The following is a 115,832-nucleotide window of genomic DNA, read 5'->3' as shown; positions in this document are numbered from 1 at the left end:
AAATGTTCAATGTGGCTATCTTTTGTAATACAACAAATGTCACATCTGTAATTAATTTCCTGCCAAATCCTCTGAAGCAAGTCTTGCTGTATGGTGGCAACTGCTTGTGTTACCCATTGTGGCAACTTGTCGACATTTCCTAGAAGCGGAGGAATAAAGACTCTGTCTTTAATGTAACCCCATACACAGAAGTCCATTGGGATTAAATCAGGTGATCATGGTGGCCAGGGTATTGTTCCACCATGTCCAGTCCAAGTCGGCACATTCCTGTGAAGGTAGCAACAACTTCACAATGATAATGTGGCAGTGGAGTGCCTTGCTAAAAAATAAGTTCTGTTTCCATATCCTGTTGTAATTGAGGCATTAGACAATGTTCAAGCACGTCCAGGTATGATAGGCCAGTTACAGATGACTTGCCAAAAATAAAAGTGCTGCTGGTCAACCCTAACTGGTGTCCTATGTGATAGACAGCCAGCTTTGGTGAAACTATTGTACCAGCTAATAACAGTTTGTCTTTAAGATGGTGGCATGTGGTATTTAGTCCTGAATTGTCCCTGAACTGTCTAGCAGGTTTGAATTCATGAAGCCATGTGTACACTCTACACTGTTATATGACTCTATGATGACTATTGGAATAGCACATTTACACATGCCACCTAGTGGGAACATTAGGAACTAACTGTGTTAACGTGGGAATAAAACTTGGAAGATATACTGCATTCGGTACTGTATCAAACATTTCTGTAAGTTATTTACCTTTTCCACAATTACAGGTTACTTTAGTGTAACTAATTTATAAAACCCTGTATTTAGATCTGGGTGGCATTGGTGACCAGGGGAGATGAAAGAATTCATCCTCATGCTCACAAAACTAGTCCTGGACGATGCGAGCTGTGTGAACAAGGATTCCCTCATCTTGGAACACAGCATCACCATTGGTGAACAAACACTGTACAGTGGGATGGATGTGATCAGCCAAATAGTCACACAGGACTTGGCAGTAGTGTGACCTTGCAGAATAACCATGGGACCCATGGTATGGCTACTACCCAATTCATCACCAAACTTATGTCACATTTCACTCAGGATGTAAACTGAGCCACAGGCTGGATACAGTGTTGAACAAGACTCATCCGACCCACTAAAATTATTCCATTACTCCACAGTCCAGGTTGTATGGCTTTGGCACTACATTTTCCTGTTATGGGCATATGTGTCAGTGGTGAGTGGTTTTGGAATTCCTTCTTGCCCTGCAATTCCACGGTAATGGAGCTCTTTCATGTTGTTTTGGTGCTGATATGGTTCTTTAGATGGCTGTGGACTGTCATCAGTAGGTGCAGTAGGGCATGCAGCAGATGCTGTGCATTAACTCTCCAGGGCTCTTTTATACAATTGGTGTGGCTCTGTAAGTGCTAAAAAAAAAAGCATTAGTGCATCTTCTGCTGGAGTGTCCACTATGTATGTTTACATTTGTGTTTTGAATGTTTGTCTTAGGCATTTTGCATCTCCATTTAATTGAAGGTGAAATGGTGGTGCTCTTATGTGGTAGACTTAATTCTTGGCACAAAAGTTTTTAAAAGTTAGATAAATGAACTCCAGCCCTTTAATTGTCACTAGAGTGCAGGGCAGTCTGATCGAAAAGATTTGCAAGAGTGTTCATACAGTGTTCTCTGCCATTGTGGTATGAATATGCATCAGTAACAATCAACCAATTTGTGTTGAGAAAAGGGTCTGCAAAATCCATGTTGGTGTGTTCCCATAGTTGCATGGGTGTTCCCCAAGGTGAAAAACGTTGCTGCAGTGTGGCGTCTTGTCCCACACTCTTGTTACATGCATAAATTAATTGTTTGATTTTCCTGTACATGCCTGGCCAGTACACATAGCGACAGGTGAGCATTTTGGTTCTTGATATCTCCCAGTGTCCGTGATGCAGTAGCCAAAGTATGTCGTTTCATAGAGATGCTAGGATTAACACTTGTGGGGAAGTTATGTTCTGTTGTTAATAGTACCATACCATCTACCAGAATTAATCTGTGTTGCAGCATAAAGTAGTGATGAACATACTTTTACTTTTGTCTTAGTGGTAGTTTGGGCCACCCCCTACAGGATATGATGCTACACCTGTTGTAAAATAGTGTCTGATCAATGGCATTGCCAATGGGAAAACTTGGAATGGGGAAGGCATCTATTGCTTATTGAGCATCACCATCTAGATAAAAATAGAGAATTTCTTCTTTGTCATAATTCAGATGTGTATCCATTAGAATGCAAGACAAGGGTGTCTGTGTTGACATGCTGTACTGTTGTTCGAAAGTGAATTTTGTGATTGTAGAAGCTTAGAAATGGGGCCCAACATTGTAATTTGTGGGCGGTTATATATGGGAACCACGCAGGAGGGCTAATTTGTGGTCAGTGATGAGGCAAAATTTCTAGAAAAAAATGAGATTTTTTTATTGGGTATATTATGGGTAGAACCTCTGTTTCATCCACGAAGTCAGTGAAACACAGAAGATTTTACATGAGCTGCTCTGAAAAAACACTGGAAAAGTTCAAGGGCACTTGCTACACTCAAAATTAATAATTTGTATTTTAGTCCCAAAGCAATTCTGACACTAGCAGCCTTTGCAGCTGTTGAGATGCTTCATTGAGTGGAAGTTGCAGATGTATGTGTGAAAGGTCTACTTTAGAAAAATACTGACCCCCCCCCCCTCCCCTGTCAGTTTTGCTACTAGTTCTCCAGCATTTACTGCCACATTGAAATTGCTGGAGACATGTAGTTTACCAGATGGTTTTTTTGTTACCAGTAGTGGCGTTGCTCATTGGTTAGATGTAATTGGTTCTATTGCTCCCAGCTCTGTTGATCTGCCTAGTTGCTGCTTGATTTGTTCAGGTAGTGCTAACGGCACAGGACCTACCTGAAACAAACATGGCTGCGCTGTCAGTTTTAGGGTGATCTGAGCAGTGAAATCTATGGCTTTGCCTAGACCAGGTGAAAAAAGTCAGGAAATGCTTTGTTAATTTCTTCTTGTTCCTGGGATGACACTTGTTCTGGTACCAGGTTTACTGAGTCTGAAATCCAAAAGCTGTGAATGCATTTGTTCCAATCAGTTTCCACTGTAAATTGTCCTAGTATGGGGATCTACTGCTTATTTTAGCTGGCAGGTCTACGTGTAATTGCCATCAGTTCTGGGACACCAAGGTGTAGGTACATGTGGATGTTTAATGAGAGATGCACTGCTCTAGTGTCAACTTGCATTTTTATGGGGTTTCTATGAACATTCACCGCTATAAACAGTTAATTTGGCAATGTTAGTTGGGTTCTGCACACTAGGACAATAACATTTATGTCCAGTGGTTGCTCACATTGTGTTGTGGCATGAACGGGCATAGAGATACATACTGCCACGATGTGTATTTGGTCTTTAAATGTATTGCAGTAAGACCAATGATTCAGTCCGTGTCGTTATATTTTAAGAAACATGGTAGGCAACACAGAAGAGGTCATCAGAAGGCAGAGTTCACTTGAAGTTAACTGCTGATGTGGTTAAGCTGAGCTACGTTTATGTTTATGCTTCACTGCTGCTATTTCTGCCTTGACTGATGTGACAGAGCTAGAGTGCTTGCTTTCGTCACAGTTTAGTGCGATTATTTCCTTCCTGGACTCTTAACTGGCAATCAGCCACTTGCAAAACTCCAAATGACTGAGCAAATATTAGAAACTCTTCTAAAATGGGACTATCAAATTGTAATGCCTGTCAGTAAGCCTCTTTGTGTGGTGCTGAACAAATTACTGCATCCCTGATCATGGTATTGGTGTATACGTTGTAGAGAAGAATCTGCACTTCCTGATACATCCCTGTAATTCTGCTGCTCGAGCACAGTATCTTTGGTTAAGTTGTTTCTTACAGTGATAGAACTCTACTCTTGAGGATATCGTATGGTAATGGAGGTGATGATAAATTGTTAGTGAGTGACACATTTCATCGGTTGATAGTGAGGCAGCTTCCATAAGTGGAACCAACTTGCATAATGGGTGATAAATTTTGGGTTCAGCTCACAACAGACATAGAGCTTTAATGTTTTCATTGACTCTTAACTTGAATGCTGCAAAGTATTGCCATAACCTCTTTTCATTGTCCTGTCAGTGCCTTTTCCAACATTGCCATGTTTTCTTGTTGCTGTTTTTCCAGATGTTGCTGGCTTTCCAGTTGATGTTGTAGCAGCTTTTGAAATATTAAGCATGTATCACCATCATATCACTTGTCATAGATACATGTGAAATTCTGAATGTCCTGATTTCCAGTTGTGTGGTAAGCAAGCACACAAGAAAAGTATGCACACAGTTAAACAGTTTAATGACAACGAAAACTCCTTGATGCAGCACTGGCATTTACAAATATAAGTCCAAAATAGCATGGCCTAGAACAGAGTTCAAGATTAAAGCAAAGCTCAACTCCAAGGGCAGAGTACTATTAATGATTATAACAGGGCAAGGAAGAGTGAATTAAGCAGTCTCTGTCCTAGGTTAAATGCTAGTGGTTGGTTTCTCAGTGAGCCTTAGCGGAGGTGGTAGGCACTGGTGTGCAGAGGCTTTGGTGAGGCCCCACCCCTAGGTCAGCGGTGGTGCTGGCTGGCCTGTGCTGATCCTAGTGAAGGTGTGGGCAAACCAGCTGAGGTGGCTTGCATGAGTGCCCTGCAGTAGCAGAGGCGGTGTCCACAGCTGGTCTGGCAACACTCAGACAAGCAATAATTCCTTTATTGCTTCCTATTCCATTCTGGAGGAAAACCGCCTCATGTAATGGCAGTGATGGAGGCACCTGCCAGTGAAGAGTGGTAACATTGATGTGTTACCACAGATGCAATTACTACGAAGTAAACACAGCAAATCAGCAGAATTTGGTTTTGTATTCGTGTTAAGAGGGCTTGTGCCCACAATCAGGATTAGGTCTGCATAGAGAAAAATTGAACAAGTCTGATAAACAGGTAAGGTCATCATTATTGTTGCTGAAAATTAATTCCAGTTTTCTGAGTAACACTGAGTTACTTATTTCCTTGTATCAATGTGTTTCACAGTTTATTTAGTGTCACTTCTTGTGCAGGCATCTTTGTATTATTTCAGTCTTCACATACTCATACAGCCATCCAGATTTAGGTTTTCCATGGTTTTCATCAACTTAAAAGGTGAGAGCCAGGTTGATGCTTTTGGAAAGAACACATCCACTTTCCTTCCAACTTTCATCCCAGCTTGTGCTCCATTTCCAGTGAGCTTTTTAACCTTGGGACAATGATGCCAAATGAAATGGTAGGGACAAAAATTCAGTAAGGCTTGTTTTGCATTTAGAAGTATGTGCTATTTAATGTCCTTTCATTTCCCATCCTATGGTCCCCCCCCCCCTCCCCCCCCCCTCCCCCCCCCCCCCCCGTGGTAATGCGCCTAAAGTAAGTATGGCACTTAGTCTGTGAAAATTAGTAAAATAATGTTAACTGCATATCTTGCAGGCCTCTCTCCAAAGATCTTGAGCTCTTATATTCTCATTTACAATATATTTATGCTTAAGTATTATTGATTCAAATCTAGCCTACTCTGGACGATTTAAAACAGTCTTTCATAATTTATTCCTTCTGTTGACATTTTGTCATTTTCATTCCAGTATCTTGTCATTATTTTGCTCTGTTGTCTGTGCTGTTTCTCAATGAAGATTCTTCTTTATTTGCTTTCCCTACCTTTTCTTGAAAAAGCAGAATGTGTTCCCTTCCTGTTCTGATCTTCCTCTGTTCTGAATCCCTTCATGTGACATACTCATCTCATCAAAGTCTTTTTGGGGGTCAGTAATAAATTTTTCCTCTTTTATTCCTGTTTTCCTACATTGGCTGTTGAAAAGCATTAGACAACATAGTGTGTCTGATGCTAGACCTGCTTTGCTTGGTCGTTTTGCCATTTGTTTTCTGAATCAGAACAAAAAAATGAATTTTTTGACTCGAGGGGGAGTAAAAATCATCTTCATTCCAAGTGTGAGGTCCCTTGACCTGTTTTAATCTTGTGGAGAAGTTATCGTGCCATCTTTCCATTGGATGACCAAGTGATCTTACACTGTTGGTGTGACAATGTAGTTTTGATAGTTATGGGTATAGAGTATGATGAATTCCATTTAAGTTCCTTCAACACATCTTCATTCCTTTTGTGGTCCCATTAGTTGTGGATCAGGTGTTCATTTTAAAGAGTTTCATTCCACAAGCTGATAGTCATTATGCATCTTTTGCCTTTGTCCAGCCTTCACAGTCGTGGCACAGCACAGGTCATGCTGAGGTCTCATTAAGGCATATGCTGGTGTGTTTCTGGACTATGGAAGGCTTCATTACATTATTAATGACTCCCATTGGTTTGTATACCTGCTGGCTATTTCAACTAGGTCTGTTTCTTCCAAAGAGAATAGTTTATAGACTAATTATGTGAATGCATTCATTGTTTCTATAATTTTATTTTTCAAAAGATTTCATGTAATACTGAGTATTTCCCAGAGAAGGCTGTAGATTTTTTTAAATTTTATTTATTTTTAATTTTTTTGTTGATGCCCTTGCTGCATGTCTCATATATAATCTAGAAACTGCATTTTGACAATCTGTCCTCTTTCTTGCCACAATTAAGTTTGTTTTGTAAATTTTGTATATATTATTGATAAGTTGCCGGGGAACATGATCATCTGCTAGAATCTGTTATAATCCGTTTCTGTTGACTTAGTCAAAAGCTCTCTTGAAGTTGTTGAAGGCAATGCGTGTTTCTAGAGAAAATTCTGTATGCTTTTCTGTTAGCACTTTCAATGAGAAATAGTCATCACAGCATGCTCTTCCTTGTATGAGGGCTACTCAAAAAGTATAGAACCTTATTTTTTATTATCGAAACCAATGATTCCGGCAGGCACACTCTTTATGTTTGTAGGCATATGTGGTGCGTATGCCTGATGTTTTCTGCTACTGCGGGAACAATCAGTTGCTGGCTAGCCATTGACAATTGAACATGTGTAAGTGTTAGTCTTCAGGTTTTTTGTTGTGTGCAAAACAACAGAGAAACTGGAACAATGTTAGTGCATCAGATTTTGTTTTAAGCTTGGCAATTCTCAAGTTGAAACAATCTGTAATATTCAACAAGTAGTTCGGGAATGAATCAGTGGGTACCACACAAATAAAGGAGACGTACAAGCATTTCAAAGATGGCTGCTCATTAGTGAAGAGTGAAGCATGTTGACGTAGGTCCTCAACATTCGCAAATGAGGTTGTTATTGATCATGTAAGGATCCTGTTGATGCAGGATAGATGAATGACAATCATAAAACTCACAGACAGGTTAAAATTAGTATTGGATCCATTCATTCCAGTTTAATAGGTCATTTGGACCTCAGGAGGATCTCTTAGCAAATTTTGTGCCAAAGTTGCTAACAACAGAGCAGAAGCAACTGTGTTTGGAGATTGCACAGGACGTGCTAGATACTGTGACCAGTAAACTCACCTTTCGTAACAGAGTAATCACTGGTTATGAGTCCTAAGTTTATGGATATGGCCCAGAAAAAAAAGTTGTAGACATCGCAATGGAAGCATCTGCCATCCCTAAAACCCAAAAAAATGAGGCAGGTCTGTAGAAATGTGAAAGTAATTATGGCCGTCTTTTTTGCGTTCAGTGGTATGGCCCATCAGGACTATCTCCCAAAAGGCTGACATGTTCACCACGATAACACACTCGCTCATCGTTCTCAATTCAGAGTTTTTTTGGCCAAACAAAACACAGATGTGGTTTGTCAGCCTCCCTGTTCCCCTTACTTAGCACTGAGTGACTTCTGGCTTTTCCCTAAATTGAAAAGGACTCTGAAACGGACCACATTTCTGAGCAAGGAAGACATTATGCATCATTCAATAGAGCAGCTGTGAACTATAACAAGAGGCTTTCCAGTGATGCTGGGAGAGGTGTGTAAAAGCTGAAGATGACTAATGTCAAACAACTGTATCTGAATAAAGATTGATTTTATAAATATAAGTTGGATACTTTCTGAACAGCCCTTGTATAATTTGCATCTTTAGTTTAGCCATTTTTTGAATTACTTTCTGCACTATTTCATTTTATATACTTTATTGATGTTTTCTGAAATCAGTTTTTAACAGTTTAGTTGCATACAAAATTTTAGCTATGTATCTAATAAACCATCACTCCACACTGAATCAGAGAATGGCAGCAGTATTACTTGTGTTGCTTTTATAACTCTGTGGGTTGAATGGAACACATCAAATGAGGGTGGCTGTTGGCTCTGTGCAGGAAATAAACACTTCTCCTGGCAAGTGGTATGGCATTTCAGATATCATTACTGAACACTTCATGCACTAATTGTCGAACACAACTGTTACCTTGCTTTCTAGACTAGGACTTTGACTTGAAACTGTGTGTGATTATGTGGTGCTGTTCAAGCACTCGGGCTGTGTTCTTTGGTACTGATTTGAGCCCAGTGTTGTAAGCACCTATGTTTCCGTGTTTGAGGATTCAAAGGGCACTTGCAGTACATATCTCCTATGGGTTCTGCCATGTTGTAGGGTTAGTAATATTTGTGATACTCGTGTTTAGTTTGCTTTGTCACCACATTTACAGGATGCTTCACAATTATGACCACTCATAGAACCTCATTTTTGGACTATCGTGTAGTTTGTTGTCCAGTATTTTTTACCACAAATGCAGGTAGCGGCTGCTAGATTAGAATTCAAGCAGTGTCAGAATAAAGTGAATTTGTCATGTAAATCTTGGTTGGCAGACCTAAATGGTTGTAATTTTCTGTACTCACAGTGTAATACATCTTTTGCTGGATCTTTAATTTTAGATATGATTGCATATCCAACTCTCAACCAAGAAATTTGAGCTAGTAGTCTTACATTAGGCAGTTTGATCCTAATTTAAGTGAGGTTAATCATGCATTAGCTGCACTACGTGTATTAGATCTAGAATGACCAGCTGCATAATATGCATCCGACGTTGACTTAATTGTAGCAAAATTGGATCCTAGGCAACAATATTTCCTAAACAACGTCATCTTCTGTACACCCAGTGGCACACAGAGGTGCAAATAAACTGATATGGAACATAGTTGGTAATTCCCCTCAACCTTTCCTCACGCAAAAATATGATATTACATAGAACAAATTTTTAGTTATAGTAGTAATGGTAATTATCATAATGATATATCACAAAATATAATGAAAACAAGGATATCCTACGTCAAGTGTTTCTGCAATAACAGCTGGTACAAGTGTCCAAACTGCAATGCTATGTGCTTTGCTATCAACAAACATGTTGATGAGCTCACTGATCATCAACAATAATCTTATCAATCAGATACTGCGGCTTCTGCATCCATTCTTAATGCTGAAACTTACCGATGTACTGGCCCACCACCTACTTTAGAAGCAACTAAATGTTGTTTGGTCATTCAATTAGCCTATTGCCTTACAAGGCCATTTCCTATAAATGATATTACATAGAACAAATTTTTAGTTATAGTAGTAATGGTAATTATCATAATGATATATCACAAAATATAATGAAAACAAGGATATCCTACGTCAAGTGTTTCTGCAATAACAGCTGGCACAAGTGTCCAAACTGCAATGCTATGTGCTTTGCTATCAACAAACATGTTGATGAGCTCACTGATCATCAACAATAATCTTATCAATCAGATACTGGGGCTTCTGCATCCATTCTTAATGCTGAAACTTACCGATGTACTGGCCCACCACCTACTTTAGAAGCAACTAAATGTTGTTTGGTCATTCAATTAGCCTATTGCCTTACAAGGCCATTTCCTATAAATAAATATGTACACCAATAACTTTTTGTAATATTTTCATCAGTAGCAATTGACAGTTTTGGTCTAGAAGCCTTTACTGGCTTTGGTTTTCAAGTACAAGGTTTATTTAATAACATGCGTAATATTATTGCTTTTGGCAATTTAGACACATTATGAAAGGAATACTGTGATTTATTTGAATTTAATCTCAGTTGTAAAGAAAACTTTTAAGTACATGTATCATTCTGTCATTCAAACACTATGCAACCTCCTTCCCCCCTTCCCCTCTGCTCTCTCCTCAGTCACAGGCTGTGACTGAGTCTTGTGCTATGATTGTTTAGAGAAATCAGCTGTTGTCCCACCAATTGCATGAAGCCTACGGGTGATGCTCATGGTAGTAATTAAAAACCTTAATGACACAATTAGGATTTGTGACATTTTAAAGCATTTATGAATGCACAATCCAATGTAGATGTTCTAATTCCACCTCCAGAATAGCAGACTTCAGTATCAGGGGCACAATCCTATTCTTAGCTAGACTTAGGTAACACTCACAGCAGAAAAGGTGAAATATAGCCAGGCAGAAAAGGAGGCACTGGCTATTATTTATGGTAGCAAATAATAATAATAATAATAATAATAATTCATTTTTTCCTACAAAGAACAAGATCCCATTTGGTCATGGACCACAAATCACTAATTTTGTTTTTGGTGTTGGCCTGCCACTCAACAGTCAACACTGGCTCCCTGTTGCGTATTCTGATCAGTCCTGACTACTAGTTTGATAAGCAAGACGCATTTTATTCCCAGCTTAATAAACACAACACTCTGAAGAGTTAGATTTTATGCCCCAAATCACTTAAGTAGCACTAGAACTTAAGTTTCAGTGCACTACAGTCTCACCATTAATCAGGGGATAAATCTACTGCCACAAAAGAGTCTTAGTGCTGGATTGTGTTCCCGACTACATTCTGGCCTCACATCCTCAAGTTACTACATGAGACACACTGGGGGATGTCAAGAATAAAGACACTGGGGCACTGGCTAAACATGTACATACCTATTCTGCAAACCACTGGGAAGTTCATGGCTGAGGGTACTTTCCAATGAGTCACACATTAGGATCTTTTCCCTTTCCATAAGTGTACAGAGCACACAAAGTATGATTGCTTCTTTGCCTGGTAGTGCATAGTAACCTACTTTCATCTTTGCAATCCCTATGGGAGTGGTACATAGAGAGACTAGTACATTGCTGGATCCCCACTTAATAGTAGTTCTTGAAAATTTGTATTTAGGCTTTCACATAATAAATGGTGTGTATTTTCATGTACATCCAATTATTTCAAATTTTTCAGCATTTATTTGGAATTCTTCCATGAGTGAAACAAACCTGTGACTATTTGCACTGCCCTTCTTTCTATACATTCCAGTATCTCTTGTTGGATTTATTTGGTAGGCGCCCCGTCATGTATACTGCTCGATCATTGACACTGAAATTGAATGTACGACCTGCCTAGTGTGTTTGAATATGACATGAAATATGCTCTGTATTGGATGTGGAGATTTAAAGCCCATTTTCTTTCCAGATTTTTCCAAAAGCAGCAATTCAATAAATGAAAGCATTTATTATTGGTCCCCAAATTTGATTTGTTTATTTATTCCAGTTTCTTTCTTTTTTGCTTTTTCCCCATTTTTGAATGATTTCTCACTCCAAACAGTCAAAGAATGCAGACTACTGACCATCTCTATATTGGAATCACATTTTAATTGCAAATTCTTGTTATTTGTCAGAGAAACCTAACATCAGACTTGTAACAATATTATGAGAAGGAAAGTTGCTACTCACCACTTACCGGAGATGCTGCATCACAGACAGGCACAACAAAAAGATTTTCACACTTATGCTTTTGGCCAATGGCCTTTGTCAACACACACACACACACACACACACACACACACACACACACACACGCAAATGCAACTCACACTCACGACTGCAGTCTCGGGCAACTGAAACCCCTTTTTGTTGTGCCTATCCGCGACTCAGCATCTCCATTGTATGGTGAGTAGCAACTTTCCTTTTCATAATATTGTTACATTCCATCCTGGATTTTCCATTGTTTAACTTCAGACTTGGTATTTGTGAGTCAGTATTTGATTAATGTTCATTTTAACCAGCATGTTTATGCATTTCTGTTAGTATTACATTTTTTGCAGATGCTTTGTGGTATTTATAAATTTCTGGATTATTCTGTGTACTATTTCTAAACTAAGTGCCAAGTTGTCTGCAGTTTTATTATTGGCTTATTGTTATATTGGTCTGCCCGCATCTCGTGGTCGTGCGGTAGCGTTCTCGCTTCCCACGCCCGGGTTCCCGGGTTTGATTCCCGGCGGGGTCAGGGATTTTCTCTGCCTCGTGATGGCTGGGTGTTGTGTGCTGTCCTTAGGTTAGTTACGTTTAATTAGTTCTAAGTTCTAGGCGACTGATGACCTCAGCAGTTGAGTCGCATAGTGCTCAGAGCCATTTGAACCATTTTTTTTGTTATATTGGTCTGTTGTTGGTTCTTCACAGTTAGAATGATTTTTTTAGGTAGTACGCTAATGGTGCATCTTTTGTAGTGCTTGCTCCTTATTTTCTTGACACAAGCACAGGATCGGGGGATGCTAGTTTTGTAGTTCCTTCAACATTTTGTAGAAATCTGATCTGTAAAGAATATTAAATGATTCTTCTATTGATTTGAAGTGCTTATTAAATACTCACTTGTCATTTTGCAGTACCTTAGCTATGTATTTACAATTTTTGGAAATTCTCCTGAGTTTCAGTTGAATACCATTTTCTCCATGCTGGTTTCTGTTATGTTGGAACTAAAGAATATTAGCTATGCCGCATGTACAGACTATTGCAGAAAGGAGAGAGAAGCAGATTGAGTGTCTCATCGTTTATACAATGCTGATAAGCTAAAAAATGGCCACTACATTTTGTTCTTCTTTTAGAGCAATTATTTAATATTAGGATACAAGGTTATGAATACTTATATTTTGTGTTGACTGAAATGTCTTTCTCTCAAAATGCTGTAACACTACACAGCGAAACCAGAGGCAACTTTCAACATAATGACACTTAGGCTTTAAGTCTGCCACTGCATTACTTGTTGCATAAATAGGTGAAGCCTTAAGCACATACACTGTTTAATCAAACATGTCTTATTTCTGCTTATTCTTTCGTTCTTGCTATCCTCAAATGTAAGTCTAGATATGGTCACAAGTATGCATGTGGTGGCAAACTTTTTTTGAGCAGTTTATATTTGGAGCAGTGTTGTTACCTTTCATTTTTTAATGGTTCTTTTCCAGTGGTAGTTTATTTTGTCTTTCTTCTGAGTGTTAAAATATTTGCTATATGCTACATGTTGTATCATCTATTATTCTTTTTAAATTATCATCTCAGTTCCACAGTCCCCTTTTCCTGGGCAATTTTTCTCTTTGTGGCAGTAGCGTCAATTGCTACTTTTTCAGTATGTCTGTGGAATTCTTTATTCTTCTTCCGTATCATCCTCTGACATGACAACTTCCCTTAGTTAATCTTTTTCTTGTTGACCTGCTTGGTGACAGTATTATTTAAAACATGGGGAAAATGATATACTATCCACAGAGATTGAAGTGATTTCATTATGTTCATTTACGTTTTTATAAAAAGATTAGAATTTAGACTCAATATGAGGAATACATCTTTATTTTTTATATTAGCTGGTTTCTAGTTCCTTTTGCTATATCCTGTTCTAATTCTGACATTGCATTTGAGTAAAAGATAATCTGATTCTATTTCTGGTCCTCTAAACACTTTAGTATTCAATATTAATTTTGCTAAGTTTCATGATATATAATGGATTCTAATCATCTATCATCCCAGATCAACGTGTGACTATCTTTGTGTTTAAAATGTGATAGTATAGTACAAAATTAATTACACAGATTCAATAGCAATTACATACTTGCTAGCCAATATTTTGTTCAACTTTTGAGTCACCTATTTGTGCAATCCATTTATTTTTAAACATTTTTGGAAGGTGACTATCAACAGCTTTCAAGTAATGTATAAAATGCATGTTCGACCATCAGCTGTTTTTATTTTAAACCCAAGTATCAATCAGTTTCAGTCTCGGACCATCTTCACGGATAAGGGTTAAAATGGTTTAAGCCACCACATTACATTTGTCATTACTTAAGTAATGTGCAGAGCATGTCATGAATATCAGTATATGACACAGGACTTTTAGAAGCAAACATGCGAATACTAAGTGTACACTGAACAGTACTCATTTTCATTATTTTTGATTGATGCATAGCCTCTGGATGTTTTGATTTGTAATTCTAGTTTTCTTTCATCCTAAAAGTTATGATCAATCATGGAAGGGTGTAATTCTGTGGACAATTAGCTGTTGTCTACTTTAATGTTTCACCACTACTTAAAATTGTAGGTAGTTTTGTCTATCTCTTTAACTTGTGCTTTTCCTTGGTTTTTAATATAACAGATATTGGTATTTCTTATTTTACTAGAGTGTCATCCCACTGTTGATCCTGAAGGGCAGCAAATTATTATTTTTTTTTTTTTTAATAATGTTGTTAGTTACTCTTGTTCATTTTCCTTTATTATATCAGAATTCATCTAAGTGTATGGGTGACTCAGAATAAATATACAGAGAGAATTTTTTTCAGTAGAATACAGTGAACTAGCAAAAAGTGAAACAGTTACCATGAATGTAGGGTGAGTCTGAACCCTACTGAAAAAAATTCACTCATTGTTCAGGGGTATTATCTGAGTACTTTGGTATAAGGGGTCTGTGGTTCCAAGTGGTCTTTTAAAGAGTAACTGCATTTGGCTTGATATATTACCCCCATTTACTTTTGTATCTCTATTCCATTGAAAATATCTGCACAGCAGTGAAAATGTCAACAAGTATGCACTCTGTGTCTTGTTTGAAAACAAACTTGTTCCATTCAGTCACTGTACTCGCTGCTGACAACAGTAATGCTCATTTTACTACTCACCTTAATAGTATGTTAACAATGATACACAGTGGTATGGATAGGTTTCCTGAAGAATGGTTGGCTGATATGCACTCATGTATGGGTTCATTGAATGCATTGGAGAAGCAGTGAACAGTGTTACACTGAGCTGTTCTTGCAGCAATTGCAACCACATCTTAGAACTGTTGCATCTGTACATAGGCACCTAGGAGAACCAGATCCTTTCATGTTAAAATGGAAGAGACTGGCTGTGCACAGTATGCCAGAACACCCAATCTGGAAGATAGTCTTATACACTATTGGTCAGAATTGTGCCATCAGCAGTCTAGACATTGCAGAAGTTCAAAATACAAGCAAACAAACTGTTTTGGAAATCTTACATGAACATCAGTTGCACCCTTATCATCCATAGAAGGTGCATTCATTGTAGCCAGTGGACTTCACATGTCACATAGAGTTTGCATATTGGTTCTTACAGCAATGAGCAGAAAACCAAAATTTTCCTGCTTTTGTGTTGTTTATAGACAATGTAATGTATACAAGAGAGAGCGTGGTCAGTAGTAGGAATAACTATGTATAACCGAAACTCACATGTGTTCGTGTGTTGATCCAATCAACATAAATTCACTGTGAGTGTATGAATCATTGTTGTAATGTTTATGTGATTGGATCATAAATAACTCCCAATAAACTGGATGAAGTTGTATAAATAACATTCCTTCAACAGGTCCTTCTACTGTTCCTAGAAGAAGCACCACTGTGAATCCATCAGCTTTTTATTTGGAGGGAATGAGACCACTTATACCAGTCGTCACATAGTACCCCATTATGTAGGCTGCATCCGACTTTAACCCTCTCGCATTACTGATGTCAAAGTTGGCAGTATCACTTCATCAGTGGAATTTCCTGTTTGTCATATTCATCAAAGTGGATTTGAACAGCCAATCTGTGCCATTTCTTCAACATTGGTCTTTTTTATTCCTTCCTCCTTTCATTAATTTATTACACTGGATTAATGATATGTCTTTGTCTGTACGAACTGAGATTTCTGAATATTTACTGGTAGCACAGATAATTCATATTATCTAATAACATTCACTGTGCATACCCATGCAGCAGGCTATCACACCAAATATCTAGAAGTAGATTTAGGATAGCTAGTGCTAAAAGATTGTGTATAATTCATCTTCGACATCTGTTAAATCTCACTGCTATAATAATGACAGTACAGGGAGCATAGTTGGTATACTGCCTTCTTCCCCAGCGAGGGGCATAGGAGGGTGGCTTCCTGTCCCCCCCCCCCCCCCCCCCAAATAAGTCTTTCCAAACCAAACTCTCATCCACGACAGACAGATGTATCAGTTCAGTTTGAGACAGTCACAGTATGCAGTGGATAATGATTAGTAGCTAGCGTGCGGAGCATTTGTTGTGAAATGATGAAACTGTTTTGTTATTTGGCATGAATGTGATACAAGTTCATAGCTCATATCCTCTAGTACGTAGTCAGTTTGAGGTTGTGATGGGTGGACACAGAGCTCATATGAAAAGGCACTTACACATAACCATCCACTTTGTTGGACGAGATTTGCTTAGTATGTATGAGTGGCAAATCGGATCCAACAAAGTGACCAGCCTTGGTGGCAGTTCTGACTGCTGGCAGTAACATCAAAGAGCTTGTACCTCCTCTCCTAGTGTGGACACTGGGTCGAGTATTCATTGGCTCAGAAGCAATTTGCAGTGTCTGCTGAACGCGTATTTATTGTGATTAAAAATGTTGGAGTATTGGGTGGAATATGGATAAGACATTAACACTGATGGAGTTTTGTCGTCACTGGGAATGTTAAAATGTTTAGGGAACCCCATGTACTGCAATTGCAAAAGCAAATTCAGCAGCTTATATACTTGGAGGGAAATATGTCAACTGTTAGAAAATAATGTGCATGATGTGAAAAAGCAAATTGAGTCTATATTGATATCTTTTTTCTGCAGGTACAACTCTCCTAAAAGAAATGTCATCTTTGATAATTTAAGACCTCCACAATTCCGTAATAACTCGAAATCTGTAGCGTTTATTGCTTAAGACTATGAGTCCCACTTCAATGTGATATTAATTTTGCCCCACCACACTGCTCCCTTCATTTTCAAAGAGAGATCGTCTACCAGCGTTGTTTCTTCTCGTTATTCCAAATCCAGCGCTTATCTTCTCGCAGTAAAATGAATGCTTCACGTGCAACGGCTGCTAAAAGTCTCTTTTTTCCTTATAATATCTACCACTGAAAATTTAATTAATACATTACTTTATGACAGTAACGAAGTGGGAGTAACCTCGACAACTTATCAGAGCCAACTGCGATCCTACATGGCCGAATCCCTTGGCCCCTGTGCCTTTGTTTGGTGAGGACGAGATTGAGAGGCCGAACGCAAATGCGTTGGCGGCCCAGGTTCGGCACAATCCATTGCCTATCGTTTCTTGGCCTTCATTGGCCCAGCGCGTACGCGCCTGAAGGAAGGCAAACGTTAAAATTGAAAAATTGAGAATTTCTTTTGGTGCTATTAACACGCCGGCATTCAACCGTGCCGCAGAATGACGTCCATATATGTGTCCGATGATCATCACACAAATAAACAATTGACAGTAATTCAGAGCTACGAAAAAAATATATACCCAGATAAATAACTTACTCCCTGGTGTTCTGCAGACTTGCTTCCATTTTATGTCCAATATTTCGAAAATCGACTCAACCGTCTTCTTCAGGTTCTGTGAATTTTGGTGTTACATGTACTCTAGAAGAAGACGGCTGGGTAGGTCGACGAAATATTAAGCGTAAAATGGAAACAACTCGGCAGAACACCCCGAAGCACGCAATCACCAATCAAACGCTCCGATAAAACCTGAGGAATTACAACATAAGTAAATAATTCATTTGCACCGCTCTGTGAGTCCTAAATCAGTGACACATTCAATGTTTCTGGAATTCCATTGACATGTGGCAAATCATATATAACGCAATAGATAGTTCTGAAATTACAAAATCTGTTCAACTGTGAGTAAATTGTAAAAGCAATGCAATCGTAATTATTATATGAACATGCGTTTAGCATAATATTCATGTTAATAATTGTTTGCGTTAAAATCTTTTCGGTATATTTTATGCAGACTGCTGAATTGGCAAACGATTACGGCAATAATTTTCCTCTCCTGTAGAAATACAGTTTTGAGCTTCCTTTCATTTATAGCTGCTTTTCAATTGAAATAAAAGTCTACTGTTACAGACGTCACAAGAATTTCCCTCGACACAGTGGTCAGTTGTGTTGCTTGTTGCTAAGCAACGAGCAATATTATACGTGCTACACAGCAACGAAGCGGTTTGTTTCTGGTCGTTAACGCTGCTATTAAAATGTTCAACGATGAAGAAAAGGTACTGACATTACATTAATATTTACTGCTGTCAGTTTCACTTGAAAATTAGCGTGAAAAATTGCAATTAACCAGAGAAGTACTATACCAGCTTCCCAATAGTAGGTGAAGCAGGTGTCAAAAATTTTTGCCATTGAAATGAACATAATCAAATAAAAGTGTTTGGTCCAAAAAACGCAAAAATACAAACTGAATACTAATAGCTGTTGGTTGGACGAGATTAATTGCATCCGTTGTAAATTACCGTTACGTGGGCTTTATATAATTACGAAAATTGATATAAATCGGAAGATTGCAAATGTATTGTGTCAGTGTCTGTACCTATATTGTAGTTCACGTTTGTAACGTCTTAGGTGACTTCTAGTGTATCCACGATATTTAAAAAAAAAAAAAAAAAAAAAAAAAAAAAAATCAATCATTGATTCATATTCAGTTGAGAGCAAATGTTCGACTCACTTTGCAACTGTAATCTACTGATTGTTGAAATTTTTTTTATTGTACTTATCAGTGAAGATTCGGTATTGTACCCTACGTGATAAAATGTAGCAAATATGGGGAGGCTATAAGAATAAAACTAGGATTTCAAACTTTTACAATTTTTAAATTCATTTGCACAACAGATAAAACAAAAACGTTCTATATGTTTTTCGTCGTGTATTAACGCAGGTAGCAGCATTAATGCGACTGGAGAGCAATAAGATACGGTTGTAGGGCATGGGCTATCTACCAAAAAAACATATCACACAAAACGTGAACTTTTATGTTAGATGTAATGTAAAGTACTGTTTAGTTCGTAGGCGTCCATCTTCAAACATGAAAGTGAACTGAATAAATAACTCGTAAATTCATAGCCCAATGAAAACTGACAGAAAAAAGTAGTCTAATACTTTTAGTTGCGTACATCGTGAAAGATCTCATGTTTGAGCAAATGCAAAATGAATCAGGAAAAATGGTAAAGCGGCAGAATGGCATTTGAATAAGCCATCCCGAAGTAGTGGGAAATAGACGAAGAAGACCGAACAGTGTACGAAATTTTTCGTTAGATACAAAACGTATGTGGAGAGCAAGGGAAGATCTGCCTTCGGGCAGAACACACAGTAGTTGTCCTAATCGTTACAGTAATTTGCAACGTAATTAAGTAACGCATTCTAGTTGTTCCATTGACAGTACCACATGTTACCTAGAACTTTTTTCCTTAAAAGAATGTTGGTTTTTCCATAATGATTGCCGCATAAATTCATGGAAGTAATTTTAATGTTCTTCCAATCACCGACGGAAAATTCGGTTAATATTAAACTCATCTAGGCACTGAAAACTGAAGCATCAACAAATTAATATGATCTTCAAAAACCATTTTAATTGATGTTTTGTACCTAGAGGTATTTCTCTATGTATTGAGACAAAGAGGAAAATTGTAGCACAGTTTGCATACTTTGTGTCAGTTGCTTGGTAGGAAATATCTAGGACACATGTATTGTATGCAGAAAAGCAAGTTGCAAGAATTGTCAGTTGCTGAAGCCATTTCAAGTATCATAACATTTTTTTGCTCATCCAAGTATACTTACTGTTTATTAATTATTACAAATAAACATTGTGATACACAGAATCTTTGTGCATAATATAAAAAGTTTGACAAAAGAACCTTCAAGCCACTTACCATGAAATATATGATATGATGATGTCTGCTGTATTTTCCCCATTGAATTTTGCTTTCTTCTTTGGAGTCGATAGTATAGTTGTGTATTTTTGGATAAAAGTCTTTAAAATCCTACCAATAGATTTGAGGCTGGGATATGACAGCATTTCTACTTGATTCTATAATACCAAATTTTGATAATGCGCGTGCTTTTTTCTGTTACAGACTCTGCAAATAGTAATTGTAATTTTTCTGTTGATGGCATCATACAGCTTAAATATGCCAGTGACTTTGGCTTAATCTCAGATGAAAGCTCTGTGTGTCTTGTGAATACCATATGTGGTTAAAAGTTTGTCATATGATTTTGAACAAATTGTCTAGCCTAACCTCATTCTACCATGGATGTGAAAATATTTATTTGCATATGTGCCCTGCATCACAGCACTGTAGTTATAAAAGTGTGATATGTACACTGTACTGTATGCTGTACATCATTCATTCACGTTAATATTAAAATACATTACAAACAAGAACTGTATTTATCATTTTTAGCAGCAAGTTGTAAAATATCACTTGATATTATTCTACCACAGAACAGTACCAGCGTTCAGTTCTGCTTAGCAATGCAAAACAGCTCAGACAACTTGTCGAAATGGCTTGTTGAACAATTATTATATCAGTTAGTGTGAGGCAGTGATGATTTCTGTAGAAAAGTTTCATTGTCATTATCCCACAATGAGCTTTAAAAAATATGATTAAAATGTAGAGAGGAGTTCATATTGATCTGATAAAATGAACATCATGTTTATAAAAGGCCAGTATCATTTACTTATGTGGATCAGGAAACAAACATTTTTGTAACACTAACAGGTAATAAACCACCAGCAGGCAGTACCTTATGCTCAGTGCAACAGCTGGGGACATTTTAATGCAGTTATGAAGACTTAATTGGAGAGTCATTGTTTTAGGAGACTCATTGCTGATTTATTGCCTGGTAATACTGATTGATACCACAAAGAAAAGATAACGCCAAGCTTTGGAGTATTTGCCACATTAAAATTCTCTACAAGGATTGAAAGGCATAATGCAATAGTCATCGATAATTTGTTCTTAGACCCAAAAACCTGCAGTGATTTAGCTATAAAACCGATAGTCAGTGGTCAATCTTACCATGATGATCAAATGTTAACAATAAAAAAGGAATCAGACCCGTTATAGTCTAGTCAATGAATGATGATGGTTCACGCAGCTCGAGACACAGACGGCAATTGCATTGTTGCCAGTTCCAAGCAATGGTTGTGGTAAGTGCATAAACATGCTCTGTGCTGAAGAAAATGTGTATACCATAAATTATGTCTATCTGTGCAGAATTTGTCGCTTACGACCACTATGAAATGTGACAACTGGGAACATATGGAAGTAAAATACACTAAATAACTTGCTACAATCATATTTAATGCTCACATTGGCTATGAAATACATAGTAGAGCACTTGGAACATTACCGGACATTCATTGGTTGTCGGAGAATGCGTGACATACACAGATGAGCCAAAACATTATGACCGCCTGCTTAATTGTTTGTCCATCTTTGGAATGAAATACATCACTGATTCTGCATATCAGGGAGCTGACAGTTTGTTGGTATGTTTGTGGAGGTATGTGGTATTAGATGTCGACACACAGGTTGTGTAATTTGAGTAAATAACGGTCCACTAATTTTTTTGTATGCCGTGATGGTGCCCAATAGTGGCCCCAGATGGGTTCCATAGGATTTACATCAGGTGAATTTGATCACTGAGACACCAACACAAATTCGCTATAGTGCTCCTCAAACAAATGTAGCATGATTCTGGCTCTGAGACACGGCAGCTATACTCTTGAAAGATGACATTGTTGGGGAAGACATCAAGCATGAAAGGATGCAGGTGGTTCGTAGCTGTCAGCATGTCTTTGATTACTACTTCAGATCTCATGCAGATGTGGGAGAATGTCCCCCATAGCACAATAATGCTTCCACCAGACTGGGTCTGTGGCATGCCGCACATTTCAGGCTGCTGTTCACCTCTATAACTGTGTGTATGGAGACGACCAGCAACCTAGTGTAGCAAAAATGTGATTCATCCAAAGAGATGATGTGTTTCTATTGATCGATGGTCGAATCCCAATGTTCCCATGCCCACTACAATCGAAATTGGTGTTGTCATTGGGTCAACATATGAACATGTAGGGGTGGTCTGCTGCAGAGCTCCATGTTCAACAATGTATGATGAATGTGTGCTCTGAAACACTTGTGCATGCAGCCAGCATTGTGCTCTTTTGGCAGAGATGCCACAAATCAACATCTACCCTACTTTACAGAGAAGACAATCCTCCGAACCCCATGTTCTGTGAAAAGTTGTGGACATCCAACCATCTAGCACCTATTGGTATCTTCACAGTCCTTCTATCTCTTTCCATAAATGGTCACAACAGTAGCACGGGAACATTCAACCAGCTTCACCATTTTCAAGATACTCGTTCACAGGCCCTGCGAAATAATAATCTGCCGTTTGTCAAAGTCACTTATCTCAGCCCATATCATTGCTTGTGTGACCCCCCATCCATGTCTGCTCTGCTTGTATAATTTTGTTACCATGTCGTATTGCATAATCATAAACAGTGACATGATAACAGTTTTTGCAGTAAGGTTACAGGAAGAACATTGGGTTAAATTTATAAAGACGTCACTGTAGACATTTATTTTAACTCTTTCTTGAACATATTCATACAGTACTTTCAGTCTGTTTTCACCTATAACTAGGAATTGTAAAACTGAACAGATACAAGAGTAAAGGATGATTATCTTGTGTAAGGAACAGAGAGCTGTACATAATTCAGAGGATTAGTTGTTGTCCAGAGCTGGAACTCCATTATTGATACCACCAGTATCGTAAAATTCCCCGTTATATCATTCAAAATAATGAAACAGTTTCTGAGAATAAACATAAACAATTTGGAATATTATTAAATAAGTTACAAACAGAAATATTGCTCAAAATGAAATCAAACTTAGAGAAAACGACCCTGGACAAATGTGGATACATTCAAATGATTGGTCACAAAACTGAATGATGTGAAATATTCATCTTGGTATGTACAACAATTTTCAGATTATTTGATTTGATGTATTGGAGATGCCAAGTTTTACAATAAGAAACATTTTTAAGAGAAATACAGAAGTTGATTCATTTGTTCAAACAGTAAAGCTGCCCCCAAGAAATTCTTCAGTAGGATAATAACACTATTCGACATTCCACCAGAAAAGTAAAGAGCAATCTTTTCAATGAACCAAGCTCCATCTTAAATATATTACTGCCTTTTGTGTTATCATAAATTTTTTACCCCATATATGTTTGGATGCAAAGTTTTAAGTGATGCATTGGATGACAGAGAGAGAGAGAGAGAGAGAGAGAGAGTAATACCCAGAAGCAATTACTGTAATTGTTAGTGTGAGCAGATTAGCACAACTCGTAACTTGTTTTTAGTTAAGAGAAGTTACCTGTAATAACTGCTTCTGCCTTTTAATGTACAAGTAATTAAACATCTCTGGAGCCTTTCCCTCCAATAAGGATGTAGAGAACACAGTGAGTGAATAAAAAATATTCTTTTATAATTCTGGGACATACACCATATCATTGCTACAATTACTGTAGGAAGAACGTAATGAATTAAATGTTTTATCTATTTCTAAATGTGACAGGAAGAGTATCAGCCACTTTCAACTTACTGCAACATACAGGGTGTGGATTTTGACACAAGTATTTGCATGATTTGTTATTAATTAATTTGATTTATTCTCTGTCATGGTTTTTCAGCAGTGAAAGCCTGCTTGAAATAGCACAACGACTCTGCAAAGAGAAAAAGCAGTTACCAGCAGCAACTGAATCAAAAGAATGCTCCCTTTTGTTCATGGGAAATAAAGGAGTGGCAAGTATCCCATTTGTTTTACTTCCAATTAAACTTCTTTGTAGTGAATTGTGATTTCAACCCTCCACATAAGAGATAAACTACACAAATAAGACACTCTAGTAGCAACAATATCATGAAAAGCATAGACGGCTACTGTTACTCACCATATAGGGGAGATGTTGAGTTACAGACAGGCACAACTAAGAGATAGCTACACATTTAAGCCTTTGGCCAAAAGGCTTTCTTTCGAAGTAGAAAACGCACACACAGTCACACAACTCATGCACATATGACTACAGTTTCTAGCTGCTGTGGTCAACCTACCAGTGGCCAGAGACTGTTGTACTTGTGCGTGTGAGTTGTGTGAATTTGCATGTTTTTTCTACTTTGAAAGAAAGCTGAAAGATGTTTTGGCTTTTATTTAAAATGTATATGCAGTGAGCATTATAATATAGTACATGAGTTTTAGTTTAGTTGTAGAGTTAAAACAATTTACATCTTATGTTTTACATGAAACAAAATGATAATTATGGTTAATTTTCTCTTTACATATCACAGAAATTAGATGTAAGTACTATTTAATTTTATGTGAAAATCAAGAATGGAGTAGTTTTAAGTCTTGAAGTAAAGTATCCTCAACGTGAAGGTTGTTTTGAACCTCACATTACTTGCTCATAGTTTTATTGGAGAAGTTGTGCCCTTACTTTCCTGATACCTCTGAACTGACACATGTAGTCAGTTATAGAGGGATCCAGTGAGCGAACAAATGACACTATGAAAGACCTACATGTTCAAAAACATAGAATTCTAACTGTGATTCTTGCTTTGTCTCTCTTTCAGTGTCATTACTGGTGTTCAGTTTTGTATGTTCATTTATAATAAACGAAACTTTCCTTTAAATGCTTATGTCTGTGAGTAAGAAATCCTTCTCTTTTTATCGAAAAAGCATTTTTCATGGGATTTTGAAATATTACATGATATTTTTTTATTTTAGAAAATGCTAATCAAAGTTAGTCTTGCTTGAATGATGGGAAAAAGGCAGACTACAAATTTAAATGTCCAGGGTTCAATTCTCAGTGAGTCCTAGGCCTTTTTTTCTGTCATTTATTGCTTCTTTCATCTTGGGAAAAGATTTGCCAATTTTAAAAATGACAAGTTGCACTGCAATTTGGAGTGTACATGAAACTGTAGATATTCCTGTAACTGGCTGGGTAAGTCAGTTCTAAGATCAAATGAAGCAAAAGTGTACCACCTCCTATAGGACTATGACTAGTGCAGTGTTCTAACCAACCATCTGCTTGGGGGCAGCTTTTTCTTTTTAGTTCCTCCATCAGGAGAAAGAGGAAAATGGGGGAGAAAGAGGAAAATGGGACAAAAAGTGAGACCTCCAGGAGCTAGAGTGAAAGAAAAATATGTTGATAAGACACAAGGAGTCATCAAGATATCAGAAGTAACAGTTATCTGTCAGTAGAGATTCAATTCACAGAGTACATAATAGTGTTTTGCCAGATGCCATAACTGCTCAAAAGTTTCTTATTGTTCTTTCAGTTTTTTCCCTCTCGTTTCTTTATGAGAAAACATGAAACACCGCAAATTTACTGTGTGCTGCATCTCATATTATGTACACTTTATCCAATATTTATTGGTTATGAGGACATGTGTGGTTATATAAATATGAGGGTTGGAACTTAAATAGTGGCAACTACAGGGTTATTACAAATGATTGAAGCGATTTCACAGCTCTACAATAACTTAATTATTTGAGATATTTTCACAATGCTTTGCACACACACATACAAAAACTCAAAAAGTTTTTTTAGGCATTCACAAATGTTCGATATGCGCCCCTTTATTGATTAGGCAGACATCAAGCCGATAATCGAGTTGCTCCCACACTCAGCACAGCATGTCCCCATCAATGAGTTCGAAAGCATCGTTGATGCGAGCTCACAGTTCTGGCACGTTTCTCGGTAGAGGAGGTTTAAACACTGAATCTTTCACATAATTCCACAAAAAGAAATCGCACGGGGTTAAGTCGGGAGAGCGTGGAGGCCGTGACATGAATTGCTGATCGTGATCTCCACCACGACCGATCCACCGGTTTTCCAATCTCCTGTTTAAGAAATGCCGAACATCATGATGGAAGTGCGGTGGTGCACCATCCTGTTGAAAGATGAAGTCAGCGCTGTCGGTCTCCAGTTGTGGCATGAGCCAATTTCCGCGGGCTACACGTGAAACTTGCCCGCAGGCGTTCAACCGTTTCTTTGCTCACTGCGGGCCGACCTGTTGATTTCCCCTTACAGAGGCATCCAGAAGCTTTAAACTGCGCATACCATCGCCGAATGGAGTTAGCAGTTGGTGGATCTTTGTTGAACTTCGTCCTGAAGTGTCGTTGCACTGTTATGACTGACTGATGTGAGAGCATTTCAAGCACGACATACGCTTTCTCGGCTCCTGTCGCCATTTTGTCTCACTGCGCTCTCGAGCACTCTGGCAGCAGAAACCTGAAGTGCGGCTTTAGCCGAACAAAACTTTATGAGTTTTTCTACGTATCTGTAGTGTGTCGTGACCATATGTCAGTGAATGGAGCTACAGTGAATTTATGAAATCGCTCCAATCATTTGTAATAGCTCTGTATTTATTCACAACTGATACAAAAGAGTTAATGTTTGCACCTGTTACTGTCCTTCAAAGTAGTCATCAGCGTTGTGTAGAACCCACTGCCAGCTATGTGGAAGGCATTGTATACCGTTAGCAGAGCCTGTTCTGTTGATGGTGCAAATGGAGCGGTCTACTGCCTGTTGAATCTCGGGAACAGTTCTGAAGCGAATGCTGTGAAGGGGTTCCTTCATCTTCGGAATCAAATCAAAGTCACAAGGGTTTAAGTCCGGGGAGTATGGTGGATGGAACAGTACTTCCCAGTCCCATCAACCAAACAAAGCAGCCACAGCTTGCGCTGTATGTGCCCACACATTGTTGTGCAAAATGTTGGGTGGGTTGCACAGGAAGTGTCGCCGCTTCTTTTGTAAAGCTGGTCACAGGTGATGCTCCAAAAACGAACAGTAATACTGTGCATTGATGGGCTGCCATGTAGGAATATAATGCATTAGGATAACACCATCACAGTCGTACACGAGAATCACCATAATGTTAGACCGCACCATTCGCACCATCAACAGAACAAGCTCTGCTAACGGTATTTTATGCATTCCACATTGCTGTTAGTGGGTCCTGCACAATGCTGGTGACTACTTTGAAGGACAGTAACAGGTGCAAACATGTATCTCTTTTCTATCAGTGGTGAATAAATAGTTGCCACTATTTAAGTTCCAGCCCTCGTATGTTTATTCCCCATACAGAAAAGGGTTTCTACTACCAAGTGGCAGGAATTCATGTTCTTTTTGTAAAATAACCTGATATAATATTTTCTTATTTCTGAATATTACTGTCCCCTTTGCTTTTGAGGATTCGTAATGGATCACAAATACTTTGTAACAAAGTGCTTTAATTAATTATTTGAAGCACCACATAAAAATACTCTTTTTTAGTCCTCTTCTAGTCTTACATTTTGAAGTCAGCAGTCTTGTGATCTAGTCTGGCCCATCCCAATGCTCCCTCTTCCCACCTTTCAGTTATCAGGCTTGTAACAAATTTGTTGAAAATTTCCATCATTTTCTATCTTGTGAGCTTGTGATAATCTATAGCTATGTAGACAAAACATTTTTCATCCTGATCTTGGTTTACATTTACAATTTGTTTACCGTTAAAAGGCCCCTTCCAGCACCATTCCTTACTACATGCCCAACTAACTTGTCTCTACTTTTGGTAATTAACTTCTTGCCTCAACAGCCAAGTGAGGTAATGCAGTGGTTCAGCCACTGAAGTCTGATTCTGGAGGAGTGCACCAAAGATCTCCATCTGACCATCCAGATTTATGTATTCAGTGATTTCTCTTAAAAAAATATTACTTGAAGCAAATGCTGGGGTGGTTACATCTGCCTGAACTTTCTCTGTCTGTTTATTCTTGTCCCTTTCCTTTTTTCTCTTTACTCTCCCTTCCCCTCACACCTCTCTTGACCCTGACCTTCCATCCGATCACTTTTATTTTCACCCCGCCCTCTCAGTCCAAGATAATCATTTAGCCCTGCCAGGTCATAGTGTTGGGACAATGTAACTAGTGTGTGTGTGTGTGTGTGTGTATGTGTGTGTGTGTGTGGAAGAGGGCGAGGGGGGGGGGGGGAGTTTGTGGTCAGCAAGTCCACCTGTGTGTGCCTGTTGTATACAATCTGGAGAATAACACGGTTTTGAAAGCTGAGTTGCAATGTTTAACCTGTTCTTACGTCCCTGTACCAGGCCTTTGCCATAAGATGAGCGTTTGCAGTGATTAATTTTGTTATACATATTCTGTTCAAAATTGTATATTGTCATGCAAAGATTATAATACAATGTTATCAATAGTATACATTACTGGTGTACTAGTACTTTTGGTATGTTGATTCCAAATGAAAAAGATCAATGTATATCTTCGTATTAATATTTAATTTTTTCTCTTGAAGGGAAAAACATCATTAATATACCGATTTCTTGACAGAAATGAAACTGCAAAACCAACATTGGCACTTGAATATGCTTATGGGCGGAAATCGGGGAAAAGCTTGGTAAGAAAAATTGGTATTTGTTTCCATTTAGATTTGTATGTTTCAGAAGCCTTTAATGTAACATCTAAATGTTTACAAATTGACAGTGTGTTTCTAAAACAATTACGTTCCTAGGTAAAGGATGTGTGCCACATCTGGGAACTGGGTGGTGGAACTCTTTTTTCAGGACTTCTTCAGGCACCTCTTGCATCATGTCAATCTCATGGCTTAAAAAATTTGACAGTAGTGCTCATGCTTGATTTGTCATTACCAAAACAACTTTGGCTGACACTTGAAACACTTATCCAAGCCCTGTTGTCTGCCTTAAGAAGACAAACTGGCAGTCACCTTCAAGAGCTCCAGGAAGAAGCTTGGCTTCGAGTGGGGAAAGACCACCAGGTTAGTCGCAGTGGAGGACATGTTGTCCCCATACTCATGTACACCAGTACATAAATTCTGGTAGAATATTATAACATCATGTCAAGAATAGAGCATTAAGTTTCTAATTTCATTCATTTTCAATGGAAGATTTAGAAATTTATTCAAAATGTTCTCCTTAATCAGTTCCCGCTGATGTAAATTATCATATTGAAATATACTCATAAGAAATCCAATACTACACTTGTGAAATATCTGTTGTGTCGCTGCAGGCAGACTGAGTTTTGAGCATGATTATGCAAGTGACATTCAAATGAAAATGAGACAGACTCCAAAGTAATCATCATGACTGCTAGTACATTTATTCAATGTGCGACAAGATGGTCAACACCTTCACGGAAAAATGTTTGCAGTCATCTGTGGGGCGATGATTGTACCCAGGTGTGCTTCTTTTCATCCGAAGGAAATTGATGGCCATGGGTGTCTTTCCCCAGGGCTCCAAAAATGTAGAAATTGCATGGGGAGAGATGGGACTGTGTAGAGGATATGTAAGGGCTTTCCAGTATAGGTGAAGCAGCATTGGCAACATGTGTAGCACTGAAGGGAAAACATATGTGGTCAATGATTTCCTTCAGACAAAGAGGTGCACACCTGGATACACTCATGGTTCCCTAGGTAGCCACAAACATTTTTCCATAAAGGCATTGACTGTCTTGTCTCACAGTGGGATAAAAGTATTTACATTTATGGTGATGATAAATTTATTAACAGTTATGCGGATTACTTTTGAAATAATAAACAGTTTACTTACTTTTTGGCATCTGTCTCATTTTCATTTGAGTGCCCCTTATATTGCAAGCTGCTATTATTTACTGCAGTACCAAAGGAGAGAATTTTTCCCCTGAAGAACAATACAGGGATACTGTTTAAGTTTCTTATTATCAAAAGACTGGGTTAGTACAGATTTTCTAATATGTGAATTCTTTTGATCACTGGATAAGTAGGATAGTTTTGCTTGGATAGAAGCTTCATCTGTACTTATTATAAATGAGGCAGGTGTTAATTCATCAAGTTCAAACCAACAGCTATAACTGTATGTGAAAGATTCATGTTTTAAGCTCTTTGATTTTGACAGTAATTTGCAAAGAAGACTTTTGTCATATTTATTCCATTTATTCAATGAGGAGTATTGCTATGAGTTCAGGAGTCTGGAAGACTTTGTCCAGTAACTCAGCCCACCTCCCACTTTTAGTATTAGGTTAGCAGTTGCATTCAACTGCATACTACTGTCCTCCATCTAGAAGCTCCAAAAAAATGTACCAATCCACAAAAGTAGCAGTGACATATAGGTTTGTCTGGAAAGTAATGTGTCACAGTTAAAAAAAAATGTAATGATGTGAAAGGATTCTCCCAACCTCCTCGAAACATCTTGTGCCACCCATTCGATGGCAGTCTGGAAAGGCAATCATGCCTGAATTCTTCTTTAAGCATTCAGAAAATTTCCAGCAGCATCTTGTTGGGCTTCAGGTGAAACTTTATCCCATCGCATTGCTCTAAAGTTTTTTCTAGCATATGTTCAGTACAACCACTATACAGAGTTTCGTGGAAGAAGCCTTCATAAACCTCCAAGAACACAGAGATAATCGAGCAACCTACCCCTGGAAAGATAAGAGTTGTCCCCCAACCCCTCCTCCCCAACTGATCCAACCACTCTACAATGTCACATCACAAAAAATGTGACACATTACTTTCCGTACACACCCTGTATTATGGAAACTGAAGTTAAATATCATTTGCACTGTAGCTACTCTGACATACCATATGACTTACATGCACACAAGTTGTACTGTAACTTCGTTATGAGAAATTCTGTCCCATCACAGTACTGACATGTGTGAAGTAACAAAGAAGTACATTGTTGGAATTCAAAGAGTCCTTGCGTTGCTGTGGGGATTTGGGATTGAAATTCTAGAACAGAGACAACACACTGTATTATGTGGGTGAGTTTTGTAAATGCCACTATTATTCTCAGGTGGTGAGAAAAGCTGATTGATGTGGGAATCCAAATTACAGGAAAATAAAGAACAAATACCTAATTGCAAAACACACCGTAGTGACAAAAATGGAGTACCACTAAACACAATTCACTAAGTCACACACTGTTCTTTGGATCCTATATGCACTGAGTTATACATATTAGGACATCTATCTGAGCAACTGAAATATTGCATTTCATTTTCATTTCATTTTATTATCTTCGCATAAATCATTTACATGATGTAGGAATTGTCACAACAAAGTTATCATACAAGTGCTACAAACATAATAATGGAATATCACTATCAAGGCATTTTTAAAAGCACAAATTTAGACATATAAATTCAAAATTTTGACAATAAATTTACACACCATCAAAGTACCTATCTATGTCATAGAAAGTTTTGCTTAAAGGGTAATTTTTAAGCTCAGTCTTAAATTTTACTTCATCTATTATTTCCTTCATGTGTACTGGCAGAGCATTGTAAAGTTTTATTCCAAAATAACTTACATGCTTTTGGGTTTGTGTTGTCGTTACCCTTTCTACCTACAAATTCTTATGACTTCTTGTATTATAATTGTGGTAGTCCTCATTTGTACATAGATTTTTCATATGTGCTCTTGTACACAGAATTCTTTTAAGTATATACAGTGATGGTATTGTGAGTATTTATAGTTGTTTGAAAAGGGGCCTATAATGAATTCTTGGAGAATTATGTGTTATGATTTGTATAGCTCTTTTCTGAAATTTGAAGATATCTATTAAGTGTGATTTAGTTTTACCCCAGAACACTATACTATAAGACATGATGGACTGGAAGTAAGCTAAATACACTAGTCTAGTACAGTATGTGCTGCATACTTTACATAATATCCTCAATGCAAAACATGCCGAATTGAGCCTGTGGGATAAATACTTGAGATGGTCTTTCCAGCTTAAGTTTTGATCAATGTGCATGCCCAAAGATTTCATGGATTGCACACTCTCTATCTCCTTATCAATTAGTTTTAACTGGAGGTCCATATCTTGGGTTGCTTTGCCATACTGTATATAATTTCTTTTACTTAGATTAAGTGTTAACTCCTCCCCCATGAACCATAGACCTTGCCTTTGGTGGGGAGGCTTGCGTGCCTCAGCGATACAGATAGCCGTACCGTAGGTGCAACCACAGCGGAGAGGTATCTGTTGAGAGGCCAGACAAATGTATGGTTCCTGAAGAGGGGCAGCAGCCTTTTCAGTAGTTGCAGGGGCAACAGTCTGGATGATTGACTGATCTGGCCTTTTAACACTAACCAAAATGGCCTTGCTGTGCTGGTACTGCGAACAGCTGAAAGCAAGGGGAAACTACGGCCGTAATTTTTCCCGAGGGCATGCAGCTTTACTGTATGGATAAATGATGATGGCGTCCTCTTGGGTAAAATATTCTGGAAGTAAAATAGTCACCCATTCAGATCTCCGGGCGGGGACTACTCAGGAGGACGTCGTTATCAGGATTATGAAAACTGGTGTTCTACGGATCAGAGCGTGGAATGTCAGATCCCTTAATCGGGCAGGTAGGTTAGAAAATTTAAAAAGGGAAATGGATAGGTTAAAGTTAGCTATAGTGGGAATTAGTGAAGTTCGGTGGCAGGAGGAACAAGACTTTTGATCAGGTGAATACAGGGTTATAAATACAAAATCAAATAGGGGTAATGCAGGAGTAGGTTTAATAATGAACAAAACAATAGGAATGCAGGTAAGCTACTGCAAACAGCACAGTGAACGCATTGTTGTGGCCAAGATAGATACGAAGCCCATGCCTACAACAGTAGTACAAGTCTATATGAAGGGAGATGAAAATTTAATAGTCATGGGTGATTGGAATTCGATAGTAGGAAAAGGAAGAGAAGGAAACGTAGTAGATGAATATGGATTTGGGGTAAGAAATGAAAGAGGAAGCTGCCTGGTGGAATTTTGCACAGAGCATAATTTAATCATCGCTAACACTTGGTTCAAGAATCATAAAAGAAGGTTGTATACCTGGAAGAAGCTTGGAGGTACTGACAGTTTCAGATAGATTATATAATGGTAAGACAGAGATTTAGGAACCAGGTTTTAAATTGTAAGACATTTCCAGGGGCAGATGTGGACTCTGACCACAATCTATTGGTTATGAACTGCAGATTAAAACTGAAGAAACTGAAAAAAAGGTGGGGATTTAAGGATATGGGACCTGGATAAACTGACTAAACCAGAGGTTGTACAGAGTTTCAGGGAGAGCATAAGGGAACAATTGACAAGAATGGGGGAAACAAATACAGTAGAAGAAGAATGGATAGCTTTGAGGGATGAAGTAGTGAAGGCAGCAGAGGATTATGTAGGTAAAAAGACGAGGGCTAGTAGAAATCCTTGAGTGACAGAAGAAATATTGAATTTAATTGATGAAAGGAGAAAATATGTAAATATGCAGTAAATGAAACAGGCAAAAAGGAATACAAACATCTCAAAAATGAGATTGACAGGAAGTGCAAAATGGCTAAGCAGGCATGGCTAGAGGACAAATGTGAGGATGTAGAGGCTTATCTCACTAGGGGTCAGATAGATACTGCCTACAGGAAAATTAAAGAGACCTTTGGAGAAAAGAGAACCACTTGTATGAATATCAAGAGCTCAGAGGAAATCCAGTTCTAAGCAAAGAAGGGAAAGCAGAAAGGTGGAAGGAGTATATAGAGGGTCTATACAAGGGCAATGTTATAGAAATGGAAGAGGATGTAGATGAAGATGAAATGGGAGATATGATACTGCGTGAAGAGTTTGATAGAGCACTGAAAGACCTAAGTCGAAACAAGGGCCCGGGAGTAGACACCATTCCATTAGAACTACTGACAGTCTCGGGAGAGCCAGTCCTGACAAAACTCTACCATCTGGTGAGCAAAATGTATGAGACAGGCAAAATACCCTCAGACTTCAAGAAGAATATAATAATTCCAATCCCAAAGAAAGCAGGTGTTGACAGATGTGAAAATCACCGAACTATCAGTTTAATAAGTCACGGATGCAAAATACTAACATGAATTCTTTACAGATGAATGGAAAAACTGGTAGAACCCGACCTCAGGGAAGATCAGTTTGGATTCAGTAGAAATATGGGAACACGTGAGGCAATACTGACCCTACGACCTATTTTAGAAGCTAGATTAAGAAAAAGCAAACCTACGTTTCTAGCATTTGTAGACTTAGAGAAAGCTTTTGACAATGTTGACTGGAATACTCTCTTTGAAATTCTGAGGGTGGCAGGGATAAAATACAGGGAGCGAAAGGCTATTTACAATTTGTACAGAAACCAGATGGCAGTTATGAGGTTCGAGGGACATGCAAGGGAAGCAGTGGTTGGGAAGGGAGTGAGACAGGGTTGTAGCCTCTCCCCAATGTTGTTCAATCTGTATATTGAGCAAGCAGTAAAGGAAACAAAAAAAAAAAAAAAAAAAAAAAAATTCAGAGTAGGTATTAAAATCCATGGAGAAGAAATAAAAACTTTAAGTTTCGCCAATGACATTGTAATTCTGTCAGAGACAGCAAAGGACTTGGAAGAGCAGTTGAATGGAATGGACAGTGTCTTGAAAGGAGGATATAAGATGAACATCATCAAAAGCAAAACGAAGATAATGGAATGTAGTCGAATTAAGTCGGGTGATGCAGAGGGAATTAGATTAGGAAATGAGACGCTGAAAGTAGTAAAGGAGTTTTGCTATTTGGGGAGTGAAATAACTGATGATGGTCGAAGTAGACTGGCAATGGCAAGGAAAGCGTTTCTGAAGAAGAGAAATTTGTTAACATCGAGTATAGATTTAAGTGTCAGGAAGTCGTTTCTGAAAGTATTTGTATGGAGCGTAGCCATGTATGGAAGTGAAACATGGACGATAACTAGTTTGGACAAGAAGAGAATAGAAGCTTTCGAAATGTGGTGCGACAGAAGAATGCTGAAGGTTAGATGAGTAGATCACATAACTAATGAGGAGGTACTGAATAGGATTGGGGAGGGGGAGAAGAGGAGTTTGTGGCACAACTTGACTAGAAGAAGGGATTGGTTGGTAGGACATATTCTGAGGCATCAAGGGATCCCCAATTTAGTATTGGAGGGCAGCATGGAGGGTAAAAATCGTAGAGGGAGACCAAGAGATGAATACACTAAGCAGATTCAGAAGGATGTAGGCTGCAGTAGGTACTGGGAGATGAAGAAACTTGCACAGGATAGAGTAGCATGGAGAGCTGCATCAAACCAGTCTCAGGACTGAAGACCACAACAACAGCAACTAGTGTCAATTCATTAGCATTAAACCATTGTTGTATATATTTCAGGACTATGTCAGCTGTGGTGGTTAATGATTTTTTATCATCACTTATAATTACGCTCGTGTCATCTGCGAACAACATTGTTTTGGTAGAAATATTTGAATTTTTTATGTCATTTATATAAATTAAGAATAGTAAAGGACCAAGAACACTGCCCTGTGAGACTCCTAGTTCCAGTGTCTTTGCATCTGAAACCTACTTGATTTTCTGATTTTTATGTTCTGTGATGATTTCTACCACCCGAGTTCTATCTTAAAGTAAGATTCAAACCATTGCCTTGCAACTCCCCTTACACCTGTTGCCTCCATCTTGTTTAACAGAATTTGGTGGTTTACTGCATCAAAAGCTTTAGATAGATCTGAGTTAATTCCATTACACATGTTTTAGTATTGAGATTCCTGACAATCTCTTCAGTGTATGCGTGGATAGCCAATTCTGTGCTGTGGCCTGAGCAAAAGCCATGTTGATTGCAGTTCAGAAGTTTGTAAGCATGTAAGTAATATATGAGTCTGGCTTTCATTAGTTTCTCTAGAATTTTGAAAAATGATTGGAGAAGGGATATTAGTGCATAATTTTCTACCTTGTGTTGATCTCCTTTTTTTAAACAGAGGTCTAACCTTAGAAAGTTTCAACCTCTGAGGAAACATACCTTCACTGAAAGACAAATTGGCAATATGTACCAGGGGCTTTATAATTTGTTGGGCAACTTTTTTTATTATTGACACAGGCACTTCATCCTCACCTGCAGACATTTTTGATTTTAGGCCCTTTATCACCTTTAATATTTCACTATCATTTGTGGGAGTTAACAACATACTACTCTTTACTTTTGGGGCTGTTAATTTCTCATGTTTCGTAAAGTTTTTACTTAATGGCACAGGTACACTTAAAAAGTAATTGTTTATGTAATTCATCTTTTAATTCAATATTTTCACTATTTTTGACTATTATTTCCTGATCCTTGGGGCCTTTACCTATTTCCCTTTTCACAATTTCTCAAGTAGTTCTTGATTTATTACCTGATTTTCTTATTAATTTATCATTACTTACTAATTTTGCTTTTGTAATTACTTTTCTATATATTTTTGTAGTTTGTTACATGTTCTTTAAACTTGGGCTCAGTACAACTTTTCAGTTTGTAGTTAAGCATTTTCATGGTCCTGGAGGAATGTCTAATACGTGTTCTGATCCAGGAGTTAGCATGTAAATGCCCGTGTGAGTTTGTTTTTACAAGTTTTTTTAAGAAAACACATTTCAAAATTCAACATAAACAGGGAAGAAAAAACGTTATATGCAGATTTGTGCTAGTTTGTAACAGCACTTCTGCCCATGATTAGTTAATCAATGTATTTATGAAGTGACTGCAACTATTTGTGGAGAAGGTTCTTTTGTAGATTTGATACGAACTATTTTTGGTCACAGGGGCCATGAAAAATTTAAGGATGAGTGCATTTGTTGTGTGGGCAGAAGAGCCAACACCGTGTTACTAGTGGAGGCCGTAATGCACGTGTTTTAGCTCACGCAGGCTGGCGTGAGGAGGGAAGAACTATACTGATGTGAGGCCTGGAACATGACAAGGAATTGGAATTCAGAAAGTGGACGTAATTAGTTTGATACTTAACTTTAATCCATTAATGATGAATGTCGCTCTTGACAGTACATGAGTCACAATATTATCTGTTCAGAATACATTCTTGAAATAGTAACTGAATATGGCGCCTTGCTAGGTCGTAGCAAATGACGTAGCTGAAGGCTATGCTAAACTGTTGTCTCTGCAAATGAGAGCGTATGTAGATAGTGAACCATCGCTATCAAAGTTGGCTGTACAACTGGGGTGAGTGCTAGGGAGTCTCTCTAGACCTGCCGTGTGGCGGCGCTCGGTCTGCAATAACTGATAGTGGCGACACGCGGATCCGACATATACTAACGGACCGCGGCCGATTTAAAGGCTACCACATAGCAAGTGTGGTGTCTGGCGGTGACACCACAGCATTGTGATAAGATATTCCTAGGTCAACATTTATTCAGTCTGTATCTATGGCATCTATATTTGTGAAAATATTATCTATGAGACTTTTTGAAGAGTTTGTTACTCTTGTAGTGTTAGTTATATGTGGATGCAAGTTGAAGCACTGTAAAACATTCAGGAACTGATCTTTGGATGCACCTTCAGTCAATAAGTTGACATTAAAATCTCCACTTATAATTATTGTTTATTTTTTTAATCATGTTATCTGTTAAGCAATGCCTCTAACTTATTTCTAAAAATTTCAGGATCACCACATGGTGATATGTACACTGACATTATTATTAATTTACTCTTTTGCATATTCAACTGTATTGCTGCAGCCTCAAAATCTTTTCCTTTGCTCAAGGATTCAGTTACAGTCATATTTTTAATCTTTACTCCAGGTATTACATAAATGCTGACGCCACCATGTCTGGTTCCCTTCTTGCAATAATGACTTATTAATTTGTATGGGGAAATGCAAATATTTTCTAGTTCATAACTCATGCACCAGTGTTCTTGAATACAAGTACAATCTGTACTAGCTTCACTGGCTGCAATCTCAAGTTCTAATATTTTATTTTTAATGCATTGTATATTAAGGCTCATTATTTTTAAATTATTAAAATTAGCTTGAGAGGAGTTTGTACTTATGCTTCCCACAGTTACCGGCAGTTCCTTGTTGAGGCTGGGTACCAAAAATCCTTAAGAATTACACGTTTCCTGCTCCTTGTATTTCTTACCCCTGGAGGTGCCACCATACTTGTTGTATCTGTTGCTTTAGCTGCTGTTTCAGTGGATGCTGGAGGTGTTTCTGAAGCTTATGTTTCTGCGGATGTTGGAGATACTGCCAGTTTTGATGCTGAATCTGTTTTTGTAACTGATGTTCCAATTGATACTGGAATTTTTGCTGAGACCGAAGTTTCATTTAAAACTGGAATTTCAGCTGGCACTGACGTTACTGTGGATGTTGAAGCTGCATATGAAGCTTGTAAATGATGCTTTGATGGTGTTGATGTTTCTTCTATTGATGATGTCTGAGTGGCATTTTGTGCCACTGGTCTTGCCTCTGTTCTTCTGATTGCTGGACACAGATGTTGTGCTTGTTTTTGAGCCTACTGGAGAAGGTGGTACGTTTGCTGCTGATGATAATGATTCAGCTATTTTTGATGATTCTGACACCACTGATGATTTGGCTGATTTGGCTGTTTTACTGGACAACACTCAGATTGTTTTACTTCTTCTAACATTGAAGAATCTTCTGTTGTTACCAACGATTGTGGGACATCAGCTCTTCCTATTTCCACTAATGTTCATACTGTAATAAGGTCAATTTCAGGCAGTGTGATAGTGTTCCCCTTTCGTGTTTCTGTGAAGTCAATGCTCTGTAAAATGCTCTCTGCAATCACTATTTATCCCAACAGATGTAGCATTAGGATAACCTTGACATTGTTGTTGTTGTGGTCTTCAGTTCAGAGACTGGTTTGATGCAGCTCTCCATGCTACTCTATCCTGTGCAAGTTTCTTCATCTCCCAGTACCTACTGCAACCTACATCCTTCTGAATCTGCTTAGTGTATTCATCTCTTGGTCTCCCTCTACAATTTTTACCCTCCACGCTGCCCTCCAATACTAAATTGGTGATCCTTTGATGCCTCAGAACATATCCTACCAACCGATCCCTTCTTCTAGTCAAAGTGCGCCACAAATTTCTCTTATCCCTAGTTCTATTCAATACCTCTTCATTAGTTATGTGATCTACCCATCTAATCTTCAGCATTCTTCTGTAGCACCACATTTCGAAAGCTTCTCTTCTCTTCTCTCTCTCTCTCTCTCTCTCTCTCTCTCTCTCTCTCTCTCTCTCTCTCTCTCTCTCTCTCTCTCCCCCGACATATCTTGGTGAAAAGTCTGTTAGTGGTAATAATCTCAGTATTCACGCAAGAGTTTTCCATGAGATCATACCTATGACAGATACAGACAACAAAAAATTTCACTTCAGACATTGTGCAAATTACTTGCTTTAAAACTGTTGTAGCACATTTAGTTTCATTGGCACCTCCAATTATTACACATGTGCTGCCATTCGTCATAGATTGTTTACAGCTATTTAAAACTTCACACAGTGCTGCTCCTGGTTTGATTATGCCTAGTACCTTGAATCCTGATTTGTTAAACTCATAACTTTGGCTACACCTCTTCCATGGCTGTCTGCTAGAATAAGGATTTCATGTCTGTTTTCTAATGTGTGTTTTTTGTTTTGTTTACAAATAGTAGAGCTATTTGTTTTGATTTGTAAGTGAAATTTAGTGTTGATCATTGAACTGTCCATGTGGATCATAGTACAATTCGATTATTATTTCTTCTCTGTGTTATTTTCAACCACACTAAACGTATTACTTAGTTTTAAAGTAATTTCTGATGTTTTTGTTGTGATCGTGTGCTGTTTAGTTGACTGGTATTCAAGAACTCTTGAAGGCTTGATTTTGAGGAATTTCTCACACTTCTTACTAAGTTTTCAAGCGTTTCAGCATATTTTATAATATAATTGAGTTCTTTCCTAAGTTAATTATCTACATTCACTTGCAAACCTGCACTGTGCACTTCACTGGCATTGTCCTGCCCGTTGCATTCCATACCACAGTCGCACTAATTTAGAACTTCTGATCATGAGAAACAAAGTGTGACACCACTTATGATTGAACGCGCAAATTCTTAATTCATTTAACACAATTTTATAGCATATGATACACTTCACTGATGATACTTGCTGTCATCTTTACTACCTTTGCTTACAGATTTTCCAGAAACCACTCACACTCTTTGTTCATCTCCTACCAGGATTATGTCATTTAATGTCTAAAAGATACAAAGAGGATTGAAAATATATAAATAAATTCACATAAAATAATTTTCCAATATTTTGTATTTTATATTACTACTAAAAGTAACTAATATTTGCTCAAATTTGCAGGACAAGGAATACCTTGACCCATTTCCAGTGCAGCTTGTGATTCTTGGTGGGAAGTATGACCTGTTCCAGGTATGTTGCTCTTGTGAAGTGAACCATATAAAATTAACTAAGTTTAGGGAAACTGAGCATTTTCTAGTAACAACATTTACTTTATGGATGTCTTACTGTTGTTTCGCCCAATTCTTAGGATGAGGGACCTTCATGACATTCATACTACTATAAAGGCACTCTAAGAATACTCTTTGTGTGATAGCTGATGTGAGTTCCTGTGCTAATACAGATTAAATGTCCTCAACTGGAATTGACAGATTTTTTCATGCAGAAACTTTAGATAACAGACAACAATGTTTTTAATTTTGTATACATACGTAGAAGGAGAAGTTACATGTGAAGCTAAATACTGTTGAAATTTTATGTCTTACTGAGTTTGAAACTATCTTAATTTATTGAGATTTTTAACGAAAGTACTCTTTCCTACAAATTTTAGAAATTAAGAAATAGATGTGTTAATCTAATTTAATCCTAACTGCTAATACTAGGACTATAGGAAACCACAGGCTGATAGCGGAAGGAAACATTGAGTCATTGACAGGCACATGTGAGAGAGAAAGAAAATGTGCTAGCTTTTGGAATAAATCTTTTTACAAGATAGAGTACAAACACACACACACACACACACACACTCACACACACACAGTCAGTCACAGTCACACTGTCACACCTGTGCGTCTCCATCGTACTGACTGGACACGCAATATACATCTACATCCACACTCCACAGTGCATCTTACAGCATGTGGCGAAGGGTACCCCGCACCAATACTAGTCATTTCCTTTCGTGTTCCACTCACAAAAAGAGCAAGGGAAAGATGAGTGTCTATATTCCTGTGTATGAGTTTTAATTTCTCATATCTTATCTTCGTGGTCCTTACACACAGTGTATATTGGAGGCAACATAATCATCATTCTGCAGTCAGTTTTGAATGCCGTTTTTCTAAATTTTCTCAACAGTGTTCCTTGGAAAGAATTTTGCCTTCCTTCCAGGGATTCCTATTTGAGTTCCCAAAGCGTCTCCATGACACTAATTTGTTTTTCGAAACTACCAGTAACACAGATCTAGCAGCCCTCCTCTGAATTGCTTCAGTGTCTTCCTTTAATCCAACTTGGTAAGGACCCCATACACTCAAGTGGTACTCAAGAATAGGTAACAGTAGCATCCTGTATGCAGACTCCTTACACATGAACCACATTTTCCTTGCATTCTCACAATAAACCGAGGTCAACCATTCACCTTTCCTACCACAATCCTCACGTGCTCATATCACTTGCAGCGTTACGCTCAGTTACTTAAACAACATGACTGTCTCAAGCAAGACACTACTAAATATGTGACTAAACATTAATAGTTGATTTTTCCTACTCATCTGCATTAACTTACATTTTTCTATATTTAGAACTAGCTGTCATTCATCACAGCAACTACAAATTTTGTCTAAGTCATCTTGTATACTCCTACAGTCACTCAACTTTGACACCTTACTGTACACCATAGCATAATCAGCAAAAAACTGCAGATTGCTGCCCATCCTGTCCGCAAAATCATTTATGTATACAGAGAATAATAGTGGTCCTATCACAATTAGAGAGACCTTTGGAGGAAAGAGAACCGCTTGTATTAATATCAAGAGCTCAGATGGAAAACAGTCCTAAGAGGGTACATACAAGGCCGATGTACTGGAGGGCAATATTATGGAAATGGAAGAGGACATAGATGATGATTAAACGGGAGATATGATATTGCATGACGAGTTTGGCAGAGCACTGAAAGACCTGAGTTGAAACAAGGTCCTGGGAGTAGACAACATTCCATTAGAACTACTGACATCCTTGGGAGAGCCAGCCCTGACAAAACTCTACCATCTGGTGAGCAAGGTGTATGAGAGAGGCTAAATACCCTCCAACTTCAAGAGGACTATAATAATTCTAATCCCAGAGAAAGCAGGTGTTGACAGGTGTGAAAATTATCAAACTATCAGTTTGATAAGTCACAGCTGCAAAATACTAACACAAATTCTTTATAGATGAATGGAAAAACTGGTAGAAACTGACCTTGGGGAAGATCAGGATTCCATACAAATGGTGGAACACATGAGGAAATATTGACAGTATGACTTATCTTAGAAGTTAGATTAAGGAAATGCAAGCTTACATTTCTGGTATTTGTAGATTTAGAGAAAGCTATTGACAATGTTGACTGGAATACTCTCTTTCAAATTCTGAAGGTGGCAGGGATCAGATACAGGGAACAAAAGGCTGTTTACAATTTGTACAGAAACCAGATGGCTGTTATAAGAGTCGAGGGGCATGAAAGGGAAGCAGTGGTTGAGATGGGAGTAAGACAGGGTTGTAGCCTATCTCTGATGCTATTCAGTCTGTATATTGAGCAAGCAGTAAAGGAAACAAAAGAAAAATTTGGAGTAGGAATTAAAATCCGTGGAGAAGAAATAAAAACTTTGAGGTTTGCTGATGACATTGTAATTCTATCAGATACAGCAGGACCTGGAAGAGCAGTTGAAAGGGATTGGTAGTGTGGAGGGTAAAAATCGTAGAGTGAGACAAGACATGAATACACTAAGCAGATTCAGAAGGATGTAGGTTGCAGTAGTTACTTGGAGGTGATGAAGCTTGCACAGGATAGGGTAGCATGGAGAGCTGCATCAAACCAGTCTCTGGGCTGAAGACCACAACAACAACAACAACAACAACAACAAAAACATCACAATAGGGGGCACTCCTGATGATACTCTTGTTTTTGGGGAACACTCGCTGTTGAGGACAACTTTCTGAGTTCTATAACTTAAAAAGTCTTTCAGCCACTCACATATGTGTGACCCTATTCCATATGCTCATACCTTTTTTAACAACCTGGAATGGGGCACCATGTCAAATGCTTTCTGGAAATCTAGAAATATGGAATATGCCTGTTTCCCTTCATCCCTAGCACCATCATTGTGTGTCCAACCAGCATGATGGAGGGTCAACAGTAATTGAACAACTTGCAGGTCCAAATAACTAACCCAGAGAAAATTCCAATAACCAGCAGGATAACACATGTTTGCAAAGTGCAGTACATAGACAGTGTCTAAGCAGCAAATTATGGCAAGACAAGAGGAGAGCGGTTTTAAATGCCTGCAGTTGATACATCAGCTGCTCGTTATGATAACTGGTGGTAGTGTCTGTGGTGGCCCCTGATGATGCCCCACCTTCAGATGATACACAGTGTATCCTGGTGTATGGGCACTGCACTGGTGCACCAACTCTGATGCCCTGCGGCATGGTAGCTGGTACAAGTGTCCTGGGATAATGTGGAAGTTGGGGTGATGCAGGTATGTTACCACTGTCCTTCCCATATGCGAGAGGTGATGGCCAGCTGGTGCGCCTGAGTCTGCCATGCAAACAGAGAAGGAAATGCCCCTGCAGGCTGGCGACCTCACAGATGAACTTTGGTTTGAGTCACAAAAGGATGATTGGTGTTGGTGGTGTTGCCAGTGCCACATGGCAGCAGTCTCACGGGTGACCATGGGTTCGACCCCTGGATGTGGTAGAGGTAAAAAAGGTCCCTGTTGACTGGCACAACCGAGTACTGGAAGTAGCAGCCTGGTCGGGAGCTGCCCTTGTGACGATATGGTGCTGGTAAGGCAGTCGGAATTTCTGGGTGCTCTACTGCAGGTTTGGGCTGCATTTCCATATCCCATTCCTCTGTGCAGCTGCTCGAGGCATGCCACCAGTTGGAGTGTCTGGGAGAAACCTGAATCATGTTGGATCTGAAGGTGTCATTTCTGAAACTGGATAGCATAGGCATCAGACAGCAGGATGGAGGGTTCGGCAACAAAAGGAGGCTGCTGGTGGGATGGTGTAGGGCCTACTGACTATCACTGGTGAAGCTCAGCTGATGGGCGTTCATAACAGCAAGGATGCAGTTTGTTCTGGTGACAAGCCATGTGCTGGTCAGAGGTGTGGGCCCAGATTTTAGGATCCCTTCTGGGATATTGATGATGGGTGCGCTTTTGACAGACAAGGTGATGGGATTAGCAGGTGGAACATAGAGTGGGGCTGGTGGCAATGAAAAAGGGCTGCTGAACTCGTCTCCCCAGCATTCTATAAGAGCTCAAGAGTCTCTTCTGTTGGAGCATTGACTACATACAAGGTCTGTTCAAAGAATTCCATAGTACTCACAATTTCATGCCAATTGTGTGTTGTGTTGGAGCGAAATGCAGTTGACATCCCTGCACATGCCTGTGTGCTAACTTCAAGATGGCAGAGTCAGAGGAGCAACATGTCTGCATTAAATTTTGTGTTAAATTCAGGAAAACCTTTACAGAGACACACCAGATGATATAGGAAGCGCACAGTGATGAATGCTTAAGCCATACTTGGTGTTATGAGTAGTTGACATGGTCTAAAAATGGGCAGACGGAAGTTAAAGATGATCCTCATTCAGGATGCCCTTCGACATCTAACACCGTTATTCATGTCAGGAACATCAATGAAATTGTGTGTTCCAATCGAAGACTGACTGTCTGAGAGATTGCAGAATAATGTAACATTTCAGTTGGATCATGTCATGAAACACTGACATGGCATTTTGGAATGCATAGTGTTGCCACCGAGTTTGTTCCATGGCTCATGCATCAAGACCAGAAGAAGCTTTGCCTCACGGTCTGTGAAGAGCTTATGGATTGTGCAAATGCGAATGAGATGTTCCTTAATAGGATCATAACTGGCGATGAGACATGGGCCTACGGTTACGATGTCGAGACCAAAGTTCAGTCTTCACAATGGGTCAGGAAAGATTCTCCAAGACCAAAAAGGGCTCATCAGGTCAGGTCAAATGTCAAAGGCATGTTGATAGTTTTCTTTGACTTGAAGGATTTGTTCATCATGAATTCATGCCACAGGGACAAATGTTAATTTACAGTGTTATCAGGCTGTGTTGTGACACCTGTGAGAAAATGTGAGAAGAAACAGCCTGAAATGTACTGAGACAAATCATGGCTCTTTCATCACAATAACACACCCGCACGTTCATCCCTCTTGGTGTGTGATTATTGCACAAAAAATGAAATCACAGTGCTGCCTCATCTTCTGTACTCTCCAGACCTGGCCCCTATGGATTTTTTTTAATTTCCAGAGTTGTAAAACCGTATTGAAAGGACAAAGGTTTGCAAAAATAGATGAGATAAAAGAAAATTTGCAACAGGCACTTCACATAATCCAGCAAGAGGCATACCAAGACTTCTTCTGGAAGTGGAAGCAGGATTGAGAGCAGTGTTTAATTGTGGAGGAGAGTATGTCAAAGGAGACTATGCAAAAGGTAAGTATAGAAACATTTTGTGGACAAAGTTCCATAATTTTTGAACAGACCTTGTATTTCTTAATTTGTTGCTTGAATGTATGGACCGGATGCTCCTCTCCTCAATTGGAGTGGGGCTGGGAGGAGGGGAACATAAGGTGCTGAATACTGTTTTGCTTGCAAAAGATCTCAAAAGTGTTTGCCACAAACTGGGAACATTATCTGCGATAATAGTCCGTGGCTGATGAGCAGTGACCAGTTTTCATCCAAAGTGCTGGACGCGTTCATTTGTTTATTCAGAAGAGGAGGCTGACTGTCCCTGCTACCTTTTGGCTGGTCAGTGACGATGGAATTGAGGCACATGCCCTGCTCCACTCTTTCTCAAATGACTTTACAGAAACAATTTGGTAAAAAAAAAATCTTTTTGCTTTCCTTGTAACTTTATATATCAGGTCCATTATGATGTGCACATAATTTCATTAATGGTTATAGTTATTGTGATATTTATGTGGAAGTAACACACTGTGCAAGATTCAAAAAAGTTTGCAATGAAAAATAGGGGTTCCTATGGTTTTGCCTTTGGTGCACATTACATAATGTTTTGCTGTTTTCTTTAGAGATGGGTGGACATCCGTATCTGTCACCAATGTTGACAAAATTGATATGACGTAGCACACTCATCTGCAATCACACTGTGCCAGCAGTAATTCCAGGGTGAAATATCCACAACATTCTTCATATTTCATAAACGGTTTGAGTTATCAAAATGAGACTTTGGCAAATGACAACAAGGAAAGAGGAAAGTATTCTGCAACTTGGTTATTACACGAAACTTCATTATCTACTGTATTATTCCACTAACTACAGATTTTTTTGGATTAAAGAATCTAATTTTTAAAGGCCATCGATAGTTGGTGAAATGAGAAATACTACAGAACAACATAAATGGAGATGTTACACATTTATTTTGCACCAAGGATGTGCTTTTTCATAAGATACTGATTATATTTTTCCTCAGTTCCTCACTTAATAAACTACTGTTTCAGAATTCTCTCCCAGTTGTATCTGTACAACATCTTATTGAGGTGAGAGTGTGTAAACTCTGCTGTGTTTTGGCAAAACAAGAAGATTTTAACATGACAAGAGAAATGTGTAGGTTTTACTAAAAATTCATCACTCATGACACTTCTCTGAAAGTTACAGACAGTGAACAAGCTGTGCAAAAATAAGTCACTGCATTTTCGCTAGACTTATTTTGGGATCTAACCAAAGCAGAGGTGACAGAGCTTTTGAATGGTCACCATGCAAGTGTGGGTGTGGAGGGGTCCCACTTAATATTTACGAAAAAAAAAAAGTGAGAGTAGGTTGTAGTTTAGAACAGCAATTTCTCTCCAGCACTCGACATATCCCCTACAGTGCCTGCCTGCAGCCCCTGTCATTACCGCTTTCCCCTTGTGTTTCCTGATGTCTGCACATCTATCTTCCATGGTATTCTGCAGGGACTCTACCCACACCTATGGTTGGGTGACTGTAGACCAGGAAGAAAAAACTTCTAGCAGAGCAGCTTGTTGTTCGGTGCACTTCTCACAGGAAAGCTTGAGTTGCTTCATGTCAACACCTTACCCGTAGACATGACAGTGGGCTAGTGGTTTATCAAGTGACATCCCCCAGTGACCTTGATGAAGCAACTTCAGGGTTTCCAGGCAGAATGCTGCCGGTACAACCACTTTTGGAGCTTTACATTCAGTTCCGAGCAAAATAATGCTGTCGGCCAAAATGAAGTAATGGCATAATGAAAAATAGTGATACGCAGGGTCTGATTTTGTTGAAGGATATTCTGGCCACCTGAGCAAGACATGGTCATGGACACACTGCAAAACAGCATTAGTGGCAATGCCCTTGGGAATGCAGGAACTGGTGATGGGGAGGTGTCTATTGTGAGGTGATCTTCCTCATTCAAATGAAAGATGACAATTCTATAGTGTCAAACAACGAAGCCCCGGCCCATAGGTAGATGATGTGTCAGCATTTGTGTGTTGGGTTGTAGTGTGTAAATGAATTTCATAGCTACATTGACTCAAAAAAAAGTGCCCAACATTGAAAATGCTGTGCTGTCTTATATGGTAACTGAAAGAGGGTCCGAACTAGGAAATCAGTATTTTTTATTCCTGAAGGGATACATGAAGTTTCTTAACTGCATATATTATAGCTAGAGCTTCATTTTCATTCTGTGAGTAATTCATTTGGACTGGATTCAATGTTTTATATGCAAGATCTATTGGCTGCTTGGAACCATTGGCATCGCAATGTGATGAAACTGCCCTGATACTGTTTTGTCAGGTTTCAGTGGCCAGGAGCAATGGCTTGCCTGGTTGGAAAATAGCCTAGCTTAAGGAAGAGTGAAATTTGTTTCTAAGAATGCGAAATGCCTCTTCACACTCCTCTGACTAAATGAAAGAAACCCCTTTGCAACATAGTGTGTTTCAAGGATTCAAAATTTGAGCTGCTTGTGAAATAAATTTACTATAGTACTTGACCTTTCCCATAAGGGACTGTTTGTCTTTGATGTTGACTGTTCGTAGAAGTTTCTTGATAACAGCAGCATGTTGATTAATCAACTTAAAGCCATGTTTTGGTGTTACATGGCCAAGATAGTCAATAGATCGTTGAAAAAATTTTGACTTTTATAAGTTTCTTTTGAGACCAGTATCTTGCAGGACTTGAAAAAGTATCCAGAGATTGTGTAAGTGTCCCTCCCTTATAGTTCCTGTGACGGCAATGTTGTCAAAGTAGTTTATGGAAGAAGGGACCTGCTCTGTTAGTTACTCCAAGAATCATTGAAAGATCATAGGGACTTTGGCTACAGCAAAAGGTAAGTGCTTGTATATAGATAGCCCAAAAGGTGTGTTAAGTACCATGATTTGTTGGGGCTGTTCATCCATCAGAAGTTGGAGGTACATGTCTGCCAGATCTATTTTAGAGAGAAGTATCAGCCACCCTCAAGTTTTGCCAGTAATTCATTCATCCGTAGAATAGTGTACGTATCTGTAATTGTCTGTGCATTAACAGTATCAGAATCCACACAGAGGTGCAACTTATTGGATAGTTATTATGAGTGGTATTGCACACTGACTGTTTGCAATCAGCTCAATCACTGCCAAAGTTGTGAACCTGTCCAGTTCCTGTCTTGCTCTCATGGAGTCTTCTTTATGGGCCTAGCACAGAAAAGATGAGGACTGGCCAGTGGCTTTAGAGTAGTATGTGCTTCAAAATTATTCGTTTTTCCAAGCCTGAAGGAAAATATTTCAAGGAAGTCACAACAGACCTGTTCTAATTTTTAGAAAGGGACTTCTTCTGTAACAAGATTAACTGCATTGTGAATGATAAAGCCCAAGGAACAGAAGGCTCAAAAGGGAAATGATATTGCTGTTTATCACCAGGAGTGTGATGTTACAACTGAAATTTTTGTAAGGGGCTTCTACTGTAAATTCACCTTTGATGAGGTTGCTGTGTTTGTTGTAACTAACCTCATTTTCATGGGGGTCAGTGCTGAACCAACTAATTTTAGGTAAGTTGGTACATGATCAGAGAGACAGCTGCCCCCATGTCCACTTGAAATGTTATTGGCTGATGGCCAATAGCCGGCCGGAGTGGCCGAGCGGTTCTAGGCGCTACAGTCTGGAACCGCGCGACCACTGTCGCAGGTTCGAATCCTGCCTCGGGCATGGATGTGTGTGATGTCCTTAGGTTAGTTAGGTTTAAGTAGTCCTAAGTTCTAGGGGACTGATGACCTCAGAAGTTAAGTCCCATAGTGCTCAGACCCATTTGAACAATTTTTTGATGGCCAATATGCAAGGAAATAAACAATTTATTTGTCCCTGCTAAGTTGGAATTAGTGACTGTCTGGATGAAGTTGATGTCCATTGCTAAGTCATTTTGCCAGTTGGCGTGCTGAGAGGTAGCACAATTAACACTTTGCAATGTGGCACTTTTGTTGCTATTTATGTCTGGAACCGCAAGACCGCTACGGTCGCAGGTTCGAATCCTGCCTCGGGCATGGATGTTTGTGATGTCCTTAGGTTAGTTAGGTTTAACTAGTTCTAATTTCTAGGGGACTAATGACCTCAGCAGTTGAGTCCCATAGTGCTCAGAGCCATTTGAATCATTTTGTTGCTATTTATGGAAGGCTCACATATGAGTGCTGATTGTCCTGGCATGCTGCAAAAAACACTGTGGGTGAGAGGGAAGTGGCCATCATCTGTCATCTTGTACTGGTCTGCACTGTGAGCAAATTTGGAGGAAACAGTCCATGTCTTGCTGTGAATAAATGCTATTTCCTGGGTTTTAGGTGGAGTGTCAGTGAATGACAAAGTTTGTTGACTGTCGAACTCTGCTCGTACTGCCACTACGCTGGCCCAGCTGTCTAGTTGTTGGTCCATTGGCCAGGAAATTTCAAAGGAATGCTCAGTTTGTAAGACCTACTCCAAAGTAGAATCACCAGATTGAGGGCTTGCTGAGGTATGTCTTTGCCATGGGCTGACCGAATAATGGTGACTCTAACTATGGAACTAGCATAGTATTCTTTATACAAAACTGACGTAGACCAAAACTTGTGACTTAGCCCTTGCAGTTCTGCTATCCAGGTGTGGTATAATTGAGTAGGCTGCTGCTGGCAATAGTAAAACTCTATCCTCACACCTATGATAATGTTTGGTTAACAATTCATGCATCTGTGGAAAAGACAGATTGGCAAATTCGGTGAGAGGCGCCAGTTTACATAACAACCAATAAGTCTGTTGCTTAATCCAAGAAAGAAACAGGCCTTTAATACTTGCTTTGTTAGTTACCTTAAAAGTGGAGAAGTGCTGGTGCTACTTTTGATTTACAAGTTTCCCATTCCTCAGCTTGCAATGTCCCATCTGGAACTATCCTAATATGGACTACCTAATTGCTGCAATTGACTGAAATTGGCAATTGGACTCATTTAATTTGGGTGGACAATCACATGCAGTAGGTGCTCAGCAACTCTGCTGCTAATCGCTCTCTAGTTTATAGAGCATGCACGCTACCACATGGAAGGAATTTTAAATAAATAAAATAATTACAATTGTATAAAGAAAATGCAGAGGAGAGCAGAACACTGTATATGGTCAGCACTCAGAGGCGATGACTACATAACTTTATGGACTAAGATGAATAACACATAGGCATAAGATTTCCACTGGGAATATTAGCTGTTGTACCTTCACAAAATATCACTTTTTGGAATGTAACCTACAAAAATGTATAGTGAAATATTATAGTAATTAAACCCGTTAAACATAAGGATGCTTAGCTACTGTGGTGGATGTTTTCTCAATGTGTATCTACAAACATTAAATTCAAAAAACTAGTTGCATTTGCAGCACTTCTCAGTATTAAAGCAGACGTTGCATTTTCTCAATGATATGCCCCTTTTTAAATATTATGCTTTCAAGTTAAAATATCACTTCATCCTGTACTTTTAGTAAACAGAAAGTTAGATTTGTCACATAAACTATAACTCTAGAAATTGTATAGACTGAAATCCACCACAGTATTTGCTACTGAGAATAATATGATATCACAATGTCTTTTGTCACTGTCTTCTGGTGTCTGTACTACTTTTTTAAAGAATTTAGCAGGTAAATATTTATGACTGGTTGTACACAGTTGTCTTGACGTACATAATTACCAATGATTTATATTACAAACTAATACACCAGCTTCAATCATTGAAAATGTGAGGTTTGTAATATATGTTTGGCAGGAAAAAGGACACTCCTACTTAGTACGTAAATAAACACACTGGAAAGAAAACTTTTGATTTAAACAATAGCCACACATATATTACTTAACTTTTGTCATGTAAATACAATAAAAGTAATACTGTAGAACAAAAGCAAACTATTGCTTTTCATTTATTACTTAACTCTTACACAGCAGTTAGATCATGGCTTTTACAGAACAATACGTCTTCCTGGTACAAAGTCTACATCACATTGATATCACAAATAAAAATCATGTTTTCGTCTTTCGTACTGATGGTAAACTATCATAAAGCCTCTGGCCAGAAGTGCCATAAGATGAAGAATTAGTGACTTACAGTTGTGGCTTGATGTAATGTTGTTAATACTGTGGTATTTCTTAAATATATCTTGATATAGCATAGTGCTTAAGGTTACCCGGCATGCACTAGCTTAAAACTGGCAGTTAATTGTAGCCACCTCTTCTTCTGTGTATTATCACTACTTAAATACTCTGTGAAAATACAAGTAGCTTTTATAGCTCATCCATTGGAGGCTATTCTTGCTAATAAGTTCAGAATTCCACCACACACTGTTATACATGTCCCTTATTCAAAAATCTGCACAAGACTGAGTACAGACTTCTACAACCTCTTCACCAAAAATGGTGGTAACTTTCCCACCTATATGGATACGTAGGGATGCTTCTAATGAGTCTGACTTAATACTGAAGCCATTACTACGCAAATTAATATTCACATACCTTTTTTATACTGCAGATAACATTTTTGCTCGAACGAATTATATAAAACAATACCCAAACAATTATTCAAACAGTATGATTCACACATATGCATATCAGTTTACACAGCACAGTTACTCACTTGGTGGGAGCACTCTTGGTTGCTACATATGCTATGTTGGGTTTTTACTATCGCCACTAAATGACATATACTTACTTTAAGGTGCTATCTGCTGCCTCTATCGCTTCTATTACCAGACAGATGTTTACTTGTTGCCAACTATGATAATGAAACTATTGCACAAAAATTTGTATGACTAAAATATGATGGTATATAGAGTTGTAAAGATACTTGTATCATTACAGGCTGCTTCATCAAAAGATTGGAAAAGGGTGGATGGCTCTCTGTTAGTGGTTCCTCTTTTTGTTCCTTGTAGTTGTGGAGTTCTTACAGCACTGGATTCATTGCAGCAAAGTTCAAGTTTATCGTAGCACAATTCAAAGTTATCATAGCACAGTTCAAACGTAGCAAAACACAGTCCACACATAGAGTGTGACCCACTTGTCATTGCTTGTGTAGCAACTCGTACAAGAAAATATAATGCACCACAGATAGTTGTTTATTGACACAGAATATGTAATTACAGTAATCACACAACCCGCAAGGCCAAAGAGCTAAGCCAGAGAAAAGTGCAGAAACCAGCAGGGTAACATACGTTCGCAAAGCACAGTACAAAGGCAGTATCTGAGCGGAAAATGATGGCTAGACAATGGGTTTAAATATAGGCCGTTGTTATGTCTTCTGCTTGCTATGGCACCAGTTGCAGTGCCAGTGATGACCTCTGATAAGGCCCCAAGGACAGCACACCCTTGTGTATGGGCACCATGCTGGAGCTGCAACTGCAGCACATGGCAGCCCGATAGCTGCTACTTGCATCAGAAGTTATGATGACAGAGGAGCATTACCACAGTATTCAGCTGTAAATATCTTTGACCTTTTAGTGTTACTTACCTATTTTGACACCTCTTAAGTCTTATACATATTTGTTTCTGCAATCTCCTGTGGATGGCTCTAGGGCAAGTTAAGTAGTTAATAATGATTCACCATAACATTGTCAGATTTACTGTTTAGCTCTTTACATTCACTACTTTAAACATATGATGATCAGCTTGAATTAATAATTTTGACAGTTAATATAACACAGGCCAACTACTCACATTATTTGACAGGTGACAACACACATAACTGACATAGTAACTTTGCTCTTTGAGTATTCCTCCACCTCTGACTAACAGAGAACATTATGTGATAATTATCAAGTGCCAACTACTTCACTTAATGAACAAGTTGAATGACATAATAGTTGTGCTAAATGACTGCTCGACATTGACTAATAATGTAGTAACTGTAGTGATTGAATGTTCACTACCGGCTGACTTGGAATTGATATAGAAGTTTGTGTGTTGAGTGCCAGGCACTTAGTAACACGTAGCAACAGTATACCTTAACTGCTCAACCACAACTGACTATGGCTTTGTGCATGATGCCTGTGTAACATCACACATAGTACAAGGATGAGGAGGTAATGAGCCAAGAAATTTGTGCACAACTTGACCAAAAGGAGGGGTCAGTCAATAGGACACATTCTGAGACGCCAAGGAGTCACGAATTGAATACTGGAGGGAATTGTGGGGTGTAGAACTTGTAGAGGGAAGTAGAAGATGACTACAGTAAACAGATTGAGAAGGATACAGGTTGCAGTAGTTTATTTGCAGATAAAGAGGCTTGCACAGGATAGAGTAGCATGGAGAGCTGCATCAAACCAGTCCTTGGACTGAAGACCGCAACAACAACAGTACAAGAATTACAAAATGGTAAAATACACAGTAATTATGAGGGGCATTCCATATTGATTTACACTTTATTTTTGCCTACTATTCACGGTATGCCATTTCACTCATAATTACTGTTGCAATTATGTAGTGGCAGGACAAACACTAGACGTGCAATCCCTGCACAATACAGCTCAATTTCGTAACTGCTATCATTACTTGAGCGAACAACACAGAATGTGATCATAAAGCACAGTGCTGGACGATGTGGTTTCTGTGGAAGGAGGATGTAAACAATGCAAATATTCACAGGTGATTGGTGACAGTGTGTGGGGAGTGTGCACCATCATGAAAAATGCTCTTGCAGCATGGTGACACTCATCCCCATGAGTCAGAAAACCATGGCTGCCTTCACTAAAATGGGTTCAGATACTGCCACACATACCGTATTCTCCTGACTGAACCACTCTGATTATCACTTATTCAGGCGATGAAGAAACCTCTGCATGGACATCATCTCGTAGAATTTGAGGAACTGCAGATGTGACAGACTCTAGAAAAGTGGTTTGAGGAGTGCCTACAGAAGATAAAGCAGCAGGGTGACTATTATATGGCTTTTGCCTATAGCCATTTCGTCAACAGGAAAGGATTTCTCAGCTGATTTATGCAGTCGAGTAAAGAAACTCAGTTTTCTGCCACATGCTCTTGTTGCAGTGGAAATTCAGTTTTCTGCCACATGCTCTTGTTGCAGTAGCTTCCATAGCCAGTCAGTCATTGTCACTTTTGTGCCATATTTCAGTGGGGGCAAGGCTGGGAGTGGGGGCCTTGAGCTACCTATTATGACAGTGGGTATTTTCGATGACTGTCAAGTTCATCTGGTTTTGTAACTGTCATGAGCTGATTTTGTCCAGAACCGCGTAGCTTTTCCATTTAGCTTTGTAGCTGTGATAAATTTTTTTCAGCTTTCTTCTTGTGCACAATGAATTGGAAATACCAGTTCCTGATGTTTCCACATTCTAGTAACACAGATTGCTTGTTTGAACCATTCTTCAAAATTAAATGCAATGATTACAAAAGGTTCCTCAAAGAGATGCTGCTCCATCTCCAGCCTGTCTTTCTCTGCAGAACTGACACTAGTTTCCTCACACTAGTCAACTTTTTATGCCACGGAGAAGTCTTGTGTTGTATCCTATATTACACATTTGTTGAAAGTGCCTCTGTCTTGTTAGATAGTACCAACCATCTGAAAGAAATGAAAGAGAAGAAATAGATCCCTTAGAATATTGACCATATTCTGCATGACTAATGAGAAATAAGCTACAAATATATCCTGTTGTCCATGCAATATGGAACTGTGATTCTGTACAAAGTGCTTTAGCAGTAATCAAATATAAATACTAAATTATTTACAATGAAACAAGTGATTTTATTGAAGGACTGTTGAATAAAAAACTACCATAAATTAACTATTTCTTCCAAGCAGTTGTGGGAAATCACGGGAATGTGTTTTGCTAAATTTAAACGCTTTCAAAACATCAAAAGCACAATAGGTAATTACTTCACTATCATTAAAACTTTTAATTCCACCAATTTCTGAAATACTTCCACACTGAACAAAAGCAACAGTCAGCCATCTGCTACCCCACACAAAAGTATCAGCTTCATTAATAATGAAATTCAGAACAGCTATTACAGAAAGGCGTGGTCCACGTACAGCAGCAAAAGATCCAATGTATTTCAACTTCACTTTATTCTCTACTCTGGTCAGTATTTTCCCTGTGTACAAAGTGTCTCTCTTCTTGATTGTGAAAATGGTGGAGCAGTTTATTCTGCTGTTTTCTCATATCACAGAATTTTATGACATTGAGTATCATATCAAAAGTTTGACCTCAAATCCAGGCTGATCTCCTTCTACAAACAGAAGTGGTAGGAACTGATGGTATCTTGCTTGAAGGACCATGGACTGATTATGACAAATTTTTGTCACAGATATAAAACACTGCACAAGTCACAGCTTGGTATGCTGAAGTTAATACAGAAACAATATGGCTACAACAATGTCGCTGTACAAAACAAACATGGATAAAGTCAGTCACTTGTGTCTGATTGATGCAGAGACTTCTACACTCTGTGAACTACTGTAAAGTGCGTGGCAGAAGGTACTTCCCATTGTATCATTCCATTCACATATAGAGTGCAGGAAGAATGATTTCTTAGTCACTTCTGTGATTCCTGTAATTGGACTAACCTTATCTTTGTGATCCCTATGGAAGTAATGTGGGGGATTGTACTATTTTCATAGAGTCCTCATTTTTTTTAAGTTGTTTCTAGAAATTTTATAAATAGGATTTCACTGAATAGTTTGTGTCTAACTTCACACTTCTCCCAGTTCAGTTCTTTCAGCATCTCCCACAGGTCAGAGAAACCTGTGAGCATTCGTACTGCTCTCCTTTGTAGAAATTCAATATCCCATCGTAATCTTATTTGTTATGGGTCCCATACACGTGAGCAGTATTTGAATATGGATCTCTGTTGCAGACTGATGGTGTTTCCCTTGTACTCTGCTGATGAACAGCAGTCTGCCACTTGCTTTACCTACAAGTGAGGCTGTGTGAGTGTTCCATTTCATTTCCCTACAAATTTTTGCACCCAAGTATTTGTATGAGTTGGGTGACCCTAAATGTGACTCATTGGTATTATAGTCATAGAAGACCACATTATTTTTTCATTTTGTGAAGTGAATGGTTTTATATTTCTGAACATTTCAAGCAAGTTGCCCATCTTTGCACCACATTAAAATCCTATCAAGATCTGACTAAATATTTGTGCAGCTTTTGTCAGACACTACTTCATTCTAGATAACTATACCATCTGCAAATAGTCTGGCATCATTATTAATACAGGGTGTTTATAAATGAATATCGGAGTTGGAACACTTTATAATATTTATCACATTAATCTTACAGTTATAAATGATATGTCAAATGAAAGAGCAACTCAAACAGTTTTACCAAGAACCTTATAAATGTTCAATGTGAGCACCATTTGTCACACGGCACACATCAACTCTATAGCTGAGTGCTGGACAGGCCGCATGGGGCCTAATGACAGAGCTTGCTTTGCGTGGCCTCCACATTCACCCAACCTAACACCATGCGATTTTTTCCTTTGGGGCTTCATCAAGGATTGTGTGTATGTGCCTCTGCTACCAGCAGATCTCCCTGAATTAAGAAACCAGTTTGAAGCAGCTGTTGCTACAATCACTGAAGACACACTTATCAATGTTTGGGAAGAACTCGGCTATAGACTTGATGTGTGCCATGTGACAAATGGTGCTCACATTGAACATTTATAAGGTTCTTGGTAAAATTGTTTGAGTTGCTCTTTCATTTGACATATCATTTATAACTGTAAGTTTAAAATAATAAATGTTATAAAGCATTAAAACCCTGATATTCATTTATAAACACCCTGTTTTGTTTGGAGGTCATTAATACACAATATGAACAGATAACTCATTTTTTCCCAATAACTTATTCATTTCATTCCATTGTAGCCTGTTACCTATAATTTAAACTCAAGCTGTAATGATTCTTATCCAAATTATTTGATATACACTAATACTTAGTTTTATCTAAACAGTACTACCTGCTACCATCATAATTATTTCTACTGTTAAATAAAACTATGCTTATTGCCAGATCTATCCAAATTTATGTCTACTACTATTATAATGGCTTTAGTTTTTGTCTGTCACATTCCACAATGCACTCTATTGCTCTCTGGTCCATAAGTATACCCTGTCGGTCCCTTAGGTGCTTGAAGGGTATTGTGATTGCAGCTGCTTCTTCCATTATTTGTTGCCTCCCTGGTTGGAGGGGAGGGTGCTCGTGTTACAAAGGAGCACCATTCTTGCCAGTAACAAGTTCAGCAACATGCCAGCCAATGTCAACCTTTTTCACTATAAACAGCATAGAATATGAATGGCAAGGCTCTCAGCACACTTCTCTGTGCCACACCTGAGGTTACTTCTACATCAGTCGATGATTCTCCATCCATACTGTGTCCTCTCTACTAAGAAATCCTCAATCCAGTCACAGATTTTATTTGATACCTCATATGATGATACTTTCAATAATGTAAGTGTGTTACTGTGTCAAATAAAATTTTGGACGACAAGAAACTTTTTGTTTACCTGGCTGCCGTGATCCATGGTTTTCAGAATGTCATGTGAGAAAAGCAAGGGTTTGGTTTCAAATGATTTATGTTTCCAGAATCCTTGGTGTTTGGCATGGGTGAGGTTATTGTGTTTGACATATGTCATTACCTTTGAGCTCATAATAATCTCTAAGATATTAGAACAAACGGATGCCAAGGATATTGGATGGTAGTTTTGTGAATCACTTCTGTTCCTTTCTTACAGACAGAAATGACCTATGCTTTCTTCCATTCAGTGGGCGCGGATTTATGTTTGACCTGTCCTTGGTATATTATGGTTAAAGGAGGGGCTAACCCAGTGTAGAAGTTCAATTTTAATCATTTCAGCTGTTTCTCATTGCAGCTGACACTTATCTTCACACATCTTTACAGTGGTATGAATATTAATTGGGACAGTACTCATGGGTTTTGGTTAGTAAAGAAATATTTGAAAACAGAGTCAAGCATTTTTGCTTTTGATTTGTGACCATCAGTTTCATTTTCCGTGTTGCCTGGATACTAACTTGGTTTATCTTTCGATAATATTCTGGCACACAGCAGTTACTGAAGGCTTCATGCATTGCCCTATTGACAGCCGAATATGTTTCAATCAGCATCTCTCTTTCTATAGCGCTTTGCTTTGTTACATGTTATGCAATGGTCTCTGTACCTTTTGAAGTTTCTTTGCAGTGACTGTATACCACTGAGGGTCACTACCATCATGAACTGTCCTACTAGATACGTACTCCAGTGCATGGTCAACTATTCTTTTAAACTTGAGCCATGCTTCACTCCTGAGCTAAAAGTTTCCAGATCCTCATTGAAACATGACACTACTGTCTCCTTATTTAGTTTACTCAACATGTAACTTTTGTACTTGTTTTAATTGCCCTTTGTACTTTGTTAGTCATTGTTATTACAAGTGCCTCGTGGACATTGATACTGGTTTCAGTGGGGCCATCCTCAAAGAGAATAGTCCTGTCTGTAGCTACTAGATGTAATATATTTCCATCATGAGTGAGGTTGTGAGTTATCTGTTCTAGGTAGTTTTCAGAGAAGGCATTTAGTAATGCTTCAAGGGATGTCTTTATCAAATTCACAATTAACAAAATTGTAATTACCCAAGTTGATGGTTGGATGATTAAATTCTCCTCCAATTATTACTGTACAACTGGAGAACTTATGTACTAGCAAACTGAGATTTTTGTTAGAAGTTTTCTATTACAACACTGAGTGAGTGTGGTGGCTGATGGAAGAATCCAATAATAAGTATATGCCAACCGCAGATGCTGAGTCTTGACCAATCAATCACTTTTGTAACATCGATTTATATCGTGGTGGATTTGAGTTTCTTGTCTACAGTGAAAATACACCACTTCCATTTCCCATTAACTTATCCTTTCGATATCCAGTTAAATTTTACCCAGAACTTTCAGTATTGTCAATTTCAGGTTTTAACCGGGTTTCTGAGCTTAATGTTAAATGAGTTTCACTGCCGCTGAACAGCACTACAAACTCTGGCACTCGACTGCGAATGCTCTGGCAGTTAACTAGTATTTTAATGCTCTGGCCAGTGTGGGGTTTTTTATATATATATATATATATATATATATATATATATATATATATATATATATATATATATATATATAAAAAATAGAGGGAAACATTCCACGTAGGAAATATATATCTAAAAACAAAGATGATGTGACTTACCAAATGAAAGTGCTGGCAGGTCGACAGACACACAAACATACACACAAAATTCAAGCTTTCGCAACAAACTGTTGCCTCATCAGGAAAGAGGGAAGGAGAGGGAAAGACGAAAGGATGTGGGTTTTAAGGGAGAGGGTAAGGAGTCATTCCAATCCCGGGAGCGGAAAGACTTACCTTAGGGGGAAAAAAGGACGGGTATACACTCGCACACACACACATATCCATCCACACATATACAGACACAAGCAGACATATTTGAACTCTTTGTCTTTGTGGCTGAGGGACTGCGTCAGCTTTCAGACAACACCACATACAAAGTTTGTCAAGGTAATCCCATTCCTGATGTCCAGGCGGAGCTTCAAGGAATCCTCAGAACCTTAAGCCCCCTACAAAACCTTTCACCTGACTCCATCAACCTCCTGACCCCACTGACACCCCGCACCCCTACCTTCTACCTTCTTCCTAAAATTCACAAACCCAATCATCCCGGCCGCCCCATTGTAGCTGGTTACCAAGCCCCCACAGAACGTATCTCTGCCTACGTAGATCAACACCTTCAACCCATTACATGCAGTCTCCCATCCTCCATCAAAGACACCAACCACTTTCTCAAACGCCTGGAATCCTTACCCAATCTGTTACCCCCGGAAACCATCCTTGTAACCATTGATGCCACTTCCTTATACACAAATATCCCGCACGTCCAGGGCCTCGCTGCGATGGAGCACTTCCTTTCACGCCGATCACCTGCCACCCTACCTAAAACGACTTTCCTCATTACCTTAGCCAGCTTCATCCTGACCCACAACTTCTTCACTTTTGAAGGCCAGACATACCAACAATTAAAGGGTACAGCCATGGGTACCAGGATGGCCCCCTCGTACGCCAACCTATTCATGGGTCGCTTAGAGGAAGCCTTCTTGGTTACCCAGGCCTGCCAACCCAAAGTTTGGTACAGATTTATTGATGACATCTTCATGATCTGGACTCACAGTGAAGAAGAACTCCAGAATTTCCTCTCCAACCTCAACTCCTTTGGTTCCATCAGATTCACGTGGTCCTACTCCAAATCCCATGCCACTTTCCTTGACGTTGACCTCCACCTGTCCAATGGCCAGCTTCACACGTCTGTCCACATCAAACCTACCAACAAGCAACAGTACCTCCATTATGACAGCTGCCACCCATTCCACATCAAACGGTCCCTTCCCTACAGCCTAGGTCTTCGTGGCAAACGAATCTGCTCCAGTCCGGAATCCCTGAGCCATTACACCAACAACCTGACAACAGCTTTCGCATCCTGCAACTACCCTCCCGACCTGGTACAGAAGCAAATAACCAGAGCCACTTCCTCATCCTCTCAAACCCAGAAACTCCCACAGAAGAACCACAAAAGTGCCCCACTTGTGACAGGATACTTTCCGGGACTGGATCAGACTCTGAATGTGGCTCTCCAGCAGGGATATGACTTCCTCAAATCCTGCCCTCAAATGAGATCCATCCTTCATGAAATCCTCCCCACTCCACCAAGAGTGTCTTTCCGCCGTCCACCTAACCTTCGTAACCTCTTAGTTCATCCCTATGAAATCCCCAAACCTTCTTCCCTACCCTCTGGCTCCTACCCTTGTAACCGCCCCCGGTGTAAAACCTGTCCCATGCACCCTCCCAGCACCACCTACTCCAGTCCTGTAACCCGGAAGGTGTACACGATCAAAGGCAGAGCCACGTGTGAAAGCAGCCACGTGATTTACCAACTGACCTGCCTACACTGTGACGCATTCTATGTGGGAATGACCAGCAACAAACTGTCCACTCGCATGAATGGACACAGGCAGACAGTGTTTGTTGGTAATGAGGATCACCCTGTGGCTAAACATGCCTTGGTGCACGGCCAGCACATCTTGGCACAGTGTTACACCGTCCGGGTTATCTGGATACTTCCCACTAACACCAACCCTTCTGAACTCCGGAGATGGGAACTTGCTCTTCAATATATCCTCTCTTCCCGTTATCCACCAGGCCTCAATCTCCGCTAATTTCAAGTTGCCGCCACTCATACCTCACCGGTCATTCAACAACATCTTTGCCTCTGCACTTCCGCCTCAACTGACATCTCTGCCCAAACTCTTTGCCTTTTAATATGTCTGCTTGTGTCTGTATATGTGTTGATGGATATGTGTGTGTGTGTGTGCGAGTGTATACCCGTCCTTTCTTCCCCCTAAGGTAAGTCTTTCCACTCCCGGGATTGGAATGACGCCTTACCCTCTCCTTTAAAACCCACATCCTTTCGTCTTTCCCTCTCCTTCCCTCTTTGCTGACGAAGCAACCGTTGGTTGCGAAAGCTAGAATTTTGTGTGTATATTTGTGTTTGTTTGTGTGTCTATCGATGTGCCAGCACTTTCGTTTGGTAAGTCACATCATGTGTGGATGGATATGTGTGTGTGTGTGTGTGCGAGTGTATACCCATCCTTTTTTCCCCCTAAGGTGAGTCTTTCCGCTCCCGGGATTGGAATGACTCCTTACCCTCTCCCTTAAAACCCACATCCTTTCGTCTTTCCCTCTCCTTCCCTTTTTCCTGACGAAGCAACCGTTGGTTGCGAAAGCTAGAATTTTGTGTGTATGTTTGTGTTTGTTTGTGTGTCTATCGACCTGCCAGCACTTTCTTTTGGTAAGTCACATCATAACTCACACAAATTGGTTTCTCTGTGGCTGTGTGTGTGAGGTTGTGAATTTAAAGTACTTGTACAAAAGATCGTTTATTTAAAATACCAGTGTAAGAAGAGCAACAATATTATGAAAAGGATAGCACACACACACACACACACACACACACACACACACACACACACACACACACATGCACACCAATGCAACCCACACACAAATGGCCACAGTCTCCAGCTGCTGAGGCCACAGTGTGGCTTAGCCTCCTCCTTACCCCTATTATCCAATTGTGTTTCCCAGCATACACAACTGCTCACAACAGCAGCCAGAGACTGTGGTCATTTGTGTGCCTATCTGTAACTCAGCATCTCCACCATGTGGTTAGCAGCAACTACCCTTTTCAAAATATTGTTACAGCCCATCCTGGGTTTTCCATTGTTGAGTATAAGAAGAGTGGTAGCTTAAAATGTAACATAATCTCTTTGCTGTTAAATGGGTCTGAGAGTTATTCATTAATCTGCTGCAGCTTAGTGGTTGCCTGTAGTCATGTTTGTTTACACTGATTATCTGGATATTTATGTCTACGAAGATAATTTCCTATATGTTTTTATCACTAGGAGTTTGACCCTGAAAAGAAAAAGATCGTGTGTCGTTCTCTTCGATATGTGGCTCATACTCTTGGAGCAACATTGCTGTTCTACAGTCATCGTGATACTGGCCTTGTAAAGAAAGCAAAAGATGTACTGAACCATCATGCATTTGGTGCTCTGCAAGTGTAAGTAGATTATTCAGTTGTTTATGTGTTACAAACCTGTGAAATTCTTTATAACTTATAAAGATATTCAAAAGCAGTTACTATGGTATTTTCTAGTAATATCTGCATGATGGGCTTTTAGGTCAATCAAATGGGCAATCAATTTAAGTTTCAGATGTTTGTTCATGCCACCCAATTCCACTCGACAGTTTTAGAGTTATTGAAAGAAAGTCTACAGTCAGTAGTGTGGGAATATGCTGGTCATGCAATATTAGTTGGAGCCAATTTTAATCTACTGAGCCTAGACTGAAATGTCTATAGATTCATTGCAAGGGGTACAGACTGACAGTCTTGCAAAGTACTTTTGAACACGTTTTCCAAATACTTTCTTGAGCAGCTAGTTTAACTGCCTGCACACAGTAAAATATTTTAGACCTTGTAGCTGCAAACAGACATGATCTTATCATTGGTGTCATTATAGGGACAAGAATTAGTGATCATGATGTCATCATAGTGACTACAGTTAATAAATTAATCAATCAAGAAGGCTAGAAGAGTATTTCTGTTAGAAAGGGCAAATAAATAAAGATTAGCATCCTACTTAGATAGTGAATTTATATCATTTAGTTCCAGTATGATGGATGTAGAGGAATAATGGGCAAAATTTAAACAGATTGTAATCATGCTCTGGAGAAGTTTGTGTTGAGTAAGTGGGTTAAGGACAGAAAAGACCCACCATGGTTTAACAATGAAATTTGGAAAATGCTGACAAAGTAACAGCTGTTGCACGCTCAGTTCAAAGGCGAAAGCTCAAATGACAACAGGCAAAGATTAGTAGAGATTCATGTATCTATAAAAAGATTGTTGCACGAAACATGCAGCAACTACCACCATCACGCCTTAGCAAAAGATCTTGCCTAGAACCCAAGAAACTTCTGCTCATATATAAAATTGCTAAGTGGGTCTAAGGCTTCTATCCAGTCACTCGTTGACCAGTCTGGTGTAGCAGTAACAGACAGCAAAAGGAAAGCCGAAGTTTTAAATTTCACATTTAAGCTATCGTTCACACAGGAGAATCATAGAAATTTACTGTTGTTTGACAATTGCACAGACTCCTGTATGGAGGACATAGTAATAGGAACCCCTGGCACAGAGAAATAACGGAATGAGTTGAAGACAAATAAGTCACCAGCTCCAGATGGAATCTCAATTCGGTTTTGCTAAGAGTACAGCATCGGTCCATTTTTAGCTTGCATTTATCATGAATTTTTCACGAGGGCAAAGTCCCATGTGACTGCAAAGAACCACAGATAGCCCTTGTATATAAGAAGAGTATAAGAATGCACCCACAAAATTATAGACCTGTATCAGTAACATTGGTCTACTGCAGAATTCTCGAACATATTTTCAGTTCCAATACAATAAATTTACTCGAGATGAAAAAGCTTCTGTCTTCGAATTAGCACAGTTTTAGAAAGCATCACTCATGCAAAACTTAGCCCGTCCTTTCCTCACATGATATCCTGCGAACTATGGATGAAGGGCAACAGACAGAGCCTATATTCCTAGATTTCCAAAACTCATTTGACATGGTGCCTTACTGCAGACTGTAAATGAAGGTATGAGAATTCTGAATAGATTGCTAGATATGTGAGTGTCTCAAAGACTTCTTAAGTAACAGAACTCAGTATGTTGTCCTCAATGTCAAGTGTTCATGAGAGACAAGGGTATTGTCAGGAGAGCCCCAGGAAAGTGTGATGAGACTGCTGTTATTTTCCATATACATAAATGATCTGGTGGACAGGGTAAGCATTGGTCTGTGGCTGTTTGCTGATGATGCTATGATGTATCGGAAGGTGTCATTGTTGAGGGACTGTAGGAGGATACAAGTTGACTCATACAAAATTTCTAGTTGATGTGATGAATAGCAGCCAGCTCTAAATGTAGAGAAATGTAAGTTAATGTGGATGAGTAGGAAAAAAAGAACCCATAATATTCAAATTAAACATTACTAGGATGCTGCTTGACACAATCACATTGATTAAATATCTAGGAATAATGTTGTAAAGCAGTATGAAATGCAATGAGTGTTTAAGGATTGTAGTAGGAAAACCGAATGGTTGACTTTGGTTTATCAGGAGAATTTTAGGAAAGTGTGGTTCACCTGTAAAGGAGACCACATCTAGAACACAGTATGATTCATTCATGAGTCTGATTGAGTGTTTGGGAAATGCACCAGTTTGGATTAAAGGAAGACATGGTTGGTTGGTTGATTTCGGGGGAGGGGACCAAACAGCGAGGTCATCGGTCCCCTTAGATTTGGTAAGGATGAGGAAGGAAGTCAGCCGTTCCCTTTCAAAGGAACCATCCCGGCATTTGCCTGAAGTGATTTAGGGAAATCATTGAAAACCTAAATCAGGATGGCCAGGTGCGGGTTTGAACCATCATCCTCCTGAATGCGAGTCCAGTGGTCTAACCACTGCGTCACCTTGCTCAGTCAGGAAGGCGTGGAAGCATTTCAGAGGCAAGCTGCTAGATTTGTTTCTGCTTGGTGTGAACAACACACAGGTATTATGGAGACCCATCAGGAACACAAATGGGAATCCGCGGAGGGAAGGCAATGTTCTTTTTGGGATCATTATTGAGAAAATTTAGAGAACTGGAATTTGAAGCTGACTGTAGAATGATTCACTGCCACCAATTTACATTTTGTGTAAGGACCACGAAGGTAAGATACGAGAAATTAGGGCTCTTATGAAGCCATTTTCCCTTGCTTTATTTGAGACAGAAATAGAAAAGGAAATGACTAGTAGTGGCACAGGGTACCTCCCGCCATGCACTGTACAGTGGCTTGTGGAATATGTATATAGATGTAGATGTAGGGCTAAATATGCTAGAATGAGGGTTGGACCTTTAATAGATGCAACTATTTTTTCTACTGTCCTTCTAAGTATTCAGTAGCATTGCATGTAACCTATTGCCAGTCATATGGAAGTTATAGGACAGCTTTAGTGGTGTCATTTGTGTTAATAGCTTGTATGGACACAGCCTATTAACTGAGGAATTTGTGTAACAGTTCTGAAGTGAATGCCATGAAGTGCTTCCATCATCTTACGAATCTATTTGAAGTCACCACATCTTAAGTCCAGAAGGTACGTTGGATGATACAGCACTTCCCAGCCCTGATAACTAACAGATCAGTCTCTTCTTGCACTGTATGCATGTGACTATTGTCCTACAAGATGACGAGTGCATTCTGTGGAAAGAGTTGCCACTTTTTACTCAAAGTTGGTTGTAGGTCATGGTCCAAAAATGAACTGCACCTTGATGACCTACCATTGAGGAACAGTATACATTACGATAACGCATCACAGTCCTGCACAAGAATCACCATAACTTTCACATTGTGTGGGTTTTGACAAGTTTTTAATTGTTGTGGTTATTTGTAATGATTCCATTTGTCTGATTGATGTTTCAGATATGGCTCGTAAGATGTGGCCCATGTCTCATGCAACATAATGATACGGTGTAAGAAAGCCTCTCCTTCTCATTCATTACATTCCAAATGGGTACAAGCAGTATTGTATCACAGCCATTTCTTTATTTCCGTCAAATCATACTGAACCAGTTGTGATTAAATTTGTCTCTTGCCCAAGCATTACTTCAGAATGTGATGGTTTACTCTGCAGTGGTTTTTGTTTCTAAAAATAAAAATCAGTTTCAAGTGAACTGTGATATTCACAGCACAAAAATAATTTTCTTGTAGACTTAGCCTCTTTGCTCAGGATTCAGAACGCAGTTGTATTGAGCTACTAATAGCAGATAAACAGGCGCTTATAGTAAAATTGAGGAGGCACTTTTTTGCCAGAGTAACACTTGTCTTACCAGTGTACTCAATTATATTTAGCTGGCATAAGCGTGATTATCATTAAACAGCATAGTGATAGTTTGTTATTAATACAGTATACAGACTAAGTTTCCGTACTCTCTTTGTCCTGTGTTAATGATGTTAATGAATACTTTCACTCGTTACACATCCATGATAGTTCTTCTACCTGATGGGATCTACAGAACACAATGGATGGATGAATGAATGAATGAAACCACAGTTGTATGAACTAATCTTTCCTCTTGGGTCAGCTCAATCATCCAATTTGTCCAGTAACTTGGTAAGAGCGTACACTTCTTCACTGACACTGCGGCAACCAGGTCAGCGAATGTTTGCCACAGTTTTTGTGTCCGTTATTGAAAACTCATACCCAGTTTGTTGTCACTATTCTGTAAGGCAATACAGATTTCCTGCAAGCCTTTTGAAGTTTTGCAGTACATTTTCTCACAATTCAGTTTCTATCTAGCTCCATTGTTCTTCTTTCAGAAATACTGTATTAGACTGTTTGCTACACAAGGCTCCAGTCATCCCATAAATGTGTATGTGCGTGATGTGGAAAGTGTGGATCTATTTGTGCTGAGGTAAGGTAGAGCTGTGCAACTAATGTGTAGTATAAGTGATGTTATTGGATTACATCTCTACATCAGTGATGCCACAACAGTGATGCCACAACAGTGATGCCACAACAGTGATGCCACTATTAATTTCCAACCCTCATAACAGAGCAAGTTTGAAAGTAGTCCTCAAACACATTATAATAAGAATCATAAAATGTATAATTAAAACATAAAGAAGAGTACAGTGTTAATTAATGCTGAAGTCATATAACCAGCTGATAAGATTTTTGTATTTAGGTTAGTTGATGGCAACAGGTGGATGGACAGCAAAAGAAATAAATAAAGGAGAAAAAATGTCCTGGGCCACCTTTGATAAATTAAGTAGTGCTGTGAATAGTATACTTCTGATGGGTGTGAAACATAATGTTTACATCCATGTCTGTACTCTGCAAGCCACTGTAATAGCAAAGGTTGCGTAGTGTACCAGTATTATTACTCACCTCTGTATTACCATTCATACACAGGTGGTATATGATAAAAAGACTGCCATGGTCTTTAGTATGAACCCAAATCTCTCTAACTTCAGTGTTGTGGCCATTAAGCAATATATATGTTGGAGAAAGTAATATGTTTCATAGCCCATTTTGTAATCTGATCTTTTCGAATTTTGTAAGCACTCTCCAAAATGCACAGAATTTTTCATGTAATGTTTCCTCTTGCACTTCATTGAGTGCTTTTGTGACACACACAGATTGAAAAAATCATGATGATTCATGCAACTTTTCTGTGGATCTTCTCTTTCTCTTCTGTTAATCAGTTTGGTAAAGGTCCCAGACCAAGAAACAATACTCAAGAACAGGTCATACAAACATTTTGTAAGCAACATCTTTTGTTTGTGAATCACATTTCCTTAGAATTATTCCAATAAATCTGGTTGTTGCATCTGCCTTCTCCATGGTTAAATTCATGTGGTCATTCCACTTTAATTCTTTCTGGGTGTTAACACCTAGATATTTGAATATTGTGACAGTTTCCAAAGATTGGTCACTAATTGCATAGTCAAATAATGTAAGATGTTGTTGTTGTGGTCTTCAGTCCTGAGACTGGTTTGATGCAGCTCTCCATGCTACTCTATCCTGTGCAAGCTTTTTCATCTCCCAGTACCTACTGCAACATACATCCTTTTGAATCTGCTTAGCGTATTCATCTCTTGGTCTCCCTCTACGATTTTTACCCTCCACGCTGCCCTCCAATACTAAATTGGTGATCCCTTGATGCCTCAGAACATGTCCTACCAACCGATCCCTTCTTCTGGTCAAGTTGTGCCACAAACTTCTCTTCTCCCCAATCCTATTCAATACTTCCTCATTAGTTATGTGATCTACCCATCTAATCTTCAGCATTCTTCTGTAGCACCACATTTCGAAAGCTTCTATTCTCTTCTTGTCCAAACTATTTATCGTCCATGTTTCACTTCCATACATGGCTACACTCCATACGAATACTTTCAGAAATGACTTTCTGACACTTAAATCAATACTGGATGTTAACAAATTTCTCTTCTTCAGAAACGCTTTCCTTGCCATTGCCAGCCTACATTTTATATCCTCTCTACTTCGACCATCATCAGTTATTTTGCTCCCCAAATAGCAAAACTCCTTTACTACTTTAAGTGCCTCATTTCCTAATCTAATTCCCTCAGCATCACCCGACTTAATTAGACTACATTCCATTATCCTTGTTTTGCTTTTGTTGATGTTCATCTTATATCCACCTTTCAAGAGACTGTCCATTCCATTCAACTGCTCTTCCAAGTCCTTTGCTGTCTCTAACAGAATTACAATGTCATCGGCGAACCTCAAAGTTTTTATTTCTTCTCCATGAATTTTAATACCTACTCCGAATTTTTCTTTTGTTTCCTTTACTGCTTGCTCAATATACAGATTGAACAACATCGGGGAGAGGCTACAACCCTGTCTTACTCCCTTCCCAACCACTGCTTCCCTTTCATGTCCCTCGACTCTTATAACTGCCATCTGGTTTCTGTACAAATTGTAAATAGCCTTTCGCTCCCTGTATTTTACCCCTGCCACCTTTAGAATTTGAAAGAGAGTATTCCAGTCAACATTGTCAAAAGCTTTCTCTAAGTCTACAAATGCTAGAAATGTAGGTTTGCCTTTCCTTAATCTTTCTTCTAAGATAAGTCGTAAGGTCAGGATTGCCTCACGTGTTCCAGTGTTTCTACGGAATCCAAACTGATCTTCCCCGAGGTTGGCTTCTACTAGTTTTTCCATTCGTCTGTAAAGAATTCGTGTTAGTATTTTGCAGCTGTGACTTATTAAACTGATAGTTCGGTAATTTTCACATCTGTCAACACCTGCTTTCTTTGGGATTGGAATTATTATATTCTTCTTGAAGTCTGAGGGTATTTCGCCTGTTTCATACATCTTACTCACCAGATGGTAGAGTTTTGTCAGGACTGGCTCTCCCATGGCCGTCAGTAGTTCCAATGGAATATTGTCTACTCCGGGGGCCTTGTTTCGACTCAGGTCTTTCAGTGCTCTGTCGAACTCTTCACGCAGTATCATATCTCCCATTTCATCTTCATCTACATCCTCTTCCATTTCCATAATATTGTCCTCAAGTACATCGCCCTTGTATAGACCCTCTATATACTCCTTCCACCTTTCTGCTTTCCCTTCTTTGCCTAGAACTGGGTTTCCATCTGAGCTCTTGATATTCATACAAGTCGTTCTCTTATCTCCAAAGGTCTCTTTAATTTTCCTGTAGGCGGTATCTATCTTACCCCTAGTGAGATAGGCCTCTACACCTTTACATTTGTCCTCTAGCCATCCCTGCTTAGCCATTTTGCACTTCCTGTCGATCTCATTTTTGAGACGTTTGTATTCCTTTTTGCCTGTTTCACTTACTGCATTTTTATATTTTCTCCTTTCATCAATTAAACTCAATATTTCTTCTGTTACCCAAGGATTTCTACTAGCCCTCGTCTTTTTACCTACTTGATCCTCTGCTGCCTTCACTACTTCATCCCTCAAAGCTACCCATTCTTCTTCTACTGTATTTCTTTCCCCCATTCCTGTCAATTGCTCCCTTATGCTCTCCCTGAATCTCTGTACAACCTCTGGTTCTTTTAGTTTATCCAGGTCCCATCTCCTTAAATTCCCACCTTTTTGCAGTTTCTTCAGTTTTAATCTACAGGTCATAACCAATAGATTGTGGTCAGAGTCCACATCTGCCCCTGGAAATGTCTTACAATTTAAAACCTGGTTCCTAAATCTCTGTCTTACCATTATATAATCTATCTGATACCTTTTAGTATCTCCAGGGTTCTTCCATGTATACAACCTTCTTTCATGATTCTTAAACCAAGTGTTAGTTATGATTAGGTTGTGCTCTGTGCAAAATTCGACCAGGCGGCTTCCTCTTTCATTTCTGTCCCCCAATCCATATTCACCTACTATGTTTCCTTCTCTCCCTTTTCCTACACTCGAATTCCAGTCACCCATGACTATTAAATTTTCGTCTCCCTTCACAATATGAATAATTTCTTTTATTTCATCATACATTTCTTCAATTTCTTCGTCATCTGCAGAGCTAGTTGGCATATAAACTTGTACTACTGTAGTAGGCGTGGGCTTCGTATCTATCTTGGCCACAATAATGCGTTCACTATGCTGTTTGTAGTAGCTTACCCGCATTCCTATTTTCCTATTCATTATTAAACCTACTCCTGCATTACCCCTATTTGATTTTGTGTTTATAACCCTGTAGTCACCTGACCAGAAGTCTTGTTCCTCCTGCCACCGAACTTCACTAATTCCCACTATATCTAACTTCAACCTATCCATTTCCCTTTTTAAATTTTCTAACCTACCTGCCCGATTAAGGGATCTGACATTCCACGCTCCGATCCGTAGAATGCCAGTTTTCTTTCTCCTGATAACGACATCCTCTTGAGTAGTCCCCGCCCGGAGATCCGAATGGGGGTCTATTTTTACCTCCGGAATATTTTACCCAAGAGGACGCCATCATCATGTAATCATACAGTAAAGCTGCATGCCCTCGGGAAAAATTACGGCTGTAGTTTCCCCTTGCTTTCAGCCGTTCGCAGTACCAGCACAGCAAGGCCGTTTTGGTTATTGTTACAAGGCCAGATCAGTCAATCATCCAGACTGTTGCCCTTGCAACTACTGAAAAGGCTGCTGCCCCTCTTCAGGAACCACACGTTTGTCTGGCCTCTCAACAGATACCCCTCCGTTGTGGTTGCACCTACGGTACGGCTATCTGTATCGCTGAGGCACGCAAGCCTCCCCACCAACGGCAAGGTCCATGGTTCATGGGGGGGGAAGATATTTTGCCTATTTACTTGCATTATTATTATTATTATTATTTCAAGATTTTAAACATGGCTGCAGCAGCAACTGTTAAAATTCTTCACAATAAAGGATGGCAGCCAAAAACAGTTGCAGGATAGAATTTTTTTATTTTATTATTTTATTAATAAAAAAATTCTATCCTGCAACTGTTTTTGGCTGCCAACCTATTATTATTATTATATTTCTTTCCTTTCTCAGACATTATGTCTGCTTAAAAATGGAAAGTGATGCGGACCTTGATCAAGCGTGACTTCCTTTTAACTGTACGGTATATGTTACATTGCATTTAGGAACTTTTGGGTAATTGAACATGTATCAAAAATTACAGATTTCTGTAGTTGTATATATACGTTTGGATGTAGCTGTATTGCGTTGACGTACTGGTGGATATTGTGTGGTATGACTCCTGTAGTTGATAGTATAATTGGTATAATGTCAACTTTATCCTGATGCCACATGTCCTTGACTTCCTCAGCCAGTTGGATGTATTTTTCAATTTTTTCTCCTGTTATCTTCTGTATATTTGTTGTATTGGGTGTGGACATTTCGATTAGTTGTGTTAATTTCTTCATTTTATTGGTGAGTATGATGTAAGGTTTGTTATGTGGTGTTGTTTTATATGTTATCTTGGGAATTTGTCACCGTATAGAGTAGGGTAAACATAGTCATGTGTAGGGGCTGTGGTTGTTGTGAGCGGACGCAAGGAGAATTGGCCACTCTTCGGGGGCAGGTGGAGGCTTTGTCTGTTAGGCTCATCGAGCTCGAGGCGCAGGCGTCGGCTCGTAGTGGCGTTGGGGCAACTGTGGTGAGACCTATGCCTACTTCGGTGGCCTTGGAATCACATGGAACCCCTGATGTCGCTGCGTCTTCCGGCAGTGAGCATCTTACCGGTCAGCCATCACTCCAGGGTGAATGGCGGACAGTGGTGGGCTCGCGCGTGCCTGGCCGAAAGGCGAAGGTGGGATCTGGCCGCGTGGCAGCTGCCTTACCCCTTTCCAACAGGTACGGGGTGCTTCCTAGTGGTGATGACATCGTTTCCGAGCCACCACAGGGTGCCTCGCCTGTTGGGCCAGTGGCCGATTCTCCGGCAAGGTCCCGACAGTCACAGAGGGCGGGCCTATTAGTTATAGGGAGCTCCAACGTTAGGCGGGTTATGGAGCCCCTCAGGAAAATAGCGGGTAGGTCGGGGAAGAATGCCAGTGTGCACTCGGTGTGCTTGCCGGGGGGTCTCGTCCGTAATGTGGAGGAGGCCCTTCCGGCAGCTATTGAACGCACTGGGTGTGACCGGCTGCAGATAGTAGCACATGTCGGAATGAATGACGCCTGCCGCTTGGGTTCTGAGGCCATCCTTGGTTCCTTCCGGCGGCTGGCTGATTTGGTGAAGACAACCAGCATCGCACGCGGAGTGCAAGCTGAGCTTAATATCTGCAGCATAGTGCCCAGAGTCGATCGCGGTCCTCTGGTTTGGAGCCGTGTGGAGGGTCTAAACCAGAGGCTCAGACGACTCTGCGACTATAATGGTTGCAAATTCATCGACCTCCGTTATTGGGTGGAGAACTGTAGGGCCCCCCTAGACAGGTCAGGCGTGCACTACACACCGGAAGCAGCTACTAGGGTAGCAGAGTACGTGTGGCGTGCACACGGGGGTTTTTTAGGTTAGAGGGACCCCCCCTTGGGCGAAACGATAAAATACCTGACGGCTTACCAGAGAGGACATTATCATCGTTGATAAAGAATGTCCGTCCTCAGAGACCAAAAACAGGAAAAGTTAACGTAATATTGGTAAACTGCAGGAGTATCCAGGGCAAGGTTCCTGAATTAGTATCTCTTATTGAAGGAAATAGTGCGCATATAGTATTAGGAACGGAAAGTTGGTTAAAACCGGAAGTGAACAGTAACGAAATCCTAGACACAGAATGGAATATATACCGCAAGGATAGGATAAACGCCAATGGTGGAGGAGTATTTATAGCAGTAAAGAATTCAATAATATCCAGTGAAGTTATTAGCGAATGCGAATGTGAAATAATCTGGGTTAAGTTAAGTATCAAAGGTGGGTCAGATATGATAGTCGGATGCTTCTATAGACCACCTGCATCAGCAACCGTAGTAGTTGAGCGCCTCAGAGAGAACCTGCAGAACGTCGTGAAGAAGTTTCGTGATCATACTATTGTAATAGGGGGAGACTTCAATCTACCAGGTATAGAATGGGATAGTCACACAATCAGAACTGGAGCCAGGGACAGAGACTCTTGTGACATTATCCTGACTGCCTTGTCCGAGAATTACTTCGAGCAGATAGTTAGAGAACCAACTCGTGAAGCTAACGTTTTAGACCTCATAGCAACAAATAGACCGGAACTTTTCGACTCCGTGAATGTAGAAGAGGGTATCAGTGATCATAAGTCAGTGGTTGCATCAATGACTACAAGTGTAATAAGAAATGCCAAGAAAGGAAGGAAAATATATTTGCTTAACAAGAGTGATAGGGCACAAATCGCAGAATATCTGAGTGACCACCATCAAACGTTCATTTCTGAGGAAGAGGATGTGGAACAAAAATGGAAAAAATTCAGAAACATCGTCCAGTACGCCTTAGATAAGTTCGTACCGACTAAGGTCCAAAGCGAGGGGAAAGATCCACCGTGGTATAACAATCATGTACGAAAGGTACTACGAAAACAAAGAAAGCTTCATCATAGGTTTAAGAGTAGTCGAATCATAGCTGATAAGGAAAAGCTGAACGAAGCGAAAAAGAGCGTAAAGAGAGCAATGAGAGAAGCATTCAACGAATTCGAACATAAAACATTGGCAAACAATCTAAACAAGAACCCTAAAAAGTTCTGGTCATATGTAAAATCGGTAAGCGGATCTAAATCCCCTATTCAGTCACTCGTTGACCACGATGGAACCGAAACAGAGGACGACCGAAGAAAGGCAGAAATACTGAATTCAGTGTTCCGAAACTGTTTCACTGCGGAAAATCGTAACACGGTCCCTGACTTCAGCCGTCGCACGGACGCCAAAATGGAAAATATTGAAATAAACGATATCGGAATTGAAAAACAACTGCTATCACTTAGTAGCGGAAAAGCATCCGGACCAGACGAGATACCCTTAAGATTCTACAGTGATTATGCTAAAGAACTTGCCCCCTTTCTATCAGCAATTTATCGTAGATCGCTGGAAGAACGTAAAGTACCTAGCGACTGGAAGAAAGCGCAGGTCGTTCCCATTTTCAAGAAGGGTCATAAATCAGATGCGAATAATTATAGGCCTATTTCGCTTACGTCAATCTGTTGTAGAATAATGGAACATGTTTTGTGTTCTCGTATTATGACGTTCTTAGATAATACAAATCTCCTTCATCATAACCAACATGGATTCCGCAAACAGAGATCATGTGAAACTCAGCTCGCCCTATTTGCCCAAGAAATTCACAGTGCCGTAGACACTGGCGAGCAGATTGATGCCGTATTCCTGGACTTCAGGAAGGCATTTGATACGGTTCCGCACTTACGTTTAGTGAAAAAAATACGAGCTTACGGAATATCGGACCAGGTTTGTGATTGGATTCAGGATTTCCTAGAAGAAAGAACACAACATGTCATTCTTAACGGTTCAAAATCTGCAGATGTAGAGGTAATTTCGGGAGTACCGCAGGGAAGCGTGATAGGACCTTTATTGTTTACAATATACATAAATGACTTAGTTGACAACATCGGTAGCTCCGTGAGGCTATTTGCAGATGACACGGTTGTCTACAAGAAAGTAGCAACATCAGAAGACTCGTACGCACTCCAGGAGGACCTGCAGAGGATTAATGCATGGTGCGACAGCTGGCAGCTTTCCCTAAACGTAGATAAATGTAATATAATGCGCATACATAGGGGCAGAAATCCATTCCAGTACGATTATGCCATAGGTGGTAAATCATTGGAAGCGGTAACGACCGTAAAATACTTAGGAGTTACTATCCGGAGCGATCTGAAGTGGAATGATCACATAAAACAAATAGTGGGAAAAGCAGGCGCCAGGTTGAGATTCATAGGAAGAATTCTAAGAAAATGTGACTCATCGACGAAAGAAGTAGCTTACAAAACGCTTGTTCGTCCGATTCTTGAGTATTGCTCATCAGCATGGGACCCTTACCAGGTTGGATTAATAGAAGAGATAGACATGATCCAGCGAAAAGCAGCGCGATTCGTCATGGGGACATTTAGTCAGCGCGAGAGCGTTACGGAGATGCTGAACAAGCTCCAGTGGCGGACACTTCAAGAAAGGCGTTACGCAATACGGAGAGGTTTATTATCGAAATTACGAGAGAGCACATTCCGGGAAGAGATGGGCAACATATTACTACCGCCCACATATATCTCGCGTAATGATCACAACGAAAAGATCCGAGAAATTAGAGCAAATACGGAGACTTACAAGCAGTCGTTCTTTCCACGCACAATTCGTGAATGGAACAGGGAAGGGGGGATCAGATAGTGGTACAATAAGTACCCTCCGCCACACACCGTAAGGTGGCTCGCGGAGTATAGATGTAGATGTAGATGTAGATGTAATGGTTCTGTTCCAGTATAATTTGTATTCGTCATTCTCCAGTACATTTTGTGGTGCATACTTGTATGTGGGAACGTGTTGTTTTATTAGTTTACGTTGTATGGCAAGTTGTTGATGTATTATGTTTGCTACATTGCCATGTCTTCTGGTGTATTCTGTATTTGCTAGTATTATACATCCACTTGTGATGTGATCTACTGTTTCTATTTGTTGTTTGCAAAGTCTGCATGTATCTGTTGTGGTATTGGGATCTTTAATAATATGCTTGCTGTGATACCTGGTGTTTATTGTTTGATCCTGCATTGCAATCATGACTCCTTCCTTAGCCATGTGTTGGATGCGTCTTGATCGATGTGTGGCTGTGTTAGATGATACGGGTGCTTGCCATGTCGTGTTTTCTTTTTCCAATTTACTTTCTTTGTATCTGTTGATGTTATGTGATCTAAAGGGTTGTAGAAGTGGTTATGCAATTGCAATGGTGTAGCCAATGTATTTATATGAGTGATTGCTTTGTGTATTTTGCTAGTTTCTGCTTGTTCTATAAAGAATTTTCTTAAATTGTCTACCTGTCCATGATGTAGGTTTTTTATGTCGATAAATCCCCTTCCTCATTATTATTATTATTATTATTATTATTATTAATATTATTATTAATATTTGAGCTCTACTGGACCACATTATGAACAAAAAAGACCAGTAACATTATTAACATTTGCAGTCATTTCTCCTCAGTTGCTAACTTCAATAATGCATTATTGTAAAAATAAGGAAGAATCTGTCTTTTGCAACTGAATTTATCTGTGTGTATTAAACACTGAGATGCCTTAACATGAGTAGGTGGAATGTGTTTGGTGCAAAAGATGGAAATTTTCTTATCTATATTATCTAGTAGAAGAAGGTGTAATTAGATGAATGACGAACACTGACTTCACTTAACGAAGGTTTATTTAGCATTTGCACATACAAGAGTGCAGAGCGAACTGCCTCCGGCCATAACACGTACATTATATATACAATTACAGAACATTCCAGTACAATGATTCTTGACATTTGTGGATACTTCTAGAATGTACTCGAACTGAATATAGAAATTGAAATTTTACAGTTCAGATGAGTTTTGAACTCATAACCCTCCATGCAAAAGTCTAGTATCATAACCACTGCACCACAGTGACTGCAGCAAGGTTCTACTGTGACATTGCTCCCTCCCTAAGAGAACAGCATCATGGTCCTCCTAGTCCAGGAATGAGTCATCGATTCTGCATACTCCGACTCCTGATGACTGATGTTCGCCCTGGCGGTGATCCTCTTAGAACTTCCTTTGCTGCTATGCTCTTCGCCACCTTTCCACTTTTTGCCTGTCGCTAGAGCTTCGAATTTACCCTGGATTGCAGGATCCTTATAGGGCTTCATTCGAAGGACGTGGACCATATCTCTGATCTTTCGTCGTCTTGTGTCTGGGTCAAAATCTTCAACTTCATAAGCAACATCAAACAACCGTTTTACAACATTATAAGGTCCAAAGTAGCACCTGAGGAGCTTCTCGCAGAGACCAACCTTTCAAACAGGAGTGAAGATCCAGACGAGGTCACCAGGCTGGTAGACAACAGGGCGGTGGCTCGCGTCATGCCTTCGGTGATCGTTTTCTTGAGCCTGCAGTGTGTGGAGTCGAGCTAATTGCTAAGCTTCCTTAGCTCCGGTTAACACCTGGCCGATGTAGTTGTCATCCGCATCATCAGGATGTAATAGAAACACAGTGTCCATCGTCATAGATGCCTCACGCCCATGCACCAGGAAAAATGGTGTAAATCCAGTGGTGTCTTGTTTGGCGGTGTTGAAGGCAAACGTCACGAAAGGTAGCACCTCATCCCAGTTGCTCTGCTCAACACTGATGAACATTGATAGCATGTCGGCCAAGGTCTTATTAAGGCGTTCAGTAAGCTCGTTAGTTTGCGGATGGTAGGCAGTCGTCATGTGACGAGTAATGTTGCACTAACGGTTTATCTCTGTCACAAGATTCGATTGAAAAACTTTCCCTCGATCCGTAATTAACGACCTTGGGGCACCGTGTTTTAATACAATGTCTTCCCTGATGAATTTGGCTACCTCGAATGCTTCGGCTGTTTTCACGGCTTTAGTAATGTTATAGCGTGTCAGATAATCACTTCAAACAATAATCCATCTATTGCCACTAGCAGACATTGGAAATCATCTGAGGAGGTCAGTCCCAACACGCTGGAAAGGCGTTTCGGCTGGTGGAATTGGGATGAGTCGGCCAGGTGATTTCTAGGAACTGTCTTTCTCCTCTGGAATTCTCGACAGTTCAACGCATAGTGACAGACACTCCTAAATAAACCTGGCCAGAAAAATCTCTTGTGGATCCTATTGCATGTCTTAATATATCCTAAATGTCCGGCTTCAGTTGTGTCATGGAATTTCTGTAGAACATCTAAGCGCATGTGTTTAGGAATCACTGGTAGCCACCTCTTTCCAAATGGATCAAAGTTTTTCTTGCAAAGTAATCCATTAACTACCCTAAATTGTCCTTTCACGTCCTCTGCCCGTTTTAAGGTAAGCATAATTTGATATATCTTGGCCTCCTTCTTCTGCTCAGCAAAGAGATCCTGGAGTGCAGCGAGACAGTCACTGTCTTTATCAAAGTCTGAATAGTCTTGCACAGGGTTTCTTGAGAGACAGTTGGCATCTTGGTGTTTCTTCCACTTTTGTACACTATGGTAATATCATACTCTTGAAGACGTAGTGCCCACCTGGCGAGTCGTCCTGTTGTATCCTTAAGACCTGTCAACCAACAAAGTGAATGATGGTCTGTTACAACTGTGAATGGCCTTCCATAGAGATACTGTTGAAATTTGCACATTATCTTTCTGTTGTTGAGTAGTTTGTCTCGGATTTTTTAAGTGTCCCAGAAGCATAGGCTATAACCTTCTCTTTTCCATCTGAAATTTGCACCAGGACGTCACCGATCCCATACCCACTGGCACCTGTGTGTAGTTCTGTAGGTGCTCTCTCATCATACAGACCAAGTACAGGGTCAGTCATCAGAGCTTTTCGCAGCACATCAAAAGACTCTTGTTGAGCACCACCCCAGATAATTTTAGCATCGGCCGTTAAAACTCTTAGAGTGGCCTGGCTTTTATACAAAAGTCTTTGATAAAACAACAGTAATAAGAACATAATTCGAGGAAGCTTCTCACATCTCTAACACTTTTAGGGATAGGAAATTCTGTTATAGATCTCACCTTTTATAGGTCTGGCCACACGCCTTTTTTTGACACAAAGTGTCCAACTATTTTGATTTCTTTTGCTCCAAAGAGACACTTTCTTGGCTTAAGCTTCAGTCCGCCTTGTTGGAGACACTTAAAATGGCCCTCAGTCTTTTTACGTGTTCATCAAATGTCTCTGAGAACACTATAATGTCATCTAAATAACAAAGACACATCGTCCACTTCAGGTGACTTAGAAGATTATCCATCGTCTGTTCAAAAGTTGCTGGAGCATTACACAAACCAAATGGCATTACCTTAAGGGGAGGTTTACTATCTTTGGCCTGAAAAAAGCATGTTCTTTGATAATTTTTTTCTCGGGATGTGTTATAGATATCAATATCAAATTTGGACGAAATGTGTATTGATATTTCCTCTACAAACTGGAATTTTTTCGACTGGAAATGTTGAAGCCCAAAGACAGAAGTGCCTTCAGAATGCAACAAAATATCGATGTAGACCTCCACGCACGGTATGTCACAGGTCAACTGGCTCATCTGAAATCAATATTGATTTGACGTTAGCAAAGTGTATAAGATTCTTTAGGAGTTGTACCTCGCTTAAGTTATTTGGACCATAGGAAACAAAATGGCAGCCATTTGGAGAAAAAAAAAATTGTTTTTTCATCGATTTTTCGATTTCGTCGGCCAAGTAAAAATATTTGTAGTTGATGGAGCGGAATAAAAGTGGTACAACTCCTAGACAATTTAGTTAGCTTCATCAGAAACAAAGAATCATGCCAATCGGTTCAGTAGATTTAAAGTTACCATACCGCACGATAAAAAAAAAGTCATTTAGAGAAAAAAGCGTTTGAATTTTTGACTACATATAAATGCAATATTATGCAACTTACGTTCAATCTGCTATTCCGGGTCCATAAACTAGCCATTCCTCTTCCTCATAGAGGGCATTCTGCTTGATCTGGTCCATCCTGCACTGCTCCAGAGCCGCTCGTACGGCCAGTGACAAGCGGCGAATGCTTGGCGAACTGTGTCGAATAGAGTCCCAGAGTGACGTCTATCATTGTCATGGTCTTCAGATTTGCTGAATACCCTTCGTTGAAGCTGCTCACACCAGGAAAGTCGCAATCTCCACAGTCTTTGCACCAGAATGCAAATGCTTGGGGGCTAAGTTCCAAACACATGCGTTCAAACTTTCATTTGAATTTTGTGTGTTTCCTCCCAAGCACTGGTACAATAACTTGTCCTCTGAAAGAGCCTCGTAGATTGGATGAACCACTTTTTGAACTTCTTTGGAGAGTGGCTGGTCGTGTTGGTGTTCATCCAGATGTCTGGTAGCCTCTGCAATGCACCACTTGCACCAACTAGTTTCCCCAGCTGGACAATTTTGGTGTTGTGGGTGGTCGTCTGTCGAACACTTGTGGAAGTACGTTGCCCAAAGTGCCTTCTTCATCTGTTCCAGCGAATTGGTATGCCGTCAAATTGCCAAGCCATAGTACATCGTAAGCTTCTTGATCACTTTATCAGTTTTAGTCATGGGCAAGCAAATAGAATAATTTTTCACGGCTACAGAGTAGAAATTCTAAAAAAAAACTGGTAAGTGAAAAAGGCCAGTTTCAGGCAGGTGCTATTTTTTTTTTTTTTTTTTTTTTGTTCAACCGCAAATAACAAACATTTCCATTCCATATTTGGAATAGCTTGGCAATTCCATATTAGGGGTGGATTCTAATCACTTTTATGGATCCAAAAACGCAATTAAACAAAAAATATCGAGTTTTTGAACCGAAAGATAGTAAGCCTTCCCTTAAACTCATACAGGCCCTCGGGAGTGATGAATGCAGTTTTCTCATGATCAGCCTCATCTACTTCGATTTGCCAGTATCCCACGTACATGTCCATGGATGAGAAAAACTTTGCGCACTTCAGACAATCTAGTGTATCGTCAATTCATGGAAGTGGGTAAACATTCTTTTTAGTTATCTTATTAAGCTTCCTGTAATCGACCCAAAAGTGCCAACTGCCATCCTTCTTCTTGACGAAAACCACTGCTGAAGACCATGGGTTCCGCGAAGGCTGAATGATCTCATTCTTCATAATTTTCTCTACCTTGTTGTGAATTATTCGACATTCCGTCGGTGCCACACGGTATGCTCTCTGGCTTACTGGTTGATGGTCTCCAGTGCTAAACCGGTGTTTCACCATCAGTTTGTCTAATTTGCTCTTCACCTGTGGATTGAAGCATTCAGAGAACTCTTGAAGAATGGCAAGTAGCTTCTTCTGTTGTTCCTTAGTGAGATCTGGTGATACTCAAGCTAGAAGATCTTGTCTCATAGCAGTAGCATCAATTTCGCCCACAGACTCAGCGTGGGAGGTTTCTATGACACTCAGCTGTTAGGCAATTAATGGCTCAGCGTTTGCTATGCACATGCATCTTGGAAAGATCTTCAGTTCTTAGCGACAATTAACTATCCACAATTCACTGAATCCATTCTTAAACAAGACGACAGAGACTGGGATGATTAAGTTATTCTTCACTGGTATGCTTCTCTTATATTCTACTACAAGATCAATGGGTTGCTGCATGGCATGACACATGACAGTTGCCTTTCTAGCACTGACAGAAGGAATGGTCACTTCATCCACCACACATAGTCTTTACCCACTCAGATGCGCATCTTCCTGTCCACAGTATCTCATCTCATCTAGCATAATATTTGAGCAACCACAGTCTATAATTGCCTGAGAAGCTTTCAAAAAGTCCCATCCGAGTATGACGTCATGACTACACTCTTGTAAGACGATCAATTCTGAGGGCTGTGTATGGACCCTTATACCCACACAAATGACACATCTTCCTGTAGGTTTTACATATTTCTCATTAGCCACCTTCAGCAGAGATGTTTTGTTGTTGACAAATGTGGTTTTCTGCAACTGGTGATGATACTTCTCCGAAATGACTGAATATGATGCTCCAGAGTCCACAAGAGCTTGGGCTCGTCAGCTATCCATGAGGATATCGACGTAGTTTCCTATCATTTTTGTAAGTGATCAGTGGCGGAGGATTTTTCTCTCCAGCGGCCTCACCTCCAAGGAACGTCGCACCTTTTAGTTTTCCAGGTTGCGGCAGCTAGGTGAGTGGCTGGAGCTTCTAAACAAAGGCGATGGGTACCTTGATCGGCATGTTGGGGAGTGCCCCCTCCAGCAGCTAGCTTGTGGTGATGGTGACCTTGTCGTCCTGCATCCACATCTTGTTCTTTACAGTTCAGGTGAATTTTGAACTCCATGCAACAGTCTAGTATCTTAACCACTACACCATGGTGACTGTGCTACTCAGCTTCTACTGCGACAATATGATAAAGTATAGCTGAAACAAAGAGCAGTTTAAGGTTTTAATTTTAGCTTTACCTTCTGACCATACTACTTCCATTTGTCAGGCCTAGTTGTTCAACTCTTCTTCAATTTTTCTAACAGGCCATGCACACAGCTGTGAATTTGCTGCCTAAATATTTTTCTGTCTGATTTATCCAGTTGTGTTATTCCTGCTTTCTTCAAACCTTGTTGTACTGCACTGAACTATTTTATTGATCCAATTTTAGCTTTACTATGACATTTTAGAATTTCATAAGATGTCTTGTTAATCTGATTGGTTTCATTCTTTTAATATGCCTGTAGAATTTTAGGCTGTATTTTTTTATATCTGAATAAATGGTGGTACACTTTTCAGTTTATTTATTTGCTCTTAGTCTGTATGTTCCTATTATGGTCTGTATATTTTTATATGATGTCAGCTGTCATCCTTGCACCAATCTCTCTGCCATTTGTAGCGATTGTTTAACAATGTGACTTTCCTTACACAGCTGCATTGTTTGTGAACACCATTATAGGTCTTTAGACTTTATCAAACAGGTAATTTATATATATCGTGAACAGCAGTAGTCCTGTTACACTACCTTGAGGTGCACCACTCATTGCTTTCCTTTAAGAATGACGTACTTAGTTAGTCTATTCAGAGGAAGTTTTAAATTCAGTCATTTATTCCATATGCATGTGTATAGTTTACTAGACATAGATATGGTACTGGTCAAAGGCTTTCTAGATGTCAAGGAACATGGAAAATTGAAATTCATTGTGTCACCAATTTTTATTTAAGACAGTGGGACATTAACTTTCTGTGTGAAAGCCATTCAAAAACAGAGGGTTATTCAATGACTAATGGAGAGCTGATTGATGGTAAATACTTGGGGGAAACAAGATAATAAACTTATGAATCAGGGAATAGATCGGAGTGAAAGACATAAATATGATTGCAAAGAAAGTGAAAATGAGCAGGGAACTTTATTGTTGGATCCTAAGAGGTAATGAAAGGCCTAGGTAATGACCAAATAAAAGCTGAATAGATTACCTTAGAAAACTTTTAGGAGCCCCATGCTTATCTGTAATTAAAGCGCAGTGGTCTAGCGGTTCTAGGCACACAGTCCGGAACCGCGCGACAGCTATGGTCACAGGTTCGAATCCTGCCTCGGGCATGGATGTGTGTGATGTCCTTAGGTTAGTTAGGTTTAAGTAGTTCTAAGTTCTAGGGGACTGATGACCACAGATGTTAAGTCCCATAGTGCTCAGAGCCATTTGAACCATTTGTAATTAAAGACCATATTGCACAGAGAAGTCTGGAAGAGTCCTTTGGGCTGCTGTGGTTGTAAATGGCTGAGGTGATGGTTGTGGTGGTGGTGGTGTATATCAGTTTAATGTTATTACATTATGAAATCTGAAACTTACAAGTATAATTATTGTTTTTAATTTGAGTTAAATAATGTACATTTTCCCTCCACTTACTAGATGGCTTTTTTAGTATGCTTTGGATAGGTAAGTGACCTTTGTTTTATACCATCATGTGAGGGAACATGCAAATGTCTTGTAATAGTCATATGACACTGCTAGCTGGGCTGTCTCCAATGTGTTCAACTGCCTAAATCGAAAAGGCTTAATGACTCTAATAAATTTGTGACCAGTTAAATATTGTGTTTCATATTTTTGTTTATTTATTGTTGGGGTGGGGGTTGAAATCTGGGACTGCATAGCATAAAGAGGTCTGTAACGTCCCCACCGGAGATTAGATTAGATTAGCTTTACTTTCATTCCAATTGATGGAGTTGGCTACCAATAAATCCTTTAGGCTTCTCTTAAACTGAATTTCGTTGGTTGTTAAGCTTTTTATGGCTGCTGGCAAGTTACTGAAATTGTGTGTTCCTGAATAATACACACCTTTTTGTACAAAAGTAAGTGACTTTAAATCCTTGTGAAGATTATTCTTATTTCTAGTATTGATTCCATGAATTGAGCTGTTGGTTTGAAAAAGTGATATATTTTTAATGACAAATTTCATTAAGGAATAAATATATTGGGAAGCAGTAGTTACCGTAGTATCCCTAGTTCCCTAAACAGGCTTCTGCAGGATGTTCTTGAGTTCACACCACATATAACTCTTATTGCACATTTTTGTGCCTGGAAAACTTTAGCTTGGCTTGATGAAGTACCCCAAAAAATAATCCCATATGACATTATGGAATGAAAGTAAGCATAGTATGCCAGTTTTTTCATTTTTATATCCCCTATGTCTGACACAATTCAAATTGCAAATAGAGATTTGTTAAGACACTTCAGCAGTTCTGTGTTGTGCTCCTCCCAGCTGAATTTATTATCAAGCTGTAATCCCGATTTAACATTGCCCACTTCTTCTATCTGCTTGTCATCGTATGTTAGGCATATACTCGTTGGACACCCTTTACAAGTTCTGAACTGCATGTAGTATGTTTTTTTTTCAAAGTTTAGTGACAAAGAATTGACTAGGAACCAGTGAATAATGTCCACAAATATTTTAATAGCCGATCTTTCTAAGACTATACTTGATTTGATATTTATTGCAATGTTTGTATCATCGGCAAACAAAACGAACTTGGCATCTGGTAATGTTACTGATGAAAGGTCATTGATATATACAAGAAAAAGTAGGGGCCCTAAGACGGAACCTTGTGGGACCCCACATGTAATTAGTTCCCAGTTGGATGATGCCTGATTGCTTAATACATGTCTATTGCCTAGTAACACCCTTTGTTTCCTGGCAGAGATATAAAAGTTGAACCATTTTGGAGAATTTCCTATTAGACCATAATATTCTAATTTACTTAGAAGGATATTGTGATTTACACAGTCAAATGCCTTTGACAGATCACAAAATATACCAATTGCCTGCAATTTTTTGTCTAATGAATCAAGTACATTTTCACTGTAAGTGTAGATAGCCTTCTCAATATCAGAACCCTTTAGAAATCCAAACTGTGACTTTGAATGTATGTTAGTTGTGATAAGGTGGTTATAAAGCCGATTGTACGTTACTTTTTCTAAAATTTTTTAGAATGCTGGCAAAAGTGAAATTGGTCAGAAATTTGATGCTATTTCTTTATCTCCCCTCTTAAACAGTTGCTTAACTTCAGCATATTTCAACCATTCTGGAAATATTCCACTGATAAATGACTGGTTACACAGATAGCTTAATATGTTACTTAACTCAGAATCACATTCTATAATTAACTTTGTTAATATTTCATCATACCTACTAGATGTTTTTGATTTTAAAGATTTTATGATGGACATTACTTCTGCTGGGGTAGTGAGGTTCAAATTCATATTATGGAAATTACTTGAAATGTCTGGTATGAGATATTCCATAGCAGCATCTACAGAACCTGACAACTCAACGTTTTCAGTAACAGTTATAAAATGTTTGTTAAAAAGTTCTGCAACACTGTACACATCTGTCACCAATGTATCATTTACTCTTAATGCTATTTGTCTCTCTTCATGTCTGGTTCTACCAGTCTCTTCTTTCACTATATCCCATATTGTCTTTGCTTTGTTATCTGACATGACTATCTTTTCCTTGTAATATATTTGCTTTGTTGTCCATATTACAGTCTTTAATATTTTGGAGTATTTCTTGTAATTTGCTACAGCATCAACATCAGAACTGTTTCGGATTCACAGATACAGTTTTCTTTTTGTTTTACAAGATACCTCTATTCCTTGAGCAATCCATGGCTTCTTTGTAGACTTTGCTGTAACCTTGGTTAGTTTTGGGGGAAAACACTGTTCAAATAAGGTAAGCACTTTATTAGCAAAATATGAAAAATATAACTTTTCCTTCATGCCATGAGCACTGTAAACATCAGTCCAGTGAATTTCTCTGAGGAGTGCCCTAAAATAATAAATTTTTGACTCATTGATTACCCTCTTGAGCTCAGATTTAACAGATTATATATCTTGTTCAGTATTACATTTAACAGAAGGAACTGCATGTCATGGTCTGAGAGGCCGTTGACTATTGGTTTTGTAATATAATTTTGTTCATTGGGATTTTCTATAAAGATATTATCAACAGCTGTTTGTGAGCTACCCTAGTGGGGAACGTTACAGTGGGAATTAAGTTGGATGATAGTGTTACTAACTCAAATAAGTTCTTATTGGGAGAGTCTCTAAGGAAATCTACATTGAAATCGTGAGCAACCACTATTTCTTTGTTTTTGGTTGTTAAATGGGCCAGTGCAGCTTCAAGGTGGTTTGTGAACAGATTAAAGTTACCTGCAGGTGCTCGATATACCGTACACTTAACATTATGAAGGATTTTTTTCTACTTCTGTTGCACATGCATCCATATGCTGTTCTAGGCAAAATTTATGAATGTGTATGTTTTTAAATTTATGACAGTTCCTGATGAATGTGGCAACTCCTCCTTTCTCCATTTCTGCTTTACAAAAGTGAGATGCTAACCTAAATCCTGTAACACTTAAAAAGTTATATACCAGTGGTCACATGATGTTCAAAGAGGCAGATTATGTCAGCTGGGTTTGAGGACTCTAATTCATCTATGCAGATAATTAATTAATTAATTTTATTTCTCAGTTCTGAAATATTGTGATGCAATAAAGATAGCTGACATTTCACATTGACTGAGTTAAAATTGGGTAGAGTTGAAATTTCTGCTGATTGCTGAAAATTCTTCACCAATAGTTGTTTATACTGATGTAATAAGCTAGAATTATGGTTTTTGGTTTCTTTCTGAAACTGAAGGTTTGTCTCAGTCCTAACCTCCCTTAAAGTTAGGTTTCTTCCTGTCCTCCCTATCCTAAAAAAGGGTCTTTTATGAACCCTAAAACCACTGGTATTTTATCACTCATGGCAGTGTCTCCCCCCTTTAACTTTCCTACTATTTTCCCAATCAGTTTACCCGCTCTTTCCTGTTAAGGTGAACGCCATGCCTACTATAATCCCACATATTGAGAGAATCAACAGGAACCACATCAATGTGTGACCCTGCACTCGACATAAGTAGCCGTTCCAACTCCAAATTAACTCTTTTGACAGAAGAGTTCAAACGAGGTTGGTCGTGGTGCCCAAGAACAGATACAAACTCAACACTAGTATGCCTTGATGCTTGCCAGGTCACACTCTGTACTGTACCCAGGATCTCTGTCAATACTATCCTGGTCCACCCACTATAACCACAGTGAAATCTTTGCAAAGTGATCCTAAACCCTCTGTCACCTGCACCGGACCAGCACTAGGTTTAAAAAAAATTGGTACCCTGGTATTCTGATCCTAATTCATCCTGGGAACTACCTAATAACAACACTTTCTTTCTCTTTACTGATTTCCCTACATTCTTACTTTTCAATTTGCTGCTGAAAGTTTGTTGTGCCCTGTTTCTACACCTGAAGCTACTTGTGGCTCACCAGCTTCTAACTGAAGCAACAGGTCAAATCTATTTTCCACATTCACCACAAAGCTGTCAGACAAAGTTCTAGGCCTGTTCCTCCTGTTGCCTGTTGCCACTTCTCACCTCTCTTTACCCTTCTCCCTCCTTAACCTGTCAAGATCTCCCCTGGCCTTGTCTAACTCAGCCTGAAAGGTGGCAATTTTCCCCTCTTGTTCTAGTATCTTCCTATCTCTATTACATATCCTACAAAACCACTGATGAGTCTCATTTACTTCCCCTGATACCACACCACTACAGTCACCCACATGGAAAAAACTACAGCACCCATTACACCAAAGCCCTGACCTAACAGTTCTACGGCAAGTCAAGCACTTTTCACTCATGACAAACGTAATATTTTATTAAGAATAAGTCAGTTAAATTACAGATAAACACTAAAATATGATTCCTCAAATTTGGCCTATATGCCACTGTGTGTAAACAAAAAGAACAGTGCAAAGTTTCTGAAACAACAACTTAAACTTTACACTACTTTCCGGAAATGTGAGTTAAATAATGAAGAGGTACGCTACAGTTAAATTGTGGGAGAGAGCAAAGAACCACTAAATGAAATTCTATAGATTTGCTGCGGCAAAACGTAAACAGAAAATACGACTGTAACCCGACTGTACGATCTTTTCGCGTTTTCTGCTATATTACGTAAAGAAAAATGAAACCTTTAATGGTATGCTTAAAAAGCACACTAATACACCTATTTACCATGTAATCAGTACTAAACTAAATGTTTTTATATTCTAAAATGACTTATCTTTACGAGAACATCAAAACTCGCGGTAGTCGTCTGGCTGCAGGGTGATGCTAATGAAAGTGTCACATACCCTCACTCCATGAGATTTTGGAGAGGCTGTGAACTTAAACCATGAGTTGATGGGAAACCTTACATCACCACCATTCCTGTCCTTGCCACACAAATTCTAATATTGATGCTTTCTTCAAATTGGTGTCGCTTCATATGAGTGTCCCTATATGAGCATGTGACAGAGACCTCAGCTAAGGAACTGAGCAGTGTAGCACTGTGGTTAGCACACTGGACTCGCATTCAGGAGGACAACACGTCAAACCTTTGTCTTCCCATCCTGATTTCCATGATTTTCCTAAACCCTTTGAAAGGGCACATCCATTTTCCTTCTCCATTTTGCCTAAACTGAGCTTGTGCTCCTTCTCTAATGACCTCGTTGTCAATTGGACATTAAACACTGATGTTAGTAACATGTGCAAATAATTTACACCATTATATATAAAAACAAAGATGAGGTGACTTACCGAACGAAAGCGCTGGCAGGTCGATAGACACACAAACAAACACAAACATACACACAAAATTCAAGCTTTCGCAACAAACTGTTGCCTCATCAGGAAAGAGGGAAGGAGGGGGGAAGACGAAAGGAAGTGGGTTTTAAGGGAGAGGGTAAGGAGTCATTCCAATCCCGGGAGCGGAAGGACTTACCTTAGGGGGAAAAAAGGACAGGTATACACTCGCACACACGCACATATCCATCCACACATACAGACACAGTCTGCTTGTGTCTGTATGTGTGGATGGATATGTGCGTGTGTGCGAGTGTATACCTGTCCTTTTTTCCCCCTAAGGTAAGTCTTTCCGCTCCCGGGATTGGAATGACTCCCTACCCTCTCCCTTAAAACCCACTTCCTTTCGTCTTCCCCCCTCCTTCCCTCTTTCCTGATGAGGCAACAGTTTGTTGCGAAAGCTTGAATTTTGTGTGTATGTTTGTGTTTGTTTGTGTGTCTATCGACCTGCCAGCACTTTCGTTCGGTAAGTCACCTCATCTTTGTTTTTATATATAATTTTTCCCACGTGGAATGTTTCCTTCTATTATATTAATTTACACCATTCATAGACACATCAAAAAAGTACGGTACAAGCAGATGTTGTGGTGACATTGCTGCCCATATCATCACGTGAGGTGATTCCTTTCTGACTTGACTGGCTAACGAGGATTCTCTTTGGCCAAGACGACAATATTTCTGCCACGTGAGCTACAATAAATGACACATTCATCTGAAAACATAACTTTGGCATGGTTCACTGCATTTGGAAATTGAGTTTCAGTAACAAAATAAGGCATGCTAAATGTGCCCATTCTGATCTGTATCCAATAACTTGTTTATGAACATCAGTCATAAAGGTCTAACCACAAGGTCTATTTTCATGTGATCTCAAATTATTGTCATTGGTATACCAAGTTCCAAAGTATGGTTACGTGTTGACTTCATAGGAGATTGTTCAACTGAAGCAGAGACACTGGCACATGTTTCTTCTCGTGTCTTCTTCCCTCCACTCTGTGGTCTGTCTTTAACACTGCCAAAAACATAAGCACATCTTTCCCAATCCAGAAGTATTGTTCATGCATCAACACAGTTGTCACTAAGTGCTCCTCAGTAGTGCTTCTGTGAGTGCTCACATCTGCCATGGCTATAAATTAAAACTCCACTGCGACTGGGGAAACATGTAAACGTGAATTCCAACAATTGATTCCAACAATGATAAGTAACATATCTACCAACCTTCATAACAACATTTGATACTAAACAGGGGTTACAGACGTATGGGGGCTTCTCGTCTTATCTTGTACATCCAGGAGGAAAGGTTCCAGATGATAAAGGATTGAAGTGATTGGCAAACCAGTGCAAAGAAACCGAATGTATAACAGAAGGAACATCACCATCACATCCAAGCACTTCTAATGAAAATGCCGGGTACACACACTATGTGATCTAAAGTATCTGGATACCCCCAAAAACACAGGTTTTTCATATTAGGTGCATTGTGCTGCCACCTACTTCCAGGTACTCCATATTGGCGACTTCACTAGTCATTAGACGTCGTGAGAGAGCAGAATGGGGCACTCCGCGGAGCTCACGGACTTCGAACGTTGTCTGGTGAATGTGTGTCACTTGTGTCATACATCTGTATGCGAGATTCCCACACTCCTTAACATCCATAGATCCACTCTTTCTGATGTGATAGTGAAGGGGAAACATGGAGTGACATGTACAGCACAAAAGCGTACAGGCCGACCTCGTCTGTTGACTGACAGAGACAGCCGGCAGTTGAAGAAGGTCGTAATGTGTAATAGGCAGACATCTATTCAGACCTCCAAACTGCATCAGGATCCACTGCAAGTACTACGACAGGTAGGCGGGAGGTGAGAGAACTTGGATTTCATGGTTGAGCAGCTGCTCATAAGCCACCCATAACACTGGTAAATGCCAGATGATGCCTCACTTGGAGTAAGGAGTGTAAACATTGGATGATTGAACAGTGGAAAAATGTTGTGTGGAGTGACAAATCACAGTACACGATGTGGCGATCCGATGGTAGCATGTGGTATGGCAAATGCCTGGTGAACATCATCTGCCAGCGTGTGTAGCGCCAACAGTAAAATTCGGAGGCAGTGGTGTTATGGTGTGGCCATGCTTTTCATGGAAGGGGCCTGCACCTCGTGTTGTTTTGCATTGCACTATCACAGCACAGGCCTATATTGATGTTTTAAGCACATTCTTGCTTCCCACTGTTGAAGAGCAGTTCGGGGATGTCGATTGCGTCTTTCAACATGATCGAGCACCAGTTCATAATTTCACAGCCTGTGGTGTAGAGGTTACACAACAATAACATCACTGTAGTGGACTAAGCTGCACAGAGTCCTAACCTGTATCCTATAGAATACCTTTGGAATGCTTTGGAACGCCAACTTCATGCCACACCTCACCGATCGACATTGATACCTCTCTTCAGTGCAGAACTCCATGAAGAATGGGCTGCCATTCCCCAAGAAACCTTCCAGCACCTGATTGAACGTATGTCTGCAAGAGTGGAAGCTGTCATCAGGGCTAAGGGTGGGCCAACACCGTATTGAATTCCAGCATTACCCATGGAGGGCGCCACAAACTTGTGAGTCATTTTCAGCCAGGTGTCTGGATGCTTTTGATCACATAGTGTATGGCAGTCTTATGTTATAGAGTCAATTGCCTATTGAAATATATAATTATCTATTACAAAAAGTATCATTCAAAATTTCTTCACAATAGTTTTTTGGTTTTGTGTCTGTAAGCAAGTTGAATTTGTAAGTTTTATACTGAAAAAACTTGGCGATGATGGTGAAACTTTATTGCACCATATACTTTTCACATATGATTTGGCATTTGACATCTCTGTATCAGCTTGCTTAATTGCCGCATTTAGTAATCATACCAACCAACAGAACCCTATCATTACACTAATTTTTCCCCAAAAAGTGAGTGTCTATTGTGACCTGCCCCATGTTATTGTTATTTAGTTTCTCTTCTAAGCAACAAGCACCATAACTGAAGATGTTTATCTGAGTTTACTTTCCAATAAATTAAAGATTTGGGAATAAAATTGTTTTAATATATGGTGGAGCATCCCTGGATTTCTTCCTAAGAGTGTGTGTGTGTGTGTGTGTGTGTGTGTGTGTGTGTGTGTGTGTGTGTCTCAAGTGTGAAGCTCTGTAACTCACGGATTGGATGAGGTGATGCAATCCTGTGGCTTCTACAAAGCATAAAGCTTAAACTTCTAGACATTTCTTCTAGGAAATGTATCAGATATAATGTTTACAATGAACAAATTACTGATGTTAACTACATACAATATGAAATCGTAGCTGCAACTGAAATACTATTTTCCAAAGTTGCTTCACTCAACACTGACTATGTTTTCTGGACTTTTCTGGAACTATTAATGGTGCTCACATCAAATGTATGACAATAGATAGAAAACTTTATACGTTTTTGAATGATACAGTAAATGATATGTTGGTGATTGTTTATCTTTTGAGCTGTACAATTTTATAATCCCAGAATTTTATTTTAACCACCCTCTTACCAGTATGGGGGCATTATTTTTAAACTTCCGTAGATAGTGAAATTATTTTAGTCACATCTCTGATAAATTAATTACCAGTAATGGGGGCATTATTTTTAAACTTCCGTAGATAGTGAAATTATTTTAGTCACATCTCTGATAAATTAATTACTTCCTTGACAGTTGCAGCATCAGTGAAGGGTATTAAAAGCTCTTCCTGCTGCTGACAGAATTAGATGTCACCTGTTCATTTGGCCTGATTGCTAGAAAAGTAAATGTACTATCAGTTTTTAAGCATGAAACAGGGATCTGAATTGGTAATGGCATTTAGAGCATAAATTCTTGCTCGTTTATTTCTTAAGATGCTAGAAATGTAAGACACATCTAAATTCAAGGCAAATGCATCACATATGATGTAGCAGACACAAGATTGCCATAGTCACAGATATTTATGAGTTTAACGAGACCATTGATGAAAATTGATGAAAATGTGCTCAGATCCAAAATTCCAGAGTGTCTTTGGTTAAATACAGCCAAATCACAAATGAACCCTCTCCTTCTGAATCCTGTGATTTCTTCTGTGTTCTTTTTTTTTTTCACAGTGATGAATAGTCAAACTACCCGCAGGTTGTTGGTGGTTCTATTTCATCTAAGTAACTCCTTTAGAATTTATTATTCTTTATTTTTCTTATCATTTAGCATTTGTTTCTCCCAATACAGCATTGGCATGATCTTCACTCAATCAAGGATTTACTTGTTTTCTTTAGATTTTATCTATTCCCTTTTCCCCCTGATGCTTTATAAGTTGCAAAAACTTGAGATTTGATGAGTGGTTTTTCCATCTGTGGTTTAACCCTTCTTACTGCAGTACTTTTATTCCAGATATTTATGAAAAGATGCTTTAGTCACAAATACACAGTTAATTTACATTTTTGTCCATTGTATTTGATAATATATCCTCATGGGAAAAATTATATATAAAAACAAAGATGAGGTGACTTACCGAACAAAAGCGCTGGCAGGTCGATAGACACACAAACAAACACAAACACACACACAAAATTCAAGCTTTCGCAACAAACTGTTGCCTCATCAGGAAAGAGGGAAGGAGAGGGGAAGACGAAAGGAAGTGGGTTTTAAGGGAGAGGGTAAGGAGTCATTCCAATCCCGGGAGCGGAAAGACTTACCTTAGGGGGAAAAAAGGACAGGTATACACTCGCACACACGCACATATCCATCCACACATACAGACACAAGCAGACATATTTTCTCAGGCTTGTCTGACATTTGGCATTACCCCCAAAGGCCTCACACTCAAAGTTCCCATCTCTGGCTGCAACCCTTCCTTCCATCAGTCCCTATACCAGTTCCAAACTGAACAATCCATTGCCCTCACCCACCTAATCCTTCACCTACACATCAACTCGGCCAATGAACACACCCGTCAACTCCTATCCTTAATAAAAGTCCTTAATCTTTCCTCCCCCACATCCACACCGGCTGTTCAGAGCATCCTCCTACAGGCCAACCGTAAATTAGAACAGCATGCCACCCTCCACCTCAAAAAACTATCCAATCTCCTGGTTTCCCACCTCCGGAAAGGCAACTCACTCACCCTTCACAACCTTTCCAGCAAACCTCAACCTCCTCTCATTGCACACAAACCCAGTCTCTCCCATCTACTCAATCTCCCACTTCCAGCTCCACTCCCTCCAAAACCTCAAAATTCCGATCAACACAATCTGGAACCACAACACCCTAATTCAGTAGTTAACCTTTCCTCCAAACCTCTCTCCCAATCCGAAACCTCTGTCCTATCCAAAGGCCTCACCTTCAGCCCCACTCCCCGATTCAACCAAACAGCCCTCGTCAAAGATTTACTGTCCTACACCCGTACTCTCTGCTGGAAGTATCACTTTGCCACGAAGAAAAATGATCCTAATCCTACTCCTAATGATCCGACTCCTCAAGACACCATCCAAATTGAACCCTGCCTGGAACAGTTCCGTCCTCCGTCACAGCGGGACCCACCTCCTCTTCCTCAAAATCACCCTCTCCAAACCTTCCAGGAATTTCTGACTTCCAGCCTTGCATCTCAATCCTTCTTAAAAAACCTTAATCCTACACCCAACATCACCACTGCTGAAGCCCAGGCTATCCGTGATCTGAAGGCTGACCGATCCATCGTCATTCTTCCGGCGGACAAGGGTTCCACGACCGTGGTGCTTGATCGTCGGGAGTATGTGGCTGAGGGACTGCGTCAGCTTTCAGACAACACCACATACAAAGTTTGCCAAGGTAACCCCATTCCCGATGTCCAGACGGAGCTTCGAGGAATCCTCAGAACCTTAGGCCCCCTGCAAAACCTTTCACCTGACTCCATCAACCTCCTGACCCCACTGACACCCCGCACCCCTACCTTCTACCTTCTTCCTAAAATCCACAAACCCAATCATCCCGGCCGCCCCATTGTAGCTGGTTACCAAGCCCCCACAGAACGTATCTCTGCCTACGTAGATCAACACCTTCAACCCATTACATGCAGTCTCCCATCCTTCATCAAGGACACCAACCACTTCCTTGAACGCCTGGAATCCTTACCCAATCTGTTACCCCCGGAAACCATCCTTGTAACCATTGATGCCACGTCCTTATACACAAATATTCCGCACGTCCAGGGCCTCGCTGCGATGGAGCATTTCCTTTCACGCCGATCACCTGCCACCCTACCTAAAACCTCTTTCCTCATCACATTAGCCAGCTTCATCCTGACCCACAACTTCTTCACTTTTGAGGGCCAGACATACCAACAATTAAAGGGAACAGCCATGGGCACCAGGATGGCCCCCTCGTACGCCAACCTATTCATGGGTCGCTTAGAGGAAGCCTTCTTGGTTACCCAAGTCTGCCAACCCAAAGTTTGGTACAGATTTATTGATGACATCTTCATGATCTGGACTCACAGTGAAGAAGAACTCCAGAACTTCCTCTCCAACCTCAACTCCTTTGGTTCCATCAGTTTCACCTGGTCCTACTCCAAATCCCATGCCACTTTCCTTGACGTTGACCTCCACCTGTCCAATGGCCAACTTCACACGTCCGTCCACATCAAACCCACCAACAAGCAACAGTACCTCCATTATGACAGCTGCCACCCATTCCACATCAAACGGTCCCTTCCCTACAGCCTAGGTCTTCGTGGCAAACGAATCTGCTCCAGTCCGGAATCCCTGAATCATTACACCAACAACCTGAAAACAGCTTTCGCATCCCGCAACTACCCTCCCGACCTGGTACAGAAGCAAATAACCAGAGCCACTTCCTCGTCCCCTCAAACCCAGAATCCCCCACAGAAGAACCACAAAAGTGCCCCACTTGTGACAGGATACTTTCCGGGACTGGACCAGACTCTGAATGTGGCTCTCCAGCAGGGATACGACTTCCTCAAATCCTGCCCTGAAATGAGATCCATCCTTCATGAAATCCTCCCCACTCCGCCAAGAGTGTCTTTCCGCCGTCCACCTAACCTTCGTAACCTGTTAGTTCATCCCTATGAAATCCCCAAACCACCTTCCCTACCCTCTGGCTCCTATCCTTGTAACCGCCCCCGATGCAAAACCTGTCCCATGCACCCTCCCACCACCACCTACTCCAGTCCTGTAACCCGGAAGGTGTACACGATCAGAGGCAGAGCCACGTGTGAAAGCACCCACGTGATTTACCAACTGACCTGCCTACACTGTGATGCATTCTATGTGGGAATGACCAGCAACAAACTGTCCATTCGCATGAATGGACACAGGCAGACAGTGTTTGTTGGTAATGAGGATCACCCTGTGGCTAAACATGCCTTGGTGCACAGCCAGCACATCTTGGCACAGTGTTACACCGTCCGGGTTATCTGGATACTTCCCACCAACACCAACCTATCCCAACTCCGGAGATGGGAACTTGCCCTTCAGTATATCCTCTCTTCTCGTCATCCGCCAGGCCTCAATCTCCGCTAATTTCAAGTTGCCGCCACTCATACCTCACCTGTCTTTCAACAACTTCTTTGCCTCTACACTTCTGCCTCGACTGACATCTCTGCCCAAACTGGTCTTTAAATATGTCTGCTTGTGTCTGTATGTGTGGATGGATATGTGCGTGTGTGCGAGTGTATACCTGTCCTTTTTTCCCCCTAAGGTAAGTCTTTCCGCTCCCGGGATTGGAATGACTCCTTACCCTCTCCCTTAAAACCCACTTCCTTTCGTCTTCCCCTCTCCTTCCCTCTTTCCTGATGAGGCAACAGTTTGTTGCGAAAGCTTGAATTTTGTGTGTGTGTTTGTGTTTGTTTGTGTGTCTATCGACCTGCCAGCGCTTTTGTTCGGTAAGTCACCTCATCTTTGTTTTTATATATAATTTTTCCCACGTGGAATGTTTCCTTCCATTATAATAATATATCCTCAGATATAAAAATCATGTAGCAACTATTATAAACCTGAAGTTAATATTGTATTATCTTTGGATGTAATTATTTTACAGAAAAGGCATTTCACAAGATTATAATAACCCATTATTGATACCTGCTGGATCGGATTCAATGGAGCAAATAGGAAGAGGGTTTGGCTCACTCCCTCAGAAAGGGGCTGGTTCAGCTCTGGAGAGATGGAAACACAGCTTCACAACTCACTTTCCACAGGTATAGATCACATTGTGTGTGTGTGTGTGTGTGTGTGTTTGTGTGTGTGTGAGAGAGAGAGAGAGAGAGAGAGAGAGAGAGAGAGAGAGAGAGCAGTGTGATAGGTGAGAATGTATGTGCATGCATCATGTTAGCTCACATTTAGATATTGTTACCTGAATAAGAGTTAAATACAAATAATAGATACCAAACTATCTTGTGTTAGGTACAGAGAAAAAATTGTATATACTTTCATACTCATAGCTCTATGGGAAGTAATGTAATACAGCACCTCAGTTTCATTTTTTATACTTATATCATGAATTCCACAGTAAGTAGATATGACACTATCACATGACAGACAATCCAAAGGTTGTACAAAAATTTCAAGAGGATGTTGCATGTAGACATAGTAGTAAATTACTCTGTTAAATTTCCAAATCTAACTAACTTAAACTGTATAGTGTGCGCAAAAACAGTGATAAAAGTTGTTTGAATGTGCCCAGTGGTACTTTGTGGGCTCATCTGTCATGTTTGGTGAATTTAAATATGATAAATCCGTTGTGTGAATGTGGTTTACCGGACTGTAACCATCAACAAATTGTGAACATGAAACTTAATGCTGGTTTGGAAGAATCTTTGGTAGAAATACTCAGAAAAGAAGTTTCAGTAAAAGAAAATTATTTGCGGAATATTAAATAGTATGAACACAACTCAACATTGAAGAATATGTGCAGGACAGGGTACAGGGTGCACCCATCTGCAGGTGGTCGCTCATGTCGGCACCAATGATGTGTGTCGCTATGAATCGGAGGAAATCCTCTCTGGCTTCCGGCGGCTATCTGATTTGGTGAAGACTGCCAGTCTCGCTAGTGGGATGAAAGCAGAGCTCACCATCTGCAGCATCGTCGACAGGACTGACTGCGGACCTTTGGTACAGAGCCAAGTGGAGGGTCTGAATCAGAGGCTGAGACGGTTCTGCGACCGTGTGGGCTGCAGATTCCTCGACTTGCGCCATAGGTTGGTGGGGTTTCGGGTTCCGCTGGATAGGTCAGGAGTCCACTACACGCAACAAGCGGCTACACGGGTAGCAGGGGTTGTGTGGCGTGGGCTGGGCGGTTTTTTAGGTTAGATGGCCTTGGGCAAGTACAGAAAGGGCAACAGCCTCAACGGGTGCAGGGCAAAGTCAGGACATGCGGGGACCAAGCAGCAATCGGTATTGTAATTGTCAACTGTCGAAGCTGCATTGGTAAAGTACCAGAACTTCAAGCGCTGATAGAAAGCACCGAAGCTGAAATCGTTATAGGTACAGAAAGCTGGCTTAAGCCAGAGATAAATTCTGCCAAAATTTTTACAAAGTTACAGACTGTGTTTAGAAAGGATAGATTGCATGCAACCGGTGGTGGAGTGTTCGTCGCTGTTATTAGTAGTTTATCCTGTAGTGAAGTAGAAGTGGATAGTTCCTGTGAATTATTATGGGTGGAGGTTACACTCAACAACCGAACTAGGTTAATAATTGGCTCCTTTTACCGACCTCCCGACTCAGCAGCATTAGTGGCAGAACAACTGAGAGAAAATTTGGAATACATTTCACATAAATTTTCTCAGCATGTTATAGTCTTAGGTGGAGATTTCAATTTACCAGATATAGACTGGGACACTCAGATGTTTAGGACGGGTGGTAGGGACAGAGCATCGAGTGACATTATACTGAGTGCACTATCCGAAAATTACCTCGAGCAATTAAACAGAGAACCAACTCGTGGAGATTACATCTTGGACCTACTGATAACAAACAGACCCGAACTTTTCGACTCTGTATGTACAGAACAGGGAATCAGTGATCATAAGGCCGTTGCAGCATCCCTGAATATGGAAGTTAATAGGAATATAAAAAAAGGGAGGAAGGTTTATCTCTTTAGCAAGAGTAATAGAAGGCAGATTTCAGACTACCAAACAGATCAAAACGAAAATTTCTGTTCCGACACTGACAAAATTGAGTGTTTATGGAAAAAGTTCAAGGCAATCGTAAAATGCGTTTTAGACAGGTACATGCCGAGTAAAACTGTGAGGGACGGGAAAAACCCACCGTGGTACAACAACAAAGTTATGAAACTACTGCGAAAGCAAAGAGAGCTCCACTCCAAGTTTAAACGCTGCCAAAACCTCTCAGACAAACAGAAGCTAAACGATGTCAAAGTTAGCATAAGGAGGGCTCTGCGTGAAGCGTTCAGTGAATTCGAAAGTAAAATTCTATGTACCGACTTGACAGAAAATCCTAGGAAGTTCTGGTCTTACGTTAAATCAGTAAGTGGCTCGAAACAGCATATCCAGACACTACGGGATGATGATGGCATTGAAACAGAGGATGACACGCGTAAAGCTGAAATACTAAACACCTTTTTCCAAAGCTGTTTCACAGAGGAAGACCGCACTGCAGTTCCTTCTCTAAATCCTCGCACAAACGAAAAAATGGCTGACATCGAAATAAGTGTCCAAGGAATAGAAAAGCAACTGGAATCACGCAATAGAGGAAAGTCCACTGGACCTGACGGGATACCAATTCGATTCTACACAGAGTACGCGAAAGAACTTGCCCCCCTTCTAACAGCCGTGTATCGCAAGTCTCTAGAGGAACGGAGGGTTCCAAATGATTGGAAAAGAGCACAGATAGTCCCAGTATTCAAGAAGGGTCGTCGAGCATATGCGCAAAACTATAGACCTATATCTCTGATGTCGATCTGTTGTAGAATTTTAAAACATGTTTTTTGCTCGAGTATCATGTCGTTTTTGGAAACCCAGAATCTACTATGTAGGAATCAACATGGATTCCGGAAACAGCGATCGTGTGAGACCCAACTCGCTTTATTTGTTCATGAGACCCAGAAAATATTAGATACAGGCTCCCAGGAGATGCTATTTTTCTTGACTTCCGGAAGGCGTTCGATACAGTTCCGCACTGTCGCCTGATAAACAAAGTGAGAGCCTACGGAATATCAGACCAGCTGTGTGGCTGGATTGAAGAGTTTTTAGCAAACAGAACACAGCATGTTGTTATCAATGGAGAGATGTCTACAGACGTTAAAGTAACCTCTGGCGTGCCACAGGGGAGTGTTATGGGACCATTGCTTTTCACAATATTATATAAATGACCTAGTAGATAGTGTCAGAAGTTCCATGCGGCTTTTCGCGGATGATGCTGTAGTATACAGAGAAGTTGCAGCATTAGAAAATTGTAGCGAAATGCAGGAAGATCTGCAGCGGATAGGCACTTGGTGCAGGGAGTGGCAACTGACCCTTAACATAGACAAATGTAATGTATTGCGAATACATAGAAAGAAGGATCCTTTATTGTATGATTATATGATAGTGGAACAAACACTGGTAGCAGTTACTTCTGTAAAATATCTGGGAGTATGCGTGCGGAACGATTTGAAGTGGAATGATCATATAAAATTAATTGTTGGTAAGGCGGGTACCAGGTTGAGATTCATTGGGAGAGTGCTTAGAAAATGTAGTCCATCAACAAAGGAGGTGGCTTACAAAACACTCGTTCGACCTATACTTGAGTATTGCTCATCAGTGTGGGATCCGTACCAGATCGGTTTGACGGAGGAGATAGAGAAGATCCAAAGAAGAGCGGCGCGTTTCGTCACAGGGTTATTTGGTAACCGTGATAGCGTTACGGAGATGTTTAATAAACTCAAGTGGCAGACTCTGCAAGAGAGGCGCTCTGCATTGCGGTGTAGCTTGCTCGCCAGGTTTCGAGAGGGTGCGTTTCTGGATGAGGTATCGAATATATTGCTTCCCCCTACTTATACCTCCCGAGGAGATCACGAATGTAAAATTAGAGAGATTAGAGCGCGCCACGGAGGCTTTCAGACAGTCGTTCGCCCGTGAACCATACGCGACTGGAACAGGAAAGGGAGGTAATGACAGTGGCACGTAAAGTGCCCTCCGCCACACACCGTTGGGTGGCTTGCGGAGTATAAATGTAGATGTAGATGTAGACAGAAACCAACAGGAGAGATATATTAAGCCTAAGAACTCTGCTCATTTAGGGTGAAGAACAGAGAAATTAGTGTTACAAACAGAGAACAAATCTGATATTCTTGAACATGAAGATTCTAAATCAGAAGGAAACGGAATGACAAGAAAAACTGGTGATTGGGAAAATAGCGAGAAATCTCAAATAAGAGTGGATGCAAAAGTCAATCGTACATATAACCATGTACTGAAGGCAAAATGCAAAATACATTTTTTTGCAGACAATCATGATAGGGAAATCACCAAAATATTGTGTAATGCTCAACAAAGATTTGGCATAACTGGAACTGTCAAATCAGGCTCGCCTTTATCTGAAATTCTAAAAAAATGTGAAAACTACTTTAAATCTGGAAGCAAGTGTATTGTGATAGCAGGTGCAAATGACATTTACTGTAATGAAAGTAGGTGGACAATGAGGGTTTGAAAGATAAACTTCAAAATAAGCCACAAATTATCTTCTTTGTTGTGGCTATTCCACGAGGCATGATTTAATAGAAAAATCATGTGTTAGTAGTGAAATCATGAACATTAATGGGAAACTACAAAAGATCTGTAAATCATTTCTCATTGCCACTTGCAGCTGCAAGGACATAGCTTATTGATATGCTTTCAGCAGCAGGAGCCATCAGACAATTGGACTTCAGCCATTGCTCTGCCCAAAAAGCATGTGACATGAACAGGTACCCATTGTTGCAACCCCTTGCAAAAAACTAGTGCCCAGACTGCATCCTGAAGCATATAAATGTGTTGACACAAATTCTGGGTGGGGTGGGGTGGGGTGGGGGGGGGGGGGGGGGGAGTGGGGGAGTGGTTGGAGTATAATAGACAGTTGTGATTGATGCAACTGACCATTAAGTTTTTCAGCTGGGCTGGATTCATCCTGTGGAGAGGAGCAGTAGGAGACAAGAAATGGTTGAGCACTCTTTTGAGATCATGATGTTGGTGCAGCTTCACCAGTTGAGTTTTAAAAGTGTGGACAAATGTCTCTGCCACTCTGTTGGAAGTGAGGTGGTACAAGGTTGTGCTGTTTTCTGCACATTGATGATGTTGAGTGCATCTGTGAAACATGTGGAAAATTGCTGCTGGCATCTGTCTTGATCAAACAAGGGTAGTACAGAAAGGGTCCTGCGAAATCTAGATGAATGAAACACTGCAGGTATGTCATGTCAGGCCAAGAAAGAAAGTGCTGCCTGCTTGCTTTGACTTTTTTGCACGCTGCAACCGTGTATTCTATATCTTTGCTTTTTGATGAGAATCATACCACAATGACCATGAAGTAATGTCAAAATTGTTGGAGCACTTGCGGAATGGCCACTATGTGTGGCTATTATCTCCTTGGATCAAAAGGACACCACTGTGAATGAACAACTCACATTGGTGATACCAATAGGTCTCAACATCAGGATGTTCAGGAGTCTTGTGATCCCCCGGCCAACCATTCTCCACCAATTGTGTGACTTCTCAAAGGACTGGGTCCTCCAGTGACTGCGGTGTCAAGGGGTAAGCTGGCCACTGGTGCCTTGGCTTCTGCATCAGTATGAAAGTAGACTTCAGGAGCAGCATCAGACTCGGTGTTGTGACCTACTGAGAGATGTTATAGGGTGTCCACAATGGCTTGTTGTGCTGTGGACCAATACCAGGTGTCATAGTGATTCCCTGGGAGGGATGGTGCCCATTTCTGCAGGCATTGGGCATGAGCATTGAACAGTGCTAACAAAGGCTCACGACATGTTAACAGAATAAATTGACATCCTTACACATAATTGTGAAATTTCTTCACTGCAAAAATGATAGCTGTATCTTCCTTTTCAAACTGAATTTCATTTTGCTGTGCCGACCTTAACATCTTGGAAATCTAATGGGGTATTCACATACATGTAAGGAAAGTTGGTTTTCATATGACTCAACTCTGTCTTTGTGAGAAAGAACAGCCCCCAAGCTGTAATTGTCCCTTAACATTCTTGAAAAGGAGCTGAGGTAGTGGTTTGATGGTAGCTGCCACATGAGGAATGAATTTTCCGTAATAGTTCAGTGGACCTAAGATGGATTTGAGCTGTTTCGCATCTCTGGGGGCCGATAGGTTTTATGTAGCCTCTACATGATGCAGATTGGGGTGGACCCCTGAAGCACTGAAAACCTGATACAGATATTCTACTTGCAGCTAGAAAAAAACAGCATATTTCCTTATTGCATTTCAAATAAACTCATTGGGAACAAGGAGTACAAATTAGTTGCTTGGTCCTATGTATTTTTACCAGTGATCATGAAGCTCACAAACAAAATTTGTGGCTCAGTTGAGGATTTCTTCCCGGGTATGACACAGCATGTTATCTTGGATGGGGAGTCATTGACAGATGTAGAAGTAACTTGAAGCATGCCACAGTGAAGTGCATCGAGACCCTTGCTGTTTGTTTTATGTAAGTAACCTGACAGACAGTATTAATAGCATGTTTTATGTAAGTAACCTGACAGACAGTAGTAATAGCAACCTGAGAATTTTTTCAAATGATGAAGCCATATATTACGAGATTCTGTCTGAAAAAAAATCTGCACATATATTTAATGAGATATTGATAAGGTTTCAAAGTAGTGCAAAGATACACAGTTCACTTTAATTCTTCAGAAATACAAAATTGTAAACTTCACAAAAAGGAAATAAAAATGTAATATCCTATGACTACAATATCAGCAAGACACAGTTGACATCAGTCAGCTCATACAAATATCTGGTTGTAACATTTTTTATGGATATGAAATGGAACGATCACATAGAATCAGAAGTGCAGGTGCCAGACTTTGGTTCATTGGTATGATACTGGAAAAATGAAATCAGTCTGCAAAGAAGATTACTTACAAATATAATATAGAATTTGTTCAAGTGTGTGGAACCTATTCCAAATATGAGTCTCAGGGGATATTGAATGTATGCAAAGAAAGACAGCATGTATGGTCAGAGGTTTGTTTAACCCTTGGGAGAGCGTGATGGATATGCTGAAAAACCTGAGCTGATAGACATTTGAACATAATTGTCAACTATCCTTTAAGCCTACTTAAAGAGTTACAAAAACTGTTAAGTGACAGGTCTAGGAATGTACTACAACTTCCAATGTGTCACTCTATAGGGACCATGAGGGCAAGGTCAAACTAATTACAGAATGTATAGTAAAATTGAAGCAGCTATTCCTTCACTCTTCATATGTAAGTGGAAAGGGAAGATCAATAATAAGCTCTACATGGGAAGTACTCTCTGCCAAGCACTTTACAGTGGTTTGCAGAGTATAGATGTAGATTTAATAAGATGTTGTACTACTACTAAAGCCAGAATTACAGAAACTAGAACTGACGTCATTAACAGACCCTGAAAGTTGCATTAGTCAGATCAAGCTTCTGGTAATTTACTAATCATATCTTTCATTTATTAATCATATCTTAACTGAACCTTTATAACCAGAAACTTTAATTCCTTTTAATACTTTAGTGGCTAACCACAAATGTAGCTCAGGTTTTGATAATGCTCTTGGAAAACTATGCATGAGTGTAAGCCAAGCCACTGTATTGTAGTAGTAGTAGTAGTAGTAGTAGTAGTGGTGGTAGTAGTTGTATCAGCAGCTTTATTCATTCGTAGATGTCTTTTTACAAGGATATAGGACATGTCAAAGTACTTACAAATTTAGATCAATTTAAAATAAGCTAATTAATATACACATATGTTTACAGACTTCTAGTTAGAGACAATCATTAGATTTACTCCTGGTATACAATACTTTTTTTTACAAATAACTTATTAAATATTTTAATGCCACATTGTTGACTCATATCTCACTATCAGTCACTGCACACACATTGTTTCATAACATTCACTCACAACACACACACACACACACACACACACACACACACACACACTAGTGATCTCTGGGCCATTTTCTGTACCACAACTTCCCATTTGCTATCCTGAAAAACTGAGTGAGCATCCCTCCATAATGAGTGAAATGTTGAGCTCAGAAAGAGGAAGAGGTGTTAGTATTGTGCCATACATAGCTTGGGGGTAAGTATTTCTAGAAAGGAAAAAAAAGAAGGAACAAAACATCAAGTGAAGGTGTTATGTGGAATGTTGGATATTTTATTATCATTATTATTATTATTATTATTATTATTATTATTTATTTGTATAACTCTTTTTTATCAAACCCCTACTCTGTATTAGCTAAGTAATCCTTCAATGTATAAAGTGTATTGCATAACAGGTACTTTGTAGCTACCTTTTTAAATAAGTGTATTTTTGCAATTTCTTTAATCTCTTTTGGAAATTTATTGTACAGTTTTATTCCTTGGTAGAAAATGCTGTTTTGAGTTTTATATTTATTTTTTCTTGGTAAATGTAAGTTGAGTCTATCTCTTGTTGCATGTTCATGGACAGAGCTGTGTGTGCATTAATTACCAATGTTATTTTTGATGTGTACAACTGACGTAAATGTATTCACATGGAGCAGTTAAAATCCCCAGTATTTTAAAGAGATCTTTACAATGAGCTCGACTAGCATTTTTGGTTATTATTCTTATAGCTCTTTTCTGGCGTTCTACAGATCGGAGCATGGAATGTCAGATCCCTTAACCGGGCAGGTAGGTTAGAAAATTTAAAAAGGGAAATGGATAGGTTAAAGTTAGATATAGTGGGAATTAGTGAAGTTCAATGGCAGCAGGAACAAGACTTCTGGTCAGGTGAATACAGGGTTATAAATACAAAATGAAATAGGGGTAATGCAGGAGTCGGTTTAATAATGAATAAAAAAAATAGGAGCGCGGGTAAGCTACTACAAACAGCATAGTGAATGCATCATTGTGGCCAAGACAGACAAGAAGCCCACAGCTACTACAGTAGTACAAGTTTATATGCCAACTAGCTCTGCAGATGACGAAGAAATTGAAGAAATGTATGATGAAATAAAAGAAATTATTCAGATAGTGAAGGGAGACAAAAATTTAATAGTCATGGGTGACTGGAATTCGGTAGTAGGAAAAGGGAGAGAAGGAAACGTAGTAGGTGAATATGGATTGGGGCTAAGAAATGAAAGAGGAAGCCGCCTGATAGAATTATGCACAGAGCAAAACTTAATCATAGCTAACACTTGGTTCAAGAATCATAAAAGAAGGTTGTATACATGGAAGAAGACTGGAGATACTGACAGGTTTCAGATAGATTACATAATGGTAAGACAGAGATTTAGGAACCAGGTTTTAAATTGTAAGACATTTCCAGGGGCATATGTGGACTCTGATCACAATCTATTGGTTATGAACTGTAGATTAAAACTGAAGAAACTGCAAAAAGGTGGGAATTTAAGAAGATGGGACCTGGATAAACTGAAAGAACCAGAGGTTGTACAGAGTTTCAGGGAGAGCATGAGAGAACAATTGACAGGAATGGGGGAAAGAAATACAGTAGAAGAAGAATGGGTAGCTTTGAGAGATGAAGTAGTGAAGACAGCAGAGGACCTAGTAGGTAAAAAGACAAGGGCTAGTAGAAATCCTTGAGTAACAGAAGAAATACTGAATTTAATTGATGAAAGGAGAAATTATAAAAATGCAGTAAATGAAGCAGGCATAAAGGAATACAAACGCCTAAAAAATGAGATCGACAGGAAGTGCAAAATGGCTAAGCAGGGATGGCTAGAGGACAAATGTAAGGATGTAGAGGGTTATCTCACTAGGGGTAAGATAGATACTGCCTACAGGAAAATCAAAGAGAGCTTTGGAGAAAAGAGAACCACTTGTATGAATATCAAGAGCTCAGATGGAAACCCAGTTCTAAGCAAAGAAGGGAAAGCAGAAAGGTGGAGGGAGTATATAGAGGGCCTATACAAGGGCAATGTACTTGAGAACAATATTATGGAAATGGAAGAGGATGTAGATGAAGATGAAATGGGAGATACGATACTGCGTGAAGAGTTTGACAGAGCACTGAAAGATCTGAGTGGAAACAAGGCCCCGGGAGTAGACAACATTCCATTAGAACTACTGACGGCCTTGGGAGAGCCAGTCCTGACAAAACTTTACCATCTGGTGAGCAAGATGTGTGAGACAGGCAAAATACCCTCAGACTTCAAGAAGAATTTAATAATTCCGATCCCAAAGAAAGCAGGTGTGAAGATTACCGAACAATCAGTTTAATAAGTCACGGATGAAAAATACTAACACGTATTCTCTACAGACGAATGGAAAAACTGGTAGAAGCTGACCTCGGGGAAGATAAGTTTGGATTCCATAGAAATATTGCAACACGTGAGGCAATTTTGACCCTACGACTTATCTTAGAAGCTAGATTAAGGAAAGGCAAACCTACATTTCTAGTATTTCTAGACTTAGAGAAAGCTTTTTACAGTGGTGACTAGAATACACTCTTTCAAATTCTGAAGGTGGCAGGGGTAAAATACAGGGCACGAAAGGCTATTTACAATTTGTACAGAAACCAGATGCCAGTTATGAGGGTCGATGGGCACGAAAGGGAAGCAGTGATTGGGAAGGGAGTGAGACAGGGTTGTAGCCTATCCCTGATGTTATTCAATCTGTATATTGAGCAAGCAGTGAAGGAAACAAAAGAAAAATTCGGAGTTGGTATTAAAATTCATGGAGAAGAAATAAAAACTTTGAGGTTCGCCGATGACATTGTAATTCTGTCGGAGACAGCAAAGGACTTGGAAGAGCAGTTGAACAGAATGGACAGTGTCATGAAAGGAGGGTATAAGATGAACATCAACAAAAGCAAAACGAGGATAATGGAATGTAGTCGAATTAAGTCGGGTGATGCTGAGGGAATTAGATTAGGAAATGAGACACTTAAAGTAGTAAAGGAGTTTTGCTATTTGATGAGCGAAATAACTGATGATGGTCGAAGTAGACTGGCAGTGGCAAGGAAAGCGTTTCTGAAGAAGAGAAATTTGTTAACATCGAGTATTGATTTAAGTGTCAGGAAGTCATTTCTGAAAGTATTTGTATGGAGCGTAGCCATGTATGGAAGTGAAACATGGACGATAACTAGTTTGGACAAGAAGAGAATAGAAGCTTTCGAAATGTGGTGCTACAGAAGAATGCTGAAGATTAGATAGGTAGATCATATAACTAATGAGGAGGTATTGAATAGGATTGGGGAGAAGAGAAGTTTGTGGCACAACTTGACTAGAAGAAGGGATTGGTTGGTAGGACATGTTCTGAGGCATCAAGGGATCACCAATTTAGCATTGGAGGGCAGCGTGGAGGGTAAAAATCATAGAGGGAGACCAAGAGATGAATACACTAAACAGATTCAGAAGGATATAGGTTGTAGTAGGTACTGGGAGATGAAGAAACTTGCACAGGATAGAGTAGCATGGAGAGCTGCATCAAACCAGTCTCAGGACTGAAGACCACAACAACAACAGCTCTTTTCTGGAGTTTGAAAATTGTGTTGATATTTTGTGCATTTGTTCCCCAAAAAAGAATGCCATAGCTAAGAATTGAGTGTACATATGAATAGTATGTAACTAAAAGACACTGCATGTTACACACTGATGATAGAATTCTAAGGGCGTAACATGCTGATGACATTCTGTTTGCCAGTACCTTTGTGTGTTCACACCACTTCAACTGAGGATCAATATTCTTTCCTAGAAATTTTGTGTTTGTTAAACAGTCTATAGAGCTTCCATCTACATTTAATTTAACATTGTCATTTCTCCTCTTAAAACTGAAATTCATGGCATTAGTTTTCTTTATGTTCAATGTCACTTTATTACTTATTGACCAACCATAAACTCCCTTGAGAGTTTCATTTGCTTTCTCGGCAAGGAGTTATCTTGTTTTCTATAATATTGCTGTCATCAGCAAAGAGGATTTTTTTCACCATGAGTAACACTACTGCGAAAGTCATTGATGTATATCAGGAACAGTATTGGTCCTAATGTGTTACCTTGCAGAGGCCCTATATTAATGTATTTTGGCTCTGATAAGTGTTTTACTAAATGTTTAGATCTATTTGAAGTATGTGTTATCTCTACTCTTTGTACCCTATCTGTTAGGTATTGTCGAAACCAGTGATTAGCTACCCCTATTATTCCTAATGCTTCTAATTTATTTAATAGAATTTGTGGTCAACAGTATCAAACAGCTTAGAAAGATCCAAAAATATGCCTGTGACACACTCATCTTTATCAAGAGCATCAAGTACAACTTTTGTGAATTCTACTATGGCTGACTCTATTTTTGCCACTTCGGAAACCAAACTGTGATTCGCTTAAAAGATTGTATTTATTCAGGTAATTCATTAATCTGTCCTTCATAATTGCTTCTATTATTTTTGAGAATGGTGACAACAGGGAAATCGGCCAGTAATTTTGTATGTGTTCTGCATTACCTTTCTTAAGCAAAGGTACAACTCTTACCTGTTCTAACTGCTCTGGAAATGTCCCTGAAGTGAAGGAATCATTTATTATATTTGTTAAGGGGCCTTGTATAATACCTATGCATTGTTTCATTACACACAATGGTACTTCATCTAAGCCTACTGACTTTTTATTTTTTAGTTTTTGAACAGTTTTACCGACTTCATTCTCTGTGGTTGGAAGTAACATCATTGTATTTAGTGCAACATTATTTACAGGTGTTATATGTGTTTGGGGGAATTTTTGCTGTAACTTCTCTGCAATACTTGAAAAATGCTCGTTTACATAGTTTGCAAAGTGTTGTGGATCATTTTTTACTTTATCTCCCTCCCTTACAAGTATGTTATTCTTTGTTTGTTTACCTCTCCCAGTTTCCTTTTTTATAACATCCCATACTGCTTTGCTTTTATTCTCTGCATTATATATTATTTTGTCATTAAATGACTTTTTTTTTTTTTTTTTTGCTGCAATCAGCACCTTCCTGTAGATCTTTTTGTATCTATGATAGAAATTTAAGAATTCTGGATCATTGCGAACCTTTTTCATGGAACTTAGGTGTTTCAGTGTTTCGGAGGACTTCTTAATACCTGCTGTTATCCACCTGTTTTTGTGAGATGTTGATACAGACAAGCATACTTTTGGAAACGCCTTTTCAAAGTTCAATTTAAAAAGTATGGAGAGTTTAGAGACTTTCATATTCACATTGGTTTCCTAATACACTTCATCCCAGCTTTGTTTTTCTAGTTGTTTTGAAAAATCTTTTATTTTGATTTCTGTTAGATGTCGTTTGTAGGCTTGTAGTTTAGGGAATGATTCTATGCCTGACTTTACTTTTGTTATTTGACAGAAATGGTCTGATAGTATGAGATATTTTACAGCTACATCACATTTTTCCCCATCCATATTTGTGACCACATGGTCAGTTACTGATGAAGTCGTTGTGGTAACCCTTGTTGCACTATTGACTAATAGGGACATGCCAAAACTTTGAATTATATTTATGAGGGTGCTGCTGGATTCATTTATGATGTTAGTGTTGATGTTAATGCCCCCACACAGAATTATGTTGACCTTTGTACTTGAAACTTTATCTAGAACTTCTGTTAACTTATTGAAAAAAGTGTCCACACTACCACTGGGAGATCTATACACACACAAAATGATTAATTTGTTGGTGATATCAAGCTCTGTTAATTCAATAGCTGATATTTCGAAGTGTTTGTCTTCACTTACGGTAATGAGGTCACGTCTTGATTTGAACTGTGTTCCTTTTCTGATATAAATGCATGATTCTCCACCCCTTGAAGTAGTTCTGCTGTAAGAGTCTGCCTTTTCATACAGTGATAATACTACCTGTTGGATTTCTGTGTATCTACACCAGTGCTCAGTAATACAAACTACTGTGCAGTTCAAAGATTGCAGCTCAACTTCTAATAGTTGTATTTTATTTTTTATAGATTGCATATTTTGATGGAGGATTGTCAAGTCTGTGAAATGCCCCATGTTACTCTTTCCAATGGTTTGTTTTTCTTTGTGACATCTGGTATATGTGATATTTGAGGTGTTAAAATCTGTCTTGTGAGTGATTGTTTCAGTATTTTTTAAAGTGCTGGAGATACTCTTTAGGCAGGGGATCCTGTTGTTTGGATTTATCCTAAAAAAAAGGCCTACTTTTCCTACATATGACAACAGGTATTTGACCATGTGTGGCCCAAGATCCACCCCCTACACTTTCATGAATCAGCTGTACCAATCTTCCCTTCCCAGTCCTGTTTAGGTGTAGGCCATGCCTAGTGAAACCCCATCTGTTGGTAGTCCCAACGGGCACCAGAGAAACATGTAGCTCGTGTTTTGACAATGCTCTTGGAAGACTATGCATGAGTGTAAGCCAAGCCACTGTATTGCTTAACGTGGGGTCCAGTTACCAGTTGGAAACCAGACAGTGTTTGTGTGAATTCCTGTCTTCCTGCTCGTTGTTGTATGCTGCCATCTGTTGTACGCTGCCAGCTTTTAGAGTTTCTTCAAAAGAAAAAAAATACCAAACTCTAAACCACTTTAGTGGTTGATTTAATCACTGTGTGCTTGTGTTGTTGGATTTGTATTTGGAGTTTCTAGTTTTTATCATCTTATAATTCTTCTCAAAAATATTCGCCTCCAGGAAGAATAATATGGAAGGATAGGAAAAAAACTGTTTGTCTACAGGCTACCAAGGCTACAACAAATACTATTTTTTTAAATATCATGAGACTAGGAATTCTAAGAAAGGAACACATGTATGTAATGGAGATCTTTGCCTCCCCTTAATCCTCACAACAGATGTGTTACTCTTATCCTGCAGTTCCAAATGCTGGGAAAGTGTTATGGAATGTTTCCTCACCTAACTTATTACTCAATTACCGAATAGTAGAGCAGAGCATGGTGGACACAGCACAAGAAAAATGCTCACACTTGTTTGAGGAACACATCTAATTACTGATTATGCAACTACAGTGAAAAACATACAAAATAGTCTTGCAATTCATAAGTTCTGAACAAAGTCACTCGCTAGCATGGGTGGTGCTGGAAAATGGTGCAGCACAGTAGAAAATGTCGATGCCAAGCAAGGTGGCAGTCTCATCCCAAGTTTCACCAGCACAATGATAATCCAACATAAGGCATAAATTAACAGTCTTTCGCAGAAAATGCAGCATGAAAAACCAATACAGACCCAGCTGCATAGCAGGGGTAGAGATGGCATGACACGGGTATCTCTGAAAGCTTCACTGTTCGTGTTGCCACATGGCATGCCCCTAACAGTGTGAGCGTGGAGCAGGAAGCAGTGTTGACACCCTGAGGAGAAGATAGAAACTGGTCGAAGCTAGGTCAGCGGAAGTCTCACGTTGACTGAACTATTGTTTTCTACTTGTAGCCAGCGACCATAGTGTGCTGGTATCTGGTCACATGGCAGGATTGAAAGCTTGAGATGGAAGTAACACAAGAAGGCAGAAACTCTTTACCTTAACAATGGCTGTTATGAGCTAGGGACGTACAAAACTGCTAAGACAGCTATGTGGCGAAAGGCCATCACAGTGTCATTTACTTCTGTGTGGCAGTATGAATGTTTTTGCCTCCTGCAGCTATGTACTGCTCATGAATTCTGTTCCATAATTTTATATTATCTCTGTTGTACTTCATTTTAGTCCCAGTTTCTGAGAAAAGCAATGGTCTTTCAAGATTTTCATCTACTTCTTTGATTCTTATTACAGGAGGCAGAAACTAATGCTATTCCAGATGATCCTGCCAAGGATCTCAACTTTCGTGAACCATTGATAGATTCATTAAGGGCACAGAAAGATGAAGTAAGTTTTTTGCCAAATACATTTTGGTTTATTATTGTCTCATTTCATCTGTTATGTCTCTGTTACAAACATTTTTATTTTTTGTTAGGAGCTTGAACGATACCGCCAGGAAGCTGAGAAAAGACAACAACACCAACAAAACTAATAAAAAAACAGGTGCAGTTGAAGACGGTATTACAGGCTGGGTGCAAGAGTGAAGTAGCTCCAGGTGGTTCTAAGATGAGATAATATGTTCTCTTAGCTGCGTCAGTATTGATCTTCCAAGCTTTGTTGGATTTCAGTCCAGTAGGATCCCATGGAAAAAGTACTAATATGTGTGATGGTTCAAGAAATTAACACTGGTCATAGTACTGCTAAGATTATAAAACATGAGGAAATTAGGTACAGGTAAAATGTGTGTGAATATATGCCCACAGAGATTAGAGAGGAAAAATTGTAGTTGATATTAAAATTAAAACTAATTGTATAAAAGAAAAGTTGAAGGTAGATAAATTCACAATGACACAGTGGGATGGCCTGTACTTACTTTCAGCAGATGCATCTCAGTAAAACCTGGACAAAATAAGTAAAAATAGTTCTCCAACCTTCACAATGTACTCAGTGTGAGTCTTAACCTGTGTTCTGAATGACATGCCACCCTCCCACCATTTCCAATCATCCCCAGTGAGTTTTTCTTTCCTCTACTGAAGAAGGAACTCATGATGCAGAACTAAGAGTACTGTTTCAATTAGTTTTTCTGTGGTTTTGTTGTGTGTATTGGGACTTGTACGTCTTGAAAATAAGTACTGTTGAGGCCATCTGTCTTTTTATTAAGTTAAAACTGTCACACACAAATGAAATAGAGATTTGTAATTCATTAATCAGTGCAGTGCATGAATGTTTCATGTCACTTCCTGCTCTACTTAAATTTCAGCAGAAAGATATAACTTTTTTTTATCAAAAATCATTCTGTATCACAAAAGTCAAAATTAAATAAAACCACAGTTAAAAATATATGAAACATTTGTATAGTATAACCAAGAATTAAAAATATTAAACCTTCCAGTATTACGTGAATGTAAAAATGCATATACTCACAATAAGACACCAGGAGTTGTCTTATAGACACAAGAAAAGAAACATTAACTCTGATGTTCTCTTCCTGAAAGAGGACAATAATTGAGATATTGGGAAAATATGCCCCAGATTTGTCAAAATACATGATCAACCTTTCTGCTGCTTTTATATCCAAACCTTGCTTTGTATCCTCTATACTTGTATCAAGAGCTGTATGCCTGAACTATTTGTTTATAGATGTGTTTGATAACTGTGACACAATTACCATTTCACAACATTTTATTATTAAAATTACAAACTCTCACATGAATAAGTTATGTTTACTGAGTGTTTGAAGAAATTTATTGAAGTAAAGCTTACACCATTGTAAACAAGTGACAATGTAAATTTTTTGAAGACCACAAAGGTAAAAAAAGAAAGAAGATTAATCATATGTCCCTTTGATAAAAAGTTCATTAAAGCTAGAGTGCAAGCTCGAATTGTGGAAGATAGGAAAGTAAATTGGCCACGCCCCTTCAAAGGAACCATCCTGGAATTTATTCTAAGCTATATAGGGAAATCATGGCAACATAAATGTGGATAACAGGTTAGAACTTTGAACCGCTGTACTCATGAATGATAGTCTTCCCACTTAGCACTGTCCTACCATGCTCAGTTACCAAAAAGACATGCAATTGTTCTGACATTAAGTGTACCACTGCAGCAGTCTGCAGGGCCATTAATGTATTCATATTGTTGGATTTTTGTA

The 115,832-nt window shown here is 39.6% G+C and overlaps 1 protein-coding gene across 1 annotated transcript; it reads left to right on the top strand.

The window, feature by feature from the left end:
- The first annotated feature begins 18,183 nt into the window (after positions 1-18,183).
- Positions 18,184-115,127, top strand: LOC126473453 (cytoplasmic dynein 2 light intermediate chain 1). The gene is made up of 9 exons (XM_050100511.1): positions 18,184-18,265; positions 23,757-23,868; positions 28,407-28,508; positions 28,623-28,886; positions 40,214-40,282; positions 63,101-63,258; positions 98,091-98,247; positions 113,936-114,028; positions 114,117-115,127. Exons 1-9 carry the CDS (start codon positions 18,255-18,257, stop codon positions 114,171-114,173), a joined length of 1,023 nt encoding a protein of 340 aa, XP_049956468.1. The 5' UTR covers positions 18,184-18,254; the 3' UTR covers positions 114,174-115,127.
- Positions 115,128-115,832: the final 705 nt, after the last annotated feature.

Source organism: Schistocerca serialis, chromosome 4 (genome assembly GCF_023864345.2).
Source record: "Schistocerca serialis cubense isolate TAMUIC-IGC-003099 chromosome 4, iqSchSeri2.2, whole genome shotgun sequence".
Classification (NCBI taxonomy): Eukaryota; Metazoa; Arthropoda; class Insecta; order Orthoptera; family Acrididae; genus Schistocerca; species Schistocerca serialis.
Note: the sequence above shows the minus strand (reverse complement) of the source record. Positions and strands in the feature narration are given on the sequence as shown.

Coding starts and splice junctions, on each gene's coding strand:
- LOC126473453 (XM_050100511.1), top strand. Junction 40,283..63,100: donor GGAAGTATGACCTGTTCCAG/GTATGTTGCTCT, acceptor TTTTATCACTAG/GAGTTTGACCCTGAAAAGAA. Junction 98,248..113,935: donor TCACAACTCACTTTCCACAG/GTATAGATCACA, acceptor TTCTTATTACAG/GAGGCAGAAACTAATGCTAT.